Below are 144,179 nucleotides of genomic sequence, written 5' to 3'. Positions count from 1 at the left end.
AGAAGGAGAGCTATTTCCAGCACAAGGTTGGATGTGTGTGGAATCAGGATGTGCTAATCCAGACTTGCGCAGATAATGCGCTGAATTCATATACTCCTTTGTTTTATGAGTTTGAAATTTCCAAAGGTGCCTCTGGGATTTAGGTATTCAGTTTTCAGTGGTACCAGCGTGCTTAAATGCAGTAATTAGAAGCACAGACTTACTCTGAGGGCACAAAGAGAAGAGCTAAGTGTCTTTGAGAAATCATTTTTTTCACCAAGAGCGAGTCCAGTGTGTGCTTCCAGCTCCCTTGAAGAGGCCATGGCTGTGCACTGTTTCAGTGAGAGTGGCGTCCTTGAACAACTTCAGCCATTGTGGTTTTTTTTGTAAATTGGCTTTCAAAGGTTCTGGGTTTTCCTTATCAGTATGGAGGAGGACAAGCCTCTTCTGAAATGTTTGTTGATCTTACTCTTTATCTTACAGGAGGGGCATCCTGGCTTGACCCAAAGAAATCTGCAGTGCTTCTGAAATGAGCTGTCACTGCTTTTGCATCACTCCTGTGTGGAAGGCTTTCTGTGCTTGGTGTTGTAAGTGTCAAAAGCCTCCGACATACACAAGTCTACAGCCGTATAACTGTGTATTTCCCTTTTTATTTCAGTCCTTCCTCAGAACTGTGAAATACAGAAAAATGGTTATATTTCCCCAAACAATTCCAGTAATCAACTATGAGAACAGTAGAAAATCTGTATGTGAACTTAAATCTTACAGAAAATTCAAGTGGATTTTTGCATAGCATAGTTTTAAAGCTAGTAAGTAGCTAAAAATGCACTTCATCTTTGGAATTTCACATGAAAACCACTTCTAAAAGAAAACATCCCTGTTTCTCCTTTTTCTTAGTTCCTGGGGTACTTGCCACAGCTTGTATTTTGTGTGGTGAAATTAGTGTATTAGGCACTGAATTGAAAGAAACAAAGTGATAGAACTTGTCCTTCATTTATCTTTTTTATTTGCTTGCTTCTTGCCTTTCAGGCCTGAGTTGATATTTTCTGTCCTTTACAGAAGTAGCACTCCTTTACATTACATGCCCAAGCCACCAGTCCCTTGGAACAACCCACACTTTAGACACTAGTAACCTCTCCCATCCCACTTTTAAAAGGCTGGTGGGCTGAACTTGTCAAACTGTTTCTGTTGACTCTTATGACATGTAAAGGGGAGCGACAAGAAGAGAAGCCGTGAACATGGTAAAGGGATGAACTACAGTGCACAGCAGCATAGCCAACAGGTATAGAAGATGGCTAAAGGAGTACAGAAAGGCTGAAGAAAGGAAAAGACAGAACATTTTAAGACACTTTCAGCAAAGCGCTTGTGTGTGTCTTTTATGGTGCTGTGTTTTGTGGCAGTGCTTTACAGAGTTTATCAGAAAGACCTTTAAAATGTCTTGGTCTCCACCCCACTCATTTATGTTGCCATCATCTAAGCCAAACATTTCACTGGCTTCCCCTTGTTTGTATTTTTTTTTTTTTCTCCATTGGGAAGTTCCTCCTCTCCCTCCCTTTTTCGCCACACAAGATGCTCATTAGCTGTCCACTACTTTCTAGTCCTTTTCCCTGTCATGCCAAAGACTGTCTGATCATGTCTCTCAGATAACTTTAAGGTACTTCAGAAAATACAATGTTAAACTTCCTCCAATTTTGAAGCCTCTCATGGTGCATTTACCTCAACTATACATTGGTAGATCAAAGAAGCAGAAATCATTGCCAGTTTAAGATAAAACATCTCCACTGCATCTAAGCACAGCTCTATGATGAGCACAGACTATCTTATCTTTTGTCTGTTCTTTCCCTGTGGCTGCTGTCCCTACAAGCCCATTCTTCAATTTCCTAGCTCAGCTTGTGCCAAAAGAAGGATCCAGCTATTGAGGCATAATGAAGTTGCACTAGAAGGGCTCAGAAGTTTATCTTTACAGCAGGCCAACAAGCACCAGCCTTTCAAAAAGTAGGATCAACAAAAGGATGCCTCCTATTTTACCTTCCTAGAGTAAACAGAGAATTGCACAAAGATGTGAATTATACTCATATGGATGGCACAAATAATGGAATACAAGCATTCTCAGGGTAATAATTGTGATTACCCCAACAAACAAGATGGGTACCTTTGACATCTAACCCAAGTCCTGTTAACCTGGATCATCACTCGCCCTGTAACAGCACACTTTGCCTTCCGTGTAAATTTAATTCATTAAATTGAGTTGTATTTTAACAGGGACAGATCAAAGAAGATGCCACCAGACATCTTTGTCAGATTTTAAAAAGTCTGTTTTTAAATCAGAAACTAGGTGACATAAAACATCTAGTGTCCTGTCCTCAGAAATAGCCATTTGCTCAGTTTACAAGGCAGAATTCTCTGCCTGCTATAACCTGCCAGGAAAAGATTATAATATCCTCAGAAATTTACATGCATGCTGGCCTTCACTGTGCTGGAACCAAGCTGGTTTAAGCAAGCCACATTTCCTGTCTGTTTCAAGACACAGCCTTTCCACACCTGGGAGGTTTCTTATGAAGGGTTTTGATCTGCGCTTGTTGCAGTCTGAGCAGTGCTGGTTTGAAGTGGCCCTATGGTGATGAACACAACCTGCCAGCCCTTTGGGCTAGCCACAGCACCCTGTTTTCTCAGTGGAGAACACCCTTTAACCCCACGTGTGTTCCAACTGCCAAGCAACAAACCCTCAGTCTGCCCAGTAGGTTGCATTAAGAGGGGACCGCACCCGGCTTTCTCAGCTGTGAATGCACTGTAAGACGAGGCCAGCATGAATACACTGCAGTAGGTTGCGCCTTTACACGCTCTGTCAGTGTTCAAAGAAAGCATATGTGCAATCCTAGGTTTGTGGGAGGGAAGGATGCCTCCTAGCAGGGCATGTTGTAGGAGAGAAGACATCTTCCACCCTACTGCTTGGCTGCACAATCCAGCATTGGGGGAGAGCTTTGTTGTTGTAGTAGTTCTCAATTTTTTTAGAAACTTTCACTTGAGCTGACCTCAGTGAAGGTTGCAGGTGTTTTGCTGAACAAGTAAGAAATCAGAACACTTAAGTTCTAATATTTCAACACTATGTTTTTGTCTCAAGTTCAGGATAAAGACTGAAAAAATATGACCACCACCACCCCCCAATGAAATATTTAGAAATGTTCTCATGTGGAAAGTTTTATTTTGACATTTTCCAATTCGAAGCAGTTCATTTCGGCTTTGTTTCACATGGAGATGTATACTCACAGGTAGTTTTAGTGCATCTGTTTTATAGCCCTCAGGATCTATATCCCATTCAACACAGTCACAGTTCTCCTAGTGCAATGTTCCATTCCAGCCAGAGAATAGAGTGTGTTAAGGTAAAAACCATCTTAACAAGAAGAACCGTTCCACAGAGGAAAAAGGATTAAGTATCTCAGATTACTTCTCCCAGAAATGTCTTGTGGGGCTTAGGCACAAACAGGTTACTACCGAACTGATCTAGTTTGTTTCCAGTGTGTTCTAGCAATCCATGTTTGAATTAAGATGATTGATTCACTGATCAAATACTTCATTTTTCTAGGAAAAAAATTATTAACTTCTTCATAGTTGCATTTTCCTATAAAAAGTGTTTTGGTGCAAGTTTTAAAGCAACTGTAAAACTTAATATATTTTTACAAGCATCTTCTTATTTACAGACCTTAATACAGACTAAGGACACACAGACTCTTCAAAGTTTTGGTCAGGAAAGAAAGTGTTCAAATGTTTACTGAACAGGACTACTATGAACTGGATTAATCTCTACCCTACTTTTCCAAGACAGAAATGTCACTTCCAACTAGATTCTCCTCTGCTGTTGATCTTCCCCTGCAGTAAACCGAGCTCTTGTTATCTGCAGCACAAGCAGAAGAACAGTTCTGTTGTGAAAGAAGGAAATCAGCACAGCTGCAAGTTCTGCATCAGCTTGGAATAAAACTCAAGTCTCAGAAGAAGGCCTGAGGTTGAGGGACGCCCTTCAGAAATTCCAAGAAATCGGTTTAGTTTGAAATAGACCAAATGGCAGGGAAGTGTTACTGTGAAATTGAAACAGACATCCTCAATACTGCAGCTTTCACAATATAAAAACTGTATTTTCATCTTCTGTCACAAGTCATTAGGAATATCAGTTCCTGTTCAGATAACCTCACTGCTGACTGTACCTCAGTTGGAGGTACCGCTTTTCTAATTTTACTGTCTTTGTCTATGCCTTAAGACAGCTGCACTGAATTTCCCGGTGACACCTGCAGTTATGACCCCTACAATGAGAATGCAATAATTCTTCCTGTCTGTCTGGATGAAGAGCTATGGTAACCAACTGTTTCCTCTGAAGTCCATGTGCATCCTTCTCCCTCCACAGCCTTCGTATCTGTGCTCTGACACAGTGTTTGAAGTCAGCAGGTGAACAATACACACTGCAGAGTCTCCTTTCTGAATTTTGGGATTGCAGTTGCCAGCACGCTCTCCCCTTTCCCCAGAAGTAACCTGGAGTAACAGGGAGGAGTCACAGCCCTATGCTCTGGCCAGCTTCTGCTTTGGATAATTACACCCTGCTTGTCTATATTCCCTTTGCAGATTTAGCTAAACAGAGTGCACGATTCACTTCCCACCAGACCTTGCCATGTAGTTTGCTGGGTGGTTAAGATACAGTTCACCGAGAAGACGGTGGAGCACCTTTGTGTATCTGAAACATTCCTTAAGTCTTTCTAGATGAAATATAGGCTGTGGGCATCTGAGAGAAAACAGCATCTGAACGGACTCAGCACAGCCTTGAGTCTTTAGGCTATGAAAAAAGAAAAGCCCTTACATAACACTACTGAAACCTGACGCCTGATGAAACATGCACCACTCAGACTCAAGATCACGCCTTAAGATCAGAAGAGAAAACATCAAAACTGAGACAGACCTCAGTATCTAGTGGTCCTCAGGGAATTGGAGTCCAGCTTACCCTAGAAGAGCAGGCCACTAAGGGTTTTCCCTACACACTGCAACTCTGGGCTCCTGGCAGCAGGAGGCTGCCTATGAAGTCAAGATACCCCAGGAAAACTGAGCTGCCAGAATAGCCTGTGATAGCCCTTCTGCTTTGTATTGTTAACACAGGAGAGGCTGAACAGAGAACCCCAGAGCCCAGATCTCATGGGAGCAACATCAAAAGTTACCCCTACTGTATCTCCCCGCTGTGAATGTCAGACACATCACCACATCAGACAAAGAGGACATTTGCACACATATTTCTTGAGTGCTCTACATATTCTAGCTCCAGCCCTGCAACCCATCCACAACTTCTTGTTCATGTTGTGAACTAGCAGGCTGACCACACGTCATACCTCTTACCAGCCTACTAAGATAACTGCTACCACGATTAATTCAGTAGTGATGCATACAAAACATTGTTTCTCTCCTAAAGCCTAGGAAATCAGAACACCACTACGCAGCAAAAATAAACCAACAGAGTCCATTACTTTCTTTCTTTCTTCAAGGTGATCTTAAGAGACTTGAATCACCAAAGCAAACAACCTAGTCCCCTCCCAAACTGGAAGCCTTTGAAGTCTCTGAGCTGGGCATCAAGCCCTGTGAGTCAATTCATGCCAGCTGTGCCCATCCACGCTCCCCAGGAGGGCAGCTGCCCTGTGGAGGTCTTAAAGGGCCTCCACGGTCTGTTACATATCCCCTACATGTAGTGCTCTCCAACACTTGTCACCATTTGTTGGCTTGCAGATGTTAATGTTCTGTGAACTCTTATCAGATGTATTTATTACCATGGTTGTTAATGTTTTGGGAAGGCACAGGCTGGCTTGAGTTCAAAGGAGGACCACAGGAACGGAAAATAAGCCCTGAAGGTGCTTATTTCAGGAGGCTGACTAATGCATCTTACTAAAGAGAAGGTTGAAAAAGGCAACGTGATGAGTAGGTGTTGATACTCACAGCTGCAAAAGGTGTTTTAGCGCAGGGCTTTTCAGTTCTGCATAGCAAGATCCAGTTCCTTGCTCTTGATGTTAGAAACTCCAACAATATATCAAGTAAAGTATATTTCTGAGAGGGGAATATAATTAATCACCAGGGCAGAGCACAGGGAGCATCAATAAACTCACCATTGTATGAGATTTTAAAAAGAGAAAAAATGGTGCTGCATCATCAGAGACATGCCAGTGTGTTGATGAGAGTAGGGCATGTGGAGGATGTGAGGTAGCAAGATCTCGAGGTCTCTCTTTTAAGTCAGTAACATATACAAATCCTTTGTGTTTCTTCAGTGTAGTCTGTGAAAAGATGTTCAAGGTCATGTTGTGGCCTAAGAATACTAGAAAATGAGGTGCTGCATCTTGCATTATTACTAGTGGATTTTTTTGAATGCAGAGCAACATAAGAAACAACTGTAGTCCCATTTAATTCCAGAGAGACAATGCTGCATGTGCAAGAGCTTAAAGCAAAAAATCTAAATACATTTTGTCATTCTCATCTCTGCAGATATTTTGTTCAGTGGTTATTAGTACAAAACTCACATGAAGGAAAACAGAATGAAATCACTTGTTGCTCTTTTTAAATCTCAAATAGCTCTCATCTTCACAAGGAAGGTGTTAGTGAAGACAGGACAGTGTTGGTGATGGATAGAAGTTTGTAACTGTGGATGTGGAAGTCAAGGAATGATGGGCAATGAATCTGGAGGGGGAACTGATTCTCTGGATGACATGAAAAGCAGACGCTTTTTATAGCCAAGGAGAATAAAAGCTTGCTTTTTCTGGAAGATGTGTTGCTTTATGTAAGATTTTTGTAGGCCAGGATGAGAGTTACAGCTTCTTTCTATGGCTCTTTTTGGTGGCTCTTTTTTTCCTGAGCTATCAGGGTGCTTATTGTAGCTGTCTGACAGGAATTCAGCCTGTGTGAACAAGGTAAGGAAGAAAATTTCCTTCACGTTCCTTTTCAAATCAAAAAGTTTAGTTAACAGTATTCATGCTATAAACCACTTACTTAAATATTACATGGGCTTTGTTATTTTTTGACACTTCTTATAGTGTCAAAAAGAAATTAAGAAATACAGTTGACTACTTTAGACCAACCATACACCGTTCCTTCAGTGTTCCCTTTGAAGAAGAATGAAGATGAGACTTCCTTGCCAACCAGGGTCAGCGTGTTTCATACACTCAAAAGGCTAGAGCACAGCTAAAAAAAAAAAACCAAAACCCCATAAAACCATTGAGGAAACCGAGAATAGGGCTTTGCCTGGTCTTGCCTGATGCTAGCCCTGTGAGAGAGCAGCTGCCCATGGGTGGTGAGCTGCCCTCCGCAGAGGGATGGGGCCAGGCTGGGCTGGGCAGCTCTGCTTTCCCTCCTGTTTCCCATCAGAGAAGGAAGCAGCAGCTTGGTCTTTGGAGGGGAAGCGTCTTCCCTATTGACTTTCTGACTGACTCTGCCCTGTTCCCTGTCATCTCAGGGCTCTTCTCCAGGCCCTTAGGGCCCAGCATTCTTCAGTATATCTCAGCCCTGGTGTCAAGCCTGATTTGCAGGGACAGGGGACAGGACAAGCTGTGGTCCCAGGAGAGGCTGGTAGGAGGGAGGGAGCAGCAGGAGAGGGTGTGGTTTGTTTTTTTTTTTTAATAAATTGAAAAGAAGAGAGAGCATGAAGGGCATAATTAGTGTCCCTCTCTGTAGTTCGTGTTCTTTTATTGTATGAAATTATAACTGTAACTTATGTGCAAAAATAAAACGAAGGTGTTAGAAGGCACTTTCTATTTGTAACATGTTTATTGGGAGCTGAATCCACTCTAACTGAGGTAAGCAGAAAGGATTTTGTGAACGACACACAACTTTGCCTAGACTTTACAGACTTAAACTGGAGGTACAATGGGGAAATTAGGTCGGAAAAAAAATATGTTTGTACATATATATGCCCCAGTCGCACAATCAGTCATATGGCAAGAAGGCGTGTACTGCACTGGATCAAAGGGGAAGAGCCTAGCATGAGATTAAAGGGGGGATAATTGCAAGCAACCAGAAAGTTTTATAATAGAGGTGATAATAATATACAGCAGAGGAAGGAAACTGCAAGGAACAGAAATGAGGATAAAATGCAAATAAAAGAGACCCTTTGATCCTTCTGGCTTTCTCCCTATATAACAGAATTATTTTATCACCCACTTACTTCATTTCCCTTCCACTTTCATCTTGCCTTCCTCTGATAGCTTTCTAGTTCCCCTGCCCTGACACTACACCAGGTCTGCCTCCCTCCACATGTCTTGTAGCAATGCAGTGCAGGATACATCTTTATCAAGTGCCAATTCTAAATATGAAACATCTTCAGTGAGAGACTGAGAGACTTCTCATTTTGCTGCTGACTTTGGGAAGCAACAGAGCTGGTGGAGGGATGAGGTCTGAAAATCACCCCACATAGCAAGCCACATGGTGTGAGTTCAGCCTGAAATGCCAAAGCTCCTGACCACCATTCTGGGAGAAAACGTAAACATTTAAAGAAAAAAGAACGCAAGAAAGAAACAGCCTGGGAGTGGGATTTTCTGGATATTTTTTGAAATCTCAGATTTTAACCAAAGCCGTGGAAGTAAAAAACATTTTTCTTCCTCCTTCCATCCCTTATTCTGCATCCTGTTTGGTTTCACAGGTCAAGAGGTCTGTGACCAGAAGGAAGGAACCAGACTTTTCTAAAGAGGACGTCATTTGAATCTTCTAACAGAAATCTCTGCACTACAGCACTTTAGAAAGCCTGGTCAGTCCTAGCTAAAAGCTCAGGCTAAACTTGGTTACATGAGTCACCACTTTACAAACGTCATACCTCAGGTATGATGGGAAGAAATGGCACTTATACTAATACACACCAGAGTAAGGAACCTGCAAAAAACAGAAAAAAGGGGGAAAAAAAGAGAGGAGTGAAAATAAAGAGTGAGTTTCTGCTCTAAGATGGCTAGAAGGTGTGTTGATGGCCTAAAAAAGGGTAAAAAGCATGTCTGGCACTGATTTCTGGGGGTGGCTTGCTCTCTGCTAGCTGTGAGGGGGTGAGTCTTTAAAGCACAGGAGCTTTAGTTTGAAGGACTCCTGTGTTTGTGTTTGAGTAGCAGCTCCAGCTGTGTGGGAAGTTGGAGGCATCCTCGATGCGTTCCCATTTCTGCGGGTACACTAGGAAGGCTTGCTTTGTACGTAGTGCTTTTTCTGACGATGCTAAAAGAGCAAGGCTGCAGGAACAAATTTGTTCCCTCTTCTGAGGTAGGACTCAGAGCACCCTTTTTATTAAATGCTTGTATGATGGGCACTATTAGTTGAGCCTTGCAGCTTTGAGGGTAGGGGATACCCTGCGTCGGCTGGAGAGCAGGTGAGATGTATCCCGGGGAGCAGGAAGCAGGTCTAGTGGGCAAGTGTAGATGTAACAACATGAAAGGGTGCCTAGTGCAGCCGGACTTTGGTGTGGGATGAGAATGTGATTAATCCTATCCTTGTCACAGCCTTCAGGCTTTGACAGTGCACTCCTGGCAGAGCTAGTAGCGTCTGCTTCCTGTGACCTTAAATGGACTTACCATTGAGGGATGTTGTTAAAAATATTTGGTTTTCCACTTACTGACTCATTTTCTGATCCTCTGGAGGCTAAATAGAATGGGTTAATTGATTTGAGTGATATGGACAAGTGCTTAGAGGAGTGAATAACAGAGATGTAGAGCGTATATGCCTCACTGTGCCAGTTGTTGTCTTATACCATGCTGGTGGGAAGCAGGGCAACAAGAAAGATACCAGAAGTGAAACAGGAGGCTTAGACTTCCACAGATTAATTAGCCAAGTACAGTCAACTACAACTAATGAGAGAGGGATGCTCCATGCCTTGTACACAACGAGATAGTTCAGTATTGGTGATAAAATGATACAAATACAGCTCTGGTCTGCAAGGATCAATGACGAGGTATCTGTTACTCTAGCACTTCCCAGCTAAAGCTGTTCCTAAAGCTTTGTGAAGAATTTAGATAAATCCTTCTCAAATTTAAGAACTGTTTTTACCTGATAGATTCACTATGTTTCAGTGTTGTGTAAGATGTAGGGTTTTGTGCGCTCAGGAGTTAAAAACAAAAATTTAAAGAGGGGGAGTGTGTGTGCCCTCTGGGATGTGCTTTTTATGTTTTCTGAATTCCCAGCCTGGGTCTGGAGGGCCAGCCTACCTGTATTTCTCCAGCCTCGCCGTGGTGTTGGCTATTGCCTAGTATTTTCGGCGACTGCAGATTCATTGCCTACCACAAGAGGTCAGCACTGGATAAGTTTGCACCTCCAGTGGATGGTCTGAAAAAAATTTTCAGCTCGATAAATGTGCAGTTCCCACACGTTGCAATAGAACTGGTGAGCACGGAACTGCTTTCAGTAACACTTGTATGTAATACAATTTTAGCTTGCACATATTTTTAATCACATCTATCCTAAAAAGGATTGTTTTCTAGTTATTGTCTCTTTTTCTGCCTGTTCTCATTTTGAAAATTAATTTTGTGAAAAAGGTCTCTGAACCATATACACACACACACACACACTATATTTACATATATATTATTATATATATAAAATAAGATACATATTAAAAATGCTGCTTTATAGTATTATGAAGGAAAGCTAAAAAGCCTGCAAAACTAACAGTTAAAAAGTCTGGGGAGGAAGGGTAAGTGTGCTTCTAGCCAAAAGGGAATGTTCACATATTACTGAAAAATACTTAAGTTGAAGTTTGGTGGACCAGTGATCTGCAGTCAGATCGAGATGCTCGGAGCTATGCCATAAGGCTGGTTAAAAGCAAGCTTGGTCGTTTAACCCAGTCCTTGGTAGGGGTTCCTCCCTGTCTCCCTGTCAATAAGTTTTGTTTTGTTTTGTTTTTACAACCTGACAAAAAATCAATGAAGTCTTGTTTCAGAGCAAGATGCTGTACTATAGTGACTACAAGGCAAAGCTGAGACAAAGAATAATGAGAAATTTGCTTGTCGTTTGCCTTGCATTGAAACAAATGTGTTTGAAAACTCTTCTCCTTCCCCAAAAATTGTAAAAGAAAAAAAAAACCTGCATCTGTTCATGGTGGCATCATCTGGGGATAAAGCAGGAAAATATAATTCAGGAAGGTGCAAATTCTTTCTCTCTCTTTCTCCCTCTCCAAAGCTAAATTTAGAACATAAATCTTAGCATAATGTTTGCTTTTTATTTTGTTAGCCAAAAAGAGAAATGTAGCTTAGTCTTCAAACCAATATAGCAATTTTTATAACCTAAATATTTTTCTTGGCATCATCAAAAAGAGTAGGTGGGAGAGTGAGAAAAAATTTGGCAGTTTAAGCAAATAAACTAGAAAATAATGTGTTCAATTAAGGGGCACCAAAATAATGTTATTGTTCTCTAAGTGGTATTTTCATTGCTAAAAAGTTGCTTTTCGTGCAGCAGGTTTCCACTAGGACCTCACAGAAGTGAGATTATAGCATAATGATTCTGTAATGCTACATTTGGAGAACAGGTCTCAAAGGTAGTGGCATAAACCAAGATGATGACAGCATTTGAAATACAAAATGCACAGGAATTACAACAAAAATAGTTTTCTTGCAGCCAAGAGTATTGGAAGCCCGAATTTGAATTTAGTGAATTATTTTAGCTAAAAGAAATGAGGTTAGAGGGACTTATTGATGCAGGCAGAGAAGGAATCATTCTCTCTCAAAATTTTCTAAAGGAAACACGTGAGGGTGTGAAGTATTTCTAAACGAAATGCACCTAAGGTAGTAACTTCTTAAAACTCTTCAGAACTGGCTCAAAAAGAGACAAAGCCTGTGCGGGAGTGGAGAGGGGGGAGTGTAGGTATTGAATTTTGGGCTAAAATTAAAACCCTTTTCTTTAATGTACAAAAGTAGAAAACATGTTTGCATGAAGAGAACGGTAACGGTCTGTGTATCTGTCTTCAGAAACATCAATTACAGCAGAGATTATTATCTCTTAAAGTGACATTTAATTAGTGAAATTTAATCTGAAATACCTCTAAAATGCTTCCTTGCTAATTATATGACTTCAGATCCCTTCCTTTTTATATCTAGAGGAATCGGCTGTAGGATTACCTACTCTAATGATACAAGTCAGGCAGCTTTGGGTACCTGCCTGGCAGGAGTGGGGCTATGAAAACAACAGACTCCTCCAACAGAAGCTACAAGGAGCGGCGCTCACTCCAGCAGTGCCTGGATTAAACACACGTTCAGGAAGGGACCGTTTGGACAAGCTTGACTGTTAGTGATGACACATGTTGTTGGGCAGCAGGGCAGGGTCTCTTTGCCTGAGCTGTTTCGCCTCTGGCTTAGAGAACAGGTTAGTTTAGAGATCTTCTTTACTGGAGATGGATGACCTAGGATGCATGTGTGTGGTAAGGAGGTGTTGCTTGAAGGGAGGAAAATGCAAACATAAGAAGAGTGATTAAACCGCTCATTAAATTTAATAGCCTTGCTATTTATATTGGAGTTGGCTTTGCAATAGTGGGTAGGAATACATTAGCCAAAGGAAAATCTAAATATGACCTAACAAAGCTAGAAGGGGAGTTGAGAACTTGGACAGAAATAGTACTAGTTCATACTTTTTTTTTTTCAGAAACTACTCCCTGTTTCAGGAATGTCTGCAAATTTAACTTGCAAGTTTAAAGCAGTAGCTTCATTAGCTTTACCATGAGAAAGGCATATCCTGCTCAAATGAAGCTTTGCTTATCAGGAGTGTTCCTTGTTTTGCACAGGGAGGCTGCAGGGCAAAAGCAGTGTTCCTTGTTTTGCCCCTCTGCTGCCGGGCAAAAGCAGGACGGGAAAAGTGTTGCTAGCTTAATGTATCAGAAGACCAGTTTTACAGCATGAACCTGGAAGTGGGAAACCATAGTCACCAGCTAAAGGCTGCACTTAAAATTCACAGGGCCAAAACTTAAAATTCAAGGGCCACTTTCCTGTCCTGTGTGTCTTAGCTCATGTTATGGTGTCTAAAGATCTGCCTTTTGATCAAAGGGAAGGAATTCAGTCCTGTTTGTAATGAAGTTGATGCAAAGGCTATCACTGACTTGAGCTGGTCCTTGGTTGATGTGCTGACATTCATGGCTGTAAAAGAAATAACATTCAGATAAACAAGTAGCAAAAGTTATACACAAGGGTTTTATTACATGAATAATTTGACATACTCTGCGGTAGTCAGATACAAGTGCATTTAATTAATGTTTTGTGGACATCATAACAGTCGGAATATTTCAGCTGAACAGTCAGTATTTGGCTGAATTCAAGCCAGTGCAATTCATGACATAATCATAAACAGGAAGTTACAGGTCTACAGTGAGGTTAGACTAGACAGCAACAGCATATTTATTGTCACATCAAAGCATTACAAAGTATGAAAGCCCAATATTTCAACTATCGCTAAAATGGTATTTGTACAAACCTGTTGTAGATACCTAAATGTAAGAATTCATTGCATCAGTAATGGATCACGATTTTCTCTATTTTTGGGAGTCATTTCAATATGCAAAACTATTTGGGGCAACATGAAGAAATGTAAACATCTGATGGTCCTTTGAAAGTCCCTTCTGAGAAAATACATTGTGTGCCACAGGAAAAGTGCATTCTAACTGGTGTGTCTGCTATGGCCAGTTTGACTCAAATTCACATAGCACCAGGTATTTATCCATTTCTGCAGTAAAAAGTTAGAAAATCTTTGTATTAACTCAGAAAAGAGAAAACAAAGTCAAAAGTTTTTTTTCTTCTTCTTTCTTTAGAGGAACAACAATTAAATAAAAAAAAACCCTACCCAACATTTAAACAGTTACCTCTTATGTACAAAGGAACCAACAGCTAGCAAAGCGCATAGCCAGTGAACAGTCTCTATTATTTTTTTCTTCAGGTTCATGTACCTGAATATATGAGTTTATTTACAGGTGGACAGGTATCCACAGAAGTAATAATCAGAATACTTCTATTTGGCTAAAGGTTGTATAAAAAAAGACGAAACACTTTTTTCAAATACTTTCCAAATATATATATATATTAAAAGTATTCAGTATTTCCATTAGTGCCAGAGTTGGAAGCTCTTTCTCATTTTAAAAAGTTAGCTTTGTGATAGTAAGTGACAGCGAAGGACTGACAGTTGCAGTCAGAGCTTTGATTTGAGGGACTGCAGCTGGAGCTGCACCAGGCCCACAGGACAGTTGCAGGCTGCACAGAAATGTAGAAGTGTCTTTCTGTTGCTGTTATAGGCCACGTCCTGGTAACGGAGATCTGCCAGCTCCAGAGAGCCCCCACCCCGTACCACACTGAGCATCCCGACAGCTACCTCTGTGTAACCCTCCTGGGGGCAGGTCCTCCGCTGATGTAAATGGTCACAGCTATGGGAGATACGGCAGCTGATAACTGCTGAAAACCTGCCCTCAAGCATTTTTTCCAAGTCATTGGGTTCTGTGGATCATATTGTAGGGGCCCTGGTAAGGAATATGTTTTGCTATTGAGCAACATACAAAAAGCACTGCGTTTTTTTAAAAGGACAGTGTTTAAAAAAAACCAACCACGCAAAAACCTCTGAAGTAGTGGAAATATCCTTTATGCAAATGGACAACTAGCATGGGCAAGTAGCTCAATAAATGGGAAAACATAATTTCCACACTAATTCTTCTAAAGAATATAAAATTAAAGGCCTTAGCCCATCAAATACAAATACATACTGCAAAAATATTTTTCAATTAAACATAACCTAGATGAGTGCACATCTCTGGATAGATAAGAATACTACTGCCTTCATACTGGTATCAAATATTTAAATAGTTTGCATATAAACAAAATATTTCTTTGTTGTTGAGTCCAGGCTTGCTTTACTCTAAAGCAAGGATATTCTTAATACTTCTATTTTTTTTCTCTTTCTTCCTGTAGGATAAACTGTAAGAAACACATTTCATTCACTGACCAGACTGGGTTGACATGTATTACAGCAACAACCCAAAATTTAAGTAAGAATGTTGCATACAATACCTTTTTCCTTCATTTAATTGCACCAGCTACAAGAACAAGACATCCGTTTTTCATCTTTCCTACTCCCTTCCAACAGATGGTACACTAAAAACAAGGTCTGATCCTTTGTCTTTTACACATCCCAGTCCTGAGGTCCAGTCAATGGTTAGGATGAGGGATTGAGTGTTCTAAGCAATGTGTCATCTGGGACAGCAGGTCTCAGCCATGAGATCACAACCCCTAAGGAGCCCTCCATGCCTCCTAAGTGGTGTGCTGCAGAGCACCGTGGAGAAGGGGAGGCAAGAACGAAACTGGGCTGGCAGGGTGGCTGAAAAGGCTCTCCCGAGGGGGGAGGATCGTGGCTGCAAGCCCAGTTTGCAGTGGCCTCCTCCTTGGCATAGCTTCTAGTGTTTCTGCAAACTCCTACTGACCCTGTGTGAGAGAGCAGCTGCTGGTCCCGCTCTGCTGCCCAAGCGTGCAAAACGCTGAGCTAAAGTAGGTATTGGGGCTAGAGCAGCAGCAGCTCTGGCTGAGCAAGCACAGGTACCATGTCCCTCTGCTCGGCCACGCTGGGCCGGGGAGTCCAAACTGATCACCCAGAGTGTGCCAGGTGGCCCTGCCTTGGCCACAGCCCCCATGCCTCTCTGCTCCTGGGGCCCTGCAGCTCAGCACTCCTCCATCCTGCGTCTCGGGTTTTTGGAGAGCAGAAACAAGACAGGAGACAAATATATGCTAAAGGAGATGGGAGCACCTTCAGCTCCTGAAGTTCGGGGGTTGCTAACCTAGGGGAAAAGGTTGGAGTGGAACTGATTCAAGATACAGTATGCAGCTGTATGAAAATGCATAGTTCATAGGTATACATTCATTTACAAAGATCAAAGGAAGGTTCTTTGCTATGTAGTTTAATCATCATCTGCTTTCAACAAACATGCGACCTGACAAAGCTACAGGAGTCCAGTTAAGCACATAGCTTGTGAGTTAATGGTAACTGAATGGCATTTCCCAAATAAAGAATTAGCTGCTTCTTCTTCTTGCTTTTTTGAGATAATTTTAAGCAGTTTTTCATTTGAAGTCTGTTGTTTCTGTAATAATGTATAATAGATTTTGGGATTTCGAGAGATTACAATTCAACTGTGGTCATCTGAGTATTGGCGTACTCTGCTCTGAGGTTTATTATCAAGTACAAGTCTTGTAAGACAAACAAGCAAACCAACAGAAATCTGTTTTTAACTATGGTGTGCGAGCTAGATTAAAACGTGGTTCTTTTAAAATGCTGAAATTCTAGTTCAGTAGCAAGTAGTGCTTTTTTGGCAACAGCTGAGCTAGTATTTAGAAAATCCTATGAGTTTGCTCAATTTTGCTTTTATTTCAGTTAACACTTTGGAACCTAGCTGCTTCCCATGAGGAATGTCTATTGTCCTGAGCATCCCTGAACGTACAACAGTAATGTACTAGGCAGGATGGGCTTAAAGACAAGGAGAAAACCTTGGTTTAAATGATCTGGTTTCATCTTGTTTTCCATTTGTGCTTTTTATGAAGAAAAATTGCCTTCTGACTTTTGATACTTACTAAAACACAGTGGTTTGCTACTAAATGTAATTTTAATAAACATCACTGCTTTTTACTAATCAAGATGTTCTGTAAGTATTTAATTCAGCAATGAATTGACTTTGTTCATGATACTTCACCTTCATGTTTCTTCATGTTGTTAATTTTTACTTAGGAAAAAAAGTGGTTAATGCACTTGTTAGATGACTTGGATTCTTCCTTGCAAATTTTATTCAACCCTATCTATGAAAATTGCACAGATAATGAGGATTCGTGACGAGAGTAAATTTATCAAAGCATATTTTGCAATCTAAGTGAAGAAACATTGCCTGTAGCTAGTGAACTGATCCTTCACTGGGAAATGAAAAAGCAGGAAAGATTTTTTCCATACAAACAATGAATATCAAAAGTGCAAGAGGATGGGATTTGCTCATTCTAAAAGCCAGTGTGACCAGAAACAAACTATTCATTACCTGAATTACTTCAGTAAGTTGAGAAAAAAATATTCCTTCTCGATTTTTAGAAAAAGTTACTCTGTCCAAAGCTGGTTTAGTGCATTAACAAACTCAGAAGCTAGTACTTAGCAAATTAGTAATTCAGTAGTCTTTCTTTAAAGTTTCAAGTGCAAGCACATACTTCTTAGTATTTTAATGCAATTATTTCCATAAACTTTTAGGCATTAATATACACATTGCTAATTTTGCAAATGTTTTTAATTTAAGAAAAAGATTTGCCATATTTGGAGCGTCATAACTTGTACTGAGAATGACTCTCTGCACATCTGAAGGTGTTCAAGGAACGTGTGGACGTGGCATTGTGGGATATGGTTTAGTGGCCATGGTGGTGCTGGGTTGATGGTTGGACTTGATGATCTTACAGGTCTTTTCCAACCTTCTTACAGGTCTTTTCCAAGATTCTGTGATTCTGAAGTCTATTGGAAGTGCTCTTGATTCAGCAGGCAGAATCGACTCAGATGCAGACACAAAGATTTTAACACTTTTTTCATATAAAGTAACAGCAAAATTCTTAGAGGAATTTTGGAGCACCCAAGTCTGTACGTTTTTGATATAGCACTGAAACATTTTCAGTGGCAATAGATTGCAGAGGCTTTTTGACGAGTTATGGCCAAGGTCCTCTGAATTCTGGAGTTCTCCCCAGAGGGAGCTGGCACTACAGGGAGACAGTGAGAGTTTAACAAAGGTCTGCATGGTGGCATTTTGTTGTTCTGTTTTTTTATCTTAAGAAAAAACACCTGCTTCTAATAAGAAACAGTTTTTTGCTACGTGCAAGTCACTGGCAGTGGCAGTACCTTATCTAAATCTGCTGTGCTGGCCCACAGATTGCCCCCAGAGGCAGAATCAAATCAGATTGCGACTACCTCATCTACCTCCCGAAGTCTTCTCTTTTAAGCTTTCCTTCAAATATACATGAAAATACAGAAACTAGTCGGGCAACAGAATTGTTATTTGCACTACCTTACTGGCTGCCACCTTGGACTATGCCTGTCACTGCTCTTGCTCCTCAGTCAAACACAAACCAAGTTTTCAGAGACACCCTGTGCTCAGTGCAAAGGTTTTATGCTTAATTTTTCCTCAATTGCAAGACCTGCGCAGTGCTGTGCAGCACTCATCTCTGTGGTAGGATGTGTAGGTAACATTAATCTATGCTTTCTCTTCAGCACAGGTATCATGGTGCTCACCAATGTTAAGCACGTAGCTTGCATACCACTGGCAGTGCACTTGCCACGCGCCAGGGACTGCTGTTAGTCCCTGAAAGGACAAAACAGCTTTACAGCATGCAGAAATACCTGGATCCTGCACATCTTTTGTAGGCAAAACTGGAGCTTGATTAAAAATGGCAAAATGATGCATTTGCAACTCAAGGTGAGACTGTACTTACGCAATTGGAGCAGCAGTTAGCTTCTACTTTTACCTATGGTTGTAGAAATGAAAAAGCAGAATGTCTGAAAGTCTCTTAAAAGGAACTAGGGACTCTGGGAGGTGGCTGACAAAGTGCTTTTGCAGCGATTTCACGCCATGGTGTCAAGGACTTCAGAGCTGTGCGTGGTGTGCACACATGCACTCATCAGCCTGGGAGAGGGGAGCCAAGGAAGGACTCACCCTGGGAAGCAAATGAGAGCATCGCCATCTCTTTCCCATCTTTACTGCCGTGTGCTTTGTTTTCCAGTCACTGCAGACTTCCACTTTTCTAGGTGTGACTTGGAGTAAAAAGTTTGGACAAAGCAAAACAGGTCTTTATTTTTCAATATACTCCACAAGATTTTAAGGGATTCTGTGCTGGGGTAGAGTAGCTGTTCTTTGTTTAAAGCGTTGAAACTGGCATCTAAAAATTCTTAAGTTAAACAACATGCAATAGAATTAGGGCTGTAATTTTAACACCAAAACCAGAGGGGTGACAAGTTTCTTCATTAGCTCATTTAGGAACAAGAAGATTGTCTTTAGGATACTAGTTCCCAAAATTAGAGGGGATGAAGGCAGGAAAAAACAAATGGAAATACCACTGTCAACCTGGAAGTGTGCCTGTACGTGTAAGAGGTTGGAGAGCTACTGTTTAAAGCAGGAAAATACAAACTTGCATCTGGCTTCTGATGGTGCTTTGTACTTGCAGGAGTTCAGCCCCTCCAGAGATGAGCGGCTTCACAGACTGCCCACTGTACAGCATTGCATTAGTGTAGTGAGAAACGTACCTCTTCGGCAAACTGATTTCAACTTTTCTGTGAGCTCTTTTCATTTTAACCTGGCTTACTAAATAGTTTTATACTTCTTTAAACTACATTGGGCTAATTTTTTTTAAGACCCATATCAATTACTAATGCAGGTTTTGCATATAAGCAAATCCAATGTCTAGAACTTTGTCTCCTGCTTATTCATATTCTATTTTAAACCGTGCTACCCATTAATGTATTGAATTTACTAAATGGTAAATAATTTCAGAAGCTATAATTTTTCTCAACGTATCATTAAAAATGTCTCTGACCTAAATAGTTTATTTGCTGTATTTTATGGAACTTGCATTTTTATAAAAACATCTTAGTTTCATGGTTTATTTCTAGCTAAAACTAGATTAACAAAACCTTTATTGGTTTGTATATCAAAAATACATGGCCCAACAAGTAAAGAATTATATAAAGTGCAATGCAGAGCACATTAAAACTCAGTAATTTTACACTGAGTGAAAGAGGAAATGCTCTGGTTCTAAAAAGAGTAATTCAGAAAAAATGTTATTAAAAAAGAACTTAAAATTACTTTATATTCTCCAAAACAATATTTGATAGGGAACAAAGGAAGAACAATATATGTGGCCAGGTATTTCCCTGACTGAAGCGAGACAAAAGGATGCATGGATCTAAATACTGCAGTCCTGTGCAAGCAGAGTGTATTTAAAAACCCATATCATAAAAACTGGGAAATTGGGCTTTTGTTTTCCTACAGCTGCTTAACCTGTGCTAAATTCACTCCCTTCTATGATGGAAATACTTTTCTTATATGAAATAATATACGAGTAGCAGATGACAAGAAAACATAATTGCTTTTTTCACAGAGTTTAAAAAAATGCAGTGCAATGGATGCTGACAGTTATCTTCCTTCAGTTACCTTATGAACCTTTACCTTTTCCCCAGCATTCCCATTGCCATTACATGGATGCTATAATAACAAGAGGCTGAAAAACTGCACTAGCAAAGCAGCTGAGGATCTTTCCTATTTGCAACCATGTCTGGATAAGAAGTATACCCTGGTTTTCTGTGGCCCAGAGATCCCATACAGACATCACATCTCCCCACCCCCCAACAGATCTTGCATAGCCCAAGATTACCCTGAGTGACATCAGACTGACTCCAGGATGCCCCTGGGGTCAGGGGAGGATCATGGTCCAGTAAGGTTGCTTTTCATGTCCCTTAACTCCTCCAACATCTGCTAAGCACAACCATGGCACAGTCGAGTTATAGTCTCAAGACTAACTGCATGTAGGATTATTAATCTAACTCCTCTATTTTTCCCCTACAGACTCTGTTTCATATCAAAATCAATGCTGTTTTAATGGTGTTTCAGTAGCACTAAGCAACTAGCTCTTAGTGGAGCTCTCTTGAGCTAGCTGCTGTAGGAGTATGCGTGAGTCCAGGCCCTTAATAAGACTCCAGCCAAGACAGGGTGGGATAAAAGCAGTATTATCATGCTTGCCGCATGAAGGGCAGAGGTACAAAGCCAGCAAGCCATATACTGATCTAACCCTTAAGCAAGTTATATAGACCTACACTTTTAGAATTGGTTCAAGCCAGCATAACCTGGGATATTTCTCTCCAGAAATGTCTCTGCCAGAGGTTAGGAACAGCTCTTTCAACAATAGCACAAGCTTATGCCAACTTAACCGGCTGTGGAACTACAGTGTTAGGTGAAATGTAGACATCTACATCTAAAATAATATTCCCAAAACCTCATGACTAACAAAGATAATGTCTGGTTCCTTGCAATGCATGGGTGGCTAGTGCTGTGTTAGAAATGCCACTGGAAAGTGATGGGGCAATGCCCCCTTTATAAAAGTCTACTAATAAAACGCTCGCTTAGGAGCTGGAAGAGTTGGAAAGAGCCTCCTTTACCTGGGGGTCAAACTCACACTGGCCTGGTTTTAGTGCTCTTTGCTGAGCTCCAGCAAGTCTTGGGAAAAGGACTTAAGGTTACAGGGCCCTGCGAGAGCCCAGATGGGAGCATGCTCCCACCAGTTAGTTGGGGAGCTGCAGCATGGCTCTGGGAGGAGGGAGACCACCACTTCTGATTTCAGCTCTGACAATACTGTAATTTATTCAGTGACCTTCTGTAACATAAAAGTTCTCCAACAGTTTTATTTTAAACTCTGAAAGAAAGAATATTCTTCAAAAGAGTGTTCTGTACTGTGGATCACGAATGAATGCAGATAACCACCTCCCTCAAGCTGGACACAACAAATGGAGCGCTTGCCCCAGCTGACAGCACATGGACTAGGGTGGTGACTCCCTTCACAACAGATTGGCCATCCTGGATCCCATTCTGAGAAACCTCCTTCTCCCTGGGCCTGGTGTCAGTAGGATGGATTACAGGCTGAATACCATGTGCTTAACAGCTCTTAAATCTGTCACTAAGTGACACATCCTAAGTACTGCCACTTTGGTATTACTACAGATTGAGCCAACATCTTCCAACAGGCATGCAAATATGCCTAGGTATGTATCCATCCCTCTCACAAAGCACAATAGCAAAATTCTCTAGCACTCAGAAAGGGAGATTCACAATTTCATACTCTCCATTGCAGTGGAAATAGTTACACAGAGGAAAACCCAAGTGCCTTCATTCTACAACTGTTACCCATGTGCACAGTCCTAGTCAATGCATTTATTCATGGGAATAATTGCAACTCTCCGGAGAAAATCTGTAATGCTTCAAGGGCTCAGCTAGTTACAGTACTATCTGCATTTTGCTCTGAATTGTGTAACAAGACTTTTTATCAGGCTTGTAATTTAAAAAAAAAACTAAAACTAAAAACTTCTGTAACTGACTGCTTAAGACTAGTTTCCTCCTACTGGGATCCAATTCTAAGCAATTTTGTTTCAGGCCTTAATGTCTCTAAATTTGAGTTTGTCCTTTGGCCCTTTGCTAGAAGTCAGTCAAACAGGGAAACAACCAAACAGCCTTCTGTTCAACAGATCTGATTATTTCTGTCTTTCCATTAATTCTGAACTCTGAGCATAAGACAAAAACAGTAAGAGAGATGGGAAAATGATGTGTATGTCATTAACAGCAAAAAAAAAGATGTAAGATAGCAAGATACACCATACTTGGCAACCTGTATTCTGTTGACCCCATGGTGCAGATGGAGAGAAGAAATATGTGAGCAGAGAGCTTTTAGTTTCATTGTTCAAACCCTTTTCATAACTAAACAATGAACCCTCAACGTAATCTTTTCCTATCTAAACTTCTGCTTGCATGACCTCTCCACATAAGTTGGAGCAGATCATGTTGTATCATCTCATTCAGACTGTACAGTATGATGAAGAAATCTCTCAATTTTAAAAGTTATTTTCAAAAGAATACAATTTCAAGCCAAGTATTGGTAATTTAGGAATGTCTTCATAATCAGAATACAAACAAATAAAACCCAGTAATAAAATGCAAGAGACAAAGCAAACACTAAACACTGAAGTAGGCACTTTCATGACATCATGGGAAATTTCAGACTAAACTATCTCTGTAACTAAGGGCAACATATTTTTTTCCTTCAGTAATCCAGAATTTGTACAGCTTTGTAAAGGTGTTTTAGGTTACTTCTGCCATGTAAAACAACATACCGCTATTCCATGTGATTTACAATTCCCCCTCTCCTCCTTTTGGTTCTTAGGAAATCCCACATCCTGTTTCATGATGTATAATAAACGGTTATAAAATTGTACCAACATTATAATTTCAGAGAGGTAATAAGATCCCAGTGCTATAAAAGACAGTTTTAAAAGAGTGCACATTTCGCAGCCATGTACAAACACACAACGCTTGTTTCCATAACTTAGCCCTTTGTAAGTATTGCACCTTGTTAATAAGGCTACTGTCTATTTTCTTTTAACACTAAAAATTACACGTAGACAACATATTTTGTGGCTTAAAAGCACAGCATTCCTAAAGTTTTTAGGTAAACTTATTTATTTCCTTGCATACTCAGAGCTCCTATGCCTCCAGTTGCCTGGAGGAGTGTTGAGCATAGAGGGAATACAGGTGGAACTATATAAATTTATATAACGTGACCTGCTTGTCATGCATTTTTTTTTCTGATATGTTCAAATAAATTCCTTTGAGCTTGATGGCAAACAGACACCTTTTACAAACCTAAGCGATGCTTTCACATGCTGAAATGTACAGTTAAACTTGTCTTCTTTCTCCCTTTCCCTTTGCAATGCAAAAAAAAAAAAAAAAAAGAATTCTCTAAATTTGTCTGGTCTTCTAAATACAAGACAAGTTGCATAAAATCAGAAAAAGACAGATTGTCTTACAAAGTGCATATTTCAAACAAAGCTGTAAGAGTATCTGCTCTAGCCAAGGCCTGATTTCAGAAGAGCCTAAGAAGGTGTGCCTAACAACATGGATAGTCTCATCAGCAAACTCCGCAAGTGAAGTTAAACACATACTTGAGTGCTGTGATGAATCTGAGCCTACATTTTATTATTCGATTACCAGTAGTTCCACCTCCACGCAGCCATACCTGCTAATTTATAGATTATGTGCACCCCTACCATGAAAGATTTGTTGGCATCACTGTAAGAATTAATTACTACAGTTAAATACTGATAGTAAAAATTCTGATGTCATGTGCTATTTACATTTTTAGGTTCTAATACTGAAGATTCTGATTTTTATTCACTTCAGTATAAATATTTGGGAATTTGCAGAATGGAGTCCCTGGACACTGGAAAGAGTTGATAGGAAAAATTATTACAGACCAAAAAAATTTTCTTTGTGTACAAATAAAGAAATATTTGAGAATTTGCATATGTTTTGCTTGTTGAAGTAATTTGTAAGAAGTAATCCAATTAGAGACAAAGTATGCTTTGACCAAGCAACTACATAAACAAGAAGCCTTTATATTTACAGTAGATTCTGAAATTATACAAATGTATAGATTTATGTTGTAAGTAGGTACAAGCTCATTTTCTGTATTTTTGTATCATTTAACATGTCTTTTCTCTATTTGGAACTTCATAAACGATAGCATTAAGTAAGACCATGCTCACCAATTAGTGCTTACTTCTGATTTTAATAATTTAAGTAGTGACATATTGCTTTTTAAAGTCTGCCTAGAATAGAAAAAAAATCTATTTCTTACCCACCTTCCATTCAAACCTACATCCTGCCTTTACAGCCCTCTTACATTCCCTGAGGAAATCTATATTAACTGTATCTTTTTTTTATTGTCTTCCCAAGGCATTGTTTACAAACACTTTAGTAACTTTTGCTTATCTGAACATTACTCATCATATGCTAATTGCTGTAGGGTATCATGTACTAAGATAAAGACACTGAAGTCAAACCTGAATTTCTGAAGATTGGCAAAGATGGTAAATACTAATGTTCAAACATTTTGAAGTGTTTGAGTCTATCTTTAGCATTGAATCACATCAAGAATTTGGATTTAATCTTGAAACCCTACCTCGTTAGTATAATACTGTGTATATTCCCAAGTAATAGAAAAGCTGAAACAGTATTTCTATTGCTAAATTAATTTCCCTCAAGGGTGTGTTAGAGATCTCACATTCAGATTCAAACATGGAAGGAAAAAAATTCTTGGCGTTAAGATGTTTTAAAAAAAAGCAGAACACTGGCTTGTTACTAAATTTATCCATTCCCTTACATTTAATCAGCTGACTGGCCAAATGAATTCTTGCTGTTAGTACGAGCAAGAATAGGAGCAGCCCATATTTTATTTTGCTTGGTGCCACCAGAACCAGACTGATTTCTGTTTTCAGGGTCTTTTTGGATTGCTATTAAAAATGGTCTGTGTGAAGCACAAAGAACACAATTAGTGTTTTTCATGTTGAGGAATAAACTCAAAAATTGCAAGTGGAAGATACACATCTTCTTTAATCTTGCATTTGGATAGAAGCGAGAGTGTGGTCTATGCGAAAGCATTGTAGTCTAAGACGGAAAACACAGTTCATGTGGACACTATCAACTATAGGCATACATTGTTTTTTTGCAATCTTGAAGAAGTTTTTCAGGCTCCGTGTAGATGCAGACAAGGGCTACTTATGTCTAGCAGATACAGAATGTATTTAAACTCTCAGCTTGATTAGTTTTTGCTGATAACTTACTACTTATTTTGATAAAGGTGCCATAAAAATCTCCTGTACTTATCCTAGGACAAAATCTCCACTGTGATGCTTTACAACAGCCCACAGTTATCTACCAGAAAAACCTGGACCTACACAGATTAAATCCCATACTCCATACAGGTCTCAGTTCCAGTGCTACCACCTTACAGGAAGATTGGATAAAGTGTAAATGTAAGACCAAGATGAGACTTTACAAACATTTCCTTATCAAAATATTTCTAAGAAAAGGTGCAGCACAACTTTCTCCAACAGATGACCGAAGTTTGAACCAACAGAAACAAGCCTCACTGGTAACCTGTTATGCCTCTACACATGGCCAGCAAGCTTCTAATTTCAGGTCCTGTTTCTGAGATGGTGTTTCAACATTATTTACAGGCAGGGGAAGAAAGAAATCCCCTTGTATTGCCACACTTACAACAACTGTCCTGAATTTTCGGCAGGGCCACTCTGGCTGGCCCCAGACCGTAGCAAGAAATAGAAAACCATCCCGACTCACTGGATCAGAATGAATGAAAAAATAAAATGTCAGTGACAAGGACATCTGAGATATGACATGGAGCTGGAATCCATTCTTACATGCAGGTTCTACAAGAACTTTTGGCTAAAGCTTTGCCTCCTGTTCTGTTGCCTACCTAGTCATCTTAAAAAACAAAGGGGGGAGGGAGTGAAGAAAGTGATGTCAGTGATAGCAAATGGGTGCAAGAAATCTGTAGATCATTAGATAGCTAACATTCATACCAGGCTAATGATATGGAAAAAGTAATTCAACAGATAGGCATTATGCTCAGCTTATTCACAGGGTTTACATGTCTGGCTTACACGACAACAGATACCTGCTAGGTGACGACTGGTATTGGTCAAAAGTAAGTGTAAACCTGCAAATTGGAACAGAAGAGTTTTTGCTCACTTTGCATCTTGTGTATCCTGTTACATTTGTGCAAGGCACTAGAGAATCAGGCACATTGTTTTGGGTGGAAACCATTTTATGACTAAGATGATCTGAGTTTTTAACGTCCAATAGCTTCATATAGGAGCAGTTGGAGCACAGTCACATTTTACAAATTGCCATTAAAATTTCCCACTTCTAAAAGTATCTCCTTTTCTAGATCTTTTGGAGGATGGGGTAAATGGAGATGTGGGAAATAGCTTTGTTACAGTAAGAAAATTCCTGAAGAAAAATATTTGGGATCTATACAGTTGATCTCCACTCTGATACTGATGTTGGCAATTTCTGTTACCAGCATCAATGCTAGTAAGTGGTTAAACCCAATAAAATAGATCCTTCCATTTTTATATCTCAATGGGAAGTTCTGGCTCTTATCGTAAATGAACCCACATCCAAATCCCTGCAACACACAGAGACTGCATGATCCATTTAGGCCGTTCTTTCTGATTTCTCCAGGAGGTCAGAGACAATGACCTACCTCCCACAGAGAAACCAAAAATAGGGGAAGTGGCATGTATTGATGATGATAAACAACCAAAGCATTCAGGCTAGCTCTTCCTTGGAAAAACAAAGAAATCGGACTCTTTCGGACAGGCCGGTGCAGAAGTGTGAGATGAATCGGATGTTAGGAGGACAGCGATGCAGCTTAAAGCAACACCGAAGGAAGAGACTGAAAAATGGAAGAGGTTATTCCAGATCACGCTCGGTACTGCCAACACAGGAAAGTCTTTGCTGACATTTCTGTTCTTGCTGGGTGTGTCAGGGGGGCGAAGGGGATCTTGGCAGGCGCCGAAGTGCTCGTGTGACATGAAGTAATCTGAGTTCAGAACATGAAGCGGCTGATGAACAACGCTTCATGCAGGTCCAGACGGCCATGCCGTCATGCTAGCGCTGGCCATGGTTGAGACACGGTAACTCGAGGAGTGCCTACTTTTGAATCGAAATGCCACAGCCGTAAGATGCAAAACTGATTTAATATAAACTGCTGATTAAATGTTGTGTAAAAATACTGGTAACTTAGCTTTCTCCTGGCAGGATTTATCAAGTATCTTGTGTCCTCTGTCTTGTTAACATCAACTTTCTATCCTGTTTTGATGATTTGTGGCTTTTGTGCCTATATGTAATCCATATCAAATTGGTACCAGAGGGCGACCCGGCCTGGCCACAAAACCATTCTTCCGTGCAAAAATCTATAAAGAATAATCTTACTACAATAATTCGTAAAGTGCCCTCAGGAAAGGTGCTCACAATGCCATGACATTATAGAAACAATATACAATCTGATACATTATTTTAAAAATAATCCTCCAAAGCAAAGAGGGAAAATTTATAAAAGGAGGGGAACAACAAATATATAAGCAAGTACTGTCAGTCTAACAATAGTCAAATTAATTATGCAATGCTTTATAATTAGTCTTGGAATGCTTGTAAAAATGTGCAGATTTGCAGGAGTATCTTGGAAAATACCCAAATTTTCGAAGTTCTACTGAAGTAAATACAACAACAGCAAGCTCAGGGTTTTAAGATGAAATGACTATGAATTACTATGAGCTATTTTACTAAGGAAATTGAAAAAAACACAACATCCAAAGAAAACCCATGACCCACTTTTTACTAAGAGGAAAGACAATAAAACAGTGGCTATGTATATCCACTGACCTTTAGTGTCTTCTTTTATAAAGAAAACAATCGTTCTCCTCCCTTTTGATCCCAGATTTTTTACATATATATAACACTATAATATTTAGTGTTATACATATATATAAATACTCATACACACACACATATACATATTTCAGGGTCTTGCTAGATTTCAGAGTCGATTTTCCTTTTCTTTTTTAACGACTTAGAGAATACAATTGGGCAAAAAATCAACTAATTGCGTGCACGCAAGCGTATCTTGCCACTTGTGCATGTAAATTACACAATTTGTAAACTACTGCAGAAATAGCATGCTCAAATTAGGCATCTGATTGCCCAATTAACTGGTTCAAAGAAAATCAGATCATAACCTTCGGTAGCTCCTGTTATAGATTTTAGTTCTCAGTACTACTTTGCTGAATTCATAGTGTACATTCTAAACAACTGCATTGTTATTTTGTGCTTTTACATTGGCATAAGCAGCGATGCACGTTTAATAAAGCTATCAAGTGAACTTTGGATGAGATTTTAGAAAGCTGTTTAGATAGAGTCCCCTTATTTCAGTGAGGATGAGCCAGCTTAGACAATAAAAACCCCAAAAGATCTGGTCTCATTTCAAATGCTATGAAAAAAAATAAAATCCAGGAATTTATAGGCCTCCATGCCTCTATTAATAGGCGAAGTTTTGCTTCTGTGTTTTTGTTTGATTTTTTTAAGGTGTCTTGTTTTATTTAACAGGCAAGTGTAGTTTAACTGTATACATTCATATCCTACTAAATCCTGACTTTATTTTTGCATTGAAATAATTGTTAATTAATGGTAATTCAATACAAGTTGAGACAGAACACCAGCTTGCCGCATTCCAGTGTATACCTTCTAATGGACAAAGAAACTAAAGTACCCAAATCTATCCAAGTACTGCAAGTACAGAAACTTGTTAATTCATATATCAAAATGAGTTAAGAAATGGACTTTTACCATAAATACGTTGCTCCTTTGCTGTTGTACTTCTTTTTCTGAGATGATGTTGTGGAAAGGGGGTATTTTCTTTTCTCTACCAATTTTTTGCATCAAATAAATCTTAGCAACTTTAATGGAGGGGGCGGGGAAAGCTGAGCAAACCTTTATGTTAACAGCAATCTCTCAAATAAGAGAAAAGGAAGCAAGAGCAGAACTGCTGGGCTGGATTGTGTCCCTGAATAGGTATTACATATAATCCTAGTGGCTGCATTTACCAGTTCTTTATAGGCCTCCTGCAGCAATAGACGTGCTGGTCCAGACGTGGTTCGTCCTCCCTCGGAAACAGGAGAGCGGTAAGAAAAGCTACTGGACCCCCATTATATTCTTAGGGGTTTCAATAAAGCATCACTGGATTTCTTCCCTCAACTTCTTGTTGTGACAGTATCTGCTGGTGACATTCCCTTGCTGCTTTTCTTCCTCTAGAGGATCAAAATCCAATTTGGTACTTAAATTACTTTGTTCCACTCCACTGGTCTGTGCCTGGTTTAAAAATCTTCCAGGAGCACTGCTTGTCCTTCTTGCAAATTCAGACTTTGCTTTTCTCCTATAAACAAACAAACGAAAATCCCAACTCCTCCCCACATCCCCTTTCCAAAAATATATCATCATGATCATTTGTGTCAGGAGAATTATTTAGCAGTCTCCAGTCTTAGTACAGCTCTTGTTGAGTAAACTGTAGCTTATATGACTCAGAAGTGTTTATTAGAAAGCTTTCAAAAAGAGATCTTTGTTTCAGGAAAAGAAAAATTGTTCCGTTTAGTAAATACAGATGTTCACAGCACAGAGACTGAAATGGTTAAAAATTATCCTAAGGAGCAAGTAGCTCACAGAGTTAGCAAAAAAATTAACTTTTTCCTTTCTTTTACAGAAAAACACTAATAGCTGCTCTGGTTTCCATACTTAGTAAGACAGAATTTTGTTGTATGTTCTTGGTTTTGCTTTTTTTTTTTTGCTCTATTGCTCCACACAGGTTTTGATTAGTGCTTCTCCTTGGCTACAAGTGCTTCACTTTGAAATACAAAGCTCTTTTAAAAAAAACCACCCCAAAAAAACCAACAAAAAAACCCCCAACACCACATCACTGGAGGGAAAATGGGAAGTGATACAGTGCAGCTGCAGCAATCTGGTTCTGCTGTTGTCCTCCCCCATCCCCAAATCCTCTGCATAATTTCAATCTTTAGTCGATGAACCTTTGGCAGGCCTTCTTCCATCGGCAGGCAGTACACCACATATCTCTGTTCTCCATCCCATAGACCTTCCGACACTTTTTCCCCTCCCCTCTAGGCTTCCTGTCAGAGAGAAAGGGAAGCTTGTTAACAAGATGCTTTTGTAGCTTTGCTTTATCCCCCTAAGATCAGGACAACAATCTCAACCAAGTGCAGCAGGCAGAGAACCCCCACTATTTCAAAGGGATTTGGGTTGTTTTCAAGTCAACTGGGAGCTGGGGAGCTGATGAAGCAGACAGACAGGCAGCCGCGACTCCACAGCTCCGAGGGACCAGTCCTTCTCCTCGCCTGGTTTCTACAGGCTCTGCAGCAGCTGCTGAGCCTGCTCCTCTGCTTCAGGGCTGATGCCAGGACCATACAGCCCTGACTTTAGCCAGCAACTAAACCTGGTCTAGAAAGTGGTACTTGAGCCACATTAAGTGCCAAGCCATAATGGATAGTCATAGGTATTCTACAATACAATCCAGGTCACATCAGGTAGAAGTCCTCTTTGCTTTAGAGCTGCGGTACAAATATTTTGCATAGCTCTGAGCAGCAGACCTTGACTACCAGCAGGTAGCAGCTATGCAGAAGAGGGGAAAAGTTACCAGCTCCTAAGCTTGCCAGTCCTTCCTGCATGGTTTGCTCTGAGCTCACTGACTGAAAAACAACAAAGTGATTGAAAACAAGTTTTAACCCTTGCCCTCATTTGCAGCTCATTCGCGTGTGCTCCTTCTCCGTAGTCCCCAAAGTCAGCAAGGCAGGCAGTATCTACTTTTAAAGCTATAACAATTGTCATGTTTTCCATCTTAAAACCACGCTCAGAAGTTCACAAGTTTAGAAAATTATCAAAGTAACTGTTAAAATGGAACTTTTTTTATTCAACACATAGCAAGCCAGCAAACCTGAGGAGCAACACTACAAGGAGCAACCCAACGCTCGCTACAGCAGTGCCATCTATCCTGGTGTCTTTAAATCAAGCAACTGTACAGAATTGTTTAATACCTGTATTACATGCTGCATGGCACATATGGGAATTGCCTGGTGATTCCTCTCTTGCATACCTATGTGTTTTTTGATTACTGAACATTCATTAACTGGCACAATCCATGAATTGGAAGATCCTAAGTTTGGTTTGTAGCATATGCAATGATCTGAGAGTCATGAAGAAAATGAAAAGCATGAAATCTTCCTTTTGTCTCATTTTAGGGGACAGTCACCTTTAGGATTGTGAGAAATTAAGAGTTTCTTTACTGTAAGAAATTCAGTGTCACAGTTTGATTTTTTAACATAACTTTTTGAACACTGCTAAGGCAGACTCTGGTCAAACATCAGTTAGCTTTAATGGAAGTGAATGTAGCTTACGTCTAGGAAGACAAGGCATAAAAAGCTTTGCTTTGATCTAATTTATTGTAAGATACGGTTTCTTACAATTCAGTTACAGTCAAATACCATACTGACTGAATGGTGATGAGCACACAAGACAGCCCAACCTTTCAGGGGAAAAAAGCAAAGCCACGTAATGAAGTTCAGGATGCTTCAGCTGGAGCAGTGAATCTGGGCAGCGTTGCTTTACAGGGCAATTTAGATCTGCATCTGAACTCCAGACATGCCTGGCATAAGGCCTGCAGTTTTGCTTCACAGTCTGCCTTTTTCATTTCGCAACAACTCACTTTTCCCCTGAACTTTACCTTTGATGGTAATGAAAAGCAAAATAGGTCCAGAACGCTCAGTCTGAAGCGTTCTAGTAAGAAACTGTCTGACAACTGCAATCACGGTTGGTGGTGCAGTTTTTCTCTTTCTTTGACATCTTATTTACTAAATGCCCTCCAGGTTCTGAGGCTGCTGGTCTGTCAGCAGGAGCTAATGGTCCCATACCTCAAGCCAAATGCTACTCTAGGCGGTGATGAAAGAACTGTGTGGGCCTGTTTCTGCTCTCCACTCCCTGCAGGACGATTATGAGTTGGTGAGACCTGTCAATACAGACAAAAAAGCTGCTTATGAAGAACATACACACATGAATGCAGTATAAACACTTCTCCCAAAAAATGCAATTCATGATGCGCGGTGGCAAGGATACCCAGGAAATGTTATTATATAACATACCAACAGAAGTAAGTTGTAGGTATATTTAGAAAGATGTCCATTTAGCATTAGGTACATTATATTAGCTCCATTTCGTTTCCCTGTACTTCCATTCATCCAAACAGAGCAAACCAGAATACAGATCAGCATCTTTTCAGGTTTTGGGAAATACAGAAAATGCATTCGTACTTATTTAAGAACTCTGAATAGCTCTTATGAAAACTTTCTCCAATTTAAGCAGAGAAAATAACTGGAAAAATAAACTCCAGCCTGTGCTGAGATCAATACCAATAACCTCCTATGAAATAACGGGATTTCACGTGTTGGCACTCTTTGTGGAGAGACAGCCTTGAAGAAGGGGGTTTGCTGCAGGGCAGTTATGATGCAGCCCTCAAGGTTTTAATGGGAGTGCAAGGCAGCCCTTCTGATTAAGGCTGCTAACAAGATGTACTGGATTATTTCCTTTATTCTGCACTGTAAACCTTCTCAGCAGGTGTCCTCCTTTGTGAATGTTCCCGAGTGAAGCGCGTAGTTCGGTCTTCTGAGACTTTCCAAATAAGCCTCCTACATGAGCCTGGGGGTTGGCAACATTATTCGAGTAATCACATGCCATAAAGCTTGGCCATAAATAATTCCTAAATTATTTACTGCTAGGGTCTTATTTTGCTCTTGGGTGAAGACCACAACCACTTTACATCTAAAAAAACAGAAAAAATTTACAAACGCTCATTTTTTGTTATATACAGAACATAGCAAGCTTCATTTGGGCATCTGGTGCACGGAGTCACTGCCTCCTGCAGCCAGGAACTGCAGATATTGTCATAGTTCCTTGCATTGCTATGACTTTTCACTCCTGCCCTTTTGAAGTCTCATAATATCTGGAAGAATGGGAACTGACCTGACTTGAAGAGAGTTACTGAATGTGCTTTGATTTTTGATATAAAGTCTATTTTATAGCTACTCCACAGTAGCAAAAAACTAATACTTGTAATGGAGTGCAGACACTCTTTCAACTTTTACTCTTGGCTGGTAACTACAGAAATTTCTGTTTTAACTGCATATGCAGCTCACACTGAACAAGTTTAGATCATTACTGATATATGAAATATATCTCCAAAACTTGAAAGAAATTTCCTCTCTCTCTGCCTGCTTACCATACGTCATGTTTTATATACCTAGAGACCACCCTAGACCCTTCTGTCCCATCACTCCACAATACTGAGGGCACCTTGTTGTCTACTACTCTTTTTCCTGTCTTTTATCAACCACTTCTCTTGTTTTACCTACGAATGATTGAAATGCTGAACATAAAATGCAAAGAAATTAACACTTTTCTAGTCCGCACACACACTGCACAGTTTTCCAGTCATTACCAACAACCAGAAATCTCCAGTCAATTCTGCTAAGGTTCTTAAACATTTTAAAAAACAGAAATTTTTTCTCTCTACCACTACTAACTGATACTCAACATATTCCTTGGTTATTATTGAACAAAAAAGTACTTTGATGGCCTCCTATGTTATAAGCGGATTGCTTCCAAGCACAGAACAGGCTCGAGCAGTAATTGCAGCATGCAGACTGCATTTCCCCTCACATTCTCCAGAGAGGGTCTCCGCACGATGGTTTCCACGGATCGGCATACCAAGGCAGCTAAACTGCAATGAAGCTGAGCTTTAATGTATTTTGATAGGCTTTGCAGCAGGTCTAAACAATACCAGTTAGCTGTACTCCTTTGTAAGTGACACTAAGAGCAGATTAAGAGGAGGGCGTGAGAAGGCAGTCCTTGCCCTCGGAGGCTTTTCACATTTGAAGTGTTGTCTAATGCAGAGAATTAATGTGAAACGATAGTGCTTGTTAGAAGGGAGGACCTGGAGCTTCCAGTTACGTCTCCTGGGGGAAACTGTGGTTACAGAGAAGATTTGTGATCTGTAAACATCAGATTATCAAACTTAAAGATCTTCTCTCCTGTTCAACCTTTTTGGGTCTTATGAGCAGGCAGGTAAAAATCAGTATCACACAGTGGAGATCATGCTGGTATTCAAGAAGACTTTTATCCTACATTATAAAAGTGGACTATATGGTCATTATGTTAAGTCCTCCAGTACCAAGAGATACAGACTCCACTGTTGCTCATCCCACTTACATCATTTAATTCGTCCTCCTCGTACATCGCCATGCTGTGCCGTATTTTTTCTCCTAGTTCAGTCTCAAGTGGTAGAGCAAACATGAACTTGTCCTTTCTGTTTCATGCAGAGAATTGCACCTAGCAATGACTCATAGCTGTGCCAACACTCACCCTTCTCTTGCACCTGCAAAGTTATCTTGGGAAAATGGTAAGAAAAAGTGTATTTCCCATCTGCCTTGGGAATCTAACTTATGATTCAGAACACAAAGTATAAGGACTTTGGAGGTTCCCCTAATTCTCCTCCTTTATGACTACAAACCTTCTAGATAAATGCCTACGGTTAGATGCTGTGAATACCCCTGAGCCTAAAGCAGCCGCATACTGAACCCCAACTAATCCAGCTGTACATATGGCTTGTTTTGAGGCGCTTAGGAACTTGCTGATAAGCACACTCACGTTCACAAAGGCCTTTTGGTGCTGCTCTGCTAAAGACGGTGCAAAAGCGAGGATGTAATGCAAGTCATGACGTCTGCCTGAACACCCCAGTTCCCGGGACAGCAAGCAGGGAGTGCTCAGTGTCACTGAAATTCCATGTCCACAGGAATGAATGGGGTAACACCTAAGGTAGGTGTCAAAAAAACCCACAAAAGACGACTATTTTGAAATTTCATCTCTCTTGTGGACCTAACTGCTGATACAAAAGCCTAGAAAGTAGACTGTTCAAAACCAGGATTCAACAGACCCCTAACGGGTCAACGACAGAATGGCCCCATTCCAACATCACTCGTAACTTGAAGAGAAGTGTAGACCTATGCACTTTTGCAAATCTGTACCTAATCCTTTACTGCTCAGTGGTTTGTCCAGGGCAGAAAAGTATCCCAAAGCCATTTTAGAAAACTGCTTGAATAAATATTAAGGGTCAGGCAAAAAGTAATGGTTTGGACTTACTCTCTGAAGTTCCCTTGGGTGCTGCAGATGTGTATCTAATCTCAGGGACGATGTACGTATTCAATTGCATGAGTTTATAGTATGCTGGCTCTGTCACATAATCTGGGTTTAAATAAACCTCATAAGAGAAGAAGAAAGTCCCCTATACTATAGCATTCCTAATGCAGTTACACTCAGTGTAAGTGTGGGAATTGACAGAGCCCTGTTTTTAAAAGGCAATTATCTAATTTACTTTGAAACAGGAGAAATGAAACTTTCATTTAATATACAGTTATTTAACACCACTTTGCATTTGCACCCCCACTTACTGCACATAATCTTCCACTGCAGGCAAGCCTTTGTAATTCATAAATGATCTCACTGATGACAGAATAGTCAAATGTGTGCAAACCTAGAAGATTTTTTTATCTTTTTTTTTTGCTAAACAGCCTTATAAATGTTGTTAGACAGAGATGTAAAGGCCGTTCATATGGTTCCCTGAGCGGATTATAATTCTGCCATCATCACTGCTTTCCCAGGTTTTTGTGTTGGGTTTATTTTAAAATTGTACTTACATCATTGGTATCTCCACACAATTCTCAGAAAGTGATTTGGCATTTCTTAAATTCTTTTGAGAACTCTCAACTCTACATCCACAGATCAACGTTGTTGCTCGAACAAATAAACTCAATGCATACGTGTCTAATCCTGTCCTCTTAAGTGTCTGATTTACAATGTGGCTAATCGCAGTTTTAGATTCCCAACAATCCTGGCACCAATTTCTGCTACTCCACAAAAGGACCCAGTTTCATAATTACTCTGTATCAACCCCATTGCTGGGAAATCAAATTCTCGAGGAACTTTATGGATAGCACACTCTGTCAAGGCACTCTTGTTCAAATTGCTGCCAGCATGATGTCTTTCACTGGTAGTTGTTCCTTGATGGAATTTAATAAATATTCATTTGCAGAGTGCAGTGCAATTGATTCAGCCACTTTCATTTTTTATCAGCCCTGCAGGATACCACAGTCTCTGCACAAAATCTCCAAGATTTGCCAAAGGTTGACAGTAAGAAGCTTTGGAGATTCACTTGACGAAGAGAAGGGAGAGAAATAGTGTTTCTTATCGCCATGGCTAATACTCACTGTCAGGAGAAAAAAACCTATATGGTTCTTTAGATGAGCGATGTGCCTTGTATAACACACTTTAAAAATCCATAAATTCATAAAGTGTAATATTAAGTGAAATATTATGATATCAAAAAGGTTTATGATTAGAGAATACAAATTTATACTGAAAAATTATTTCCAATACAAATAAGATACGTTACACTAATATTTATTTCTATTTATTATACAGAAGATTTCCCACTACTCATAAATAGTGATTTACATTTACTTTTAGTATTCACCATGCTAGGCACTAGTAGCCTAATCCCTTTGAACTCTTCATAAAGGTTTTTAACTCCCCCTACAGTATCCACACCTATATTGCATTACATTTAGGACTACCAGAAGTCTATGCTTAAGCAAACATCCCACTTCTGCAGTCCTGTTCATGAAATTAGCTAGCTGCTTTGAAGAAGGGGTCAGAGTTGACTTTACATCTAGTACGTACATCTAACACATCTTCATCAAATATGTGTCAAACTGCAATATGTATTAATATCAAAATGCAATATGTATTGAACATATTTTCTGTATAAAAGTACAGAATTTTCTGATATCAATAGGGACTACATACATGTAGCCTACTAGAATGAGACTTTGCATTTCATCCTATTGTTTCTTTCAGTTGCCTTTCAAATATGCTTCATCTTCAGAGTTCATTTAGGTAACAGCCCTACTGCTTGAATCCCATTAGCCTGTTAGCATAACCATCACCTTGCTCATTTTCCATCTAGTTTTGTAAGAAATCTCTTGGTGGCAGACAAAGGAACATACAGGGCCAGGCTCTGCACCTACCAGAATGTTCTTTTGTAAGCATATAGTTTAAAAAATATATACTACAGATCCAGTTCTCTGCTTGTAGACACTGATGCAAAAAAAGGTAACTGTACTGAATTAAAGAGACTGGCAAAAGTGTTAAAATCAGCCATGCTGGCAAACTGAGGCGTATATTTAATTTGTTTCTTTTCAGTACCTGTTATGTCAAGTTTACTTCTATTGTGAAACACTGTGAAACAAAACAAAGAGTTCTAAAAACTTATTATTTTTTCCTTTTTTCTTTTTTTTATTTTTGGTGTCGTTCACTTACTGGAATGCCAGTGAAGGTAACTGGAGGCGACTGCCAGGAGATGCTAAAGCTACTGCCATTGGGAGTGAATTTTGCTGACCCTGGAATGTTCACTGGAGGAGTGGCCTGTGTGAAAAGAAAATATTATTCCAGTAAGAAGAACCATTTCTCTTCCAAAGCATTTCAAGGGATCTTTCACTCCTTGAAACTGTAAATCTACGAGACACTCTGAGGTGGAAAAAAACTGCATGGTGACAAGCATTTTACCCTTATGAGAGGGATAATCATGGATAAGCCAGTAAAGAAGGGACATACTTACATATCACTGTTCTTAAAGGCTTGTTTAGAGAAAGGCTATAGCTCAAACAAAAATGCACACAAACCCTTAAAAGCTAGATCTGATAAAAACCTACATGAAATCAAACATCATATACAAATAACTTCTAAAATAATGCCAGCTAGCAGCAACAAATATTACAAATGATCACCTGTTCCACAGTGGTAAACAAGTGGATAAAAGTGATAAACATATTTAAACTGAGGGCAGCTGGTTTAAACAATTGAAGACTGGTTGGTGAGGCTTCTTGGACAACAGGGTTAACATCAACAGTAAGGGTTGGCCATTTCTCGTTTATCAGATAAATGTTGTTAAGAATCATCCCAATTAAAACAGTCTTTCTTATTAAAAACAAGGAGCTGAAAATCATCCTTGGGATTCAGAAAAACAGCTCGTAAAAGACTAAGCTAAAGCAAATATTAGAAGGACCCCTGGGCCCCTTGAACTCTTATGTTCTTCCCATCTGGGCTGTAATATCCAGTGCTGCCCTGGGGTGCAATACCTGATAATCTGAGCTCAGACCGTTGAGCGTCTTTCATCTTGTGCCTTCCGTCTGGTTTTCTCACTGGGCTGTGAGCACTCAGGAATCCTTCCCTGCCCCTTTTTGAATCCCCTTTAATTTACAGTCAGGAAATTCATACCTTTACAGTTACCCTGCCTAGCAGCAGCGCAAGCAGCCACCATGAACACAGGCTCCCTTTGACTCTTGAATTTCAAGCTTTCACCACAAAAAAAGGCTCCTTGGTTTAAACTTATAAAGAACTTGCTATTAAAAATGAGCTTTTACTTCTGCCTTTCAGTTGCCTGTGCCTGACAATAACGCAATACACTTATTTAAGTAGTGTTTGTGTTTGAGGCTGCTGAAGTTGTCTCACCGCTTCGGGGAAGAGAGTACTTCCCTGAGCCACCAGGCAGAGAGGAGTGATGACAAACTACAACCTGACAGTCCCCATTAAAGATAATCTTCAGAGTAAACAAGTGCTGAAGCAATCCCCTGGAGTGTCTCCAAGGAAAAGGAACTGAGACCACTGGATGCCTCCGTCTACGGCAGCAATGCTCTGCGGGCTGCCGACCCTGCTGACAGCTCCAAGAGAATCCACAGAGACACGCGGAGCAAACATCCATCGAGCTCCACAAAATATAAAAACCTTGCTGAAAGGCATCAAGAAAAATTTGCCAACTCCAGATGGTACCAGTAGTGCTTCACCACAACCCTGTTCAAACAGGAAGGAGTGAATGACCATGGCACTCCTGCCAGGAAGAACTGGAGGCAGCTGGGTGGACAGCGAGGTGGCACTGCCTCTGCTCAGCATCCCACCAGGATGTCAGCTCAAAGCCAGGGTCAGTGCAGCAACTTCCTCAGGTATTCGAGTAAGACCCGCAAGGGAAATCCTAGATGCTGAAAGAGCCTGCCTGTAGTTCCTCTGTAGCTAAATTTAACAGGTACAGGCACTAGTTTCATAACGAAACGTGACGTATGAGAAGTTTAAAATTGCTGTAAATTGCAGTTGCCTAAAATACTATGGTGCTCCATTCTTCTTTATCAGTGCCTAAACACCTACCTCAGACACGATCAGATTTAGACAGTCAATCACCTTGTTCATTTGTTTCCCAGACGTGCATCTTTGCTCATCAAGCACAGTCACCTTTGTCAGGCTAACATTTTAGACAATCTCTTCCATAAGGTAAGCAACCATAAGATTACAATGAATTGAGGAGTTTCTATACCCCGATCTCACTTTGCTCAGAGACCTCCATCTAATTCCTAACCAAAATTTATTCATAGATAATTTATAATTATTTATTTGTGCCAACATTGCCCTTATATCTGAAATAGCACATATTCATCCTCTTCCCCTCCCATGCTTGTCCTCTCACTTTCTTCCCAGGCAGGAATCCCATCCTCTCCTCACTCCTGCTTTGCCCAAGCTGTCAGTCCCTGGGCTGGAGAGGCCCTCCGTGTCCTCCCTGCCTTCCTTCTTCACTCTGATCACCTTCGTTTTACATCTTCTAATTGGAGCCCAGCATCCTTGAACTTGGTTGATCAGAACTCTACTCAGGACCTCAGTTTAAGTTATCTAGGAGTCTTGCACAATGGCATTAAAAATCCCTGCGTCTCCTAGGTATTTCTTACCCAAGAAAGCTGACAAGTTTTTCTTTTTCCTTCACAGCTCTATTGTTGTTGGCTTACAGTCATTCTGTGCTTGATTAATGAACACAGATTTCCTCCTCATGTAATTTGCTAACTACCCCAGTTTATAGCAAAAAATCTTACTAGTTTTTAAGGTGCAGGACTTTGCATGTTCTGCCATTAAATTGCATCCAAAACATATTATTCTTAAGATCACCCAGTCATACAAATTCCTGTACTGCTGACGTCCCCTGAGTGCGTTAACAGCAACATTTATTATAGTATTTGTCTAGTACCAAAATGATTTAATGAAAATGAGATCAGGCCCAAACATAGCTTTTCATTCAATTCTACTAATAACATTCAATAGCCCTTCCAAAATAACTCACTGCTGTTCTCCCTGACTCCCCATCTCTCTCTCCTACACTAAATTTAATCTCTAGCCTAACAAATACTGCCTGTATGTTTTAAGATCAAATGCTCTCCTCAGATCCAGAGGGATTTGTTCTTCTGTACTGCTTCTTCATTGTTTGCAAAGCTGCCTTGTCCAAGGAAGATGTTAGACTGTTATAGCACAATCTTTCTTTGGGGTTCCTCCATTGCAGTTCACCTAATTTGCTGTACTTTCCACAGTTTCTTCAATTATTCTTCTAAATCTTTACTCATCCACAGGAATGGGTCAGAGAAGAGTCAGGACTTGCCTGATTACTTCCCCTTGACACCTTTCTTACTACAGGTATTATATTTGCCATTTTCCAGTCATATGGGATATGGCAATTAACAGATCTGTTTAGGATTCCTGCAACCCAGCTTTGGGTTCTGTATTTTTCCCCTTTTTTTAACAGGAATTCTGGAATGAACATTATTCAGCCTCCCTTATCTGAGTTCCTTGATAATGAAGTAATTGCCACTTTCATGCTCTCATTCATAAGAGAGATTGTCTTCCTCACTACATTCCCATTCAATACTTTGTTTCAGTTTTGATACAGATAATGTTTTTATCAGAAGTAAAAAAAAGTTTTGAAATGCTGTATATGGCTCACTCCAGCAAGCAACCTGCAGGAAATACGGCGGTATTAAAGATGCTGTTATCACCTTCTCTTCTATTCCCTTTTACACAACAGATCAGTCACAAGAACACTTAAATGCTATGAGTGAAAGCTGGGCTCAATTCCTCCTCTTGCTGCGAGAGTTTAATCTCCACCTTGCCTCCTGGAGAGTGCTCTTCTTGCTGGGCTAGAGGGACCCTAGCACAGGATGCCACTGACCTGCACTGTAGTAGCTGCCTCCTTTGCAAGGAAAACCTAAATGTGAGCCAGAGCAAGGACCCCATCTCCTGCTTCCAATAGGAATGCCTTGAACAGTGTGGACTGTGTCATTCTTTGCTGATGAAATGAGGTGTTGAAACCAGAGCTACTTGAAAAAGAGATGGGGCTCTGACACTTGTAGTCTCTTGTCATGGAATACATCAGTTCAAATCCAATTCAAGCGGCTGAAACATCTGAACTAGGATTTCCTTAAGCAAGTACTTCACTCAAAGTGAAGTACTGAAAAACGAAAAAGGATCAAGCCAGTCTCCAAATTGCAAGGAAGAGTGTCACAACTGTAAATCCCAAATGAAGTAAGATTCTTTTCAACAGCCTAGACTTGGTGCTTCGCTCACAGGGCTTAAGCTAGAATCAGCAGAAAGTCTTTCTCCTAGCTGGCTTGATCAGCCCCCAGTTTGGTGTGCTACCCAATGCAGCTCCCACCTGAGATGCCAAGGTTCCACCCATGCTTTCCGCTGTGCACGAGAGTCTAAAACAAGCCTGTGAATTCTGTGTGGTTCCCTCTGCCCTTTTAGTGGGTCTGCTCCAGACACACAATAAAAAGGTTTCATCTTCACAATGCTGTATACGGAAGTTATTGCATCTGATAAATTTAACAGAGTTCAATTCTCCGGTGCATATGCAGGTCACGGACCACACTACTTCAAAGCCTCTATTCTTCTTTTCTCATATGGTATCCAGACCAAAACATGTCAAATTTTGTGCACTTTTAAAATTAATGCTTTCTGTCTGAACTTAGTTGGAAGTTTTTGGAACAGCAGTCTTTGGATCTGATTGGATTTTTGCCATTTGCAAAGCATTACCTCTATGAGTAGGAGGATACCATATATGCCTTCTCATTCTTCCTGCTCTACTTCACATATGCAAACTGACATCTCACACTGTACAAATAAAGGAAATGAATTGTTCCTGGCATCCCTTGGGTACTTGCCTACAGACACATCCAGTACAAGAAATCCCAGAAATGAAGACTCTGCAAGGGATCTGGCTCACTGAATGAGAATTTTTACAATGCAGGAGACCGCATCTGAGCACACCACCTTGGGCCCCCCTTTATGGTCAGAGGAGAAATAACTGATGTAGTCAGTGGGATACACAGAGCAACTCTTCTCAACCTGAAGTATGCACCTATGTGTGGCTGGATAAATAGCACCCCAAAATCCACCCACCAGCTATGGTGGGAGCACAAGCAAACGAACAAACAACTAGCTCAGAAGTGGACATCTATATTTAAATGAGGCTGCCCTGAAAACTTTTCAACCCATTAAAACTAGACTTGGCTTTTTAAAACCGAAACACCGTGATCTGATACTTGTTTACACATTATGACATTAGTGTAATCAATGGAGTTCAGTCTCGCTAGTGTTACCTGGTAAGCATGGTCCGTATGTACGAGGTAGAGGTTGGTAGGAGCTGAGCGGCTCAGAGGTGTCATCAATTTAGTCTCGGTTTTGGCACAGGAAGTTTCAGGACGGATTGCATCTTGGGGGGGAAAGGAAGGAGGAGATGCTAAAGATGGAGAGACTGGGGAAAGACTGCTTAAGCCATCAGCTACTGAGTCCGTGTTGAGCCTGATTTCTGTATAGTAAAAATCCTCCTCTCCATCACTGTAGTCAGACTCTCCTACACGTCTGTATCAAGACAAAGAATGAAGGACTGATTTAATGAAAGCAAGAACCCGAAGGTAAATTTTAAGTTCTAGATGCATGAGCAAATATATTCATACTTTCAATACATTAATATTCCCAGTTTCAACCCTAACTACTTTATCAGCACTCTGGCTGCAGGGGGAAAAGAAAATCATCTAGTCTGAAGGGAAAAGAAGCAGGAATTAGATTTTTTTTTTCTCTGTGTGTTATTCTTGCCTAATTCTTTGACCTTGGAGTAGATGTTTAACTTCTATGCTTCAGCTTAAATACCAGCTTCTCACTCCTAACTACTGAAGTTAATAAGAATCTCAATGCACTTGGACTTCAGAAATGACAGAGCAGCCATAGAAGGACGGGTAAAGATAGCAAACAAGGGCAAGATACACTTCACTAATGTAACAGCAAACAATATGTAATCTTATCATAGGTTACTCAATTAAACCAAATACAGTTACGGTCATGGTTCACCGTAACTTTCCTTGGCATAACAGAAGAAGCGGCTAGACAACAGTCTCACCATGCAACTCACTCAGACACAGGTAGAGAAAGGACATGTAAGGGCTGGCTTGCTAGTGATGGACTTTCTGGTCCTACTCTCTAGATGCAGACTTACTGAAGGAGGAGATGTAAAAGGCTTAAGCGCCCCTGCATACCTGGCACTATCTGCTGCGTGTTTGAACGCAAGTGCTAGGAGCGAAGTAGCCCAGTCAAAGCAGTAGTTCCTGGTAAGCTACATGGTATCTTGAAGCCCCAACCAAACCACTATTTTAGCACATTTATAATCCACTCACTATACAGATGTAACTCACAGCTCATAGATGTGTATTTTCTCCTGCATCTTCCATATGGGAAATCTGAGACCCCTAAGTGTCCTGCCTGCATGTCCATATCAGGGCTGAATTCTGGGCCTCTCCTTTTCCAGGCATGTACCCCAAAACCAGCCCCTAGCCAGTTCCTCAGCCTGCTTGTCTGTATACCCCTAGCTGTGGTCCTCTCAGAATCACAGAATCATTAAGGTTGGAAAAGACCTGTAAGATCATCAAGTCCAAACATCAACCCAACACCACTATCCCCACTAAACCATGTCTCACAATGCCACGTCAACACATTTTTTGAACACATCCAGGGATGGTGACTCCACCACTTCCCTGGGCAGCCTGTTCCAATGCTTCACCACTCTCTCAGTAAAGAACTTTTTCCTAATATCCAGCCTGAACCTCCCCTGGCACAACTTGAGGCCATTTCCTCTAGTCCTGTCACTAGTCACTTGGGAGAAGAGGCCAACACCCACCTCTCTGCAACCCCCTTTCAGGTAGTTGTAGAGAGCGATGAGGTCTCCCCTCAGCCTCCTCTTCTCCAGACTGAACAACCCCAGTTCCCTCAGCCGCTCCTCAGAAGACTTGTGCTCCAGACCCCTCACCAGCTTCGTCGCCCTTCTCTGGACATGCTCCAGCACCTCAATGTCCTTCTTGTAGTGAGGGCCCCAAATCTGAACACAGTATTCGAGGTGCGGCCTCACCAGCGCCGAGTACAGGGGCACGATCACCTCCCTGCTCCTGCTGGCCACACTATTTCTGATACAGGCCAGGATGCCGTTGGCCTTCTTGGCCACCTGGGCACACTGCTGGCTCATATTCAGCCAGCTGTCAATCAACACCCCCAGGTCCTTTTCTGTGGGGGAGCTTTCCAGCCACTCTCCCTCAAGCCTGTAGCGTTGCCTGGGGTTGTTGTGGCCAAAGTGCAGGACCCGGCACTTGGCCTTGTTGAACCTCATACAGTTGGCCTCGGCCCATCGATCCAGCCTGTCCAGATCCCTCTGCAGAGCCTTCCTACCCTCAATCAGATCAACACTCCCGCCCAACTTGGTGTCGTCTGCAAACTTGCTGAGGGTGCACTCGATCCCCTCATCTAGATCATTGATAAATATATTAAACAAGACTGGTCCCAAAACTGAGCCCTGTGGGACTCCGCTTGTGACCGGCCGCCAACTGGATTTTACTCCATTCACCACAACTCTCTGGGCTCGGCCATCCAGCCAGTTTTTTACCCAGTGAAGAGTGCACATGTCTAAGTCACGAGCTGCCAGTTTCTCCAGGAGAATACTGTGGGAGACAGTGTCGAAGGCTTTACAGAAGTCCAGGTTTCGTCACCTTACTCAACAGAACTTGTTGAGAGCGCATGGGTTCAGCAGGTTTGAAAGGCTCTACCAGAAGTACCATCCGCCAGACTGCAGTCAGTCACCAAAACTCCTCTCTCTGGCAAAGTTACAAACTCCAAATTCCAGGAAGTTCTGCTGTTTACTTCTCCCTCTCCCGTGCCATGAAAAGGATGTCCCCATAATATACAGGACAAAGCAACATTCAGAACTGCGTTTTGAGAGAGATTGTCTCTGTTTCTGATAGCCTCACTCTTCAGAGCCTAAGCCCAACAGCAGTCACCATGACCTTTGCAAGACTCTCCTGAGCTCCACAGCAGACTACTTCCTCACGGTCACTTTAATTTTTAAGCACTGGGTAACACAGACTTACACAACAGAGATGTATTTCCACATACCTAACAGGTGAAGACCATCAGTCCCCACTGTAACTATATATAAGACAGGGATGACACTCAGCAAATTGAACAGATTTCAGTTGCAAACTAAAGCTCTGAAACAAGCTTGTGTCATACAAGATTCATTTGCTTTCTCCTCTAGTCCAAGTAACATACACATGGAATTGCAGCTCAGTTTTTTTCTTACGTTTCTTAGGGGGTTTTTTGGGGGGTTGAGTTAATTTGACTCAGAACTAGAACAAGCACCTGATCTGATGTGAAACAAAGCTGGAAAGTATTCATGCAAGACCCTGAAACCTGCTGGCTTTCACACAGTGTCAGCCTGGACATGACATGTGGATAGCACACATGAAGTAAATTCCACTGTGTTGTGCGGCCGTTAGTGAAGTGCAGTGTGACCTAGAGCTGTATTTGACCTTCTAACAAAGTTCACAAAAGTTCAGGAAAGAAAGTGCCTTGCTGTTGGAATTAAGTTCCTGTTCACCTTGATGCGCTGCTCCACAATTCCCTCAGAAACCTAGGGATCTGAGACAGAAAAGCCAAGGACAAGCCAATTCATCTCCCCAGCCAAGTGTGACTGCTCCCCCTTCTATACCAAATCCTTTAGACTTCCGAAGAGACTGCTCTCTTACCCAAGGTGAATGGTCCGTATGTGTTTCTGAATCCCTGCAGCTGTGCTCAGTACCTTCCCACAGTTTTTCCACAGGCATTTGAACATCACCTTCATGGAGTTCTGGAAATTATAAGTAAAGCAAAATTAGTTGCATGAAAGATAGAAAGAAACACCAACCACCCAAAACAGATACACAGTTACAAAACACTGTGAAGGTTCAGAGCCTCTACTCCAAATCTGTAATGATGTAATAGTCTCTGTCAACAGTGTCATCCTACTGAACTCAACAGTACCCCAGTGAAAAGCCACAGGAGCAGCTTGCACCAAAACTTTACATCTTTCCGCTCTTTGGCATGGCTTTTTCATTTACAAGTTCCAGTTTCTGTCTCCCCAGTAAAGGAGGCAGACGATATAAAAACTTCCTACACTTCTTTGGAGCCTTTCAAAGAACAAGTGATGAGGACTTCTCACTTAATATAAGGCATCTTCTTAAATTAAGATCTTCCTAAAGCAAGCTCTTATAAATATTTCTGCTCATGAATTTTGCAACACAGAAGAAATACTGTGCCAGAAAACGATAGCTTCTGCAATGACAATATTCACCCATGAGCTGGCAAAATCTGCTTTTATTTCTTTCAGAAGCTGCTGTGACCCCTACTTGGACAAGAGAATGAGAAACCATCTGGCCGTGTTCAACGTTTTTAAAAGAATATGTGTATAATCTCATTTTAATATTCTTGTTACATTCTTTAATATAACTTCACTGGCCTAACCTGAGTTATCACTGATTTAGAGTACAGCCAACAAGACCATAACCAGCCCAACCTTCAATATTTTTAAGAGTCCGGAGAAAACTAGTCTTAATTTAAAGCACAGTATATGGTAACAAACAAGTATATGGTAACAAACAATCAGATGTTGCAGAACTGTACAGATTTTTTAAAAAGCTAATTTTACCTCAAAATGAAACCTATTTTATAAATTTTAAAAAACTCTAAATTATTTGTATTTCTCAAAAATAATTTTCTCTATTATTACAGAACACATTATTAAAGAAAACATGAGGAAGAGCTTCAAAATACTGCATTATTATCCTATAATTTTAGTTACATATAAGATTAAATGAATATATTCATATAAAGCTCGATTAAAAAAAAGGGAACAAGCACATCCTTAGAGTTCAGTACATGCTTCGCTGTGTTCTGAACAAAAGCTGACTTGGTGCTTTCTTCAATTTGGACCCTTTGGAACTGCATGCCAGTAGATGGTAAGTTTCAGCATTTACTAGGAAGACAATGATTAGAATATAATTTTTAAAAATGTCAGCTGATGGGCTTTTTAAAATACAAGGTGAATGTAGTAGCATGTTCTCATAGTTACTTGGCAGTCTAACATCTCCTGTTTGAAAGTATGGATGCAAAGGGCTTTAAGATTTGAGGAACCTGATCGTACTGTTTGTATGAAAACCTACTTTGGAATAAATTGCTCATAAATTCCCTCTGTAATTTTTTGATCTGATAATACAACTACCATTCAAACAGATACAGAACTCTTTTTTCCTAAAATTAAATTTAATCTAACCAGCAATTCTGATAGATACATTTCTTACTTTTATAATATAATACTAAATACTATAATCAGCTCAAAATCCACAACCAACCGCCAACTACGGTGACATGATGAAGACCATGCTTGTCATTTACATCTTAGGAATTCTAATATGACATCATGAACATCATATGCATCTTTATGAACAGAGAATGGTTTAATATCAATCTCCAGTTTGATGTTAAATCTCCTAGCTCCACTGTGTTTTTAGCTTTATTGTCAATGCTAGGACTCGGCAAAACCCCATGCATTTTAATGTAACCAAATGAAATCTCACTCAGTAGAAATACAGAACATAAACCATGCTTCCATTTCTGACTAGTCAAAAAATTGCCTAATCAGGCTTAATGTTTTATTTAAAAAAATAATGAAACAGAAATGGTTTGGTGAAGAATAACTACATTAGTGGAAACTTTCAGGCAAGCAACTTTCTTAACGGGAAGTGGTTGCTAACGTGACATTTTTCAAACAAGAAATGAAAGAAACCTATACTGAGTAGAAGTAAGGTTACCGATCACTCTATTTCCAGGTTTATTCCTTCTGATTTTTGCAGTCTGAAGAAGATATAATCTGAACATTTTTATTTCAGCTTCTAAAGGTGCGAATCTGTACTCAGATAAAGTACCATGCAGGGACCAGAATAAAAAAAACTGCAGGAAATGCAGTTCATTTATAAAACAATTTGGCAGGTAATGTTATTATTTATGTACATTAAACATTTGCCATACAAAGCAAAATCCCCGCGAACTAGAACAGATAGTGTAATAGATCTGTGGTGGGTACATAAATAGAAATATTTGAAGACAACTTAGATAACAGTAAAAATGGCAGCTGCAAACCCATCTGTCTCATCACAGCTGAGCAATAAGAGTGATGCTAATAATCTGAGAAGATAAAGGCAAACCAGCACACTTCTGCATTCCTACTCCTCCTGTCCCACACCCTCCAAAATAACCTCTGTCTTTAGTTTAACAGCCAGCTCTAACTTCTTATTTATTATAACAAAGGTGTCCTCCAAAATATTTTTTTTCCTTTTTAGCAAGAAGCACAAACATTTCACACCCCTCTCCCACAAACAAGGACAGAACAGTGTGGGTCGGCAAATAAGCAACTTCTGGAGCGAAAGGATAAATCTGAACAGGTTTAAACAATCATTAAAACTTCTTCCCGCTGGTGATGAAGCAATTAACTGTCTCAGACTGAGCCAGAAACAAAGTCACTAAGGAGAATAAACTCTCTGTTTTTTCTCCTTCTTACAAAAAGCCCTTTTTCATCTTGCTATGTAAAATCTATCTTGTTGCGTTGGGAGGGAAGGAAACTTGGACTAGTGCCATCTCTTTGTTTTCTTTTTCTTCGAGAGGAGCTTGCTTGCTAGCAGAATGGTGCTTTTTTGGGGTTAGTTTTGGATATTTTTTTTTTCAGTGTTTTATTTAGTCTGCTTTTGCACTCCTATACTGAGGATAAATTTGGCCACTGCTAATACTGTATCAAAAGCCATCAGGTCTGATCTCTCTCTCCTCTTTTCACTCCATATGTTTGCACAGAGAAAGCTTCCCACTATTAAGGTACCTGACACACTGTCAGACAAACGGTACTTTCAGGGAACAAGAAGTATTAAGGCCATATCCAGTTTTTGTGATAACATGTAAAGGCTGCCCGTTGCATCCTGCACACAAACAATTTGCCAAAGTAGGACAGAAATTCCTTGAATGGCCAGAGGCAACACCTTCTGGAAATCACTCTAGTGTTTTCTGAGCAGGAGGCTCTGCAGAACCTCACCATCTGCCAGCAAATATGTGGTGCTGATGGCAGCATGTATGTGCAGTAGGTAACTAGGTTGAACGAGACACAGTGACTAGGCTAAGTACCTACGTTAATTGCATGCCAAGGAGGGATACACATACAGAGCTGTTTGGGTGACCTGTTCCTTTCTCACAGCAAAATAAGTCTACCAACATCCTATCTGCCCATGGGTATGGAATTCAATGCGAGGCTAACCTTTCTCTTCCTAGGAATGGGTTCGTCAAAGAGAAGGTTGCTGGTTTCAGATTCATCAATACCATCATCTGGCTGGGAAGGTGTCCGAAAAGCTTTGAAGCTATCAGCTGACAGAGGTGGAGATGGGGTGGATGGGTTGGACTGGTCACTGGGAGCGTTCCAGCTCCAGTATCCACTGCTGCTGGTACTAGAAGGCACAAATCCTCCTTCTTTCCAAGATCCATTTAGGGATTCTGTCAAGAACAACAACAGCCATCATTACAACAGTATCATGTGTTAGGGCTAGGCAGCTCTTTTATCTCAGGCTCAGATGCCATGTTGGTCATTAACTGTAAGTTCAGTAAAGGAAAGTGAAAGCGTTGGATGTAGAGAGGACAACCACATCTATCCCACTGCACACAAATTACATATTCCACACTTGATTTTTCAGGTGTTTTTAAAAACCAAGAATTTTTCTAAAAAGAAGTGCTGGGTTTGGAAAAATAACCTGTTCTGGAGCATAAACCACAATAAGCAGTCAGATATTGCATGCATGATTAAGAGAAAACTTTCAAATACATCCTCAGCTCTCAACAGGAACACACAACTGTGGCGGGGCATCAGAGCAAGCTCCAAGCCACCACATGGCCAACAGGAGATCCCCTGGAAAGGGGACATACACTCTGAGCCCCAGGACACTAACTAGATCTGCAAAAACATGATCGTCATCCGGGTACTAAAACACAAAAGAAAACCATAATTACACTCTAATTGTCTTCTCATAATCTCCCAGTGTACACACCTCAGCCTAATTTGAATCTCAAATTGAATCACACAGAATCACAGAATCACTAAGGTTGGAAAAGACCTGTAAGATCATCAAGTCCAACCATCAACCCAACACCACCATGCCCATTAAACCATGTCCTGCAATGCCACGTCAATTGAGGTGGTACATATTCTTGGAAGGACATCACTTTTTCTTCATACATGAGTATTGTTAGGCATCTGGTTTCAGAAGTGGGATGCATAGACACCGGATCACATCCATACCTACTCGCTGGAGGAACCCCTTCCTTACTGCAGCAATTCCCCTGACATTAGGTGGTAAGCAGACGCTCAGACTAACAGGTTACTCTACAACACGGTGGGTGGGAGTAACAGCGCTGCTTTCGCAGTCTGAGGCATGGCTTGAGCCATGCTTCATGTGCTGAGGTCCTCAGGCATTAGACATTGGCATCTCACTCTTCCCAATCCCTAAAAGGCTTTTGGCAGGAGAGGAGTGTATAGGCCATCAGCTCAGCAAAGGTATGACCCGAGCGCGTCCAGCGGTGCAAACACGGATGGCTCTGCCTGAAGCTTCAGGTCCTCACAGGGCTCGGGCACGTGCACAGGCATGGTTTAGGAGCAGTTTCTCCCTAACTCAGGCATTGGACACTTTTCCCAATAACACCATAGATGCCTGAGTATTGTGCAATACCCGACTTTGGAGTTGGCAAGCAAATAGCATCTTATCTGTTCATGAAACGTTATTTAAGTGTGAGACAGATGTCTTTTCAAGCCGGCGCCTGCCTTTAAGAGTTCTGCAGAAGTCACTCCTTCATTCCTTCTCGATTTCTTACAGATAAATGTAACTAATGACGTCAGCAAGAAAATAATGCCTACCACCTGCTACCAAAAGCTTAACCCAAAACCAATGAATTTTTATTTTTTTTCTCCTAATTCAGTTGGTTTTGGACAAAACCCTAAATCATTAACATCAGCTTCTCATAAAACAGAATGCAGTGCTCCATCATGTAAGCACATGCATAAGAATACCCCCTTGCGTAGGCAGCAGCCAAGTCCCTGCACTTACTGATCAGGGCCACGGAGCATAAATGGGATCAACCCTGCCTCCTCCTCCCATATTCCTCTTTGGAAAAGGACATACACATTTCTGGTAGCTAGTAAGTTAACATATGAAAATGTCATGTTTTGATTCATGATTACAGTCTTCATGTGACTGTAATGGAGGTGGGTTTTGTTTCTTTTAAGTATTTATTTGTACTTAAGTCTCATGCCAAAGCCAAGAAGTACATCTGGTATCAACTTGTGACCTTAACATAGCTTAAAATTTCCATTTATTCAGAAAAACAAAGGAAACAGCACTTTTTCAACTACCACTTTCTGCAACTTTTATGGTGGTACTTTGTATTCTCAGGGTTTACAGCTTCTCCTCGCCTTGCTTGAGAAATCAAGCACATTTTTAAAGTAGTATGGAAAAGACTGAACAAGGCTGACAATGGGAAAAACAAACACTGATTCTCATTAATACTAACAAATTTGTCAATGTAAAAAAGTTTAAAATATAAATAAATGCAACTTACTCTTATTTTGGGGCTCTTTTCACATTGCTGGAGTTGCGTGAAAGAGAACCAGACCACATATTACTCAGCTGCGGGGAAACAAGGGCCAAACTCTGATCCAGTTTACATGGGTGATCATCCCCAGTAATTCCAGCACAGAGCGGACTTTAATATTAATGCTAATGTTATTTTTATAACTTCTAGGCAAAATTCCATTTGTTTAAACAAATGTTCCTTTAATTACACTGCTACTTACTGCCCTTTTTTGGAAAAGGATGTAGAAAGAATTCATCATTAGTACATTTGTAGCTGGTATTACTAAGATCTGAGCCTAGCCTTGCAACACTAATTGAGCTTTAAATTATCAAATCCTTACACTTTTATTGAAGTCTTTTGTAAGTCTTTACTCAGGCAAAACTAAGATATTCAAGGAGAAGGTGCCCAACAACAGCTTCAAAACCTTGTCTGTGACTTCTGAGAACAAGTGAATTACTTTTTCAGGCTTGTCTTCCCAGATCTCGGGGAAACAAGCAGACAAGCTATGTGAAGAAATATCAAAGAGCACTCAGGCTGCATGAAGAAATATCAAAGGCAGTTAACAGCTACCATTTACCTATTAGCAATTCAAAAGGGCTTGTTCGGAAGATCTTTCCAATCAACAGCTGCTAGCTAGTGTGCGCTGTGGTCCCGACAACTGTCGTCTGCTCAAACTGTCTACGGTGGCAGATACTGCCTTGCCCCACATGAGAGCAGCCCCCTGTGACCAGGGATGCAACATGGGACACGTGCATGCCTCGGCGGCTCCGAATCCCTGCCTGGCACATCAGCACAGATCCACCTTCATCTGTGGTTTCGGCTGTGAGTTGGAGCAGCTGGAGCGCAGGTGTGTTTTTTCCCTTCCATCGGCCTTCCCTGGGGGCTGGAAACCCCCAGCTCTGAGGTGGGACAGTCACTGGGGATGTCATCACTGTTGGTTTCCCAGGGCTCCTCAGAGCAGTGAAACTCCATAAATACTTCTGGTTCTAACATGTGTAAGTGTGTGGAAAGCACACAGGAAGGAGCCATGGGTGTTCATGGCTGGACTTCCAGCTAAATGAATAAAATCTGAGTTTTCTGGAAAGAAATGAAAAAAACCACACTATTTGTTCAAAAATCTTGAAAGCTGAGCATTCCTCATGGTATAGATTCCTTTTAAGTACAACATCATTCAGTGGATTGCCCCTGCTTCCAGAAAGAACTGCAAAGACTATTTCGCTATTAATTTGCAATCAGTTAGTATTCCTCAAAGTATTCAAATTATTTACAGTAGAAGGGCATTTAGTATCAATTTAATTGTTATGAGTAAGAAAAGTCAGTCATACAAACAACGCTGAGACAACCTAACATGGGTGTCCTAATTTAAATTATTCCTTAAAATATAACTCTTTTAAAAATCTCTTGTAACTCCAGTCAGGCTTGCATGCATTAATTATATTTCATTAGCAATCTCATTATTACCACTAACTTTTTAGATTTATTTTTATTTGTGTGTCTTCTACTACACCATGGAGTAGTCTTTTAAGGGATTATGGATTTGATGGTAGACCATCAGAGTTACAAAGGGCATAGGAACTGAGGGTCTAATCCTGCATTGGCAGAAACAGACCTGTCGCCGTGCAGACCACTAGCACACGGCCTCTCAGCCAAGGGCTGTGATCTGGAAGTGCTTTGCCTTATCGTAGCATTAAGTAAAATCCGACTGGATTTCCATGGGGTGGGGACAAGAACAACTGCTGTCATGTTTACTGCGTATGTGCAAATGCAAATAAGCTGTTTGGAAAATTAGCATTTCAGTGAGGTCAGGAGACCTTCTGCAGCGCTCATCTGCTGTTTATGAAATGGGACATCTCCCGTTTCATAAATAGAAGTTGCTCTATGGTTACGGAAAAGGTTTCTTCTCATTTCTGCCAATGCTGCACCAAAAACCTTGACTATGTCTGAGCAAAGCTCACTCAGTATGATCCTCAGCATGCATGGGCCACTGCCAGAAGACAGCCACTCACTCTTTGTCCTCCACCACGGCCACAACTCTTGGAAACAAGCCCCCACATACACGGCCCTGGCACCCCTCCCTGCAGCCCCTGCCCTGGGCTGCTCTGAAGGCTTACCGTTGGGTCGGACAGGAGGGCTGCGGACCAAAGGGCTGGTGGATAAACTGGTGAGTACCATGGCTGCTGTTACTTTATCCATGTCCAGTTCTTCTGAAGATTTTCTGAAACACAGTGAATGGGAGGCAGGAAACAGATCAGCAAACACTCAACTTCTTTTGGTGTTTGTTTTTTTTTTTTTTTTTTAAAAATAACAGATCAAACCCAAAGCCAGTGACTGAAGCAAGCCACCAAGCAGAGTTCTCAAAGCTTTTGTCTTCTGGCAACCTGAGCATACCAAGTGGCTACTTTAAGCAAACCAGCTCAGCATAAATAGGAAAAGCAGTGGGAAAAGATAATGCATCTTTGTATAAAATTGCCAGTGTTACTGTGACCCTCCATTAGTTTGACCCTGTTCCCTTCTGGGGAAATTTTTCAGAATTTCAGCTATTCATATCCTTAAAGCTTAATGTCTGTTTAAGTTTTTTTTCTTGGATGAAGACACAGAGATGCAAACCCAAGTAAGATTACCAGTAACATTAATAACATACACTACTCTCTGTAGGGTGAGGAAGAACTATGAACTGGAATGGAGGGTTGTGATTTTTTTCTTTGTTGCTTCTGCTTAACACTATTAACCTTCCTGTATTCTCTCCAGAAGACCAATCCTAAATTTTTCCTAGTCAGATTATAAACTAATTATTTAAAATAATTAGTAAATTGGCAGAAAACCAGTGTGGGGGTGGGGGGAGTTTTCTGCAGGTGTGATGGGCACCCGAGCCAGCAGGACAGCGCAGCGGAAAGAGAGGGACCCATTGCTGCCTTAGCTCAGCCTCTCTGGGAACTGGCCCTAAGTAGCTGCTTCGATTTATGCAATTAAGACCAATGAGTTCTGGGGGGAAAAAAAATTAAAATCAGAAGAGAGGCAGAGGAGAGGGCATGGGGAAGGGGTAATAAGGGAGAGGAGAGCAGCCAGGTTTCCAGGGGAGGGACAAGAGGATGTCAAGACAACAGATGCCTCCAGAAACCAGGCTTCGGTGACCCACTGCTTAAGGAGCTTTTTTTTTTTTAGAAAATGCAGAATTTTCATTGGCTGTAAAAATGTTGTATTGGGTTTGTGTGGCAAGGTTTTGGTAGTGGGGGGGCTACAGGGGTGGCTTCTGTGAGAAGCTGCTAGAAGCTTCCCCTATGTCCACTGGAGCCAATGCCAGCCGGCTCCAAGAGGGACCTGCCGCTGGCCAAGGCCGAGCCCATCAGCGACAGTGGTAGTGCCTCTGGGATAACAGATTTAAGAAGGGGGAAAACCAACTGTGCAATGGCAGCTGGAGAAGAGAGGAGTGAGAATATGTGAGAGAAAAAAACAACTCTGCAGACACCAAGGTCAGTGAAGAAGGAGGGGGAGGAGGTGCTCCAGGCACCATAGCAGAGATTCCCCTGCAGCCCGTGGTGAAGACCATGGTGAGGCAGGCTGTGCCCATGCAGCACATGGAGGTCCACGGTGGAGCAGATATCCACCTGCAGCCCGGGGAGGACCCCACGCAGGAGCAGGTGGATGCCCAAAGGAGGCTGTGACCCTGTGGGAAGCCCACGCTGGAGCAGGCTCCTGGCAGAACCTGTGGACCTGTGGAGAGAGGAGCCCACGCTGGAGCAGTTTTCTGGCAGGACTTGCGACTCCGTGGGGGACCCACTCTGGAGCAGTCTGTTCCTGAAGGACTGCACCCCGTGGAACGGACCCATGCTGGAGCAGTTCATGAAGAACTGCAGCCCGTGGGAAGGACCCACATTGGAGAAGTTCGTGGAGAACTGTCTCCCGTGGGAGGGACCCCACACTGGAGCAGGGGAAGAGTGTGAGGAGGAAGGAGCGGCAGAAACGATGTGTGATGAACTGACCTCAACCCCCATTCCCCATCCCCCTGTGCCGCTCGGGAGGAAGAGGTAGAGAAAATGAGGAGTGAAGTTGAACCCAGGAAGAAGGGAGGGGTGGGTGTAAGGTGTTTTTAAGATGTGGTTTTATTTCTCATTATCCTACTCTGATTTTGATTGGTAATAAATTAAACTAATCTCCCCAAGTCGAGTCTGTGTTGCCTGTGATGGTAATGGTGAATGATCTCTCTGTCCTTATCTCGAGCCTTTCGTTACATCTTCTCTCCCCTGTCCAGCTGAGGAAGGGGAGTGATAGAGCGGCTTTGGTGGGCACCTGGCATCCAGCCAGGGTCAACCCACCACAAATGTACATACTCTAACTTTTTTTTCTCCAAAAGTAATTTTTCCTGACAGGTTAGCAGTACAACATACAATTTCTGAAGGTGAACGTACCGAAACAAAACTGCTAAACCCACTAGGTTTAGCAGACTTTAGCTTTCCAACCTTGTGGGACAGTGGAACCAAAGAAGACAGCTTCTTGTAAACGTTTGCTTTCAAACATACAATTGATCATCCAAGACCATCTTCTTGTTTACTAGAGATCAAATTAAATTTGTTCTTGCAAAAGGACACATTTTTCTCCCTCTATTCTGCATTGTGATGTTTCTAGAATTTCCCCTGTGCCCTTCCAGGAGCTCTACTTAACCGTCAGGTTGAGTCTTTATTTAAAGACCAATATAAGAAGTGTTCAGCTACCTGATGTTTTCCATCAACTGTTGATCTGTAAGTCACCAAATCACCATGCTGCTTGCAGTCCCCTTCCTAGAATCCCATTTCACCCATCAGGTTAAAGGCTCGTTAACTGGAAACTACACTACAGTCAAAGCCCCTTGATATTTTAGTGAGCAAACCTCAAACTTGTCCATGAAACAGTTCACAGCTGCTTTCTGGCTGATGCAAGGACCCACACAGATGCTGATGAACAGTCTCCCATGCTACACAACAGCTTAGCTCTCATGACTGTCTCTTGCAACACATGTTCAGTTCAGTGCCTAGAATTGAAACGCTGATGATGGTTCCTGCTGCATTCTGATTATATCCATAGAATCCCTCCTTTCCTTCAGCCAAGTACTCATCACTGAGTACTGGAAAGGTCTTGGATAGCTGCTATAATCAGCTAATACCTGAATCCATCACCCATCAGGTCCTCTTGCCAGCAGAGGAGTATTTCACTCAGAGTGTCAAATTCCTCTGGATCCAGAAGACCCTTCCTCAGGGATGACATGGAGATGCTACATTTTCTGGAGACCAGCCCTGTCAGATGATTTTCCAATTACGTAATATCCCAGCATGAAAATCCACTCTCTGAGAAGCATTCAGCTGTAGTCCATTCCTGCAAGACTGCACCGAATGTCCCTACTCCTTTATCCAGCTGTGGATGAACCACTAATATTTGCACTTCTGCAACATACGATGACAAAAAGACCACAGGTTCTTGATATGCTGGAGAAGCTGATCCCCAGTGTTTGCTATCAGCCTTCCAACAAGGCTCTTCTGTGTGTGTGACAAGACTAACACCCTCCCGTCCAGGCTTCTGCAGAATTGCAAAATCACACTACAGCAGTTGTTGCAAGCATTTGCCAAGTTGGTGTCAAGATGTCAGAATCTAGGCCCAGAGCTAATCCCAAAGTTCCTCCAAATAGTCTATAATTTTAACAACTTCTAGCTCTTCTGCATTGATGAGTTTTCTTCCCTTCTACAATGACTCAGACTGCTGCTCTGAAAAACTAACTTTTGCTCCAAATAATTTTGTCAATAACGCCCCAAAATTGTTAGCATTGGCATCTGTGCTTAAGATGGAAGTTTTCACAGGTAGGCAAAGGACAGGAATGGTCATGAGACTCCCCTGCCATTTCTAGCCATGCTAAACCACACTCTTGCAATTACTGGAATGCTTTTTTCTACCTGATCCAATTTAAGAGGTTTTTCAATATGGAAAGCCCAAATAAACAAAACTTTGAACTTCTTCTCTGCACATTTTGAATCACAATAATTTTTACTACTTACTGCTCCTCAGCTGCATGCAGCAAACAAGGAATGCTCCGCTCATACTTTGCAGTCACAAGAATTTTAGCAGCTACAAGTGTTGGCTTATGTGACTCTGCTCCCAAACACATTTTTGCAGTTTGGCTCATAAATGTAAACACACATATTTCATACATCACTCAGCCAGCACCACTGCAGCAACAGCAGCCTTCGAGAAAGAGGCAAAGCATAAAACTTAAGACAGGAGCCACTTAAGACATCTGCATTTAGTCAGCATCACATGTGAGCTGATGCCTTAAGACTGCCCCAGTCTTTTCCAGCTTCCTCCGCTGGGAAGTTGAACCTGCACACAGCTGTTCAACAGTATTTGCATTCAGAGGGGAGAATAACTTGTTTGTTACACATTGATTGTTCACAAACCATTTATTCCACGATTGCTAAGGGGATTTTCTGCAGACTGAAGTTACAATCCCTGTTGTTGCTTATACTGTTACTAGGTGTAATGAAACCTAAATCAGTTGTAAGATCATCTACTACGTCAACTATGAAGAATTCTTCCTTCCTCTAATCCTACATCCCAGCCTCCAAATGCCATCTCCCAACTTCTGGGCAGATATACTTGTGTCAGCCCAGTCTGCATTTGAGACCAAGCAGTTTTGGATTCCTTTATTTCCAAGTCTTTGTAAATCCAAACACACGCCAATAGCTGAATTACAATGAACCAGCTGAGACATAACCAGCAGAAGTTAGAGGTCCTTGAGGACAGATCTTTTACCACCACCTCGTATCTCTCGGCTTCACGTCTCCCTGCTTCGTCAGCAAGCAGAATGGTTTCATTTGATCCCTGCAATACCCTGACCTAGCCAGCCTGGTATTTAAACTTGCCCTTTTCTTTAATAGCCAAGCTCAAATTAAACTTAGTTACTACTCTCACTCTTGCTCAATCCTCTCCTTGGTTTTGCTGACAAATTTACTGCTTCTTTGATAAACGTTTAACGGTGTTAAGAAACTATCACATCTCCCTCAGTCAGAGCTCTCTGTGAGGAAAGGTTGGGTTTAAGCTCCAAAAGCTGAGCAAAAGAGGGTCCAAGAGAAGTCCAAGGCTACACAAGTGTCCCAGACGAACACAATATCCAATCTCCTACTATCCCATTTCCTCAGCCAGCAGCTGACTCCCCCTAGGACCCGTGTTTCCTTATGGGACTGAATCCATGGTTTAAGCGCTTGGTGCGATTCCTGCCTACTAGCAACTTTCTGGGGAGGGGATGTCTTCCTGACCTGCACAGGTGCTCTTCAGGTCAGTGAAACCTTCGCTCTCCCTACTGTTATTCCCATCTGGACACACCTATACCACACCTCTGTTTTTTCTTCTCCATATCAGCCACACCATCACCTATGGTTGGAACTTTTTTTTAAACTTTCTCTCAAAAAATCATTAGAAATACATATTTTATTCTAGTTTTGAAGTCTTTAGTCTATTCTTTATTATTTGCCTGGCTTACATCAAAAAGCCTGCAGCTCTCCCTCTTGGAAAGACTGCATCTTACGTCAGTACTTTACCCAAGCATATTTTAAGGGTCCTGGAGAATATTCTTAGAGTAGAGAAGCTGGTAATGGTAGCAGATGTTTTTCATAAAACTGACCTTATTCAAAAGGACAACTAAGTTCATTTTAAGCAAAGAAATAATAAAACCCAGACAAATTTATTGTCCCTACCCACAACTCCAAAGCTTTCAGTTAATTCCCTGACCAGCAACCTCTAACTCCAGTGCAGCGATGCCCAAAGCAATGACGAACGGGTTCACCATATGGAAAGTGCCCTTCTACGCTCCGGAGCTGCCCCGACACAGCGTGAGCACAGACCAGGCAGCATTTCTTCACCAAGGCTCTACTCCCATCAAGAAGGGAGCCGGGGCAGCAGCATCCTGCAGCTGGCAGGACCAGGCTGTAAGGGGGTAGAAACTCCAGCACCAGGAGACGAGCCCACAGAGAAGGGAAGGGGAAGGATATTTCCAGTTACTTCAAGTGGAGGTTGCCTACAGAAGTTGATGGTCACAGACGCAGCCTTCTTCTCCAGAAACATGTCCCCCTGCTCTTCCAGCACTGTTGAGCTTGCCTTTCTTTATCCTGCTTCCCAAAAAATAACCACCTGAAGCCCATATGCGCTAAACATTCAGATTTATTAAAAGGCTTACATTTTTCTTTGTTTTGACAGAGGCATGTGCTTACCTATTTCTTACTGCTATCCTCACCAGAGGGACAGAGTAAAAAATAAATAAAATAAAAAATTGTAACTAGGATTGATCAAGAACAATGGCAATCAGGCACGAAAATGCTAATATGCTTTACTAGCTGGCTTCTGTCCTCTACCCAAAAACCAGCTTATGACAGTGGTTCACAAAACACCTTGATCATTTGCTAAGGAAGTACCATATAAATATGCATGCACTAATATGCTACAACTATGACAAAATAACAGTAGATTTACATTGCTCTCTCCCTCCCATACTTACACTTCTAAATGCTCATAGAGAGGCCTCTGAAGTCTTACTTTGACCACCTGATTATAACCACATCACACTGATACCGTCACACTGAGCACTGTATCAATGCTGATAGATAAACATGTTGTTACAGGCTTTTGTACACCAAAAATATGATTCATCATATAATGAATCATTCTAATCAGTGCCCCAGCAATAAAAGAAGTACTTCTGAAAGAAATAAAAATCCTAAATTACATTCCACAGGTAAAATAAAAAGATTTTAGGCTTTTTCAATTCATCGTTAATGGCAAAGGCAACATCCTTATAAGGAACCAGCAAGAAAAGGCAAGCATGTGGCTGTGACTCCAGATATCTAACGTAACTACAACCACTCTTTTGTCTTGAGCAAAGATCTACAATATTGTGCAGCAAAATCTTATTAATCCAGAAAATATCTTACAGTTACAGTAGTATTTAGTTACCATCTAACAAGTCAAAATACTGACAGTACAGATAAATAAATGATGTTGCTAGTTGCTGTTAGGTTTGGTTGTTTATTATGAAGATTAAAAATCAACCCACTTGCCAAAGACTTGCCAAAGAGACAATGATCCATATAACCAGTCTGAGGTCCTGAGCACTCTTTGGTAAAAGCTGTAACTTCTCACAATAAAGCAAAAAGCAAAGGGAAATATTTTCACAGATTATATTAAATCATTACAGTACTATAATGATACATCTTAAAACTTAAGGGAGCATTACTATTTACACATCTAAAAAGAGAACTGGCATTTGATATCGAAGCACGGACACAATAATACAATGCACTAATTAGAAGCTAGGGATTTCTGCCTTTGCTCATCATGGCCAAACATAGAATTAACCTTTTCCACTCTTAACTTCGTGATATTTGCAGACTAGTTCTTATACAGAGGAATTGCCCTTTCTGTGTCTCTCTCTGCTGTTCTGGTTATACACCAACAATTTTTTAGAATACTGACAGCAACTAGAAATTAATTATGATCAAAATCTTTACTATACTAATATAGGCACTTTTCTTCTAAAAAACATATATACCTGAACTTCTCAAGGAAAAAAGAAAAGTGCTGCAAAGGCCACCTCAAAGCTCTCTACCACCCTCAGCCACGCTGAAAGATTTTGTGATTTGATTATTCGAAGGACCTTTGGAAGTCTGGCTGGTCTGTTAGAGGCCAAGCGAGTCATCAGTAATGCAGATACAGACTTTCTATCTGGACTGTAATGGTTTAAAGACAATAAAAAGTCTCAGCAAATTAGTTGTATCAGATGGGAGACATTCATAGAGTTGTTCTCTGCATCCTGGAGAAGAAAATATGTTTAACAGAAGAACTGAGGAGAAAGCAGTGTGTAAAGCAGGCGTGTTTCTCCAAGTCTTTTATTTTTCCTCACGTCAGATCATGCATCACCTTCCACTGCTCCACAAAAAGAGGAGTCTGTAAAAACAGGTATTTCTCTAGCCATTATCACTAAAAGCACTAAAACTTGACAGAAAATAATCCATTCCTTTTTAAAACCATTTTATGGATTTAGATAACCAAGAAAACGCAATACCCAGTTGTAAAGGCTGGCTGATGTACCCTCCCGTACACGGGGGTCTCGCCTGTCTCTCCCTCTGCCACCCCTGCCTCCTCCTAAGGCCCCCAGACAGCAGACAGCTTCCCGAGCCAGGCGTGTCCCCAGGGAGCACCTGGAGCACCCTTTCCCAGTGCCCCTCTCCTCCCTACGAGGGTACAACCCAGTGATGCCACCCTGGCTGCTCCGTAGGCTACCACCGCACCAGACCTCTTTGGGGAGCGCTGGCAGAGCTGTGCCAGCAACAAAAAGAATGCCAAATTACTGCGATTTCTATTGCCTGGTGCAAACACATCGCACAGATACACACTGCTGCCACCATCCCCTCTGCAGCCCAGTGGCAGGAATAGCTGCTTTGCCCTCTAAGATTCCCCAGAAAAGTCTGCTTAAGGCAAAGCCTGCAAAACAGATGGGAAATGCCTTTTTCACTGAAGCCTTTTTATCACCGCTTCTTAAGCAACTTGTCTGCCTTCCTTAAAGGCAACTGAAATTTCAAACCTATCCAAATAGTAACAGGACTGAACTCTAGGTCTTGCTCTCTGATTTACAAAACACAGGATACAGTGTGCTGGGGGTGGGGAGGGAGAGGATGGGTATTAAAACACTGCTCTCATTATCGGCCAGTGATAACATCTACAGTTTTTAAATGCTCTGCATAAATGGGAACAGTTAAGCAAGCCTAATTCAACACTGGGAGATAAACTGCACTTTACAGGAACAATTTGTTCTATATATTGAAAAAGTTGATCCAATGAATAATTTTTACTTTTCAAACAGCTGCAACGTATCAGGAGAACTTATCTGGCGCAGAGCCCTCAGGGCAATGACAGAAGCTGAAGTAGGAATATGGCATAGAAATAGCCCATTTCAAAACAGAGCAATCAAATAAATGGTAATCACTTGATAGATTAAAGAGTACAAAGCAAAAATTAAATTCAGAAAAGAATAACAGAACCCTGCAGAGAACAGTTATCCTTTACGGTCACCCACAAACCTTGAGGATTTTCTGGGAAGATTTTCCTTTCCGTCTCCTCTACTTTAAAGGCCACTTGCTGATGCAATAAACAAACTGGTCTCTACAAACCAAGTCCCAACAGCACCCTGAAGCAACAGAACAATTTTTCCAAATATTATCCAATATATTCATGTTCATCCCTTTCCTGCCTTGTTCTAGCTTGTTCACAGGCATGTCTCCTTTCATAAATGGGATTGCTTCAACGGGGTACTGTTTACAGAAAGAAAATTTCACACTTCTGAGCACTGATGCGTTCTTCGGGGAAAGGTGCGGGACCACTTGCTACAATGCCTGAGAGATGCTGCTCAATGCAATGCAAATTATCATGCTAAGAACGGAAAAAGATGGAAACTAAAAAAAACCCCGACGGTCCCAGCTCATCAAGTAACAAGAACTGTGCCAAAAAGTGCTGTGATATGCTAAGAGGACAGCTGATGCCACCTGATAACGGAGAGAGAGGGTAAGACATCTTGCCTCTCCAGGTAGCTGGCATTCCCTCTACAAAGCCTGTTGCTGAGAGCAGCGCCGTTTGCGACCCTCACCCGGCCCCGCGGTCAGAGCCACCCCAATATTACTATGTCTGACATCTCTTTTTCACAATGCTCTCTCACAGAGCCTTTTGCAATACAGTTTTTCTTGTAAATCTTCCTTAACCTTTGAGAATAATTATTTTAGCAGTGATTAGCTGAAGATATCCTTATGCCAGATGCTACAGGAATTTTGTCTTTCACGAAGTAAAATACAAAATGCAAGGTCAGAAACGTTTTGCTCTTCCTCCTTCTTCCCCCCTTATCTATTGCAAACAGTATGATTCCCACTTTGAATGAATTTAACTCTAACATTCCCAAAATACATTTTATAATATCAATGCTTGTAAACAGTCCTAACACATCTATATGGATAATGTTTAGCACAATTTACCTGTAAAAGGTGCTGTAAGTCAATTTTAAAATAATATTTAACTGCTATTTCCCCCCCTCCACACATTAAAATATACACTTTTTTCTAATAAAAGATACATTGATGAAACACTTTAAAAAGCCTGCAGGTCTACACTACATTTATCCCCTTTTCCTCTCACGAAAGAGCCACAGGCTCGCTGTCCTGCTGCTATGTCTAACTACTAAAACAAACAAAATGGCGAGCACTCTGCTGAAATCAAATCAGTCTCAAAAATTACTCACTGGGTCAGTTTCTGTTTATTGTTATTATTTACATGGCTGTCTTTTTGAGCTTTCTGATTCCTCACTTTTTCAAGCTAGAAGCTAACAGAATTGGGAAGAAAAAAGCCACCGATTATGGACAAGACTGTCCACAGCCACCAGTACTGCTGAAAGAGATCTGGAGACTAGAAGCAGAACCACCTCTGAGATGACCCCTCTGCTTCCTGCCAAGGTGAGATATTATATCCCAAAGAGTGGGATTGTCAAACATTAAACCACAGTTTCTATGGCATACAGGAGCCAATAGGTCACAGCACTGTAAAGCATCTTCCAGGGTCTTCTTTGCTATTGCAGCTATTCAGGAGACAAACATCATGGTTCACCTCATAACTGGTTTTCATCCTTCCCAATGCATTAGAAACCTGTTTCAAAACAGGGAAAGCACAGAGCTACCTCATCTTGTCCTCTCCACTCCCACCTTCCCTTCATCACCATGTCCTGGGACCAATTTTGCAGGGTTACACTGACAACAGTACCTGTGATAACTAGTTTACAGCTGTTTTGTCTATGCACACACACTCCATTGGAGAGCATCCAGGTACAGCTCTTCAGATGAGTTCTCCTTCCATTTCCCTTATCATCCTACAAGTCTGTCTTCATCACTTGTTGATGTGACTACATCCATTATGAACAGAGCTGGTCTTATGGTCTTGCCCGTATCTTCTACAAGGACAGTAGTACTTCCCCGTCTCTGCTGAAATCTCTATGATTTGACTTACAAGGATAGCTCAGTCACCTGTAATGAACAATACAATTCCACTGCAGTTCTCTTCATCACTTGTTTACAGCTAATGAAGTTGGAATTAATTGGTGCTAATGAACTTTCTTTTTTGATTTTGAAAGGGTGACAAAAATGTTTCCTTTAAAATAAAAGGAACAAATACAACTGACATTTATCTTTACATCCAACCTGATTACAGTCCAGGTTTTCATGATTTTCCTTTCTCAGTTTTCATTTTCACGAGAAAGATCACTACTGAGATAACAGCATTTCCAGATACTTCTCAGGTAGGGCAGCAGGGTATATAGCGCAAATACTGGTAAAGCATTAACTCTCACACTTTATATGCGGGGCTTTGCAGGTCATTTGGTCTGGTACTCTGTGGCCAGCACTGACTGTTTCAAAGGAAGATGCAATAGGGACGTTCCCATGATCAACATACCATCCCATTCCCAGGGATTATGGATTTCCTTACACTCTGTGACCAGATTAAAAAACCACAAACAAAATGCTCTAGATCTTCCAATTCATTTTCTATCAGCTCTGGTTCTGGATACTCTTCTTTCCCACAGTATCTCCCTCCTCTGTACACTGTCCTATCTCTGGGCTTCAGCCATGTGCTATGGCAAGGAGCACTGCAATCTAGTTACGTTATTCAGGAGACAAATATTACCTTTTATCAGGTTTGATTCAGTCACTTTTCTGATTGTTCTGTTGTTTTCACACTACCAGACATGGAGAACAGAAGCTCTTAAGCACAACTTTTCCTCATCATTCCTTTATTTGATATGACAATCCCTCCTAAAAATTTCCTTTTTGACGTGAACATACACAGTAATTTCAGTATTCCTTCACATCAAGCTCTTCCTATGTTTATCAAGCCACAGTTCAGGATACGCCCCATTGCCAAGGAAGAAAAGGTAATGGGAGTTTCTGAAAGATAATGTCTCAGTGAGCCAGAGACCCAGCCACTGTTTGCTATAACTTAGAGCAACAATTGTTTAAAAGGCAAGAAGAAAAGATTGGTGTTTGGCTTAAATATATTTCATCTTTGTAAGAGATGGTTCAGAGAACAGATGGCTTTGTGCCCTATTTGTTTCTTGAGAGACCAAAGACCAGGTGCCATTACTGAGACACGTTGTGTTGATCAGGCCTGGAGGTCTGGTGGTGGTATTTCTACAACTCATAATGTCAAGTTTGAATTTCAGGTACATTTTAACCAAACAACGGCAACCTCTTATCTATAAATGCGAGATTAAAAAAACCCCACAAAATCTGCCTGAAAAATCACAAGGACCTAATGGCACGCTACAGGTGATGCGAAATGAGATTATACAGTGGAAAGGGATTATATAATGTAGAGTACGTGCAAGATGGTTTTACTTACTGCAGAATGTACTTTTCTTGTAGTGGTATCTATTTCAGTCTGTAATATACTACGCTCTTTCCTAAAACAGGAGGACCCAATCCTTCTTTAGCTCTTCAACACGTCGCCAGTCAGTCAAAACATCAGCTTGCCTCATGGATCGACGTGGCATAGAATCGGTGAAGTCAGTTTCTTGCCACTGGAATAGCCTCTGGGGCTTTGGTTTATATTATTCACATTTAATTTCAAAGATCTTTCAAAGATCTCCCTAACAACTTACTTTCTTTCACAGGAACCAAATACAACCTCACGGATGGTCACCTTCTCACTAGGGCTGAGAAGAGGTCAGTCTTCTCATCCCATGATTTAAACATTTGCTGCACTGATATGATCTGAAGATATTTTAAAAATTGTGGATATGAAAACAGACACTACAAAACAACTAAAATCTGCCAGACCATTCAAGATGCATGTGCAGTAAGGAAATGCCTCTGAAGCCTCTGGGCAGAGTAGGACCTACTGGACAAGAGCCAAAGGTGACTGGCACCGCACAGCCACGCCAAAGCGTCCCCAGGGCTGCCAGCTTCCTGCGGCAGTCGGCACGTGGAAAGGTCAGGGCTTCCTAAAAGCATCGACCCCTGCGCATATGCTGTATAATGTGTGCATGCGACTGCCCCGGAGATCTCAGGCAGGAATAACTGCACTCTCTACAATTCTCCACAAGAATATTTATGTATCTATGTAAAGTAGAATGATTGCTATAAGAAAATGAGAAAGTCTGGACCATCTAGCCTGTCTATTCTAGACGGCAGCCAGCGTTCACTGATGACAGACACGAGGCCCCCTTATTCTACGTATTTCTTCATTATTTAACGCTAATTCCTGTACTGAACATACTTCTCCTTAACAACCCCACTGATGATGATGATGATTTTAAAATAATCTCCCGTGGAAGGCCCCTCTTTAGTCCATAAGCAATTAAAACAGTTTCCCTATATTTCCCAATTCAGGATGTTATCTTAGGGTACAATTTTCTAAGTGATAAATGTTTGAAATGAGCAGTGATGGCAGATGAGTCATTATTTTGTTTCATTCATGTTAGAATCATTTGTTCAAAGTCCTGCATCCCAAATTATGGGTTAAAAATCACAAAACTAGATAGAGAGTTGTACTTTCAAAACATACCATGGGCACATGTCAAAGTGAACTTGATGTTTCACACACAAATCTGGCGATGTTGCAGTTGAAAATGATCATGCTTGCTGAAATGGCATAAAGTAAAAACAGTGCTATGCACCACTACTTTGCATTACAGTACATTAAAGATCATCAAGCAAGTTGCCATAGTTCACTTATACTACGCAACATTATTGTATCCGTATCAGATCTTCAGATCTATTTTAAACTAAATAAGCATTTCATTTTGGACCCCTAAACCACCAATTAACGTAGACTTACTCATTTATAAATAGTCCTAGCATTTAAAAATCAGGAGCAAACAAGCAGTGATTCGTGACAACCATGGTTTCTCTTTAAAGCCCCTGGGAAGTCATGAAAGCCCTCAAGAAATTTTGGAGCTCTGATTTTTCACCCTTGATCACAGTCTTTGAGGGAAGGGAAAGCATTGCCCTTTTATGGAGAGATGGCAATGAAAAAAAATCAGGTTTTATATGTTGATTATATTTTTAAAATACACGCAACAATCCTGGTGGAACAAACCGGACCTGAAGTTGGAATCTGACCCTGTAACTGAGATGACTGCAACATGGTAATATCAAATCATGAAAAAAATACAGGTTGCACAGCCAAGCAAGTGGGGTGATAACACACTGTTTGAGAGCAAGGGAAGACTTATATTTAATAATCTGCAAGCGGTAATATATAAAACACTTTCCAAGTAGTAGAGGACCCAGGAAAAGCTGGGGGTAGCAATTACCACCTATTGGGATGGTGGGAGATTTGGGTAAACCCAATCTGCAAATTACTGCTTTGTCATTTGTTTCCAAGTAGTTTACCTATGATCTGTAACATCATTATAGGAAAAGATAATCAAAATAGATACTTATATTTTGAATGAAATAAAGACAGAACTTTATAAAAGTGTGGAGATAGTTTGAAAATAAAAATTGATTAGGAAGTCTTATGAAACTTTTTTGGTTCAACTGTCCGCATACAAGATGGTCAATTTAGATGGATTAAAACTGAAGGGAGGTATTAGGATTATTTCTAAGTAGTCCCAATCTAAATGTTTTTCCAAGATGCTTTTAACATTAAACATTCATTGTGCTATAATATGTTTGCTCTATGAGTCCAGGGGTGGGTTTTTTTAATTGCTTTTTTGTTTGCTTATTTTTAATTACTTGAATCCTTCGCATGTAAAAGAATGAAACCACTGACATAATACATGGTAGCAAAAGAATGCATCTGGCTTAACTCTACTGTCACCTTTAGCATTCTTGCCTGAAATTCAACCTTTTTTTTCATTATAAGAGACTAACTGAACTGTGGCCTGCAGGCATCAAAGGGAAATTGAGAACACACTGCCCAGCCTCTGGCTAGTACGAGGTCTAGCTTGTTCTTCAGTTTCTTTGTTAGATGGAAATACTCTCCTTGGTAACACATGTATTTGTGTTAGTAACTGTTTATGAAGCCATAACACTGTTGTACAGACTCAGTTACATGAAATTCATTCTGGTAGATTTTTAAACAACATAGTAGAGCATGCTTTTGCCTTTTTCTTTGTCTAGGAAAATGCTGCTGTAACAAATATTACAAGCAATAATTACTATGACATAAAACAGCCAGTGACTTATTGTGGGTCTGGTATTATGTTCCTGTTTTCCAATCTCACACTTCCATAAAATTACTCCTGATACTGAGAGGTACAGGAACAACAGTAACAGTCACCTGGAGCAAAAATTTAACTGTGATGAAGTTACCTTCTTCATCTTGAAGACACCAGCTTCACCACCTTCCATACTGTCCCCTGGAAGCTCTATTCTGTATTATACCACAGATGCATATTGTAAAAATTTACCAAGGTCCTACTGAATAGTTATAAAATGTCCATGTTACGGTTGATACCACTAACCTTATTTTTATTTCCGTCTACCAAAGATAACACAGACAAGACGGCATCCTTTTCCATTACAGAATTCAATTCTCTTCCCATTCCCATATAGAGAAGTGGATTCTTTTCCACTGTTAGTCAACAATGCACAATATTTTCCATCTTTTTTGTATTTCCATACTATTAGCACTGGCCTAACGGTCTAGTTTCTTTGTCTTCATGTAACAAACCTAGAAATGGCTGAGCATGTGCAATGCTCCGTGATAACAAATGAGACTATTTATAGTCACAGAGGCATTGACATTTAAGGTTTTGCTAAAATTATTTAAATAATTCTTTTCACACACAACACAGCGAATGACACCTCTTTCTTCAGAATGGAGGGAAGTCTCAGAGGAGCACTGTTATTAGTTTAGTCTTAAAATCATACCCACTAGAAATGTAGGCTTGGAGAGCTGAAGGAAACTGCAAATGTGAAACATCTCGCTTTGCATACCATCAGCCAGACGGTCCATAATTTCCATGAATTCAAACATCCTCTCCTCCTCAACTTCTCCCCTGTCATCTTAGTCCCTCTGTCTTGTGATGCTCTGCTCCAGTTTTCCTGTAGTCCCCTTTTTTCTTGACACTGGATTTCCCCTAGCACGCCTGCCTTTTTCTACAGCCATCAGGGAATTTCTGGGGAAAAAAAAGTCCTGCTACAATTTAACAAAAATTCAAAGGTGAAGATAAATAAAACCGTTAACAAATAAATACATCTTTTAATAAGAGAGGTGAAAAGGAGTAGCTTCAGCCTGTGAGAAGCTGGCAATCAAGGTTTGGTGCCTGCTTAACATTCACTTTCATCGAGTCCTCTCTGCAGTACTGGGCAACCACAGGCTCCTCCTCGCTGCTCTCCTGGGAGCCCCCAGTTAGGATGTTAGCTACTTTGGACAAAAGAGATGTGGCCTTCACGGAGAATGAGTTACCTCTCCATGAGTCACTGTCTGAAAGCAGCATTCACCTGACAGCAGTTTTTAATATGATACAAACATGACCACTTCCAGAGATAGATTAGATTGCTATCCTATAGATACAATACATTTTGTGCAACCTGGAGCACTGCAGCTAAACACTATCTTTGCAGAGCATTACTGTGTTTTGAAAATTTACCATTTTTATTTAAGGAATAAGCTGTCTTTAGAATATCCATAATTTCTGACTATTTTTCTTCCCCAGAAAAATTAAGGCAACTAAGTTGATTCTTTCTCCTTTGCACATCTCAATACAGGCGTAAAAACTGCCATGCAGCTGCAAGTCCCCAGTGGAGCTGACAGCACAGCCTAACTACACCCTCTTCTCTATCATCACCTTTTGGCTTTTCAAAATAGATGAATCCTATTATTTCTCTCTTACTTCCCTTCAACAATCTCTTCTTACACACACACAACACCTTGATTCTCTTCCCCTCTTCAGCACGACTCAGCAGGTCACCGATTCTCCCGGCTTGCTTAGGGTAATCTTCACTTTATTTCACCTCCAGCGCAAAGTCCTTATATAACTTGACATTAAGGAAAAGATGTAGGTAGGGAACTTTTCCTGGATGCACTACCCATCCCACCTCCTCCTGCCTTTAAAAGCCCCGCTTTGCCCTCCCAATCCCACCAGCAAGGTCTAGCTGACACGAGTCAGCATCTGACAACTTGCCCAGCAAAGAGCTCCCCCAGGCAGTGGGAACTGCTCTCTATCCTCTATGTGTCAGGTTTTTGCTGTTTGCACAGCAGATCTTAGCAGATGAGCAAATCTAGGACAGCATCTTTCTTTACAGCATGCTGTGAGTAAGGAATCACAAGTTTCTCTTAGCAGGCTGTGCCATCTTCAATTTGTGAAGTTCTTCCTTTCGCTAATGCCAAAGCACTTGGCTCAAACTCTCGAGTCAGGTTCTCATCCTGGCAGGAACAAGCTCTGGTAGCGAACCATGTGAGCTGAAGCCCATTACAGCAGTAGGGTAACGACAGCTTGCCGATGAAAAGCATGACCCCAGACCACTGCAGCCTACTGTCCTGCTGTTGATGATGTCAAAAGTTTTGTAAATTATCCAAAATTCTCCCTTTTTTCAGGGAAAGAAGATGCTACTCTTACAGCCCTGATCACTGTGGATGCAGCTTCAGGAGTAGGTTCAACTTCCTCCTTGGTTTGCATTATCAGAAAGGTATTGATCACTGACAGCGCACAGAGACCACCCCAAAAAACATCAGTGTGCTTCAGGCACTACTCTATAGGGAAGAAAAGAGAAAAAGGACCCTGAACTGCTTGACTTGGGACTTTGAGAACCGTGGGACTCGTAACTTGGCCAACTAAACCAGATTAAAACAACATTCATGACATACAGTTTGGAAAGGAAAGTGGCACTTTTGCACTTCAGAGATGACTGCTAATAGCGAAGAAATACAGGGCAGAGCCTATTGCAGAGCCTGCATTAACTGCAATGGCTGGAAGTTTTACTAATGTTTTGATAACGTACACAATTAAGTTGGGGTAAATTGGGAAGAGAGAGAGTGTGCGTGTGCACAGAAAATGAGAAAAGCATCATCTTACCATTCAAAATGATATTTTTTTGGTTCTACATCTCATCTTCCATCCTGCTACATAGGACCTTATAGTCGAATTTTTGATTCGTTAATTTCATATAAAATAAGATAAAGAAACATGCACCAGATGCGTATGTGTCCTTCACTTTAAAGGACCATCTTAAAAAGAGAATCGTTAACTTATAACACCAGAAAAAAAACCCATAGTCACACACTTGTGTCTGCACATTATCCACAAACAGGATCTGCTAACAAAAGGTATTCAGCTATGAACAGCAACATGCAGAGCATGATAAATCACTTTGAAGCAAGCGTCTATAAAGTTACAGCCTCCAAAAACATTCCACAAGCAAAAATATTATTAAAACAATTAAAACATGCATTAGGACTGATTTTTTTTGGTCTTGGTTTGCAACCAGGGCCGTGTTTTGAAGAACTGAAAATAAACTCAAGGGCAGATTCAGACTGTGACAGTTTCCGTACGCCTCTTCTCTCTGCCCTCCCTGCCGCGCTGAAGGGATGCTCTGTCACAAGGGATCCATCAATCGTCCGACCAGCAAGGCTGTTACACAACATGTCCGTATGTGGTTCCTCTACTGGCTTTGACTGCTCGCCTTACAAAAGCCAAGCATCTCGGCATCCTTGCTTTGTATTTAAAAGGCTCTCCTTATTCTTGAAATAACTCTAAGGATGATGCTTGTGTGACTCCTCACTGCCATACCTGCCTCATGAAGAGCAGCGCATGCAGTCCTGGCAGTACAACACTGATTGTGTTGCCTCTGGGACTGCAGTACTGGGAACTGGCAAAATCCTACCTTTCCAAAGCAGAAATCCAGGAAAAAAACAGAACAGGGGGTGAAAAAGCAAAGGTTTCATCCTCGATCATTTTATTTTGCCTGACTCTCCATCCAGGCTGACATCTGATGACTAAGCATATTTGTGGTTGAGCTGCACGGCAGAGACCCCAGTGCAGGAGAAGAGAAAGCTGCTCCCTCCTGCTCCCATGGGTCCACCAGTGGCCCAAGCACCCAGCACTGGGATGTACAAGACTCCCACTGGTTTGAGCTGGTCTGGTTTCTGTGCTTCTGCCTGAATAATGGAACTGTCGGTAACCGCAAAGATTTGTCCCCAGTTTAATGGCATTCAGATAAACACACACCTAAGTAACACCTACGCCTTAGCAAAAGATTAAAAAAAAAAGGAAAACACAGATTTTCAGTTGGATAGTGCTGGGTGCAAACACACAGTCAAATGTATTTTAAAAAAAAAGGAAAGAAAAAAGCTTTGGCCAACTTCTGTAACACACCTTCCTTCAGCATAGCGCTCTCCCAAGCAACGTATTTGAGACAAATTTAAACATTTATCTATTGATGTAAGAACAGACAATTGTAGCAAAAAGCTACGTGTGTCAGGGCTGTTTAAACATATTCATGTGCTGCCAACTCCAGCAGACAGATGTTACTTTGGTATCCAGACTCAGAGGAGCATATCTGAACCACCTTAATCACTTGATGGTGGAAGACCTTTCAAAAATATCATCTTTCCAAAATATTTAATGAAAATCTAAAGCAAAATAGAACTATGTTGTTGTACATGTGTTCACACTCATGCTTTTTCTGGAATAACCAGTAATTCAGGGCACACAACACAACCTAGCAACTTGGAAGGACCAGTTTTTCAGAAAATGTTATGGTGGTAACTTTCCCAAAAAAAGAAAATAAAAAAAAGTTGGTGCAATCAGTTGTTGCAATCAGACAATGTGATCAACAGAGCCTCATGCATCACTCTTGAATCAGAGATGCACAGAAGCAAAACTGAGTTCACATTTTAGCCTAGAAGGCATCTGAGTTATACAGGGAAGCCCAAATGTCTAGCGCAACTTTGGTGCGGTATTACTGCCATGGTGAACAGTCAAGATTTTGGGTAGTCCAAGTGCAGTAATCAAAAAAGTAAGCACAGCCTTTTTTTTTTATTGATTCATCTTCTCATTTTTTATTCCTCAAGAATAAGCAGTTTCTGTCTCAGTTGATTTTTTTAAAACCACCATTATTGAAAAAAATCACAGAAGACTCACTAGAGTCAGAGAAACATGTGATGTTTTAAAAGTTGCCTTCACAAAAATTTTCCCAAGTAACTTACAGTTTAGAGTATAATCCAGCAAGCAAGGGCTGTGGTCTCACCAAATACAACATGGAACAATATTTCTATAGCGTATGTAATATGTTCTCTAACATTGCAAAATGTTTGCAATAGCAATAGCCAATATTTCTGAGTCATTATGAGTGGGCTGGGGGTTATTACAATGTCAGTTCTGAAAAGGGGTATTTGCTTCAAAAACTGGGAGAAGAGAGACAGCTATGAAAGAGAGAGACTTTCTCTAATGATTTCTGGCAGTGATCTGAATAAGGTCTGTTCCCAAAACTAAACCACAGCGACGAAATCTGTGGGGTCAATATTTGTCTTTTTGTTAACTCAAGCCTCACTTCAGCTTCAACTTCTATGAACAGAAGTCTGTAAAAAATGCACATTTTGAGAAACTTTTCTGCAGCCAGAATTTTGACTGTACTCTTAAATCAAGCTTCATAGTGAGTATCCATTTCTCACTTTTTTTCCTATGAAAGTTGTGATTTTTACGACTTCTTTATCAGATAAAAATCATGCATCTTCAAGCCGTGCCTTAGAACATGACATAGCAAAACTGTATGTAGAGACTGGATGATTTCAGCACACTTACAGATTGCATTTTCCGATGTTAGACTGCTGAGAGAATTCATCAGCTGAAATTTTATTTCAGTAGCCCGCAATTCTTTGTGTTACTAAACAGAAAGTGGACATGATAAAAGGGATACTGGCTTTCCTGCCCCCCGCCCCATATCTGCACTCCAGAAATATTTCATGAAGTTATACGCTGTCTTTTTCATCTCTCAGATAAAATATCATTTGACAAGGGAAGCTTAACAAGTTGAACTACAGCTTGTTAATGTGCACTAGCAACTGATTATGTAACTCTCTTTAAAATTCATTTATAGCAGTGACAAGAACATAGTTATTGGTGGAAAGAGAAAATAAATACCTGCTCTACTCAGAAATCAGCTGACAGCCCTGGTGAGTTGCTACTTGATTTAATTTCCATTAATTTTCCACTGGAGAAATTCCCAGCAGGGAACGCAAAAGACTCAACAAGAAGTTTCTGCAAATACTTGGCTTCTTTAGCCAAGTGATCCTTTCCCCTGTACTGTTTTTAAGCCAAATGTGCTAAAATCAGTGGTTTTGCACATGACTGGATATTCCAAGCCTTCTGGAAACCACCAAAAGGCAGGGCACCACCAGTGCACTGCACAAAAGGCTTTGAGATGTCCTCAGATTAGAAAAATCACATGGTGGACTAATGAAAACTATGTATTTTTTCAAATTTCTACTTTTTATTATACTTGCCATAAATATAAAGTGTTTAATCCTGTAAAATTCAGTTCATGTCAACAATCTGACCAAAATACATCGTTTTTTCCTCTAGAACAGAACCTCAATCCACCCAGAAAATGCCTGTTTGGCATTTATTATAGGATTAAAATGCATCTGTATTATGACTTCAGCCCTATAAAGGGAGTGTGATGAATCGCTTTAATTTTATTTATTTATTTATATTGGAAAATGAAATGCAAGATTAAGCAATAGCTAAGTGGATAAATCGCCTTACATTTCCAAACCAGGAAAAAACTGTTCCCATTAATTTAAAACTCAGTTCTGGAAACTATATACTGGAAATGGTCACACAAAAATGTACATGTCAGGTCACTTCTAAATAGTTTTCCAAATGAGAGCTCCTGAAATACTCAATAACTAAACAGAAGCACATGTTAAAATACATCTGTATGGCACAACACAACAGGGTTATATTACATATAATATATATGCGCATATATTCTATGTTTATGTGTGTGTATATGCGTGTGTGCTCCAAGCGAGCTCCAAATCAGCTAGCATGGGTCCCAACAGGTAGGATGTTCAGTGCTTGGGAGAAGGCAGCACAATGCTGCTGCTGCTCACCGTTAGTGTGACAGCTCAAGATTAAGCCCAGGCGATGGACCACCAGGCATGATGCCAGCGGAGGAGGTTCAAACCTGCATCCTCCATCTCCCAGGCAAAGCTCTTGCATCCACAGGAATCTGGAAATCTTGGCTGCACCTCAAGAAATCAAAACCCAGCCCCGAATTTAAAAACTGCATCCTGTTGAGTTTGTTAACATATGAAACCAAGTGGTGGTTTCCCTCCTTCCACCCTCAGACCCATCTTCTCCCACCACACCTACAGTCAGCAGTATCTTAAAAAATATGGCAAACAACAGAAAATAAAAAATATTCAGAAGGCTTTGGTAACAAATCTAGGACACCCATGCCTGTATTTGAATTTTTAAATGTAGTAAAATATTACCTCCAGCTAGATTAATTCAGTTTCCCAGGAACAAAAAAGGGTATAGTTGAGAGCACTGATTATTCTCACTCTCCCACAAGCCACTTGCAATCATACTTGATTTGTAGTTTCCACACGCTTCCTTAACGCCCAAAATTGAGGGATGCTTTTTGGTCACAGCTCTGAAACCAATTTTGTATCCTTATCAGAGCTAGCAGGAAATCAGCATTGCATCTCCCTCCAAGTCCCCGTGCTCAAAAACCTACATTTTAACCTCAATGCCTAGAACTGTGTTCTTGTCAGTGCAACACCCAGTGCTGCTCCTTCTGGAGGATCTGCAAAGGGCTTTCTGTCAAGAAGCACATGAGAGAAGTCTTTTTGCATTTTAAGACAGATTGCGTTTAAAACACATGTAACTTTTACAAACCACTGCCATAAGCAATGAAATGCTTAAACCAAAAACTTGGTATACACGACATTGAGCTCAAGTTAAAAGACTGGTTAGAAATACATGCGAAGCTGGCTGTCACAGGGTGGGATTCAGCTCCAGCTTAGGACACCTATACTTACGTATACAAGCGGACTACGTACCTGCACTCCCACCACTGTCGACAGAAACCTGGTCTCAACAATTAGCGGAGCACAGAGACTAGCCATTACTGGCAGGGTTAAGTGTGGCTTGCCTAAATTTAGGTATCCAGCTTCTCCAAGATGCCCTAGCATATCCCCCCTGGCCATCAGCTGCTGCTCCCACAGCAAGGTCTTGGGCACTTCCCTCGTCACATCCAGAGCTCTGCACAGGTGCCTGGAGTACCTGATGGCATGTAACACAGCGCTGGATGCTCCTGTCTAGCCAACTCCATCTCCCACTTGGTGCTTCCTTCAGGGTAAGATGACCTCTAGGTCAACTGGCACCTGTATTGAGGAGATCTCCTGATCACAATGACAGCTTACACAAGATACTTACATTCCACCATCTGAAAGGAAAACCCGATTCTTACTAAGTTTTTCCTTAAACTCCTGCATTGAATCAACAACTTCTATCAAGGTACTTACTGCTGACTGACAAGCTGAATCATAACTACATTCCTAAAATTAAGATATACCCTACTATCCTGTAATATTTAGTTCTTTCCAGGAGAACCCCAAAAATACAGAAAAATAGTCCCGATTTTACATATAGAAAGGCAAAACACGGAAGGAGTTTGCCCGACATCAGCTGCACCATCACCATCAGCCAATGCTACCAATTCAGCAGCGAAACACAGAACAGATCCCCCTCCATCATTACTCCTGGAGCCAGCAGCATCCCCAACAGCGTATCAAGGTAACCTACCAAAACAACTAACTAAGCATTACCTCAACAAAACCAAGGTGTGGGTTTGTCTTAACACTTCTAAGTTTGTGTATTGGGCTTATTTTTGGTTTTCATTCAGAGACAAAACTATTTGTTCTCTTGAAGATTAAGTTCACCCTCAAGCACAGCTGTACATAAAGTGCTGTAAAATACTGGAAACTAAATGGTGTTTATTCAACATTACAGGTTTTGTTCAGAGGGACATGCTGGGTTGGTAATGCTGAAGGCATTTTGAGTTCACCTCTGAATAAGCAGATTTTGGCACCACTCCCCATTCACGGTGTGAAATTAAAAGATTACTGTTTTGAAAGTATACAAGCTAGCACAGTACGCAACTTATCTGTTGCAGATAAAGCTGATTATAAGGAAGTAAGCACTTAAACTGCAAGTCTATTTGCTTTACTCCAGATTTTCCTAATGCACCAGGAGTGGGAGAAGGTCAGGGAGCGCTAGCAGGCTCCCAGCTGAAGCATTTCATAGGCGCTGAAGAGCTGTTACCTGCTTCCCATGCTTCCAGAGTATTTTCCTGAAGATAAAAAAACCCTATTTCTTAATCTGTTTGAATTATAAAGACTACACGAATTATACTAAGTCCTTCTACATCTTCAGTAGTGGTTTTTTTTTTAATTAAAAAAATACCTACGTGTACTAAAGTATACAGAGAATATTCTTCCTTTCCCTCCAGGTAGGAGAATGGGTAGTGCAGCATTTTCATACTCTAATCGGCCCCTGTGATTTTTAGAAAATAACAATTTTCTAATTTGGCAATTTTTTGGTGAACTTATGGATAAAACCAGCTTGGTCTTTGAATTGAATTACTTCCCTCAGCAACACGCTCTTTTAGTACGAGTCCCCAGCAAAATATTCAACTGTTTGTTCACTTTCAGGGTATTCAGCCAGACTCTCCCCCCAGACCCCAAACCCAAAGCTGAAAGGAGGACATAGTGATATTAGAGTAACCAAGTGTCATAACTCAACCTCTACCTGTACTTTATTTCAGATTTCCCTGTATTCATATTGCTTGCTGTGCTACAGTTACTAAGACACATGCATCTAAAGGAAGCGGCTAAAGTATCTTAAAATCAGGAATGAATAACACTATAAAGCTGTTACAGATAGTAGCAATAAATAGGGCTTCAGAAATGGAGCAGTTCTCCCTGTCCTCACCTCAGGAGGCAGGTGTTGCACTGAAGAAGGCGGTACCAGGTATCTATGAGAAACCAAAATAATGTTGAACATTTACCCTGCATTCTGCTTCTTAGAGAGGTGCCAAAGTATTTTCTAGATGCTAAGCACAATTCTGCTCTCACCGTTTGCACCCCACATCTCAACCTATTGTTTTAATCTTTGGAAAAATCTGTTCAACGTGTTTCTGAGGAGAATTTCAGTGAATGTAAATACACAAATCCACCAACACCTCTAGCCCACGGCTATGCAGGAGGTGCTGTACAGCAGCAGCAGTTGTCAGATAGTTTATCTGATTTTCAACCAGCTGCTCTGACCCGTTTGCAAAATAGCATGATTTCTGTGAAAAAAACCAAAACCCAGACTGGATCTTCAGCCGTTTCAGGAGGCCAACTTCCTTCACCATGCAGGCAGAATTTTAAAATTCTTTTTTTAAATTTGGTTAAGGAAAATCCTAATTAAGGAAAATTCTAATTATCTTATATTTAATGTAGTCAAATTCCTGAAAACAATGAAGGGCAAAAATATTTAGTTCTCAGATATCTTCTCATGGATTATTTTTATAAAAATAATGAGTCTAAATGTGGCTTCTATAAATATAAGAATACGCTTGTTTTTTCTAACAGTCCAAGTTTTATATTTAAATTCCTAACAGAAATGAAAACCCAGTTATAGAGTGGAATAATACAGCTTTGTCAATGCTACACTGTATCTAAACAAGAAATATAAATACATATATGTATTAGGTCTACATACCCACCTTCCACAAAAAGGTGTTACTGAAAACTAGTATCGCAAAAATGTTAAGGAGCAGGAATGAGGGGAGAAAAAAACCCCTGCTTATCCTTTTGGGAATGGTAGACATGCCATTTTCTAACAACGTTGTGGAAGCAAAATAGAGAGTTGACTCTTTTTTGTTTTGGACTGATGCTTGATTTTATTTAGTAGCAGCTCTCATAGGTCTTTAAATAATTCATAACGCAGCGCCTGTTGTTTAGTTCAAGGAGGGAGCTTGGAGAATGTTAATCAAACCAGAGATGAATTGGCACAGCTGTAAATCTGCAAGACTCCTCCCCGATGAGCTCATCCCCTAGCAGTGCAAATTAGAATGACATCATGCTTGCAAAGCCGTGCGCGCGCACTCACATTCACTCACTCCCCGTCTCCTCCTCCCCATGCAGGATTTCTGCTACATTTTCACATAGCTTTTTTCCAAAAAAGATCATTATATATAGATATACCTAGGTAGAAGGAACCTGGAGGACCTTCTAGAAGGAAGCTGGAGGACCTGCTGCTATATACATGGGTCCTGTTAGTTCTGTCACAGCTCCAGCACAGACACAAAAGAGATATCTTTCTATCTGGAAAAGAATGAAACTGTGTATTTATCAGCCCAGCTCAAAAATACTTCAAAAAAAAAAGTATTAGAGACATGCCTTTGAATAAGATCCACAAGTACTTTTCAAAGGACTGCTCAATGCTTTTACTTGATTTTCAAAAAGCATGTAACATCATGACCTTTAGCTCGCAAAACCACTCTCAAAATCAGGTCTCAAACAGATGTGTTTGAAAAAGAAAATGTTCATATAGCCATGCTGTTGACATCTCTCATTCCTCTAACCCTGTTTCAGTTAGCCGTCAGACACTTAAGGCACAGATAACAAAAATATGCAACATAAGTGAATAGTCAGAACCTACTAATAATGACTAACTTAAAAGACTAACAAAACAGTTAATAAAAAGCTCACAGACAGACATAATGTATGGGAATGAAATGCTCAGAGAACAATTTTGATACTAACCTGCAGAAATTCAAGGTGTTTTCCTAATTGTCCATGAACAGAAAGGGCAGCTGCGTGTGTTTATTCTTATGAATATACTAGCCCAGGTCCATAACAAGCTTCGTAACTTCAGAAAGTACAGTAAGCATTAATATTAACGAGCTCATTTAGGTCTATTTCACGCTCTTCAATAATTGAAGTTATTATAATTTTACTGCCGAAGTTTATGAAATTACTGATTGGAGTAGAAAGCACAGCTCAGTTGTCTGATGCAGTCAGCATACCACTCAACGAAACAAAATTGGAAACGCCTCTCAGTCTCATAGCATCTACTGGTCTGGTAAACAGCCCACTCAAAGATCAGGTTTCTTTTTTCGTGTTGAAAAAGGACATACTATATAAACCCCCTTATGAGAATGGAGTGGGGAAGAAATACATTCTAAGAAAAGTTTTAAACTTTATGGCTATGTATTCCTCATAAAACACACATATAAAAATGCTTTCTACAGTTTTGAAATTTTAGATACTGTTTTTCTGTCCACTTGTAAAAACCTTTATAAAAACAACCTAACTGAAGATACCCAAGGCTAAGTAAGGTAGTTTTAATGGGAAGTATCACCTCTTGCTTTGTAGTCCAGCTCAAAACCAAGGGACCAGGTTTCTGCTCCATGTGAGAGTGACAGAATATGGCTGCAGGAGGTTTACAGGCTTGCCAGTCATAATTCTGAATTACTGGATTTTTTAGGACTCGTGTTGCCTGTTGAACTAAGCTACCTAAAATCCACAGTTTGGAGAAAAAGAAAAGGCACACAGTGGATTCTTGGTGACATATGAAGAGCTCTGCAGACAGCAACATACAGGAGAATTAAAACAGGCCTCTGAGAAGAAATTGGATGCACAGGAAAAACAGAAAACAAGAAGAAAACAAACACAGACAAGAAACAGAAACAGTGAATTTGACAGGGATGAAGGACACAAGGCAGCAAGATGCATTCAATTGTTGATGCCACATGGTCTAAGCCAAGATAAAAGGTGCACCACAGCAAGAGGGGCATTTCCAGCCACCGAGGAGACATGGCTGCTCACCTCAGAGGTGAACACAACCAGGGTGTTTTCAGAGTGTTAGAAATGTCTGAGGAGCACTTGGAAAACCCGGCAGGAGAAAGGAATTGGTCAGAGGACATGAAGAGAGGAGTTGCAGAAGGGCAAAGGACGGTTCCAGCCTGACGCAACCTGCCTGGTGCAGAAGCAGAAGAGGAAAAAGCCAGACTTTTTGGTTAGAGGACTTTAGGACTATGACTTTGCACAGCATTTTTAGTGTCTAGTACAGTGCTGTCATTCCTGGACTAGGACTTTCTTCAGATACTAACATAAAAACAAAAGAGAAGAGGTTCATTGCTCACTGAATTGCAGAGTAATTTTTCCATGAAGGAGCAAAAAGCTTCAGTATTTCAAACTAATACAAGTTCCAAATATATTTTCAGATACGAGATTAAGAAAACTAAAATACATATGCCCAGAGAAGAATAAATCCATCAACAAAACCATACTTTAGCAATAGGATTGCACAGGTAAATACTACAAAATACCACGTCCAAAAGCAAAGGATTGCAGGCATCTCCCACCGGGGCTGTCTGGTGGAGCAGTTCAGGGTCCCTGTGGTGAGTGGCAAGTGAACTGGTAGAGGTTCATACCCCAGGAGAGCACAGTAAGGCAAGGCATGATCCCCCTCGGAGTGGGGAATTTCTGTGGGACTTGTACAAACACAGGATGCAGTAAAGCAATGCCTGCACAAACGCTTCGGCTCGTCCGTGAATCTCCTTCCACCGCGAGGAATCCTGCCTAGCCTTCTCAAGTAAACATTTGCACGTTGATGTGCTCAAGATTTCAGAAAATAAGAGGGAAAACAAGCCAAAACATCCCTTCTGATCCAAGTGCAGATTTTGAATCTTGTAAACAGACTTTGTATTATGAAGAATTGTTTGGAAATCTCCCATCCTAGCATCAAAGTCTTTGGCAATTAGCCCTCAGATCCAAATTCAGTTTGAGGATACATACTGATCCTTCAATATTTACTCTTCTTATAATGTCAAACAGCTTGAATCTCTCTCTTCTCCCCCCCAAAACAGGATGCTTCAAATTGATCTGGACAAAGGCTAAGCAGAAAGAGAAAGTTTAAATGAAACAACAGATCGTTTCATCTTCCTGTGCTCTTACTCTGCCCCAGAAGATGCTAACAAAATACATCAGTAATGCTTCTGCTTAAAAAAAAGTAATTTTAGATTTGTAATTTAGAAAGAAAACTTTTTACTTAAGCTTTTCCCCATCTTCTTGCCATCTGCACACAGCAACAGAAAGATTTAATGCAATTTAGTGACTAATGGCACACAATTTTAGTCTTTAGTGCTTGATAAGCCTCTCCAAGCAAAAAATATGTAAGTGAAGAGTTACAATATGGAAAAACTCTATTGACACAGAAGACTTGTATTTCTGCTGCTTTCAAAAGATACACGGAACAATTCCCACTTGGATAGTCAAAGTGATAGCGCACTTTGATTACTTATTTTTTTTTAAATAATCTAATTCTGTGAAAGTTATTCTGAAAATCTATGAATGTAAAGCATATCCCTTCTGGGGATAGTTTCAATGATGCTACTACTATATATATATAGACAGCAAGCTTAACTTCTTTACAACTTTTTAAAGAATGGTTTAAAAAACCTCATAGAAGTACCATAATTGCATGCAAGACCTGCTTATGTGGCTTTTTAATAATAGTATATATTAATTAACATTTCTTTGAACTACATAACACAAGATTAGAGCCAAGTACCACTCCCAGTTTCTCGCAGGCACGGATCTAAACCTTAAGATGCAAGATGGACAGGTGCAACATCACCAGATGCAGAAGAAAGCGCATGCCCGAAAACGGATGGAGGTGGTCAATCCATGGTGTAACATCGGGCAGAAGTGGCACTTTAGGGAAGATCTGAAGACCTGTGGAATAAATCAGGTTGTGCAAGCCACAGGGAACATGGAGCTCAGCACAAAGAAAGTATATGGAGTATAAGCAATAAAGGGATTTTTGGATGAAATAACCAGAAAGATTCCAAGAACTAAGATGGTCAGAAGTAATTGGAGTTCGACAACACAAATGGATAACTGGCAAAGAGAGGACTACATGCGATGAAAACAAAATAACGCTTCCTAACCAGCTACTTCATTTCTCTGCTTGTACAGTTTCTCTTCTATGTATCAGTGAAGCTTCGTAAGATATTACTAACAAAAAAGGAGAAAGAAAATCAGTCCAGGTCTTGTGCTGGCCTCATTAAACAGGGAAAATTACCAATTCACCAAACCACAGCTCTAGTCATTATTTAAAAAATTGAAAAAAAAAAAAAAAAAGGAATTTAAAATAGAGCCTGTTCTAAAACTACTTATTCTCCAATTAAAGATAAATAACACTGGCATAATCAGGAGAATGCTAACTCTGCTCTTCTAAGCTCCTCCTGTCCCTAACATCTACTTTAAAAAGAGGGTTTTACTTCGGTTAAACACAGCTTTTCTAGTTTCATTAAGATATGGCAATGCTGTATTTTGTGGAGCTCTTTACTTCAAACTTCATCTAATACTTGCTGCTTGATAGCCAACAGACAAGAACTGCAGGACACAAAGGCACTACTTCAGATCATCGGATCAGTCATTAAATACGAGGTTTTATTCTGCTACAGAATCGTTTACTTAGCACTGCTTCCTTCGACTAACAGCAGACTGTCACATTTCAAATCCCATTTTGTTTTATTTGAACGCAGAGGTTTCCACTATGTGGAACAAGAAACAAGAGTTTATCAGACTGAGATTAGAGCCTTTTAAACATTTTCACACTATCTGGTCCTTGTGATGGGACGCATAGTTTGGAGAGTTTCACTGAACAAAAGCAAAGCACTGCAAGAGACTGGCAACATAAGGTGTAGGAAGACTGATGCTGTACAGAGCCATTTTTACCTCTGTGACTGTCATTGATATATATTTTCTGTAGTAATGTTTCAATTATATATACATACTAATAAAACATGCACACACACTGTATAACCCATTCTAAGTCTCCCAGAAGCTATTTTTCTGCAAATTAACCTAAAAAACATGCTCTACAAAGCATTCTCAGATGCTTCTTTAGTGGACAGTTAAAAGCATGACCAAATTTGCAGCTGTATCACAACTGGAGATGCAGCAAACAAAGACCTGAAGAAGCTGAAAGTAAGATGGGAAAATTAGAACAAGAGTTTTGAAGTGATTATTCAGATGAGAAATGCCTTGTTACACAAAAATTTACATTTCCCATATAGCTTTGAGAAGCAACTCTTCTTCACCTTCTCTCTTAAATCTCTAGCCTTAAGATAACGGCCCACAGTAAGAAAAACAACTACACATGATGCAATGCAGTGGATCTCAATTATCTAGTCCATCATTTAGCTTCAACTGCCCAACCAGCTCGGAACTCCAGCGCACTCATGCACCTCACACTGCAGCTGGCAGGGCAGAGCAACCTCCACAGAGCTGCACGGCAAGTCCTTGCAACCACCTTTCAAAAACGCTTCCAAATCAATTCCTGCTTCTGAATCAGTTACGCTGATTTTTAAAGAGGATCTGTGAGTGAGGGGTTAATACCTCCGCACCTTTCAGGCTTTTGTCCAACTGGGCGTAATGGCTGCATGACTAATGGCTAAGCCAGACTGCTCACTGCAGGCACTGCCTCCTCCTCCCCAGGTATCCCCCATCCCTCAGTTACAACACTCCTAGAACCACAATTTACTTAATAGGTGATTGGTAACAATTATTTGTGAATTACAAACTCATCTCAAAGTTTAAAAGATATCCCACCTTTTTAAGCTCCTCTAAAAACCCTCAAACGAATTCACTTTGTCCCAAACATTTGTGAGTTTGGGTTCAACTCAGAGGGACAAGCACGCTGGTCATCTGGAGCATTTTAGCTAAATCTGTTCAGCAGTTTGAGCTCTTCATCTATAAAAACAAACGATTTTTTGTCATATGTTACACTAAAAAAAAAAATCTATGTGCATATGAAATCCACAGTGATTAAATACGACTGACTCTGTCTTAAAGATCTCATTGAGCATAAATGTTTGAAAGAAAGTAGCGAAGTCTGAGCGCCCACCTTCCTCCTACGAGCACACAAAAAGGATTTTTCAAAGGCTGCAGAGTGTCAGCTGTAGAAAGTGGCCAGCCCCTCCTGCTCCTCGGAGGTGACCGGCTGCGTGTTCCCCCCGCAGGGCTGCTTGCACCTCATTTCTGTAATGCGCTTCAGTTACGCAGTGCTAATTTACACAGCTGAAATAGTCTCTGGCAGCTGTAACCTCTTCTACAAGCACATCACACTCCAAAGATTATCAGTGTTCACAGGTGTTTCCTTTGTTATTTTTTTATTTCATTGAAAGCAAACAAACTAGATGCAATTAATCATTGGATCTAAGAGATTATGTGGAGTCTGCTTCCCTTGAGATTTTCCTCAGGAGCCAGAGTGACTTGGGAGCCTAAGTCCCATTTTTAGTACTTCTTCATGAGGCTTAGGTTGATAAGTGTGTAACTGCTGAAAACACAGTGCAGGTGCTTTTAATCCCCCACCTTCTAGCAGCAGAGGAGTCACCCACCTCATTCCTGTGGGCTGAGCTGTAGAGAACATCAAACTCATGAACATCTGTTTTCTTACCCAAAAAATGTACCCGTCTTCTGCTATTCACTTCTATATTTGGGGTAAGTGAGGTATAAGGGTTGGTATCACAGACACTACGCTCTTCATAAGGTAAGCTACAAAAAAAGAATGACTTTTAAATCTCTACTGCTCTGAAACACACTCTTCTGTTTGAAGACCAACCTGACTGCAAAATTTAAAACAGATGAAAAAATAAAAATCTTAGTTCTTTATCTCCAGTCCACTATTAAAACTTGCTGTTTAACACCTCATCGGGACTGAACAGAGACTAGCAGTAACCTAAAACTGCTACATACAGCAGGACAGATAGTCAGAATCCACTACCAAGGCTAACAACTCCGTTGTGTCCATCTAGACAATTCACTTACCCCAACGTTTTCAGAAAGCAGGTGATTCCCAGTTCGACAAACTCATGCGCAGGTCTCGCTGCAAAACATCCCGGGAAACTGCAAATCTGGGTGCTCAGCACCTTTAAAAGCCACGCTTTACATGACTTGAGTTAATCACCCGAAGATAAAAGGTTTTAAATAAATAAACGACATTTGAAGAATGCATGCTTTTGACCATCCTTTGAATCCAAATACGAGAACAGAAAAAGCATTTTAACATCTAAGAGAAGCCATGGGCTTTATTTTTTTAAGGCCATTTGGCATACAAGGCAGGAACGACACATTTTTTTATAAGAGGGGGTGTAAGCTTTTATATAGAGTAGAAGGTATTTTTCTCTGGTTTTGGATCAGAGGTTCTTCCCTATTTTTCAACTCGACTTTGAGGCGGGATTTTGAATGACAGACCTCAGATGGGAAGTATAAATGAGGCATAAAAGTTAGAAACAGAAGCTGTCTGTTGGTAGTGAGAAGGAGGGCAGGGCTAGCAGTCAGGAAGTCTCCACTTCTAATCCTGATACAGTCCCTGCCTTGCTGGGCAGCCACTTCCTCCTGCTGTATCACTTCTTGAACATCTTTGAAGCGGTTTTGCTTACTGTTTTCTGTTATTTTAGAACATGCTAGTGTCTGTAAAGCACTGAATCATAAAGATGCTGTAGTAAGCATTATTATTTTTATTGTCAGCACAGGTGCTATCCTGCACACATTGAAGTGGACCTGATATATTTTGAACGTACCACCATTTGAGTAATTCTTTTTTTTCCCAAAAATAAACTGCCATCTCCCTGTGCACACATGAAGTTCAGTTACAAAGCAGAAAGCATCTCCTCTTCTAAATTATACAGCACACTAATAAGATGCACTGCAGTACATAAGTATGTAACAGTGCACACACATGGACAAGGGAAAGCACACGGGAACCCATTTGTATCAAATGTAGTTAGCGAAGCAGCCATTCTCAGAGGGATTAATTTTTGGATGCCATGCCTTTCAACTGGATAATGCATCTGAAAATACTCAGTAGGAAATGGTCCTTCACTTTTAACAGAGGGTCATCTGTTCAACCATCCCCAGGTCTAACTTCAACCCAATTCCCACAGAAAACAATTAAAGTATTCTTGGGAGGCGGAGGGAAAATAGAAATGACCTCTGAGACTTGTCTAAACCACAGACCTTTTGAATTCATGTTCAGAATGTTCTACAGATATGCATATATATTTTATATATACTATACATATATGTACTTATACAAAATAAATGCTTCATCACCACTGTTTTGCAATCAGGAGTTTATCAAAACCTATCTAGCACATTACTATTCAAACTAATAGTAATCAAGTTTCAAAGCCACACGGGTGGATGGTTGCCAACCCCGCCCTTTCCTTTAGAGCGTAAAACAATGCATCTGCTTTATACCTGCTGTAAACAAACCGCGTTCAAAGCACCAAACCCTCAAACCAAGCCTCCCTACCTCCCGCAGCACTCTGCTGTCAGGAGCCTATGTACATTTTTGGGGAGCACAGAGGGAAGGAGACACGGGCAGAAGCAGCAGCTGAAGTATATCAAGCATTACAAAAAAGAGACAACTCCGTTTAAATTGCAGAGCTAGCAGCAGCGATAAGACTATTGCTTTTACAAGTGAACAACAGATATGCCTTCACTAAACTAGTTTCAGTGCCATCCTTCAGTGGACAAAAGTGGCATTTCTGGGCTTCCAGCCATGCATGAACTACAGCAGATTGGGCTGGGTCCAACGCTGAGCCCATACAATGCATTAATGTGGAAAATATTACACTCCCTTTCCCAGAAAACGAATGCTGGATTTTGTTTTCAGAGCCTATTACTTCTATTACCATGTGAAAATGCCAGCAGTCTCACCTGGTTATTTTACTCTCTAACCTCACAGAGGTACTCAGCTTGACCAGCTGTGGAGCTCCTCTAATCTTCTTCACCACTATTTTACCTTCTATGTTAAAACTGGAGAATAGAGGCAGGGGGGGAAAATAATAAAGCTACAGAAAATCTTGATGCTTAAGGGGCACGATCCACAAATTCCTCATGAGCAACACAGAAGCCACAGGCATCTTCGGTTCCTGCTTGTGACATGCTCAAGGATTTCTGCCACCGTGCATGTCTGCTGACCAGTGTCAGTCCTCTTCCCATCCCACCCCCAATCTGACACCCCAGTTCCCCGGAGGGTGCCTCAATCCCTTGCCCTCAGCAAAAGGCCAGAGCCTGAACATCTGTGCCACCATGAAATGGGATATTCACCCATGGGATGTTCATTCTCAACTTCATTCATGCAGCCCGTATTAAATAGCAATTGGATAAAAGGTATCTCTTCCACTCACCAAAAAAAGAGACTGTCTTACACTATGTGAAATGATGGAGCGGAAAATAAAAAAAAAGAAGGAGGTATGTTGTTCTCTATGCCCACTTGGGTAGAGGAAGGGAGCAATGGATGTAAAAAGCAATGAGGGAGGTTTTAGCTGTAATGGGAAAAAATTCTAGCAGTAGAAATATTCAAACCCTGGAACTGACTGCCCTTCTGAATGATGACCTGTCAATGAGAATCAACGTTTAAGAACAGATTAGACAAACAATTATCAAAAGGGATACATACAACTGATCTTGCTGGGAGGCAACTGAAGACGCACATGACCCATGGAGGACCTTCCAGCTGTATTTTTGCTGTTCCAATGCTATAAATAAAAATATGCCAATATCTATCATATCTTCTAAACACATCTCTGAGGCAACAATATTTAAGCTACCAGTATAACAAGTGAGCAATTATTTGGCATAGATGATGATATGGGAAATCTGGCAATACACCAGAAATAAAACATGCAGTTGTGCATCTTCTAAAAGATAAGAGTTTGGGAAAGTATTCAGCATATTTTTTAAACAGAACATGGTACGAGTTTAAAGTTGTTAAAATTTGTTCAAATATTTTCCATTAAAACAACAGCAATTCTCTCTATCAACAAGACAAGGCTCTAAGGTAACGACAGCATATCCAGTTTTCCCATCAAGATTAATGCAAAATAAGAATTTACTCCATGTACGTACATACACAGATGTTTCAAGGAAATAAATAAATCTTTCCCAATCACAGCATAGCTTTCTGTAACATCTTTTATAAATCCCACAACTTTTTTTATGCATGTTGGGTACTGCAGATGATGTTCAGACCTTATTTTCATTGAAATCAATTCGAGAAGATGCATGGTAGCAGAGTCAATTTGCTTCAAGGGAGATATACTAGTTGCAAGAGCAGCCCATTGTGTGTGCAGCTTGGCATTGCTCACTCCATCTCCACTTCTTATCCTCTAGAGGTAGCTGCCCTACTGGGTAATGAAAAAAGCTTTCTGATGTCCTAAAGAGGGCCTGGGTTTGTATGCAGGAAGGAACCAAGATGCCTTCAACCCCATAAAACATAATTTCCATAAGAGGTACCCACTCCCTTTTGTACAGAACCTGCAGAATGGGGTCCCCATACTCCTATGAATGGGCTCCTGTAATGGTCTAGAAATAACTACATGCATTTTGGGCTCAAGTATAGTTCAAACAGAAAACAACTCATTAGACTTAGCAATATATACTGAGAAAACCGGTATAGGAACAGGGGAAATTAGCCATCTATTCATAATGGTTGTTCTCCGGGCTTTTTGTTGTTTACTTTTCACTTGGCTTGTGGATTTTTGGTTTGGGGTTTTTTGTTTTGTTGGGTTTGTTTGGGGTTTTTTTAGGGTTTTTTTTGTTCCATTTGTTTGTTGGGTTTTTTTAAACTAGAAAGATAAGCTTCTTCAAAGTCTAGTGTTTTCTTTAGGCTGTACTGTTTACAGAAATCGGTAACAATTTGTCCCTTATTGCTTGTATAAAGAAAATCACGTGCATGTTGTTTGTGGCCTCACCACAGGCGTTACTCGGCAAATTTTAATTATCCTGTTGGTGATTTAGTGTTGTATAGAAACATATCCTAGCATGTATACATATCTGCCCTTGCCCATGAAAGTTTGCTACTTTCAGCTAGATCACAGAAATGAAGAAACTTACCACCACGCAAAGTAGGTTTTGAACTTCAGTCTGTTATTCACTGTTTCCTCCCCCACCCCCAAACAATAACTGGATATAATCAGCTTATATAACAAACGTTGATAACTTCACAAAAAAAAGTAGTGAAAAAATGGCGATTGCATTCTCCCAGCTACTTCCTTCCCTCCACGAGCTTGCACTGCTCTCAGAAGCCTTCCTTCCCAATGCGGTAGGGCAGGCAAAGGCTACCTGGATATTTTCCGGGCACGCAAGTACACTCAGCTGCATAATATGAGAACAGGAGCTTCTAACCATGTAATTCCTTAATTCAGCACAATACAACTTATCCCAAACATTGTTTATAGAATACATCACAGAAGCATGAGGAGAGAGAAATTTCAGAGTATTTGGAAGTATACCTTTTGGAGAGGAAGAAAAATGTATTCCTCATTGGAACCGAAGGGAAGGTTTCAGGAGTCCAACTGTGAAAAATGTAAAGTATTTGAAAGAAGGTGAGGTTTGGAGAACCGCTGGTGTTTTTAAGGGATGGCTGGAGAAGAGGCATACCCACAGAAGGAATAGCACGGGGAGAACAAGTGGGAGGAAGAGAATACGCAGCAATAGATGGGTAGGTGGGAGGCTGTATAGCACAGTGAGTCAACAGGAGATTTTACAAAGCAGGAGGGCAATCTAAGCTAGATGCTTTCTAAGTTCCTATGACATCCAAGGATACATTTAGCTCGGACATGCTTTAGTTTAAAAAAGTAGGTAAGAACAGCAGAAACACATAGAACGGCTTAATATTTGCCCCTCGATGTAGGGATGGGCAGGACAGGTTGTTTTCAGTTTTGAAGTCTGACTAAAGACTTTATCTTCCTTATTTCCTGTTTCGCATATATTTGATATGCTATCAGATATATCAAATAAGCCATATTTCTAGGACCACAGAGAGGCAAATAACAATAGAGCCAACAGTACTTTAAAAGGCATAGACGGCACTGAAGGACTGTGATGAATGGTAGCTCCTTTACGAGGGTTGTATTTTACCAGACTCGTACAATAAAAACTAGCTGGGAGGCAGGGTCTCCTCAGCTGTACCCGAGCAGTCCCCTCCATCCGGGGGGGATTTCACAGGTGAAATGAGGACAGCATCTACCACTGTGGAGGCTCAGCTGCAACCACGATGCTGAGGGGCAGCAGCTGCCGAGACCTCAATCCTTGTCCCGCAGAAGGAAGCCTCAGCCGTGCTGGGCAGCGCTGCTACATGGGACATCTACTGACCCCTCACGGTTTCTTTCACAGCAACTACATTTTCCCCTGGCTCGTAAATCCAGCTCCGCGCCACAGATATGCTGCCTCTCCAATTCCTCTGCCATAATAATGACAGGCAACTCAATTAATACTGTGAACAGTTTGGATGTCTGCACAACAGGTTGCCAAAAAAAAAAAATTCCTAAGGAAAAAAAAAACACCCAAAGATAACTAAGAACATTTGCTGCATAATGTAATTCAAAGCTTCTATCTGTAGGACCAATACAAGCCATATTTATTAATGTTACACATTATGTCTTAATTTAAGATGTGAAAGCTTGGTTTTCAACTGCTTTAATGTTAATGATTTATTATAAGTGTAGTACATATCCAGTTTATTTTGGTAAGACCCGTATTATACATTCAATGTAGATTTTCTCTCCAAGCTTCTTACTCAGATCAAAACATAATAAAATGAAAAAATTGCTGCATTCCCCTGCATATATTTGCTTCAGAGATTAGCAAGACATAGTAACGTATCTTCCTTTGTAATACTTTGAACTTCTGACAACATCCTCATAAAATACACACCACACAATATAAGTAAGTGTAACCACAAGCCTTTTTATGCGACATGTTTTAAAGGGCTTTCAACATCAATTAGATTTTTACTATTGCTGTTGTTATTACTCCTGTGATCTGAAAGTACTCTAGCTAGGTACCAGAAGCAGAAACACTAGTTTAGAAAGGTTAAATATCAGCAAGATATTTCTCAGGATTATCAGAGATGCGTGCACAAGTATGTCACACAAACACATGCTTACACTGATTATATATATGTATGTACTTGTATATATATACACATAAAAATAGTATTTAATAGCTACCCTGCACTTACTATGAGAATTACACATCTGTAATCTTGGAGCCAAGGGCCCGATGAACCCTGTAAGAGCAACGACCATTATGTAAAATAAACTAAGCAACATCAAGAAGCAAGAGATAGCATGAGCATGCCCCATACTAATAGCCCCACTATTGCCAATTTGGAGAGGAGGAAGAAGAGAGGGAGGAGGAGAGGCCAAATCGTTTAAACCAAGAGGACATTAACAAAACAAATATCCATGACTTCAGGATGCAGTTCTCAGGAGTTAACAAGGTAGGAAAAAGCAGACAAAATATTCTTTCTAAATCATCGGCAGAGACTTATCAGGAAGTGGCACCAAATCTTTTTTCACAGACACTTTTCATTAGAAAGAAATATCAAAATAGGCCCAGCACATCCTTTTCAGCATCTTTTCCCTCCTCACCCAGCCAGGTGAGGAATCGCTCCGCACCAAGCCGTCAGGCGCACAGCCCTTCCCGCTCCATGCGGGGGGTGTGTGTGTGTGTGTGTGTGTGTGTACGGGAATGTCCTAAATCCTTTTTTTAATTCTTAATTCACTGCCTGTCTCAGCTTCAAGGGAGAAACAATTGGTCATTCACAGTGAAAACAAAAGCAATGATTCAAATTAAGATAAAGGGGGAAAGCAGACAGACACAGCAGGGAGCTTAAGTTCGGGGGCACAGAACTGCATGAAGAATGTTCTTCATGCACAAAATTAGGTAAAAGACTACAAAGTATTTTAACGGGGATTTTCCTAGGGAAAGCATGACCTAAACACAGGCTTTACTTAATTATAAAGCTGACCATAATGATGGTGCATCTGCTGCTGGTGGAAATACCACCCTCCGTTCCTCCTCAAAGAAATGGCGAGACATTAAGTTTTGGGTAACAAACCAAATCAAATGAGGAGCAACAGTATTACAATGTAAGAATAACTTCTTAAAAGCATCAATTGGCTGTTGACTCCATTTACCATCTGGAATACTGCTATTACTAAAAACATCCATGTGTCAACACAGTAGCAGCTTCAATGCAGTATGCCAATGTTGACACTGCAGAGGACAACTATTTCCATAGGACAACACAGCTCAGGTGTCCAGCCACATGTGGGCTTCTGGTATGCTCCTGGAGAGAAGCAAGGACAACTCTCCGACACCTAGAATTTAGTGTAATATATAATTAAAGAAAAGAAACACTCTGCTACTGTATTCTGGCAATGTTATTCTACACTTTTTCCCCCGGTTCCCCAAGGAGGCTATTTTGAAGATGTGGTTATCAAACAAACCATTTCACATACACAGCCACTAACAGTGAATGTTTTATCCCAAAATGAGAACAAAGTTATGTTTCTAAACGTTGGTTCTATACAAAGTGTAAACATAGATTTGCTTGGGAATGTGAAATATTTTTAGCAAAATGTCTCATCTCATTTCATCCTTTACCAACGGAAGAGCAAGGTACTTCGGGATGTACTTTCTCTGCTGGGACCACTAATAGCTGAAGTTCATGTTTCACACGCAACTTCCCCCTGGTCCACTGAAGATGCTACTACCTCTGTTCTGTTCACTGGGTACCAAGCACAGTTGACCCAAGGTTACTTGGCAGACGCAGTATCAGATCACCTGCACAAATTCCTGTGGCAGAGCTTAAAATACAGCCCCGTGCAAAATCACAAAACTCCTTACATAGCGAGCTTGACTAGTGTACTTGAAGAACAAAAACTATTTTTTATTGTTGGCTCAAGAAAACTGCGAACTAGTCATTCAGTATGTATTAAAAATACATTGAACACAACAGGTTAACTCTTGCAAACTTTCAAAAAAGCATCCATTCAGTCAGGTATGGAACTACGCTTTCCATAGGGAACAAAAGCCACGCTGCAGGTCACGTGCAGTACATGTCCAGTGCACTACAATGCCGTCGAGTGCTGCTTCAGTAACCAAGTGTCAAAGGATATTTTATTGGGAAAGACTAGCAACTTATCAAAAATTGTAGCTGCTTCATGCAGACCTTGTGTATCCAGCAACAATTCTGTTCCACCATTTTCCCAAAATGACCAGGAGTAAAAAGGGAAGAGTTGGAGCTTATACTAAACCATGCAGATGACTAAAACCACAAGAAGATGTGGTTCTGCTTCAAATAAAAATAACCTGTTAGAAAAATTAATTTACATATATATCATAATATATATTTTGATATTTCAAAGTGATTAAGTCCTCCATCCTTTGACAACACTCCTGTTGTCACAAAAACTGAAGTAGTAATAGGCAAAATAGGCATCTGATGCATATAAACCATTATATAATAGAGATTAGAAAATCTTTCTTATAGAAGTTAATAAAAGGCACCTTAAAAATAGCCTTTCATCTATACAAACCAATTACACACTTTACATACCTCATAAAATCAATAGGGTCAGGTGAGTTTCATTGTAGTGTAGTTGTCTTAGGGATACAAACAAAACACTGAAAAACCCTTGTACACACAACGCCAGCGTATTACTATAAATGGAGAAGAGTCACACTTTCTACCTCCTTTTTTTAAAAACGTGTAAAATTAATGTTTTCATGGAGATGATGCTAAAGGAGTTAACACAGACATTTCTAAAAATATTTTACAAATAACAATTAGTGATATAACTTCTCTCAGAAAAGGCAAGCTTCATGTCTTTCCTGAATTCAACGATATGTCAAATATCACTGTATAAACTAAATTATTTTAATTAAATAATTTAAATAAAATTGTAGCTATGAACATAGCTATGATGTATGTAATCTGTGTTACCATATACATGGTAACCCATTCTTGCACTTTTCACAGATACACAAGTTGTAAACCATGTACCCATTGACTTTTTTCTTTTTCTCAGCACAGATGGCATTTCAAGAGGAATTTTTTTTGTGCCACAGCTAACACAAACCACAAAGAAATTACTCTTATTGAATATTGCCTGCTGCTGAAGAGTGTTTGGAAATTACACTCCATTTTTTAAGGGAACTGAAGAGCTGAGAACAAGCTGTGCATTCACAGCAATGGCTAACAGATAAAGCAGCAATGCTGACTGAATGCAGCTCTTCAAGAACCAGTGCGTAATGGTCGCTGCAGATTAAGGACACATTTTTACTTTGCGCCACATTAGAGGAATTCATTGAAATTTGCTTGGTAGTGAGATCATTGTCCACTCACAACTTCCATCACACAGATAAAATTATTTAGCCTTTTGTCTCGGCTACCAGTGGAAGAAGATTTTAAAGAGAAGTAGTTATACTTCTATAGAGGAAGACAAATCTTTCTCAGCAGTGCTCTGAATACAGGATTTTCTAGAGAAATGGGAAACTTATTTATATGAGTATATATACATATGTGTGTATATATATGTATACATGCACAAACAAAATCTTCTTTTGAAAATAATAATCACCTAAATTACCACATTTAACTGCACAACCAAATTCTCATGCGTTTATTTTTCACTGGAATTTCATTCCCTGGGAATGCCATTGCAAGTCCACAGTTAAAAAACTGGACAAGAACATTGGCCAAAAATCCAGATGGCTAAAGTCACCAGCTGGTGTCAGAAGTTCCCTCTCCTAATGTTAATACTATTGCACACATCAGAAGACAGGGTGAAAGTTGAAAATTATGGAAACCCAGGAACAATGAACTAAGAGGTCTGTGTGATGACCAATTGCTACAAAAAGCCCCACCAAACAGAAAGCCACTTATTCATGAGAAGTAAGCTTCATCTGTATTCTTGCTAGGTCCATCGCTCTTAAATCATATCCTGCTCTCACAGGATCAAGTATAGTAAATCAGGCTCAAAGACCACAACCAGACGTAGTTGCCATTATACCAATTTGTGTGAAAATCACTATCAAATGCAAAACATTATGAGTAAAGAATACAAAAAGCACTTTGCTTCCCTCTGCTTTGAACATTACTGGGAAAAAAATACCTCAAGAGTAATGTTCATTCATCCAAAATTCACACTTTAACAAGAATTTTACGTTGGCAAAATCCTGCTGGAGAGACCAGCCAGTGTATCTAACCCTGGTGATGAAAGAATAAATCGTGCTAGTCACATAACTGGTTCCTCTACAAGCTGCAACTGATTGAACACGATGGTTGTAGGAATGTCAGTAATACAGTTCAGTAAGAGGTATCTCAAAACTCTCAGATATGCACACAGTACAACACAAAGGAGAGAAATGCGGGAACTGACAAAAGTCCACTGAAAGATAAAGATACGTTATGGACACTTTCAGAGTAAATTTATCTACAGCAGGGGATGTTATACACCTTTTTCAACAAATAACCTATCCAATATATCACTGTGGCTCTCTGGCAGTGGGGACTTCTGAACGCTAATGCCCAAGTCTGTACCACCCAGCTATGAAATCCAATCTTACTCGTAACAAGCTCAACCATCACTATGTTCAGCCACTCTTTGAATGGGACAGTCCTGCTGAGCACGTCCTCTGTTCCCCAGCACTCTTGAGACTTGATCCATCTCACCACCTGAAAGGTGAGTTTCCAACAGTTTGCAAGCTGTCACGAATGCTGTCATCTGTGTCAGCATCATGAGAAGCTGGTTCAGCTATTATGGCAACAAACACTACACACACCCAGGCAAGTAATCTGGAAAACGACATTCCAGTTAAATGAGCAAGGTGACTTTTGGAGTTCTGGTTTGGCTCTGTGGTAGCTACCTGCAGATTTTTTACTTGCAATTTAACCTACACTTTTCAAAGAAGCTTCTGCTACACTGCTTTTGCATACTGCAGGCAGATCAAAGGCATCCAGAACTTAAAGCACGTATACAGTCCTTCTAGAACGCAAAGAAAATTTAGTGTTAGAAAACAGCATCAAGAAATACATAGTTTTTTACTTCAAAATGTGCTAACAGACCGATTCTCTGATTGCTCTTTGGATAAGTCTCTTGTTCCCCGTTAACAGTCAGATCCTAGGAGGCACCACACCTTTTTGCAGCAGACCATGACGAGCAGTTTACCATCAATATTAAACATAATCAAGCTCTAATGACTGCTTGGGTGAAATCCAATCAAGCTGCACACATATTTAACTAAAGAAGTCTAGCAAAACAAAGCAACAATTTACCACTTCAATAAGTAGCTGGTGTGGCTATTCGGAGAAGCTGCTTTTAAACACATGGTATTGCCAACTACCAACATTTTTTACAGAAGCCCTGCAATATGGGAATGACTCTGGGAGTAATTCTCATTACATGAAAAGCAACCATTTTCAAAGTTTCTAACTATCATGGATGCACAGAAAATAAAACTTAAGAAACAAGTCCACTCAACCTATAGGGTGGTGGAAAAACTTGGGAGAAAAACTCACACCCCAAAGAAGTGCTTTTGGGCAAGAAGCAAAGCTACAGAGCTCAAAAGCTTGCAGAGCTACAGTCAGTAAATCTGAAGCTCAGCCTGGTTTCTTTGCCTTTGTTTTCACCCATTTGACTGGACTGAAAAGCCTCAGCAGCCTACAAATAGTTGACGCCTTCTGAAGCTGCCCCATCAATCCACTCTGCTGAAATTGTGAGGGGTACAGGAAAGGAGCTCCCCAAAGGAGAACTGAGGAGCCTTTTAAAACAGGTAAAGAAGCATGAATAAACAACAACTCTAGGTAAACAGAAAAGCACAACTTGATAGCCAGGTTCTTCCCTGAAGAGTAGTGAGTAGATTGGGAAGTCCTCCTAGTGAGGACATCACAGTTAAGCAGATACTGCTTTTGATCTTGGAGTCAGGCTCCCGGAGAGTTTTGGCTATGAAAATATGCAAATGTTTCCATTGAAATGCACGGTGCATAATCAGTCATGCCCAGCAGGCCTTACGGATCAACAACACACCCTCTAATCAAAAGGCTGCCCAGAGCTATGTTCCTGGAGAGATCGGGCAAGAAAATCATTTAGGGATGAAAATGCAGCACTGCCTATACTGTTTCTTTATAATGATGGTCAGAAAACACAGCTGCAATTCATGTTGCTCCAGTTTTCTGTAGCTATTCTAGAAGGACTTAAAGAGGCAACAGGGAGAGAATTCCTAGAGACGTTTCATTTACTTTATTTCAATTATTTCACATATTCTTCCATTAAATTACAAACTAATTACTAAATAAAGTATAGGTGCATGAATAAAAATTAATTTTGCAGTAATTAGGCAACTTTTTTTTAATATATAAAATAAACAGAAGATAGTAAAATCCAATACTTCATTGTCATGGCAAATGTCACTGCTTACTAGCAGTGAACCAGAAAGGCACAGGAACTAGAAGGTTTTATTGCACAATAGCTATTTTCACACTATAGGAAGTGCTCAAGCAGCTGAGGTTTAGCTTTGGCTTGTCCTTTAAGAGCACAAACAATGCAGAAAAAGTTAGGCAGTTAGAAAGATTGTATTTCTTTCTTTTTTTCAGAGAACATAGGGTACAGGACTGGGGGAAAGGAGAATGATTTGGCAAGGGGATAAAACAAATTTCACAATATTTTGAGGTCATCTAACAAAAGGTTAACAAAAGCAAAACTATTCAAACACCCCCAGCCATCAGAGGGGTAGGAGCAATGCCTGCCTAGTTCCTTCTTTAATTCTCTTAACCTATTGCATGTTTCCAGTTACTCCTTTCTGGGACACCAGAAAGGACACCACTTCCTACACTAACAAATATAAGTTTTGAAGGGTTTCCAGCTACAGCTGGTCAAAACACTTCTGTATAAAAGGACCTTTAACCACATCACCATTTCCAGACATTTATTCTCACATTTTACTCAAGAAAAGGAAACTTCATCCCTTGCTCTCCATTGCCCACCCTTCCACCCTCATCCTCCGAGAGGCAGAAGACATTCCCCGCGTGCCTGACCTGCACTGGGTCCCTACATCATGACTCACACCCTCATATCCACCGTATCAGCAGCCCAGGCTTTTTCTCGTCTTTCTTGTTGCCTTGCTTTGGGAGTAAGTGTGCATTATGGTAAGTAGCTGGTGAAAATACAAATGAGCAAAAATGGCTTTGCTAACTGCCACGCCGCTGCCTACAGGGAACATCATCTTTGATTACATCTGACCTCTACAGATGTAGCTGCCCGAAACATTGGTAGACCTGTGCTTGCTTCTGCCCACAAGACAAGGAGATTAGTCCCTCAGTGACACCACTCTCTTTTTAGAAAATTACCTTTTCACTGCTCAGATCCTAGGGATCTGGGATGTGTTTGATAGCTCATGTTTGAACTGGAGGTCAATCTAAAGCATATTCTCCGCTGTTGTACAGAGAACAATTCTCAGAGATAATTCAGTTTATAGTCAAGTGGTCAGACCCCTTTCTCCACGGCAGCAGTCCTTTATGCACCAAAACTACCAATAAATTTAAACTTTAAAGGGAAAGTAAGGAATTAAAATTTCCTTATTATATTAAATAATTCATCTAATCAAGCTGAACAGTTTCATTTATGCTCATTTGAGTTTCAGAAGTAGGAAAGCTATTTAACTAGTATAAATTTTGTTCAAAATGACCAAATGAAGAAATGTGAAAAGGGAAAGACTTAATGCTGTTAACCTCCCATTTCATTTTTGCATTCCAAAACATAAAAATCAGTAGTCAAAAAGTCATGGTCTCCTCCTATTTTAATCCAAAAGACGCTTCCAGTACAGCACATAACGCAGCGAGAAACGTCTGCACTATTTTTGCAAGATGAAATAGAAAATGTGAACAATGAACTTAAAAATTTAATTTCAATATTAAAAATCTCCTGCATGCAACAGAATATTTATTTCAGGTCTGCTACATCTAGCCTGACACTATTACTTTAAAGAGCTGCCCTATGAAGCACCTTGAATATGCCAGGACTTTGATGGTTAAGACACCTCCCCTGTACATTGGAGACCCCAGTTCAGGTCCTTGCTCCAAATGCAACAACAGAAGAACCTGAACCCACACCTTCCACACTCCAGGCAAGTGCGTAACTATTGAGCTATTAAGTAGTATGCATCTACCCCTTCTCTCCAGACATCACTGAAAACCAAAACTCTTAAATGTCCGTGTTTTCCATTAGTTTCCCATTCTCCTGCATGCACACGAGACAGCCACCAGCCTGTCCCTGCTCTACAGTTCCATCTACTGTAATTTCAGCGCACCTGACTACCAATCACCTGAAACACCAGGAACTCAGTTAAGATATTTTCACATTTCTAAAATTTCAGAGTCTATAACCAATAATGAAAGCCCTGCAGCTGAACGCCTCAGTAGCAACATTTACTATGCCAGTGTTTTCTGAACTGTTAGTTATTTTGGATACAGTGCCTCACAAAGATTTTCATTCTTATTAAAAGAAAGCCTTAAAAACAGATAAGATGGCATGGGCTTTATTTCATTTTGTGGTCAAAGTGAAGTATACTTATCCATGCTATCAGCTCTTTTGCAGACACTTTTTCAGAGCTCTTATGGAGATACCCATATGCCCTTGTTAATAAGGATTCTGCAGTATGATAAACTTCTGTCTCAAAATCACTCACGTATTGTCCTGGGTTTAGTGGGTATAGTGTATTTAGATACTGCAAAATCTAATGTTACCCTTTACTTTGACATCTGAAGCGAAGTGGGTAACCTTCTCAGCTCCACTAAGGTTTTAAACCAAAATAAATAGCAAGCTTCATTTCCATAGCATTTTTCTACTTCAAAACAATAGCTGAAAGTTTTTTGTAAAGAGGGTGTATGTAGAAGTAAGAAACTGAAGATCATATTAAATCCCTTGCTTCTCCCACGCTTTTTGTAAACATCATCTGATTAATTCAAGATGACCTTCCACAATTGGATAGGACAAATCTGCGAAGGCGTATGAATGTTCTCATCAGAGGAGAGGACAGTCGACCCAACAAGTCCTGCCAGGAGGCGAAGGGAGGAGGAATTCACCTCTGGGGAACACACAACTCCATTAGAGTAGTCCTAGACAGAAGACTGGAAGGGACTTATAAAGAGGCAGGAGAACATCAAATGTGTGGACTCTCACTTCTCAAAGAATATGAGAGATCAAACTGTACTGAAGAGAGACTGGGCATTCCCCTCATTACAACAACAAATATTTAGGAAGATCTCCAAGCAAAGGTTTTAGTGTTCTTCCTGTCCATTGTGGACAAATGGCCTAATAATTCACCTCAGATTAAAAGTGAAACTTAAGCTTCTCTGCAAAACTGTAGCAAAAATGACCTAGATGTTTATCATGCTATTGAATTTAGACTCCGGGTTTGTTTTCTACTTCATTCTCTAATTCTGCTAATGCAGCAGCTCAACCTGCGTGCCTGAAAACATGCAACAACATAATATGGTCATTTATCTGTTCCCAACAAAATACAGAAACAAAGAACAATTTTAGAAGACACCTTTGCAAATGAACTTATTTCCTATCATCTTTAAGTATCCTGTGCTCACAACTGGTATCACAATTAGTCTTAAGGCGGCATTAAAGAGGTTTGTTTATCCTCTTTTCCACCTCGTTGGAGAAAAAATATCCATCCCTGCAAGGGAGGATGATCTTGAAGAAGTAGTCGAGCTCCCCTTTTCTGTAACTGCAAGTGGATTATCTGCATGAAGCCATACAAAACGGCATTTAAATCCTGTACCTTAGCTGCCTGAATTGTAAAATGGAAATGCTAACATACGGTTTGAGCATGAGGTTGGACTAGGTGACTTCCTGAGGTCCTTGCTGACCTGAATTTTCTGATGATCCTATTTGCTTTGAGACACATAAGTATGAATGAGGAGGGTACTCAGCCATTACAGGGTTGATTACTGGTGAAAATCTTAATTTAAAGTACCCTAACGTTTTTAAGCTTTTAATGCATAGCTTTTTACTATATATATATATATAGGGGGAAAAAAATCCTGTCAAAATGCTCATGAACTTTGTGGTTTTCAGAAGCGTCATCTATGAGAGCCAGAGGAAAACAATGGTCATCCTGTTCTGGATGATGTGGCAGAACCTGTTAGTTTGTGCCGGTTTTCAGAAAGCAAACAAACCAAAAAACAACAAAACATCCAGTTTGACTATGTATTTTTTAAGTGGCACTACAAACTTGGAAGGCCTTTCACTGAATATTATGTGCAAGTGAATTTACCAGGCAGGTTAAGAAAAAATCTTTGCAGATAGACTGATGCCAACACGAAATCATGAACAACAAAAGAAAAGGAAAAAGCACTTGTCATCTTGCAACACAGAATACCCAATTTGTTGTCAGTTTTTCACCACTGAGAGAGTCTACTTAGCATTACTGGATATGTTTATTTTACACTAATGTTCAGCATTTCCTAGAGGAGTCATTCCCTTTCTCTCTCAAGGCACTGAAGTCCTTCCACAAAGTACAAGGTTCTAGACTGTATTTTCAAGTCCCTTCTCATCAAATCACTAGCCAGTATGAAATTCTCAGTTTCTCCTTCTCTTACTATTATTCCACTTAAATATTGGGAAGGAAAAAAAAATAGACAAATAAACCTTGAATTTCTTGTTGGGATATACGTCAAGTCTCAGATTAAAAAACAGTTATTTTCCCTATAAATAGTTTATAATTAAAAGTGTAACTGCCCAGATGTGAATGCTGAAGACACAAACATCTATGTGCATTCACAACAGATCCTCAAGGAATAACAAATTAAAAAGCAATACCAAAATCCCCAAATCCCCATTTTGTACAAATTTGATTTCCCTGCGCTGGCCTATCCTCATCACTTTTTTTTATTAATTCATTTCATAGACCACATTATGACCCAGCTATATACCTATACAGCCGTATAACAGAACATAACGTACTACATCCTCACTATGCAGTGTAAGTCACTGCACACTGAGTATAAAGTGGTTGCAGGTATGACAGTAAAAAATAATTAAAAAAAAAATTGCTATCAGGTAAGATGATTCTGTGTCTAATTTAGAAGATTACTTTTCAGAGTGAAGCTGGGTCAACAATCTCTTCCTGTTAAGACACGTCCTCTTCTCAGAGTACCTCAGTTGCAGCCCATTCTAAAAGCAAAAACATTGCAAAAGCAATACAAAGTCCTGCACTGCAGATGGTCTCAGTTTCTGCTACTAGCGTTTTTAATTTTCTAGCAGATCTCTCAAATAGTGGAGCTGTGATTGACTTTGGACTGCTTGGACATGAATACTAGTATTACCTGTTCACAGTACTGCTTAACAAACGTGCCTCTAATACCCCATGGAAAAAAAAAAGGCAAGAAGAAGAAAGAAAAAAAGCTTAAAACAAAGGAAAAAAAAAAAACCCAAACAAACAGACAACAAAAAAACCCCATCTCTCCTTACCTTGCTGGAGGCACATCAATATTTGAAGAAACAACCTTGCGCTTCTGTTCCAGAAGACAAACAGAACGAGTGTTTTCCTTTTCATACTCATGAGCTCTGTTTGGTTTTTTGGTCTCTGCTGTTTTTAAATCTTCCTCCTTTGTGGTGAACAGGAGAAACTGTTGGTCTGGCAGTTTTTGACTGATGTCACTTTTTACATCCTCCTGTTGAAATGCAGGGAAGGTCATTTCACGCTTGATGCTGGCTGCCTGTAAAATTGAAAGCAATTATTAAATTTTCCTCTAATTCTCCTAAAATATAGGGGGGGAACCCCATACTCACAGACATTTACGTCTAATTACTTCTTCGAATCAGAGAATACCATTTCTTTGCCCTTCATAAATTCTGAAACTGCCATTAATTTCTCAACAGTGTTGAAGACTATCCAGAAAAAGAAGCAATTCTTGTCCATTTGATAAAGCAATCAGTTACTCTTAATGTTAAATCGAAAAGGTATTTGAATTGGAATATTGGAAACCACAGTATATACAACATATTTAACGTACACACACCTGTGCTGCATAACTATGCAAAACAAATCCTAGCTGCCCTCCTCCTAAAATTCCAGGAAAAAAGTCAGAATTTATCCAGATAAAAGGCAACCAAGAAATTAAAGTGCTTCTGATAGCCACTTACTGGATTCTTTAATAGCTGTATTTGCAAATGAGGGTTTCTCCAGGAGCAGAAAAATAATTTGCTGTGTTCCAACTCAGCTGACAGAAGGCAAAGGGGAGCAAGTGATGCCGGCAGGATCTCCATGAGGAGTCTGTCCAGCAATGAGGAGCACGGACACACACAGGAGCAGTGTCAGGTTGCCTCCTTGGCTGCCAGCGCTTCCCAGATCTTCAGGTCTGCTGCCTCCCAAAAGCAAAGACTTCCTAAGCAAATAGGTATCGTAACAAGTACGCTACCTCTCTGGAATACAATGCGTTGGTGTTTATACAGCAAACTGTTGCAGTGAAGAGCATGGAAAGCCAGGAGAACCAAGCCACTCCATCTTCCCAGCAAGCAAAACAAAGCCCAGGACCTAGATTTTCCCCTGAAATGCCATTCCCCGGCCAGCTACGCTTCCTCAGCTTCACGGAGGCAGACCTATCTCATAGGCTGTCACGAACCTCTCGTACTGCCGTACATCAGCTGAGCTCCTCCAGCCCCTCAGCCTGCTAGCTTCCTCGCATCCCTGTCTACCAGAAGCATCACCTGCTAATAGAGTTATTTCTAGAGATCTGTGCTTTTAAGCTCAGGAGCTTCAACTGCTAACTTGTCATAAGTCCAGGAGATGCACCAGGGAGGCAACCCCTCCACCCAACCCAAACTGCCAAGCAAAATACAGACCAGCAAAACGGCTGCTTGTCCCACCTTGAGCGGAGGTACTGCCACGCCACACGCACCACCTCGAAGAAATCCAGAGGCCTTCTAGGACTTGCAGACTGGTTTTTTAGACACTTTTACATTATTGCTGATCTTCACAGTGGAGAAATCCAGGATGTGTCTCCCTCAGAAAATTAATCAATGTATATGTGTATATATTTATGCATTAAAATATATAAAAATATATTCCTCTCTCTCCACAAATCTCCCTGTTCATAGCTTTCAAACCTTGGCAGGTATAAAAATGGTGCAAGCAATTTTAAGTTCACAGGAAAGACAATCTTGCCAAGGTAATTTTGTTTTGTTCGCTAATGCATAAATACTTAGGACCAATGATTTAATTGTCTCATTCTAGTGTTTCCACAGAAGGACTTTTAGCAGTTGCTTCAAGAACAAAACTAGAATTGTTACTTCATGAATGTAAATAGTAGCAAGAATTAGTCATTTTACACTTCATACACAAACAGATGACACATTACCAAGAAATTCTGCCTGGAAGACAACACAGTCAGCACGTAATCACACAGAATTAGGAGAAGACATATAAACAACATAGATTTAATTCTGATTTAATGATTATTTTTTAAAAAACTGCTTAGATTTACAGCAAGCCCTTTTTTGAGTATCTGAAGATCTTAACAGATGCTGAGTTGCCTTCAATTTTCATCAAAATTGACTCAGAAGTGATGCACTAAAGCAAAAAACCAAAAAAGCCTGAAACAGCCAAGTTCCAATATTCAGCCCCTAGAAATTATACAATGCCAAGCGAAGGTACATGTAAGACTTGAATTCCATCCCCTCCATTGCCGTATGGTCTTCCATTGCACGACCACGTATGTCCTCCTCCCTCCCCAGGATTTCCACCTTATCTGGTGCAGAGGACAGTGCTGCACAGGGCAAGAGCAGCTACACCCGCTGTGCATGGCAGGACGCACACGTACGAGGCAGGACCCAGCAGTTTCCTCCTTGCTCTGCACAACCCTTACAGAGAAAGCACTGAGAGCACAGGAGAGAGGCAGCCTCCCTCCTTCCCTACTCTCCAATGCCAGACTGAACATGGTATTCATCGGGATGATTTTCATTTTTTTTAACCGAATAAATCCATGATTTTACCAAAGAAATTTTTTTTTTCCTCAATTTATGGAACTGTAGTATTTTACTCAGTTTCATCAAACATATTGTGCCATACATTATTAAGTTTTCTTTACAGACCTAAAGAGTGATGACAAAAGGTTGCAGACTCAGACTACAACTGTACAAATAAAACCTAAAACGTAAAGAGCAGAATACTTGTACTGTGATACCAGATAATCTATTCATATATATAATGTATCAAAATTATTCCCATCCAGTTCAAATATATTCAAATAACAGCTTGGTTTTCATATGTCAATGCTCCATAGTCAATGCTCCATAATTAATAGCTGGCCCCATGCAAGTATATGGAAGTGAGGATTGACAAAAACCACAGAAGCAAGTGCTCAGGTTGCAGAGCTGCTGCCAAGCAGTTCCGGTCCTTTGATTAAATGGCCAGAAACAGCAGAAGACCGAATCCAATGCTTATACTAACTCTCTTCTTCTCCTTCAGTTTTCAACAGATGTTTGGAAATATTAACCTCTTTCTAAACTTTCCCTTGAGAGCAACTGCAGATAAAGAATCTTTTCTGTTTTAAAATCAGGTGATCATGAGAGATAGCCAAGAGTTCCCTCAGTGGCCATTCTCCGGTAGCTTTCTCCTGTTCCCCAGGCAGTTTTTCTATTTTAATTCATCCATGTCTAGAGGAGCCATTTCCACTTGAGACACCTGCCCTATCTGGAAGGGTATGGGGTCTGTTGATGGAAATCCAACCACCTACACAAGCAGCTGTTGATGTGGGGAACACCAACAGCCACAGTAACCTGACTGATCAGGTTCCTCGCGTTGTGGCAAACACATTTATTAACCACCAGGACCTCTCGGCGTTAAAGTTCTGCTTCACCATCACTCACAGTTTGGAGATAACACGGACAATTTCCAATATATCTTTCCAGATAAATTAACTGTTCTGTCATATCTTATCAGGAACTTTTTTTTTTTTCATAGATCCTTCATATTCTTGTACCACTTTGAGGCTTGTGGTGGTCCTCTAAGTCCGTAACATGTTTCAGCAAAAATTTCATGGAAGGTCTAGTCCAAGCAGATGCAGCCCGTCTCGCAGACAGGCAGATGTTAACACCATAACATCAATTTATTTCAGCTTACTTCCAACACTTTGCATTTCTCTCTCACTAGTTGTTCTCAGACTCCATTATTATGCTGTTCCCTAATGGTTTGGCTTTTCTTGTCATCATAACTCCGTATTTGCCACTTTATTGCCTCCAGTATCAACTGCCGATAAAAACTTACACATTTTTTTCCATACACTTGATTAATTATCACTTGTACAAGCCATTTTATAATAGGCTAACTGTTTTTCTATGCAATTCATTGCGTATTTTCACCCTTAAGCCATTAGCAACCTTCAGCTTGCTTTCAACAGAGTCCTTTGCAACCTCGCCTCAGGCAACCGACATCACTTGGAAATTCAGTCACAGAAAGAGGAGATATAAACCATCTGCAAATCTTAAAAACTAGCTTTATTTCTGTCTGCAGTTACCCTCACCTGCCTTTGACAACTTCCCTCCCATCACCGCTGGGCAAGGGAAACTTTCGATACAATGCCGCTTGGAAACGATGGCTCAGTATTACCTGCACCTTCCCCCCTTGGAGCTCGCGCTTGGGGTCTGATCTGACTTTACTCCTTCCACCGCTCCTCAGCAAGCAGTGGCCTTCCCACTCACTCTCCTCTGAGTTTTCAACACCTAACAGCACGACCATTTCCGTGAACTTCTTCAAAGGCGCGAGCAGGGTCACAGAGTGGTTTTCCCTTGCTCATTTCGAAATACTCTCGCTCGGCGAGCGCAGCAGCACGGTGCTGTGGCAGCCCTACTCTGGCAGACCGAGACAGGTGCCGCTCCAGCCAGAGAGTTTGGGAATCTTCCTGCAAAAACTGAAAGTCATTTCTTGCTTTGGTTTCTAAGCAGAAACTTTACTAAATAAAAAAGGAAAGTGTTTTAGTTTCTGTTTTGAAGTTGTCAAGACAATGGTATATATTTAGGTTGAGGGGTTTACTTTTAAGTTAAAGTTCTTGCCTGATTCACTATTATTATTTAAGTGACCAAGTTTAATACCGCACAACAGCTAAATGATTACCACAGTTAATATTTTCAGCAGTATATTAATAATTCTTCATTGCAAAAGCCATCTTAACCTGCCTATAGAAACTTGTATTTGGTGGTATCTTGTCATAACCAAGTTGCTAGTCCTGAACTCCACATACTCCAATCAAGACCGTGCATTGCAATGGAAGTCCTGCCCAAATTAAAGCATGCTTAACATCAACACAAATTTTGAGGAATTTAGAGAAGTTTTTCTTCATTCTTTACAGAGGATGCGCAGAGTGCAATTTTTCAGTAGTTTAGGCCTTAACTTATCTGCAGTCAATTTTTGTTATGCCCAAAAGCATATCCTGTTAAGATGCTTACGTTGCAGTCAAACTTCAGTCTTCTCCAATTTCAGTTAAATTTCAGCTTGGATTTTGCCCAGAACAGCAAAAAAATTATTGATCAAACAGACAGCTCAAGTATTGAACCACCTAGTCAAAGGATCAGCAAACACTAGAATAAGTAGACCTATCATATTTATATGCAAATGCAGAGACTTACAGTTGATAGACTATATATGTCGTCTCTTGAGTACAACCTGACCAGGCTTTAACATCTTCCCTTGCTTCTGATGCACTGCTGCTTAAAAACTGAAGTTACTTATTTTCAAATGGTTCACTACCATTTAACAGGCATTAAGATGTCTGTGTTTCCTATACCATGGAAAGTATTAAACCCACAAGAATATTAGCATCATTTACCGGTATGTGACCCAAATGTACAGAAATATGCCTTCAAATGTAAAAACTGACTCCCACCTATGTTCTTTCAAATTTCCTATTTTTTTTATGCAGCCCCTGTGGATCCAGGTGGGTACACCAGGAGCACAGACCTCATTTTTAACAGGGTTTGTCATGGTCTACGCAGACAGATGGCCGTAGAAAAAACTATTGAAAGAATTGCCATGCCATAGACCATGCCTACTTTGCTGACGATTTTATGAACAACTCAGGGGCTGATTTACCGACAAGGAGTCGGGCAGCGGACACAGGATGTGACAGAAGTGCACAAGCAGAAGGCGGTTGCCCAGCGCAGAGCATCACTCACCCCAGCAGCGCTGCCTCCAACCCTGTGACTCAATGCAGCATCTTCAACGAAGCTACGCCGATTTACGCCAGCTGAAGAAGATCTGGCCGCACATGTGATTGCGCCTGCCTGCCAAGAAGCAGGCCAGCAAACAGAGGCTCAGCAGAGCAAGGCTTGTGTCACGCTGTCAGGCAGCAGGACGGCAGCGAGAGCCCAGCAGGCTCCCCCGATCTTCTGGGGGGACACCGGCCAACTCCTGTTTCTCCTCACATTGACTACTGGGATTCTGGAAGGACTCAGATGTCTGAGAAAGTAACCTCCATGCACTGTTTGAATCCTAGAGGCCTGTGTAAATTAAATAATCTTGCAATATGGCCTACGTTGTGCCATTACGTTGTGTTCATACAGATAAAAGAGCTCATTTTACAACAGCAGCAATAAAAGTACCTCTAAAAAACACTAAAAATATTTTACAAGGGTGGAGGGAAGTAGCTATACAAAAGTTGACTGCATCCAAAACTCCCTAAAAAAACACGGTAGTGGGAATATGCTTTGGGAAACCAGCTGCTTAGAAAAACACCTTATCTTAGTAATCCTGATGCCATTGTCATGCTTCCATTTTTGTACAAACTTCCTTTTCTCTCTCAATCCGTAAAGCTATACTTCCTTTACTTCAGCTACAGGCCACCACAACTGGACTCAACCCCAGTGTCACTTTATTCCAAAAACAACAAGAGCCTTCACAAGCTACGCTGGCTGCTTTCCAGACTGGGGGGAGGCAGGAAGGGGGTGGGGGGAACACGCTAATTAAAAAACACATACAAAAAAACCCCACCCCAACAACCGTCACCCAATGCACTGCTCCAATTCCGGATAAATTTGCATTGTCAATAGATAAATAATTTTAACTTAATTGTGAGTCCTCGGCCTACGTACAATATTAACACCGTATAGCTGTTAAAGCAAGACACAGTTCAGGATGCGGGTTTTTGATTTCTATGTAATCAGTTGGTCTAATTCCATTACAAAACTCTTTTGATTAAACACCCATTGAAAAAACACTAATAGCTACAAGACAGTTTAGCACCAGACAACCTGCCATATAACTCTGTTGTTTTTTTACAAGCAATTTTTTCATTCTGACTTTGTGACCATCTCTTTCCATTTTCTGAAATAGATGTAAGCATGCTAAGTGTTAGGGACTGCCAATAAAAATTCCATCTGGTAAGAAAACAAAAGTCACAGGGTCTTTTTTTTAAACAAGACTTTAGCAACATTTCTGATCCACTACAGAACAAATATGCAGCTCAATGGGGGAAGTGAAAGAAGGAATCGATATATTTCAGCCTAGCGTATTAATGGAAAACAGTAATGAAATGTGTGTATTTAACATGATACACATTTTAAAAGTTCAGCCAAAACAAGAGCTCAATAACTGCAAGACTCTTTTCAGGCCAGTCTGAACAGCTAGGCTATGCTCTAGGGGCAGGGATAAGCCACTTTTCTGAACAAGAAAGAAATCAGGACTAAAGTTCACAGCAAAATACAACAAGCAGCAATGAGAAACACCGAACTTCTTACCAAGGTAACATCATGCAAGTAAAATATATTCAAAGTAAATCCCTGCAAGGACAAAGGTTTTAGTTTATTTGTAATACTTTGTACAGTATTTCCAGTTCAAGTTCTGTAACAGAGTTTTTTATGTAAAAAGGCTCTAATTTTTGCCATCCCAAAACAGCGTCCTCACTGGAAGGAAAGAATGCATTGAATTTCCATTTCACCAGAAATCTCTATTCATACAGGAATACAAAGAGATAAGACAGATTCTCATAATGATGCTTGGAAATAATCTGCCCTGAATTTCAATGTATTATTACATTTTCAAGTATACTTTGCATTTAATTACTCGCTTCACCAGCGGTTGCTCATTACACATAAACCATGTCAATCTAATCACTCCAAGCATTTGTAAACTGCTGCTCTCTAACAATAAGGAGGAGAACACATTTTAAGGTCACTGTAATTGTTCTTTACAGTATACAGTATGGATTAATGTATAGTAATGTAGTATTCATTTTCAACCAGGCTAGGACAAAGTCCGTCTCTTCACCGTTTGGCTGAATATACATAACCATCCATAGAATAAATTTTCTCGATATTAAAATACGAATCTAAACATTTATGTTGCCTGAATTCACAATATGGTGTTAGGCAGAAAGAAGTGGAGTCAGCAAGCAGTTTCTACCCTTTCATCATCACGTGTATGTCAGCACTTATCCGGCTAAATATAACTCATCTACAGACCCCGTGTACCTTAGCACCAGCCCAAGGTGTTTCTGAATTACACAGTATCTCTCCAGATGAATGACAGAAACTTTGACTCCCACATTTGAAATTCAGTACCCATCCAGTTACCTGCTGTACCCCAAATAAAACAACGACCAACTTGTGACATCGAAATTCCGCACTAACTGGCACAAGAAGCACAAATGTTATTAAAACTGGACAGAGAAGTGTTACTAAGATGACAGGGGGAGACAGCGAGTAACACTGGGAATCCATGGCCCTTCCCATACACCATTTTCAGGTCTAAACAAAAATGATTCAGAGATATTTGAGCCTTTTTCTCTCCACCACATGAACAAAGGGATGAAGATGTGAAAGTATGGCAGCTTTCTTTCCCATCCCATATGCAGCCATAATAAGTTCCTTACAGAAAAGTACATGACACGACTTCTAAGATAATCAGACACTAATTAGTAACAATTACCAAGTATTAATACTAATTATTGAACGTGTGCATCTTCAAAATTCGCTTGCAGTGTTTAAGTCTCGAAGAAATAACTCTGGATATGCTGTGCATGCAAGTGGATGACTTGCAGTCACCGCTCTGCAAACCCAGCCAGTTGGGTTCAACTGGACGATGGCCCTGGGCATGGCATCTCTGGAAGACTCTCGGCAGAGGTCTTTCAGCCCTGTTTTCATTTTCTTAAATGAAACAAGCCCCTGAGAAACACATTGCCTCTAAACGTCTAAAAATTAAGAAGCTAGCTTGGAAAGCCTTAAACAGAAGGGAAGTGGAGGCTCATATTTGCAAAAAACAGGTTCATTTTTCATTTAGCAATCCTGTCGCTGCGCTTCAAGCTTTGCTAAACAAGCTCACCATCGAGCGCTCCGGTACTCCACCACTCTAAAAAGGACTTGGCAGGCCAGGAATGGGCAGCCATAATTGCCTTCCCAATTACTGGTTTCACAAACAGTGAGTTTAAAATGAACTAAACCAATTATCACATTTTCTCGCAGCAACGTACGTGCCTGGCCGTGCAAGCGGGAAGGGTGCCTGCCAGGCAGTGCGCTCCCCTCGCCTCTCCTGTGGCGAAAGCAACGTCAACAGTGCCCGGTGCCGCCGCGGCAAGCGGTGGCCATGCACAGGACAGGAGAGGGGCTGGAAACGTGTGGCCTGGGCTGGCGAAGGAGCACTGAGGGACAAAAGAAGAGGATACACCTGGGTCTTGCCGGCCACCTCTGGGTAAGTTTAAAAAAAAATGGAATTGGAAATAAAAACAAACATGCTAATGCAGGGTAGCAGGGAAGTTCAAACAGACTTCTTTGTTCTTATTTCTATTACGTTACTGGCTGTAATTACAAGCGGTAATTAGTGAGCATCATCAAATCAGGTGTTCTCACTGCACTGGCTGAAGCTCTGAAACCTCACATCAGGGTATTTTCTATAGTATATCTGTGAACACCTATCTTCTCTGAAATGGTGATTTTTCCTACTGTAAGAGATGCAAAGTCCTAGAAGCCAGTGGAAAAGTATCTCCTGTTTTTGCTGCCCCTAATTTTGATTCTGTCTACATTAAGAAGTTGTACACAACAGCTTAAGTTTTAAGTAGTTTAATACAGCCTTGTGTATGGACTGTCTTATGGACAAAAATATCAATCTGGCCTGTATTTCCCAAATTTCATGTGCAAATAACATATCTTTAATTTCAACTATTTCAAGACCATTGCTGAAGATGTATAAGATGCTCCAGTTGCCTTTTCATTTGCTGGTGGTTTGGGATCAGTAAGGATGGCAGCAGTTCAAAGCAGAAGGGAGAAGTATCATCATTTCTTCTATCATCTCATTCAGCATCAAGCAAGCAGAGCTCCCAAAAATCAGAACATGTAAGAGGAAGTGGGGGGCTCCCCAAACTTAGCAGAAGATCTTGGAAATGCTGTCTCACTGCTCCTCCATAAGAAACCCTTGTTCGATTCATCTGCATTTGAAAGCCCTCCTCCTCTGCCTGGACAGAGATATATAGCAGAGTATGTCTACTGAACAGGAAAACAGATTAGCTTTATTTTCAAGATCTCCTGCAAATAAGGAAGGTATGAGATTTCTAAGGTCAGAAGTGATTGACTTTGGACACAGCCAGCCGAGATGAGATGCTGCAGATCCTAGATCACTTAAAAGGGTATGGAAATGCAATCCATTTGCCTTAACATCCTTAGCTCTTTTTTTGTTTTGTTTTGCTTGTATTATGGGATTTCAGTGAAATTAAACCAAAGTAGTTCACAGATGTATCCAACTGTTGTAACTTCTGAATGAAATAGGCACTATGAATGAAAGCTTCAAGGGCCAGTGCTGATCCCTGAAGCTGAGAGCCTGGAGGAGATATTACAGGATCAGAATTAAACACACATCCTTATCTCCTCTAACTGATCTTGAGCCTGGAAGTAGAAAGCCTGGTCCTTACAAGAAGATGATCAAGCAAGGAGTGTTGCCCCCAGTTAAGAGATTCTCCCAAAGCTATGTTCAGCTCTAGACAAAAACATTTACCATTTTTCCTGTTCAGAGTGGGAGACATGCCAAAAAAGGAGTTTATTTTTGGGTCTAACTACACAGAGAAGTGGTATCAGAAAGTTTCATCTCATTGTCCCTGGAAGCAACAGAATAACACCAGTAGAAACCTGCAGAGGCCAAGCGTGACCCTCTCTTCCTCAGCCACTCTAGAAACCAGCCCCTTATCAAACCACTTGCAAACTAGAGGGATGCAATGATTTATTAATTATTATTTATTAATTATTAATTATTATTTATTATTATTTATTAATTGATTTATCATGGGAGAAAAGCCTTCACAAAGAACATAAAAAAACAATAAAGCCCAAAGTCAAGCACAGCCCAACCAGTCAAATGGCTGCTGTCTTCTAAAGGAGGAAGGCTTGCTCCCTTTCTCGCCTCTTCCTCCCTGCGCATGCCCCAGCTGTGATATCACATCCTTTCCTCTGGACTATCAAGGTGCTTGACAAGCCCTTCCCTGAGTCACCTTCACTTATTGAAGTTACAGAGTCTACAGACTCTCCGCTGCACATGTTTCCTGCTGTTTCACTAGCCCACAAAAGCACACAACGAATTCTGGCACAAGCCCAAGGTAGCCAGTGCATGGCTGGAAGCTGGTGGAAGGATGGAGAGGGGAATGCTTTACCCCTTTTGGAACTGATGGAACGCTAAATCGTCTCACCATGACTGGTTTTACCCAGTGCCCAGACACAAAACATGCTGTGCTGCAAAGGCGCTGCTCCAGCAGAAGGACCTACCAGCATGGAAAGAAAAACACCTGCAAGACCAACCACTTCTTTCCTGCCCTGAGAAAATAAGGTCAATTGTCTAGAACAGTGGTGGCCACACATGTTGACACAAAATATCACTGTAAATCCTTAGCAACCACCAGTTAACCCTTATTAATTTTTCTGCTTTTTCCATATAGCTCTGTAAACCATACGAGGACCACTTTCCATGGCCTTACGAAGCACCAGTGAACCATGAGCTACAGAGGAACCACCACTAACCTAGACCTAAAAGTAGCAAAAACTGCATCAGTATTCTCTTTAGAAGTATTTTAAAGTGGAAAAATCAGATTTTTTTTCCTTACTTACATTTGTCACAATTACATTAAAAAAAGAGACTTGTTGAGAAATATGAGGTCAAAAGCATTTTTGATCCAAAGAGAGTTCTTTCCACCATTTCAAAGGGATATGCATGTATACATAAAAGATCAGGCTGGCTCAAAATGTTTAGCTTGCCAACTTTACAAAGTCCAGTTTATAGAAGGTGGTTGTACAATTTCTTCTCTGTGTCAGTATGATGCGGGCATTAGCCACTTTATCTGCTGCAGCAGAAAAAAATAATCAAGTAACCATCCAGTCTTATGACTGCTTATCATAACTGCGCTGCCTATCTAAAGTTCAAGTAACCTTTTATCCACTGTATTAAAAAAATACATTAAAGATGGAAAAATGATGAGCTCTATAATTTCACACTTCAGTATCTAATCATTGAGGCATTTTATCTTCCCTCTGGTTCTGTGTCCAGGGATGGTAACTGTCTCCTATAGTCTGAAACAATACTTAAAAATTATTAGGACTGCTGTGGAAAGGTTTTAGGAGACTAACGGATTCACCCTTGTAGTTATGGCTGAAATCCCAAATCTGCTCAAACCAGCGGGACTTTTCCATCAACTTCAGCTGGGTCAGGATTTTATGGAGATTTGATTATTTTTTGCGAAAAGATCTGTATTTTTATCTAAGGTTCAAGCAACAGAAGTTGTTCAGTTTCCTGTCTTCATTAGTTTTGTTGTCAAACAACAAATACCACCCACACATGTACTTTTTAATACAATGAGACAAATGTCACTGCAATCATCGTTTGGGATTGGAAAGTTTGGCAAGGTGCCAGAGTGGTGAAAGTGATCCCATCACAGATTGTTCAGCAGCAGAGATAACATTAAATTCCGACATGCTCTATTCAGCAACATGCTACAGTGAGAAATGTCAACACAAGTCCGTGAAATGGAAGCTGATCACCATAGGAGCTACTGCACACTCTTTTTATTCGTTTTATATTTTCTGTTCAATTTTTGCAAATAAACAAAAACACTAATAAGAGTTTCTCTCTTAGCCTGCTGTCCTTCTGTAGTCTTTGAGCTGACCTCAAGCAGCAGGAATGGTCAAGCTGCTCACTCTTTTTAGAAATACACAGTTCAATAAATCACTTGAAAGTATTACAAAGCCAATGGGCACTCTCGTTCTGAGGGGGGAAAAAAAAAAAGCACATCATTGCTCAATCCACAGCAGTATTTACAGAGCAGACACCAGCCAGGACCAGCATGCTCCCTACTGCCCGCGCAGGAAAGCTCCCATCTTTGAGATGGCCAAGTGGCACAGCTTGAGGTACGGATTTATCCCACAGTCTTAAAGATCTCTCTGGTGCTCTCATATCACTGGAATTTCTAATCTACCAGCTGGGAAAACACAGAGTAAGACTCGAGGGTTTAATGCTGATTTACAGGACCGTTAGGCTTCTCCTTAACCTTGGGTCAGAAGCAAGGTTGGAAGAGCAGAGGGTCAGGAAAGGCACAGATGGTCTGTGCGTCCGCAGTTGTCATAGGACACATTACAAAAGTTAATTACCAGACCATGAAAAGCACTTTCTCAATATTTAGTTTTCAGATGCAAAAAAAATGTCACTTCTATCTTCAGAAAGGAAGACCCAGGGAACTACAGGCTGGTCAGCTTCACCTCGATCCCCAGGAAGGAGATGGATCAGCTAATCCTGGAAACCATTTCCAGGCACATGAAGGACAAGAAAATTATCGGGAGTAGTGAGCATGGCTTCACCAAGGGGAAGTCGTGCTTGGCCAGCCTGACGAACTTCTAGGACGAAATGACTGGCCTGGTAGATGAGGAGAGAGCAATGGATATTCTCTATCTAGACTTCAGGAAGCTTTTTGATGCCATCTCCCGTAACATCCTCATACACAAGCTGTTGATGTATGGGCTGGATGAGCAGCAGTGAGGTGGGTTGAAAACTGGATGAATGACTGGGCCCAGAGGGTGTTCATCAGTGGCACAAGGCCTAGCTGGAGGCCAGTAAATGGTGGTGTACCCCAGGGGTCAATACTGGATGCAGTCCTGTTCAACATCTTTATTAATGATCTGGATGATAGGGCAGCGTGCCGCCTCAGCAAGTTTGCAGATGACACAAAACCGGGAGGAGTGGCTGATACGCCAGAGGGTCATGCTGCCATCCAGAGGGACCTCGACAGGCTGGAGAAATGAGCCAAAAGGAACCTGAAGTTCACCAAGTGGAAGTGCAAAAACCCGGGGAGGAACAACCCCAGGCACCAGTACATTCTGGGCTCCACCCAGCTGGAAAACAGCTTTGCAGAAAAGGCCCTGGGAATCCTGGTGGACATGAAGTTCTACATGAGCCAGAAATTTGTCCTTGCAGCAACAGTGGCGAGTAGTGTCCTGGGCTGCATTAGACAAAGTATTACCAGCAGATGGAGAGAGATGATCCTGCCTCTCTGCTCAGCACTGGTGAGGCCACACCTGGACTGCTGGGTCCAGTTCTGGGATCCCCAATACAGGAGAGACATGGACATATTGGAGAGAGTCCAACAAAGGGCCACCAGGATGATTAAGCCACTGGAGCTCTCTCCTATGAGGAGAAGCTGATAGAGTGAGAGCTGTTCAGCCTGGACAAGAGAAGGCTCAGGGGGGATCTCATCAACGTATAGAAATATCTGAAGGAAGGTGCAAAGAAGACACAGCCAGGCTCTTTTCAGTGGTGTCCAGTGACAGGAGCAGAGGCAATGGGCACAAACTGAAACACAGGAGGTTCCCTATGAACATCAGGAAACATTTTTTCACTGTAAGGGTGACCGAGCCCTGGCACAGGTTGCCCACGGAGGTTGTGGAGTCTCCCTCCTCAGAGACACTCATAAGCTGTCTGGATGTGGTCCCAGGCAACCAGCTTTAGATGGCCCTGCTTGAGCAAGGGCGTTGGACCAGATGACCTCCAGAGGTCCCCTCCAACCTCAACCATTCTGTGATTCTGTGATAAAGACTGAACAGCACATTTCTGTCTACCAGTACACACTGCATATCTGAAGGCAGCCAACTGATCATTCTCAGCTGAACTCATTCTAGACTGAAAACAGTCTAGCACATAAGGATCAAAACTGTTAGCAACTCCACCATACCTCTTTATTCTCACATAGTTAAAAGTTTTCTAATACAATTCCTTTTAAAGGCAAAGTGGTTATACTTGGTCTGTGTCCAACAAACAACAACAACAAAATTACATCAAAAATCCTTAGCAAATTACTCCCATTCGTTCTTTATTATGGGAAAGCGGAGAAAAAAAAATAAAAAACTTACAATCTCACCACCCTCAGCTCTGCCTCCTCTAATCCATACTATGTATAAACTTTTTTAAAAAAATTTAGTAAGAAAAAAATCCCAAGTCTTGTCATGCAGTTTCCACACCAACTTCACTAGCCAGGTTTTCACTGGAGGACTGTAAGAAGCTGAATGAAGTTTGAAATTTAAAAACTAATAAAGTTTATCTACTTACAAAAACATGGCTAAGCTGCTGGTGTCAATCTGCCTTTCTTGTCTCACCCTTTAGCTGTTCTCCACAGTCCATCAGCACCCATTTGTTACCTCTTGTGTTACTCTTCATCTTCACAGAAGAGGGTAGAGCAGGGTTACACTTGTTCTGGGTTTGCACACAGCCCAGCCTAAAAGGATCCAGCTCCAAGATCAGAACATGAGTTCTGGTATTATAATAACTATTAGTATTTATAAAACTATCTTGTTATCATTATTAACCTGAGAGGGAACATTTCAGTTTACTCTTCAGTTAGTATGCAAGTTCCTAATGTGTCTTTGCAACCCCTCCATCGCTAAGTGAATCCGGTATTTGAAGTTCGCATTTTGCAAATTGTCTGTTATAATATACTTGCATGCACGTATGAAAGCTAAATTAAATAGCACTTTGCTAATGAAGCAAAAAATAAGTTTGTTTTGCCCAAGATGAGCCTATAACCCACTCAGACAGTAAAGCTGAAAGTTTGATTTAAAGGATGACTGTGAATTCACACCTGGCTTTAGAAAGAATGCAGAGAAAAGGCACAAAGGGGCAGAGAGAGAATTCAACCCAGCCAAACAATGCATGTAACAGGCAACAGGTTTCTTCCAGACAAATTCTGAAGATTCTTGTACATCCCATATATCACACAGATGTCTCTATATTAAAAAACCCCCACAAACCTAAACAAAAAAAAACCCCACCATGTCCAAAAGCATACTTTTTACTGGATTAACCTAGACTCCTACCAATATCTGCCATTCCTGCTCCGAAACCTTTAGCACAGACTTGCATGCGCTCCAGACTTTGTACTTGTTGCAAATTCCACTTTGCAAAGTGGGCAAAACTGAACCCAATGGGCGTGAAGTTGAAATCTTGCTTACGCAGCCTGGGATTTCATATTCGTCTTGCGTCACAGCACAGCTTTCTGGATCTTTAGTTTTCAGGCTCTTTATCTGCTCATTTCTCATGATTTTGGGAGCTGCATATTTGCAGGAACAAATCCATTTGTGGAAAATTCATCCTTCTGAACTACCAAGAAGTGCTCACACACAAGCCAGTATCTGGAATCGGTAATTTCATGAGTGCTTATGGGAAGGTAAAGGGCAGAGACCACGGCAACGTAACGCTTCAGGAACAGGAGCAGCCCCCATAGTCAACTAGGTTAGAAATGTCCTGTGTCCATGCTCTGAGCCTGGGGACAGAAATTGGGCTGGTGATAAAGTCGCAGCTCAACTGGGCCAAACAGAAGAAACCCTAACCCCTTTACTATTTGTAACAGTAGAGAAAACATTGCAACATGTTGGCAAGTTATCACAAGCCCGTGTTCATTACCAGCCCAAATCCTCAATCATAGTGCTTTAGTGATTTACAGGCAAATTAGCGTAGCTCTGCGACTTGCAGCGAGGCTTGCTTACCAAGTACCAGATCAGCTCAGCATTGCGGACCACTGGTGGACACTACTTCATAACTTTCTTTCCAAACCACCAAGAAGAGTGGTTTCCACAGACTGAACTAACCCCAGCGCTGTACTAATGTGGCTGCTTATGGTATCTGAACCACGCTCCATACAAAAGATGAAATAAACAGGACTGCACACTAATCCACGCTTCAAGACAAAGTACTGGTAATTACGCTATTTATTCTTTTTCATCTAATTTCAAACGGCTGGAAATCTAGATGCAGCCAAAGCAGCAAGTATGTGTTGCAAAGAAAGAGTTTCACATGCAAAACAAGTCGCTATAAATCAGCACCTTGGTGTTACTGGTTTTCCTATACAGATTAATGAACTAGTTCTGACAAAATAAGAAATTCCAGCATTTCTCAACAAGGCTTTACAGGCTCTCAAAGTCTTTCTGGCTACACTGCCATTACCCACCAGCAACATACAGCACACTCATGCCTCTTCCAGCATCGTGTTAGAATAGCAGGGGGAAAAAGAGAGCCGCAAAAGTGTTCTCAATTGTCGTCCACTTGGACATCTGTGTGGCTACAGCAATATAAAGAAGGAATTTTTTAACTTCCCCATGACCAACAGTCTCTCTCACTCTCTTTTTTGCCATATCTGTTCTCTCCTTCCAAGACTTTAGAAATTGGAGAAATACGACTTGTCCTTATGAAGTACTTCTTCCAGTCTCTCTACCCCCACGCTTAAGAGTGAGGGTCAAAAACGGACCACAGTGGTGCAACCACACAGTGGACTTCTTTCTGGTGGAGACAACACGGCTATGAGACCTGGCGGTGCAGGTACTTTTTTCATCTTGACTAGTGGACCAAATTCCCAGGCACTTTTTAAAAATATTAATTCCATCACAGACCCTATGATGCATTCATCCATGTATCACAGCCACTCCACGGAACTGACTTTGTGAAGAACCCGTGAAACCTCTAGCTTTAAAATGCCATTCCACCCAAGAAATATACAGAAAGCAAAGACAATTTATTTAAAATGTTAAATTATAACAGTTCTCCTAATTTATAGTACTTAAAAGCATACATACTGACAGCAAAAATGAGGCAGGTTATGATGGTTAGAAATATTCTTCTAAAGCCAGTAAATACCTGCACCTGGTTACTGAACTACAGCGCTGCAGATGACTTGAGAGTTTATTACATATACTGAAAGTAGCCTAATACACATTATTCCACTCATCTCACCTATGAGGCAGATCTACTTTCCAGGTAAGTAAATACATGCAAGCACAATGTTCTTGTGTATCCACATGTAGTCTTAAATGCAAGAGAAGAATACCAGGGACCTTGATTTATATTAACAGACCTACTACTTGAAAATGTGCTGAGGGCCGACCAAGAGAACAGTACACTCCAATAACCCATGTTATATGCAGATTATACCTACACAATCCAGTTGATATTTCAGATTTTGTGCTCCACTTGAGAACTTCACACTTTTTACCTATTAGGTACACAGGGGAAATTTCTCTAAGCCTCCTCTACCACTTGGAGTTTCAGTGCTATGGGGAGACTGATGGGACCAGAAGCCCATTATGGTGCCCTTCATCCTTAGGCTACTAGTCAAGCGTCAGCAGGTTTTGTAGCAATGAAGTTATCCCAGCCTGTTGGGCCTCAGTAGCACGGATGGTCTGACCCAGCCAGACCATAACCACATCTTGTGGCCTTTGAGAGACTCACTGAACAGCTACAACGACAGGGTCCATTGACCCAACTGGGTCAGATTTATCCTGTCACTGCTATATCAAACTTGCTCTGAAGCAACATGGGGATAACTTGTATTTCTGCTGCCGCTTTCCTTTAGGGATTTTTTTTGTTGTTTGGTTTTGTTTCCTTTTTTTTTTCTTCTGTGGATACAGGGAAGACCCGAATGGTAATACGGCACTACTACTAGGCAAGCCCTGATTTCTCGTTAAGTAAGAATCATTACCTAGATTTAAAAAACCCAGAATCAATCCAAATGGATACCCTTCAAACTTTCATGCACATTTATTTTCCATAACCAGTGCACACCTATCGCATGAATCCTCCATAGACCTACACACAGACGTAACCCTACTATCCAGATGATCCCAAAAGAAAAATAATTACAGAAAACCCCTCATGGTAAAATAATTAAGCCTAAGTGTGTGGGATCTCAGCCCGCAAGCGTTCGGCAGGTTGCTCCAAAACGCACCAAATTCAGAGGACTGCCCGCGCACACTTCGATGGGATTTGAATCGGGCCTCTGCGCAGTACTGTACCGTTCAGAAACTTTTCCCGAACGGCCCATCCAGGTCTCCTCACCAGGGCCACCCTCCCTTGCAGGAGCCCTCCAGGGCCCTGCCCAGCACCGTGCAACCCCCGCACCCCGCAGGCGTGCCTGTAGTCTTGAAAAAACCCCGGTGCCGACGGCCAGGTTGAACATCCTTCACCACCTCGCACTCTACCCAGGAAAGTCTTCATTCTCGATACTCAAACTACTTCAGAGACCGCTGACTCCCCACGCACGCCCCCTTTGAGCCGCCCAGCTGCCCGCGCCGGCCGCCCCCGGAGCTCCGGCGCCCCCGGAGCCAGCCCGCCACCGCCCTCCCGGCGGGCCGCAGCGGGCACCCGCTTCCTCTGGGACTTGTTGAGCGCGGGCCCCGCCGCCCCCGGCCCCGCCGCAGCACCTCAGCCGCCCCCGGGGGCCGCCCCGCCGCCAGCCGCAGGCCGCTCGACCGGGGCACAGCGGCCGCCCCACCACCCTCCCGGCCCGGTCCGCGGCACTGGCCGGCCCGACCTGCCCCGCCTCGCCAGCCCGGCATCCCCGCCCGGGCCCCTCCGCCGGCACCGGGCCGGGCGGCTGCCGCTGCCGCTGCCGCCACCGCCCCGCTCCCGCCCTCGCCCTCCCGGGACGCACCTTCACGCTCCCCCGGAGGGGGCCCTTGCCGTGGCCGGTGAGCGCCGGGGGGGGGGTCCCCAGGCCGCCCTCCTCCTCCTCCTCTTCCTCCTCCACCTCCACCACCACGTCCTCGTCTTCGTCCTCCTCCTCCAGCGCCGCGGCGGAGCCCTCCCGCCGGGGCGGCCTCCAGGCGCTCTCGGGCTTGGGGGGCCGGACCCCGTCCGCCTGCGCGGCCGCCGGCGCCGCGCTCAGCCGCCGGCTGCCCATGCTGGAGCGCTTGGCCAAGCGCCGCGCCTGCATGGTGCCTCCGCCCGCCCGGCCCGGCCCGCCTCCCGCCGCGCTCAGCCCCGGCTGCGGGCTGCGGGCAGCGGCCGCGCCGCGGGCGCGCAGCGGCAGCGCCGAGCCCAAGGGGGGGCGGCGGCGCTCACCGGCGGGCGGCGGTGGGTGTGTGCGGCGGGCGCGCCGCGGCCATGGGGCCCGCGGGCGCGGCCGCCCCGCCGCTCGCCCACCTGCTCCCGCCGCCCTCCTCCTCCGCCGGCCTGCCCGCCCGGCGGCCCGGCTGTCGGGCGCGACGCGGGGTCCGCTCCCGCTCGCCCTTCCTCGCCGCCGCTGGTCCCCGGCACCAAAACCCGGACTGGATTCCCGCCGACCGCGGCTCCTCCAGGCGCTGCGCGGGGCCGCGCTGCCTCCGCCCGCGGCTGCGGGCGGATTTGCCGGCGGGGCGACGCCGGCCCCCGCCGCCCGCGGGTACGCCGAGGGGAGCGGGGTGCCGGTCCGTCCCGGCCGGAGCACCCCCTCCCGCACCCCCGCCGGCGTTTCGTCTGCTTAAATGGCAGGAGGGCCGGCGGTGCCCGGCAGCCTCGGCATGCGGGTCAGGCTGCCAGATGTCTCGGGCCTGGGTGAAATAAAAAAAAATTAAATGGAAAAAATGGAACTTTGGGGAAAAAAAATAGCTGAGAAGAGACTGGGGTTTTCGAGATGAAAAACTGAAGCTCAGCTATCTACAGCCTGCTGAGAAAACTATCCAGGATGGTTAGGGAAATAATTTCCAGTTTAAATTGTACTATTTCTGCCCTTTAAGCTTTAAAATACCTTTCTGAAAAGTCTTTTTAAATTAAAATAGTTTCCAAACAGAGTTTTAAGTTATTGCAGTCACCATTTAAATTTATTATGGGCTTCTATACCATTTATTAAAGCCTCCTGAGACTGAGTTATACTTAAGGTTGCCACATGCTTTTCCTAACCTCTACCTCCATAAATAAGTTTTCAGTTTGCACCTACATGTCATTTTTGAGCCATTTATATATATTCTTTTCCATTTACAAGTGAATTACAGTAATTCCGTTTTCAGTGTTCAGCACCTTTCTCCCCACACATTCTGTTTCAGAGACATGCCAACAGGCCAAGTGTACACCTAGTACGTCAGCATGGGGCCAAGCTTCGCCTCTAATGCCAGGTTGATTCGTCCCTGTCAAAAAGTTACGATATTTATTCATTATGGAATATAGCATGCAACGCTTTCTATGCAAGAAATTATAGATAATACAGTACCCATTCTTCAAGAAATCATTAAGTTACTTTTCATGTTGAACTATGGAAGTTTTTTCAATTTTCTCAACCCAACCCCACAAACCAGGTTTATTCATTCATTCTTTCAAGGTTCCCAGAGACTGTGCATCTCTGGACAAGATCCGCAACAGAATCGTGGGCGAATTGTGGCATATCAGGTCTTCCAGCAGGATTTCCCCACGCATCTGAAAGTGACGTTTCCAGACGTTTTACCGCCGCTTTGATCAGCTGCACTGCAATGTCAGTCAGGTCAGCCCGTCTCACAGCAGAACAGCAATCAGAGCCCTTGGTACACGCCGCTACGACACACCCCGTCTTTTTTCCTGCCACTGCGTGAGTATTTAACTTCTTGGTATCTGGTTGAGTGGATCAGTCATGTTTTTTTGAAGCTGATGTTGCATAAAGCATAGATTTGTGGAAGAAAAAAAAAAAGGAATAAATGCCTTTTAGTTTTATTGCTAAACTGAATGTTCAGAATTAAGGTTTAGATTTGACAGAAAGTTTTGCTTCAGTTTTGCCTTAAAAATTAATTCCACCATGAATTTAAATGGCATTCTCAGTTCCTTCATACTCATACCTCAACGGCATAGAAATGGAATCATCCAAATACCTCCCAGTATTAAAATTATTTGAAATATTTCGTATCATTTGAATACCACCTAAATCTAATTGTGATCTTCCATAGTGGCCTGTGTTCACAGTTATCCGAATTATAATCCCTTTACTGAAGGTGCCATTCCTATCTGCTGCATACTGGGAAAAATGTTGAGAGACTTCCTTGAGGTTTTCAAAGGTCTAGGTATTTTAATTGCAGCAAGAACAGAATCAAAATTAGAAATGATATACAGCAAATATGTTACCACTGAATTGGATTACATGTGCTAGCATGAACACCGCAAATAACACAATGGAGACCAAAGGACCTCTTTGTAGAAAACAGTGATAACAAAGGATAGTTAGGCTTGCACAGACATGTCCGTTAACTTCCATGACACCTCACACTTCAGCCTCTATTTGAACTCTGCATTCAGCCCTTTCGTCAGGTTACTTCCGGGACCCGCTGTAAGATACAGCTGACTTGATGCCTCTTGCCCTGAGGTTTTGGTGAGTGAACATAAAAGCAGAGATTGTTAACCGATAATCGGGCTTTTTAGTTGTCAGTTCAACAATAATTGTTTCAAAAATTACTAGCTGGGTTCTCTGGTTTGGGAGCATGGTGGCAGGAGGCAGAGGAGAGAAGCTCAGACAGGTTCTTAGGGATTCATGTTCTTAGGGACACATAAAACATCCCAGGCCTGCCTGCAGGAGGTTGCTGCATTCTCCAGGATGCTGGCTCTTCTCCCCCAGGACTCTGGCAGGTCATGGTCTCTCAGCTCTCAAAGCAGAGCAGGACAGCAGGTGAGCCCTGAATAAGTTGGGCAGGGTGACGGAGGAAGAGCTTAACCAAATTTTGGTGGAGGGAGAGGAGGCAAAGTAGTTTTGGGATCAGGAGGGAAAAGGAATGGCAGTCTAGAGTGTGCTGGGCTGATGGGCAGGGCAATCCTGGGAAGGGGTTTAGAGAAGAACACTGACTTTTGATTAGTAATCTGAGCTGCTAATGCTTTTTACTCCTGCTAGGTTATCAAATGCAATGAGAAGCCAGTGTTGACAACTCTACAACAGATTGGTTAAAGATTTCTAGCACTTCCCAGGCGAGCCAGATTGGAGCTGTAGTAAGAATAACTTCTCTCACAATATTTGATACAAACAAAAGATAGAAATGACTGTTTGCTCCATTTCCTCCAGTCTGTCTGACTTGCAGTATGAATGGAGCTGAAGTTGAACCCATATTGCCCTTTCAGTGCTTGCAAGAGGAGTAAAATTAAGGAGAAAGTTTTCTAAGGACGTTCAGGGAGTCCTAGATACAGTACTCTTCAGTATCTTTACATTCACAAATAGTTAAGAGTCAAACACAAGCCATAATCCACTATCACCCATCAACATTTTTTCCCTGAGACTCAGTCTTAGCGCTCTTGGGGTGAATTGCTGAACAATTCTGGCCCATAGCCACATCCTGACATCGAGTAAATTCTTGTGATATATGGGGTAATATGGTAACACTTAGCTAAACAGAGATATCTCATTATTGTACTACAGCATAATATGCCTCTAACGAAAGTACAGGCTCTGGCTGTAATAACAACTGTTTACATGTCAATGACTTCCAAGCTTATTAAAAGTTAATGTGCACATTCACACTCCCTTTGTGTATACAGCTTTCCAACACAGCAGAAGCGTTTCAGATGCTTCCTTGCCTCTAACCTAAGCAATCAGTTCATATTTCCAAAAAAGAAACCTCTCTCTCTAAAGACATATGAGACAATTTGAATTATAAGTATATATAACCATATGTATCTCCCCCCAGAAGTTCTTCTAGAACAATCTGTGAAGGTCAATTACAGTGACAGCTTTGCAGTTCATCTTGAATAATTATCTAACTTCTTTCAGTAAATCCACTGGGCAGTTCTGTGCACTAGCCACAGAAAAAAATCTATCTTCCCCTGGCACTGCCTTAACTAGTCTATACTGATTAATGTCTGGTGGAGTTTTCTTATGATACATACTTTTTCCAAACATTTTATACAGTCCATCTCTCTGTTAAGTATTCCTCTCATTTTTAATATAATTATTATCTGATCTGTTTGACATTTTGTTCCATTCAGCTGCTGCTACTTTATACTGTGACCGTGACTGCAGGCAAACCTTGCCTGACACCAAGTTGAGGAAAGAGTCCCTTTTGCTTCGAAAAGCAGAGGTTCTTCCATAATGCCCAGGGAGGCACTACTCTGTAACCACCTCGCTTGCTGGTCCCAGAACTGCTCCCTTCAGGGGCCATGAGACAGCCACATAGCTGCCAGCAGCAACGAGCGCTAGTACGGGTGTGCTTTAGTTTACCTCACAGGAGCAGGCAGATACATTGCAGTGTGCATTTTGCCGGACCACCCAGAATCCAGCCTCAGCTAGCTCTGCTTTTTTTTTTTTCTGCTTTTTTTTCTGATGTGCCTCAAGGAAAGAATACATTTCTTCATTTATTTTCTTTAGCCTCTGAATATTTTTTCCCCTTGTCCATGAATGCCAGCTTTTTATCACTAGAGGCAAGATCCCCTCTGCTCCTACCTCCTCCCAAACTGATGCCTTTAAAAAAAGTCTAGCAGCAATACGAAGCAAAGAAACCCTCAATGTTCTGCACATTTAATCACCACGGGTTTTTTTAACATAACCTGCTCGAGCAGTCGCTCATTTTTCACTTTTTAGTGTGCAACAAATGTATTTGTTTGAGCTTTAGTATTCAAACCAGCATGTGCACTAACCATGTGTGTGTTCCACTTCTCTCATAATCCCAGGCATTTGAGTCCCTGCCAACTTCTTTATTTGGGGACCTGCCTTCTCCACACCCCCTTTGTAAACTTTGCATTTGTTTTTCTTTATAGTGATCATTGAAGTTCTCACTCCAGCTGGGAGGACAGTCAGGCACCTTCAAGAATAAGAGAATGATTGACAATATTAAGCAGAAAATTGTCTACCAGATGCTGCTCAAAAGGAGAGGTGGCAACCTTCCGACCCCCTTCTCAGCAAGCGAAATCGTCACTTCTGTGACATGCCTCTGCCCCACTCATCAACTGAGCGGGGAGCACAGGTCACTTCTGTGTCTGGCTGTTGTGCAGTGAAATGCCACCCTGCAGACAAGGCTACGCCTTCTGCTTGAAGGAGCTTTCAGTGCCAGCCACGCATTGGAATGAAGCGGCAAAATTCATCAGCCATTACGCATTACTCTTTGCAGTTACTGCTCTAAAAGATTTACTAGTTCTAAATAATCTTACTGGTACAGAAAGGAATTCCAGATAGTCCATCCTTGGACTGTGGGAGAATGAACATCAACCAGAACCACACGGCTTTTTTAAAACCCCTCCCCAAAGGTTTTGGTGTTGTCGGTAAGTAAATTCACACAGTTTACATGTTTATGTCTCTTAAAAGGCTTTGTTACCCAGAAAAAGAGGTCAGCTCATCAGAGTTTCATGCTAGTACTAATACAATGATTACAGTTCCCCTTTTTTCAGATTAACTAGTCTGAGGAAGATGAAGGGATGAACTTGAAAAAAAAAAAGACTAACATTTTCCTACTTAATTAGCCCAGAGTGACCACCATGGAGACGGAGAAAAAGAAAGAGAAGACTTCTCCTTAACAAAAGCAGCACAGGGGAAAAAAATGATCAGTCTACACTGAGGGCAGAAACACAAAAAAGATAGGCCTCGCTCACGCAAATGTTTGAGCACATACTAGAAATGATTTTTTTCTTTTTTTACACAAAAAAAATATTTGGGGGAGTTTCAAAGTTGTTTGTGCTCACTCATATGTGGTAACAGCAACGTGGTGAATAATGACCCCTAAAATGATGCCTGAATTAAAGGAAGGATATAGAAAAGGAATTACGATAATTGAAATATTAAGTAAGTGTATCCCATTAATTGTCTTAATTTAGGTGGAACTTCCTCTGTAAGTTAGCTTAAACATGTATTAAGAAAAATGCAAGACTGGCATGTCAACTTCCTCTTTCGCAGTGAAGTGTCAAAGAACTCGGCTTCATTCTTACAGTTAAGGCTGAATTTGCAGAGGTAGCAATTACAAAGAAAATAACTAGCTGTTCCTTTCAAAATGAACAAATTATATCAGGCACTCAGGGAAACATCAGTATTACAGGACCACATAAAACAGTACTTGCAGACTCACTCTTTAACACAGGAACTCCACTGTAAATCTTGCGGAACCAAGAAAAAAAATTATATAGATGTCAGTCAATGCCAGCAATAAAAATATTTACTCCAATTAATTAAGCAAGAGGTACAATTTTATGTTGATCATCTTGCTACCCATCATAAGATAGTGTAGTTTTATTTGCATAAATTCTTAATGTTGGAGATGAATACTCTGTTTTGAAAAGGGCATTCCGCATTTTTTTGGCTAGCATACCATATGGACATTAACCCTAAAGGCTCTTTAAGTAAATACTACTGCAACCAGAATTTAAGGGAAACACCAGCCAGCCAGGTAACTTGAGGATCATCCACACCTCAAACATTTTTTTAATCAGCTGAAAGCCAGGTCACTAGCTTCAGATGTAGGAGCCATTTCCCATGTTGTACACGTTCCTATTTTCTAGTGAGCACAGAGAGTTCATTAAAGCTAATTTTTGGTGTGTGTTTTTTCAGGGAAGTTCCCTGATGGAAGTTTCTCTGGAGGTGCTCCTTCCAGTCAACTCCTGAGGAGTCTTCGGAAAAATTGACACTTTTGATGGCTTGTTTTTCCGTAATAAAAAAAGCTGAAAAAGACAATTCTAGATTGTTTGTTCTGCTTTCCTCCTCTGTCCCCTTGCAGGAACGAGCTGCCCTGCTCTCCATGGGGAAATCCGGTTGACCTCTTCTTGCCTCTCCCACCCTGCTCTCCTCCACAAAAAACCCCAAACAAATAAAAAAACCCCCAACCACCCCACACACCCCCCGCCCCCCCGGAGCTGGAAAGGCACAGATAAAGCGGACTCGCTTGGAAAACGGACTTTTCCCCTCCAGGAACATGCCCTTTGCTGTCACACCGAAGACGAGCTGAGGCAGGCACCCGGAGAGCCGGCAGGCCGCTCCTTCCGCGCAGCCCCGCCCGCCAGCCCCTCGCACGGCGGACGCCGGGTGTGTGAGGGCCGGGCGAGCTCCCACGGCCCTTGCTCCATGCTCCCGCCCGCGATCCTGTTCAGCTTTTGCCTCAGATCTCTCCTCCTGCCGGCGGAGCGCGGCCCGTAAACATGTGCGGCCCTGTCAGCGGGCTCCGCCATGCGCGCCCGCCCTCCGCGCCGCGGCCCAGCTACCGGGCGGGGGGGAGCGGGAGCGGCAGCGGGGGGCGCTGAGCAGAGGGCGGCGCCCCGCAGCGCCGCGGGCTGAGGGCGGTGGGGGGGCGGGCAGCGCGCTGCCACAGGCGGGGGGGCGTCCCCCCCTCGGCAGCGCCCGGTCGTTCGGAAAAGGAGGCGTTAAGGCTCCCGAGAGGGAGGGGGACGCGCCCGCCTTGGGCTCCCTCGGGGTGCTGTCCCGCCGGGATTAGTAACTGCGTATTTCCAGCGCGATGGCGGAGGTGGGCGGCCAGGCTCTGCTCCGGGCTCCGGCCCACCCCTCCTCTGCGAGCCGCGTTCCGTTAACGCCTCTCCGTCTCCCTTGTGAGGTACGGTCTCTGCAACAATCAGTTTTGCAGTTGGTTATAAACATCTTAAAGCCCCCCGTTACTGAAATCGGAGGATTGTGTGAAACTTTCAGCTTCTGTAAAAAAAATACCCAAATAAAACCTTTGTAGTCTTCCTCCGTGGAAAAGAAGTTTGGAAACTTGATACAAGCAAACAGCTCAGAAATCAGCAAATACATAAAATGGCCCAAACTTGGCTCAATCACACCTCATGATTGTTGAGCTAAAATTGATTAACTGGGGACCTGTGACTTGAATTAGGTTGGCACCGTTAGTACTCCAGCAGTTACCTGTTTTACAGACATAACACAAATGTAAGCATGTAATATTAAACACATCGCGGGTTTTGGGTAGGATAGACTCGGTATAAAATGCAGTCAAGGTTGCAGCTAATTGCAGTGGCAAGTTCAGTTCTTAGCTGCAGCAGCCCCCCTAGGAAGTAGCAAAAGCTCTTAAATTTCACATACCAAATCTCATTTATTTCTCTGGCGGGTGGTTAGGGCTTTGGTTTTGTTTTGAAAGGGAAGTTGTAGTAAAACTGAAAAACTGAATTTCGTAGTGGCAGTGTTTTAAGCATTTTCTTGTGATTATTTTTTCAAGTGTAATGTTTTGGCTTGAATTTCTAAGTTCTTTTAATTAACTTTTTGTTTCTAAGTGGTTGGGTTTTGTTTAGAAACACTAGAGCTATTCTGTTTTGCTGGCTTCCTTTGGTCGTGGTGTGTTCTATTTTAATCTATGATTCGTGTAAGCAAAAAGAAAACCTTGCGGGTAGTGAAAGTGTTACTAAACACAAAGGGTTCCTTTCCAGTGTTTATAGAACAAACTTACGTGTGATTAGACATACATTTTTTTAAAATATGAATGAACTGCTACTCCAGGCTTTGTTGCGGGAGGAATTGAGCAGCAGGGTGGTGGAGGGAAGAGGGGAGCACAGGGAGAAGCCAATCCAAGTCCTCCTGGAGGCTTTTCCTCCTCTTGGTGTTAAGGATACTTGCTAACACAATGCTGAAGTTTGGTGTCGATGGCAAGATAACGAGTTTCACTTGAGCTACAGTTTAATGAAGCATCTACTGCCTTTGAGTTAGTAATTTGGAACATGTTACTTAGATAAACACAGTCTCAAAGCAGAAAACAAAGACAGAGTGAAGCGGCTCCAGGAAACAACATAGAGAAGAAGCAGCAGGAACGGCAGAGAATGGCTATAATCACAGAGGAAGGACAGTGAAAGCGGGGAAGGGGCGGGCAGGGGGATCAAGTAGTAGGACTGGGAGAGTAGTCCCAGGGCAGTGAATGATAGCAGAGATGTTGGTGAAACCAAGCATTTTGTTTCTAGTATTTATTTCCTTGCAATTTTTCCTTGAACACAACTCTTCTTCACAGGCAGCTTACTGGGACAGTGGAGAAGTCGATACTCAAACTGACATTACACCCTTGTGAAAGAGGCTTGGGATAATTACTCGTGACACAGGTAAGTATCCTGAAGAAACCTGATACAGCTCTTGTTAAAAATTTGGATCATATTCTTTCTGTGGTCACATTGCCCCTCGTGCTGCTCACAAGTTCAGCTGTCTGCCAAACTCAAACTTAGAGGAGGCTTGGGACCTACATTACCATTTTCCTACAGCAGCATGAAGTTCTTCTTACAGAATAATAGATGCTGATTTTAGAGAATTAACCTCTTCTGCCACAGAGCATTAGGTGAGCAGCCTGTCACATGAATTATTATTTTGATTATTTTAAGTTTAATAACTAAAGTGTGGCATAGTTCTTTCAAAAAGGAGATTAGTTAACCGGCACCATCTATCCTTGCTAGTTATCTGCAAGTAGATTAGAGAATGATACTCCGTTTGCACATGCATTTTACAAACTTCCTCCTCGGTTGTACTCTTTATTTTGCAAATTGCAGACATTGAGATGAAGGGTCTATAATTTCCTGGCTTGCCTTTCTCTTGGAACACTGGTGCTGCACTGGCACGCATCCACTTTGCTGTGACTTCATTTGAATACAGCAAATTCTTTATTATGATTAACAAAGGGTTGCTCTCTGGTCTGCTTTGAATCTCAGTCTGCTCATGGAGATTAGTGGGTTTTGAGCAATGCCAACTCACTAAATATCTCCGCTTCACTGATCTCAAAGACATTTGTGACAATGGATTTAGTAGTCATTTTCATGCGTGTTCTTGCCTTTGAACAGATAATACCTTAGTAGTTCTGCTTTCCATTGCTGTTTGATTCTCCATCCCATTCAAAAGGGTTTAAATTCAAAACTTCTCTTTCCTCTAATGTTGCTTCTTTGAGATACATAAACACATCTGTTTGTGGTTTTAATCCTTGAATGCACCCCCCCTCTTTGATTTTATTTTGGGTGAATACATTGCAGATGTCTGTATTATCTCCCTCTTCACGGTAGAAACAAATAGAACTTTCTCTCTCAAGGCAAGATTAACAGAAATTGTTCTTCAGTTGAGCAGGAAGAGGCCGGTGGTTTTAAAGTAGAGGGTCCCAGTTACTTGTCCTTATGTGTCCGTATGTCTCATTTGGCCACAAGAATTGGAGAATGGGCAACAGCAAAACCTTAGGTGACATCAGATCAGCAGCCCCCTTTTTTTTTTTTCATGCCAATGTCTCCATTAACCTCTTCATCAGTTAGCAGGTAACACATACAGACCTCGTTTAGCTGTTAAGTCTGACTGAAGTATTTGTGCCAAGCATGCTTTTTAAACCGGGATCATTTGTCTTCAAATCATTTGTTCATTATTGTTTTCTTGTAAAGGTTTCTCTCAATTCTACTGCAACATAACGAAATAATCTTCTTCCTGCCCCAGACACATGGCTCAATTTTGTATGAGTTACTCAGAAAGAGAGATATCGGAAATAGATGGGTATTTATTTTTTTATGATGTAATCGCAAAATACATGCAGTGAAATCTAGAAACATTTGAGATATCCATCATCTTAATTTCTAATTTTCCAATTAAGGTCATGGGCATGACCCACCCTGTATGCTGCCACTTACAGAGGCTTTCTTTTATACTTGTAGTCCCTAGTCTTCTCTAGGGACTCCTGGCCATTAGAGCTTTTGGGTTTTAAAGTTCTTTTTGCCCCCAGTTTTAAGATATATTTCTTTTCTGAAATGAAGATACTTAACAGGTAAAGTGCTCTTGTGACCCCAGTGGTTCTGAATAGCTTACATTTAAAAATACAGCAATTATTAGCAAACTCATCCCTGTTTTATACTACTCACTGCAAAACAGTCACACAGGTAAGATTTTCTAATGGGTAATGATGGTATGGTATGGTGGTCTAGGTACAAAAAGATCTTCCATTTGTGTATTTCTTTTACTCTAGCTGGACCAGGCCATCACCATTATCATCACCTAAATCATGAAAATGTGTTCATTTAGAGCAGTCCCTCATGGAAACAGGGCCTTATTTTGCTCATTTATTTGAATGAATAGGACTAGGCAGTAATAGAGAAGTAAAACCAGGAGTTAAGCTTTTCTGAAGAAGGAGTATTTGCAATTTGGGGTTAATTTTCATTAATGTTAGTAAGAAATACCATGTGGCTAAACAGTATTTTATATAGTTTATCACATTACTTCTGTCAACGCATTGAACACAACCTTGTATAATAAAGCAGGATCCTGGAATGACAAATTTTAAATTTTCTCAAAGAAATGTGGTCAGCCTCTTTCTCCTTCCCAAAAATTGCTTGAGGCAAGGGGTATTGTTTTATCTTGATGTATTAGACAGAAAATTATAAACCCTTCAAAAATACTATGTTATATTTCTCGAAGCAAACAGACCCCAAAAGCCTTGTGTTGCTGCCAGGTCGAACTGTATACTTCTCTTTTAATTGCTCCAGGAGAACAGCAATTAATCTCCAAAGCTGGGTGTGTTTTCAGAAAATGGATGAGCCCAGTGAATTCCTTATTAAACTAAAGAAATTTACTAAACCAACTTTCTCAAAAGAATAAAAGCAAAAGTGTTTGGAGCTTTTAGTTCACAGAAAATCCAGATCCACCAACACAGACATAAAATAGGTAAGAGAAGTAGAAAGTATTAAGTAATGCTGAAAAAAACCCCAAGTAGACCTTGATGGTAATTTCTCTACAGGGAAGCTGCTGCCAGTTCAGGATTTGGCTGTTGTACTCCCCATCCATGCACAGCAAAGGATGTAATTTAGTCTTACAAAGTATTACAAAGGCTTCTTCTAGGCTAATCTTTGAAGATCTGTCCTACTCAGTATCTTTACCTGCATTCCAGAGGCCTATGCTGTCCTCTGAGATGCAATTTCCCACCGATAAATCCAGTGGATCAGTCAGGGCATTCTTTTCTGTATGTAACACACTGTGACATAAGCAGCACAAAACCAAAAGTGGTGGCATAAAAATTTTGTAAGAAAGCCAGTGCTGTGCTATGCTCACATCAATAAGCCATGAAGAATGTGTTCACCAGTAGCAGCCTGCCTGGGAGAATTGCTGTCACTTCTCTCATGCTCGAAGTGCCAGATCAGCCTGAGCTGTGAGCCACTGATCACTTCCACCAGGTGCTCATGATGTTGGGTGGGAAAGATACTGTAGCCTTGGGCTATTAAATCTAGGGCAAGGTTTCACTAAAGGCCGTGTCTGAAGTGACACTCAGCAATGTGAGGTCGACCCTGTGTCATTACTTGCCCAGGGGTGTACTAAATCTTATCATGGAATCAAAATAGTTTGGGTTGGAGGGGACCTTCAAAGGTCATCTGTTCCAACTCCCCTGCAATGAGCAGGGACATCTTCAACTACATCAGGTTGCTCAGAGCCCAGTCCAACCTGACCTTGAATGTTTCCAGGGATGAGGCAAATCTTGCTCAGTGGGATTTATAATCATATCATTATAAAGTGTTAAAAACCTGGCTTTTGGTTTTGTACTCACATAGACGTTTTCCTGCAGCATGATTCTGGTCTTTGCTGCTCAGGTAGCCACCTCCAGCTCTTACCAGACCCAGTGTTCCAACATACTGTTTTGGGCTGTGCTCCACTGGGATCACATTACCTTACAGATTTGCATAGCTTCCAGCACAGGTCACATTGTAGCTAAAACATCTTTCAGCTGTCAGCATTTCCATCCCAGGTAAAAAAATACACAGACCTCTAGTCCTTGAGTTCTAATTATGCACCAGTCATCTTGATTCTGGTATGCTGACCTGGCCTGAAGATACCAGCAGTGGCAAGAGATGATATTATTTTGGTGCATTTGTTCCCTCAAAGCATAATTAAGCTATAAGTTTTGCATGTAGTTGTGCACCAACAGGGGCTGGGCCTGTTGAAATTTTTCCGTTGATCAAACTTGAATTCCATTCAGAGTTACAATGAGGGAAGGAGCTGCCAATGCATGCACAGAACATTTGCTTGATAATGAAGAATTTTAAAACCTGTCCATGAAGCTTGGTAGCACTAAAAGAAGCCAGAAGGATTGTTACTGGATCTGCCCAAAATTCCCACTGCTGAAAAAGAACAAGGTGATGGAATAAAAGGCAAGAATTTCCAGTTTGTCTGTCAGCAATTATGAGGAACAGGAGATAATGAGGAAGAACCTAATGGCATTATTTTGGGTCCAGAGCTAAAAAAAAGCAGTGCATGGTTCATCACAGGGCTAATACTGTATAATGATTGATGATTCTGTAATCAGAGCCCACATAGAGAGAAACAGGCTGTAAATTAAATGGTGGAATATTTCACAAATGGCTTGGAATTATAATGCAATGATCAAGAATTTACAGAGAAAGACTTTCTGCCCCTTTGTTAACAAGCTGCAGCATTTCTAACAGAAATAATTAGGGTTCTGACAATGTGTTTATTTGAATGAAGGATTGAGTTTGACAATAAAAAATAGCCTGTAATCTGCATGTCATATGCAGCTTTCTACTGACACACAACCTCATGGTCTAGTGCACCAGCATTCACAGCAAATTAGTCTCAGTTTTACTGTATTCTTTAACTACACCAAGTGGTACCTGGAGAAATAAAGTTCTTTTACTGTATCACTGCTGGTTAGGTAGCTCTTGCAACTGAAAAACTGGAGAATGATTCAGTGATAGACTTAAAATCAATGATGTCTCACTGTGGTTAGAAGAGTCTTTTTTTAGACTTAGTAGTAAAGAAAAAGGAGGAGGAGGAATCCATTTCTCTTTCCTTTTTGAAATCCTCAGGTTGGCAAGCCGGTTGGCAAGCCAATGGCTTCCTCAAGCAATTCACTGCAATTCATTCCTGGAAAGCTCTTCCTCTCTAGAAAAAACATCCCCCTTAGCTTTCCACAGAAGTGGAAAAGTGCATATTGAAAGTAAATTACAGCATGCATTTGAGGAGATGAGTAGAATTATGGTTAGGAAACTGGACTAACATGAGCAAACACGCACAAAAGAGTCCATGCTGACTTGAGCTAAACAAAACATCTCTTTTTTTGGTCAAAGTCGGCTATATCCAGCGCATGAGCAGATCAGCCATGCAGTATACGTGCTGCCTCTGACTCCTCTAAGAAACACAGGCTCTGTTGCAGCCTTCCAGAAAATTTGAGATGTCCATGAAGTTTTGAATTTATCTTGCCTGTGTTCCACAGAGCATATGTACATTTCTATTTGGGGAATCCCACTAGCAGCAGCCCTAATTCTTTCTTATGTTAGGTGTCACAGTGCAGCTGACCTCTTTCTTGAGGCAGTCTAAGATGCACTACAACTGCCAGTTCTCAGAGGTTCTGGACACAGTTCTTCACCAGCTCATCAGAAAACTGGACAGTGTTATTAACCATCTCTTAAGCAGTTGGTAAATAGAGAGGGATCTTCCTTTCTGTGATGGCTTGTGGGATCATACAGTCTACCAAAACACCATTTTGGAGTTACTTAACCATTTTTGGGGCCAGTCTAATCGTTTCAGATTCAGGGAGAGGTAATTCCAGCAATGACTACTTCTGGGCGTTCAGAAACTACTCTCAAAGAAGTTTGAGTGTGCGTTCAAGTTGGGGCAGCTCTTACCTTGGGGACAGTGGCATCCATCCTAATGAGAAATTTATAAACTTTGTTAATACCTTCCTTTGTCATTCTGTTTTAATAATGACTTGTAACAAAGCTCTTAAATACGTGACAGTGTTCTTGTTCGTTTGTGGTGGCATATCTGAGTCAGATTTTTCTCTTAACTCTGAGAAGAAGGTGCACATGTTAGCATGTGGAGATGAGAAACCCGTTCACAAGAGCTGTGTTTCTTGGCTAACTTTTATACCAGTGTGGTTATGACAACAAGTGAAAATGTGTCTGCGCAGTAACCATCAGTGAGGATTTCAGTAGCTGTCCCCAAGCTTGCAGGGATGAGCATGTGACAACTTTTAACTGTGAAAAGGGGCACACAGGACAATGACACAAGCTCCTGTCTGCTGGCCCCTGATTTTGGTCATGAAGGGACCAATTCTCCCTCTCATGAAGGGAGAATTTACAGGATAACTGTATGCTTCAGTGATCTAAGGATTATTGTTTAAAAATACTCTTTTTGTGCAATATTTTTCTCTTAAAACTCCCTTGTGTTATCCATATACACTTGCATGCACATACCAAATTTTCTGTTGAGATATCCACTAGATAAGAAGAACTAGAGCTGTCACTGGTCAGGATAATGCACCCATTAAGTAGCAGCCCTTTTCACGCAGACTGGTTGAGGATGCCATCTGGGCCACACGCTTCTAACTTGAAGATACTCAGTCGTTCATGTGTGGCCCTCTCATGGACAATTTTTCCTTGCGTGCTTGTTTTTGTCTTTTTCAGTATTACTGTATTCAGCTTTGTTGTACCATACACACACTCACCAAATAATAAGTATACTATAGAGTTAGGGAAATAAATGCCATTAATGTTCATGAAACAATCATATGCTCTAATGATGGGCAGGACAGAAGCACCCAACAAGGGACTTCATCATTAGGTTTTTGTAGCAGGATTTGAGAGGCATGTGGTAAACAAAGGATGGGGCCACATGCTAAGCAGCAAGCAAAAAATAAAATAGTGACTAGCTGCTCATTAAGTGAGTATTGTCCATTCTGTGCACTGGGTGAAACAAAGGGCTAATGGAAAAAGACAGCATGTGACTGTAATTAAAGACTTTTATATGACATAGGCACACAAGGAGGCCAAATTAAGGTTGCATAGGCAACCTTACCTCAGGCTTTTTCTGACATTCCAGTGTTCAACTTAGAATCACTACAATGCCTTTTTGATACAGGGTTGTATATGATGCATTTAGTATGTGTGGATGCCTCAGAGATGTCCTAGCTGAAGCTTTCTGCTAGCAGTACTAGTGGTAAACTGCTAGGTTTGCTTCACCTTGGATTTGTTTGTCTGCTCACCAGTGACTGAGTGGCTTATCTGGTTGGAGAATTAGGAAATAAGCCATAGGCACAAGTGGGTGGTGAAGAGATGAAAATGGTATGTGACACCCAGTGTAGCATGTGCTTCTGTAGGGAGAGGCCATGATGCTGTACTGTAGCTACCTACCAAGCCATCTTTGAGGGTGAGGGAACTGATGACAAGAGCACTCCCCATTGCTTCACTCCTTGCTTGTTCCTTTGGAGAGCCCCCGTCACAGTGAGATGTTGTATTGCTTAACCCTCTTCCAGGGAAGTTTAATTAAGTCAGCAAGCCGTTGTCTTATGACCATAAGGCACTCCCAAGTGAGCATCGAGTGAGCTGGATGCCTTTTGTGGAGAACATGGAAGCACAATGGAACAAAGCACTTCTACCACTGTTAGCCCCCAGGTGTAGCCAGCCGGGCACGGCTGCCCCAGAAAAACAAAGTTTCCAGCTACTGCAACCCAAAAAGTCTCCTCCAGCCCTGAAATCGGTGGTCTCAGTCATGACGATGGCAACAACAGCTGGGACCACAGTGAGCTCAGCAGAGTCAGCGTGAAATCTGGGTAACCACCAGAGCCTATGCTAAACACCCTGAAATTAGAGAAATCTTTTCAATTCCAGATTTGCAGAAATAAAACAATCTTTTAACATTGAATCCAAGTAGGTACCTATTATGCTTCTGACTTGGCATGAGTGTTTCATGCTCTCATGACGGTTTTAGGGCTAGAGACAGTTTTGAGGGGTGTTGAGCCAACGCTTTTCACACATATTAAGTTTATTTACACTGCAGCTTGTTTTGTACGTTGCCTACAAAAATATGCTTCATGGAAGAAAAGCCTGGCAACACGAGGGAAATTGTTGTAAACAACCAGAGTGAGCGCTCCAGCCTGTGTACAATAGACATGCTAGAACTCAAAATAACACCAGAAGACAAAAAAAAATTCCCTTAACAAACAGTAAGAACATTGTTTGGTTTTAAGAAACAGTGAGCATTGTTTTCAGTTTCTGATTAAGCCCAATTGCCAAAAAGCCTTTGTTACTGCCTAAACCAAATTCAAGTTGGGAAACATAGTCAATAATTATTTCACTTACGAATGTACCGCCAAAAGCCTAGGGGTGGGAATGCAAGAAGTGAACAGTCGTTGGAAACGAAGAGCCTCATCCTCTCCCTGTCCTTTGTCTCTCTGTTTTTCCAGGTGTAGGAATAGCGGCTTTAATGAACAGCAATAGAAACTGAGTTTCTGAGAGAAACTGAGTTTGAAATTGAGAGCTTTTGGCAGCAGTCCCCCTCCCCCCTCTTTTTGAGATCCTTAACACATGCCAAAGCTTTCCTCTTAACACTGCCAGGGCTATTGAATACTGAAGTCAGCATTTTGAACTTAAAACCTCCCAGAACTCTGAGGCATCTGTATGGAGGGTGCTTGCTGCCCTGCATATCTGGTGGAGCCCAAGACTGAAATTTTAATCGTAGATTCTGCTTTGGAATCTTAGAAATGAAAATTAATCCTGATCGTGTTTTGTCTGCCATCCTTTTCCCACCCCTCCCAGCTTTTCCACCCAATCAGGCACAAACAATAGAGTTTCTTGTACTCTGCAGTACCCACCTTCTTCCCATTAGGAACAGAAGACTTGGCAGTCTCCCTGGATGGCCATCCTGGTCCAAAATTGTCTCTGGGATGCTTGCTTCCTTTTGTGCTCAGTGGAGTGAGGGGTCCATCCCTTGCAGCACAATTATTGCTCACAATAAAATGGGCAGGACCAGAAGTTGTTACTAGCAGCTGTTACTACAAGCGGATGTATGTTGTATAAACAGTAAGTACACTAAAGCTGTCCAAGACCATGGACTCTGGGGATTGCCTCTTTTCATCCTTTTGCTACAGATACAGTTCATCAGGTACAGAAATGTGTTAGGGAATTATTGGCAGCTTAATGGCAAGCTTTTTATTTCTGCCCCAACATGGAGTGCAATTCATGAATTGAGCAGTCAAGGTACCTTTCTAGTGCATGAGGAAAGCTACGTGGGGGCCCCAAAGCCTTCATAACAAGGAGGATACCAACCTCAGGATTGTATTGAGAAGAGCATCTGAAGTCCTGGAGCCTGTGGAGACCATTGATGGATTCAGAGCTAATCATGCCAAGGGCTTTCAGCTGTCTAGGAAAGACAGAACACTTTTTCAGTATGGTGAGGAAAGGCAAACATACAACAGCAGTTACTGGTTAGGCCTTCGGTGTCAAATTCACAAGCTGTGGATGTAGTAACATGGCCCTGTTTCAACAGGAGAGGTGAAGCATTCTCTCATGTCAGGTAACACAGTTGTTGGAGATCTCTTCTGGAGGCAGGGAGGTGGGTTTAAAGCCTCTTTGCCTGGAAGTAGAGTTCATCACCTTGCCTAGCATTTAACCAGAAAACGACCCGCCTTCTCTGAATGTGCCTGTGGCTGTTTGTTTTTATGCTGGTCTCCATGACATTGAGTTGCATTAGGTGTGTTCAGAGCATGCCTGCTGGATCAGTGCCCTCAGAATAGGATCCATTGAGGCTCTGGATTCCAGTGGCACCAACATAATTAAATCAGGCACCTAATTACTTGAATTAGATTACTGCTGGGATGGTCCATTTGGTGTGCAAGCAAGTGCTCAGAGGACTTGCAGGTCATACAGGGCAGCATGTAGTGAATTTCTAGGGCTAACCAAACAGCTGCTAAACAGCAGTAGGTCTGGATTGCACTTCCAGATTTTGGGCAATTTTTGCTATCTAAGTCATTCCTTGGCTCTAGCCCCAAGCCTAATGTGACTGAAGTCTACCAAACTGGATCTCTCAAGCCAAGAACAGGAGCTGCCAGCTTAGCAGCCCCCTCAGTGAATGTGTACTTTAAAAAAAAAACAAAAAACCAAGCAGATACAGGTAAAGTCTGTCTGAAGAAAATTCCTGTAGTTCATTCACCTACCTCAAATTGTCCCCTCTGGCTGTGAAGAATGAGTGCAGCAGTAGCAAGAACCCCTTGTGATGTGATAGAATTCTCATTCTTTTTCCTTTGTTGAAAATTTACTTTACAGAGGAACAGGTGAATTAACTTCATAATGAATTAACTACACTTCAGATGGCACTATTTGACTTGCCTGGCTTTCAGTGCTGCAACTTTCTTCTTCCTGCAGTATGAAAATTGCACGTGCATCAGTGGGGACAAGTTCGTCAATGAGCAGTTTCTGTTGTTAGTTCTGAAACAGTAGAGGGAAACCTGGACTTCATTGAAATTAATGAGGGATGTCCTGGTTTGACCAGATCTTGATCTCAGATGAGTTCAAGTACTCCTCTAAATCAATTCTGAATGCAGTCTGAAGTGTTACACAGCATTTTACATTTCTCAATATACTATAATAGAGATGACACGTGCTTTAAAGAGTTGGATTTATGCAGATTTGCCAAGAGGGCGAGGGTGCACAAACAGAGACATTTTTACCTGAAAGGACGCGCGCTCCCCATACGGATACAGTCATGGTTGTTTAGTCTCTGAATGAGTAAAGTTGCGCTTTACCAGAAGAGAGTATGTGCCAAGTATTTCTTCAGGCTAATTTTTTCATGCTACAAATAGTAGTTGTCATCATCTCACCCAACACACAGGTTTCAAGACACAAGCTGTCAGAACAAACTGGAATGGTTTATGTTTGTGAAAGATGGCTGCCAGGAAGTACCTACCTATCTTAGGTTGGTCCCTGAAAGGGGCTGGCAAAGCCTTAATATTGTCCTTTGCGTTCCGCACTGACTACTTCAAGCAGTTTATTCTCAGTACCTTGCCTGTTTGACAGTCCTTTGAAGGCAGCTAGCTCCATTAGTGGTACAGAGAACCCAGACACTTAACTCTTCTTTTGTGTTAGACATCTAGGGCTGTAATAACCTTGCAAGTATCCTCCATACATGTTGAAGTATTTTTCGTGAATGCAAATGGGAAGTTGCTCAGCTCGGGTCCAAAAAATGATAATTTGTATTTTAGGGATT

At 41.3% G+C, this 144,179-nt stretch overlaps 1 protein-coding gene across 1 annotated transcript; it reads right to left on the bottom strand.

Annotated features, from left to right (window-relative positions):
- Window positions 1–29,587: 29,587 nt before the first annotated feature.
- ZNF704 (zinc finger protein 704) lies at window positions 29,588–104,791 on the bottom strand. Its single transcript, XM_059815451.1, has 8 exons — window positions 104,548–104,791; window positions 54,253–54,356; window positions 49,782–50,014; window positions 46,195–46,295; window positions 42,730–42,991; window positions 37,586–37,690; window positions 32,071–32,165; window positions 29,588–30,276 (listed from the first exon to the last, which is right to left on the bottom strand). Exons 1-8 carry the CDS (start codon window positions 104,772–104,774, stop codon window positions 30,165–30,167), a joined length of 1,239 nt encoding a protein of 412 aa, XP_059671434.1. The 5' UTR covers window positions 104,775–104,791; the 3' UTR covers window positions 29,588–30,164.
- Between the last annotated feature and the right edge of the window lie 39,388 nt (window positions 104,792–144,179).

The sequence above is a fragment of the Gavia stellata genome, chromosome 3 (genome assembly GCF_030936135.1).
Source record: "Gavia stellata isolate bGavSte3 chromosome 3, bGavSte3.hap2, whole genome shotgun sequence".
NCBI lineage: Eukaryota > Metazoa > Chordata > Aves > Gaviiformes > Gaviidae > Gavia > Gavia stellata.
This window is presented reverse-complemented; position numbering and strand designations above follow the sequence as displayed.

What these genes read in the sequence shown, in the direction of transcription:
- ZNF704 (XM_059815451.1), bottom strand. Translation starts at nt 104,774, where the DNA reads ATGACCTTCCCTGCATTTCAACAGGAGGATGTAAAAAGTGACATCAGT. An exon ending in ATTGATGTGCCTCCAGCAAG is followed by an intron (nt 54,357 to 104,547) that starts GTAAGGAGAGAT and finishes ACTGTGTTTCAG; the next exon opens with AAAATCTTCAGAAGAACTGG. An exon ending in AGAGTAGCATTTGGCTTGAG is followed by an intron (nt 30,277 to 32,070) that starts GTATGGGACCAT and finishes TCTCTCTGACAG; the next exon opens with GAAGCCTAGAGGGGAGGGGA.